The sequence below is a fragment of the Leuresthes tenuis genome, unplaced genomic scaffold (assembly GCF_036924035.1).
Source record: "Leuresthes tenuis unplaced genomic scaffold, fLeuTen1.0.hap1 SCAF_7, whole genome shotgun sequence".
Lineage (NCBI taxonomy): Eukaryota > Metazoa > Chordata > Actinopteri > Atheriniformes > Atherinopsidae > Leuresthes > Leuresthes tenuis.
The window spans coordinates 25865878-25997231 of NW_027325361.1; the positions used below are offsets into that span (position 1 = coordinate 25865878).

The 131354-nt window shown below is 39.7% G+C and overlaps 1 protein-coding gene across 1 annotated transcript; it reads right to left on the bottom strand.

Moving 5' to 3' along the window:
• Positions 1-36126: 36126 nt before the first annotated feature.
• Positions 36127-117158, bottom strand: znf644b (zinc finger protein 644b). Its single transcript, XM_072390287.1, is given in 15 exon segments — positions 36127-36532; positions 36943-37317; positions 68433-68586; positions 68589-68703; positions 68706-68893; positions 70571-71525; positions 71528-71571; positions 71574-72063; positions 72065-72373; positions 72376-72900; positions 72902-73237; positions 115944-116006; positions 116103-116372; positions 116550-116787; positions 116887-117158. Coding segments are annotated over 15 exon segments (4740 nt in total).
• Positions 117159-131354: the final 14196 nt, after the last annotated feature.

Here is a 131354-nt window from a genome sequence, read left to right on the forward strand (position 1 = left end):
AGTAAACACAATCTTTAAATCTTTCAAGTGCAAATAAACATACTTTTGTACAATAACATATCATTTAATTAGTAAAGAACTGTTCTTATTTCTGTTTATTTAAGGGGATGTGCCATGGATGAGGAATAACATGAACCTGAATCTGCTCCATCAGCAGAGTTGTCTGGTTCACTTTCATCTATGTCACTAGTTACTACTGGCTTTTATGTCATGGACATTACGCTGCATTCAATTTACCTCAGAGGTGGGAGGTTGGGACTCAGAATCACAATTTTCTCCCTCTGCATGTGTAATGTTCAAAGAGGGAAAATAAACATGGCTGCCTCCTGGTTTATTTTTTCTGTTTTGCTTTGAACTAAACAAATCTTACCAGCAGTTATACAATTAACCACAGAAAGAAATGAGCTAATAATGCTGTATCAGTAATTTGTAGAATTTTTTATTAGATTGAGAATAACAAATGAAAAATCTTATGTTTACTTTGTACCTTTTTGAGGAACAATGTAAAACGCAGAAGTAAAGTATAATAAACCTTGCCCAAGTTCTTGATTAAGAAATCCAACTTATGTTGAATTTTTCTTTGATTTTTCCAGGTTGGAAGTCAGAATTGCAGTCCACAGTTGTTACTGAATAGTTTACATTTGAGTCTCTCTCTTCTGTGTTATGTAAAATTGTCGTGTCTTGGTATGTCTGTCATGCACTGACTAAAACACCAGCGGATCACCATTTCTACATGCTGCTGTCCATCGTTGCAGGTTTAAATCGATCTCAATATTGAAAAAAAAACACATTAATGCAAACTAAAAGTTGATCAGTAATTCCCATTACATTCATAGAAAACTATCTAACTTTTAAAAATGTAAGGAGAGATAAGAATAATCAATTGTGTCAAAATGTTGCAGGTAATGCAAATACTCAAGCAACAACGGTACCTCAAAATTCTGCTCAAGAACAGAAACAAAGTACAAAGTTGCAACTACTTTCAACTTCTGGTCGAACAGTACACAAACTGAGATGTCTTGCTTGACAGTTGTGTGAATTTACCAACAAACTCCTCCAACCTCCACATACAGAGCTGACAATACCTTCTTTCATGGAAGCCTCATAAAAACCTTGAAATTGTATTCATCTATGCATTTATTGTTATGTCTACATGCATGAGATTGCAAGTTGCTGAAGATCTTGACCCCCTCCAGTTTGCCTACCAGAAACACATAGCAGTGGAAGATGCGATTTTGTACATGCTGCATACAAGAACCTGCATATCTGGATGTGCCTGGTTCATATGTGAGAATCATGTTCTTTGATTTCTCCAGTGCTTTCAACACCATATGGCCTCCCATACTGACAGATAAGCTTCGAGGTATGGGTGTGGCCCCCTCCCTGACATCACAGACTATCTGACTGCCAGACCACAGTATGTCAGGATGGGGAGATGTGTTTCTGGAACACTGGAATGCAGTATTGTGGAGTCCTTCTATGGCAGGACAAAAAATAACTGTTTGCTCCTGAACACTCCCAAGACCAAAGAGCTGGTGGTGGACTTCAGGAAATCTAAAACTCCAAAACAGTCAGTCTGCATTGATGGAGGGGAGATAGAGACTGTTCAGACCTGCAGATACATTGGGGTGGTGCTGGATAACAAACTACAGTGGTCTGCCAACATAGAAACCGTGTACAGGAGGGGCCAGAGTCGTCTCTTCTTCCTGAGACGACTCAGGTCCTTCAATGTCTGCAGTGATATGATATGCATGTTTTATCACACTATCATTGAGAGTGCACTGTTATATGCTGTTGTCTGCTGGGAGAGTTGCACTACAGACAAAAACTGTAGGCGCCTGGACACACTGGTGAAAAAGGCTGGTTCTGTGGTAGGCAGAAGGTTAGACCCTCTAAGTGCTGTGGTGGAGAAACGGATGAGGAGGAAATTATATTCTGTTTTGGAGAACAATAAACATCCTCTCCACAGCATCCTAACAGGACAGAGGAGCAGCTGCAGTGAGAGGCTCATCTCTCTGCGCTGCAGGACTGAGAGGTTCAGGAGGTCCTTTGTCCCCACAGCCATAAGTCTTTTTAACAGTGACTGCTGACATGTTCTTGTCAAATTAATTTATTTAGTAATTTATTAGTAGTCGTAGTAGTATTGTTATTGTTGTTGCTGTCTAATATACAATCATTGTAAATATTTATGATTTTTTTTGAGCTACTTGACAAATTTGAATTTCCCCCACTGGGGGATGAAAAAAGTTTTTTTTTTTATTATTATTATTCTATTTTCTATGAAATTAAAGAAAAATCTGTGCATTAATGACACGTATCAATAGGTTACAGTTTGATACAATTCTCAAAAGGTTTTATCATTAATTTTTTTCACAACATTCAGGAGTTCCATGAGTTTATGTGTAGAGCAATATATTCTGAATTGATTATTGTACTGAAAATTAAAAAAATATGTAGTGTAACTCTTTCTACATTTTAGTCATTCAAGATCAAATATAGTGTTTAATTTTTTGGGTGGTTTAAGTGATACAATTCTGTGATCAAGATTATATTTTTCAGTGGCATCTGTATGCATGTAATTTGAGCAGAAATATGAACAAATTCCCTTCCAGGGTAAAAAAAAGTATCAGTGAGATGATGTCAAACTGTAGAGAAATTTGTGGCAACTTTATAGAAAGCGGAACTAAGAGAAAGGAGCCAGCAGGCTCAGGAAGGCCTATTGATTTCTAAAATACATTTTAAAAGGTCCCATGCCTGACTTTGGTTTGACAGCTGGATTTGTGAAGACTTTGAACTACTCTAGAACAAAGCTGCTAAGATAACTCTTAACAAGACAGCACTGGTGTGGACTAGGCTAAGAGGGCCTCAAGGAGACATTCAGAGACAGCTGAAGACTCTGCTTCAACCGGCATGGAGGGCTGACCCTGGGCAACAACTGTTAATGGTATGGGAGGATGCTGGAAAAATGCTTGGCCCAAATTTGCATGCAAAAAAAAAAAAAAAGAAAAAGAAAAAGGAAAAAAAATGCCGATGGCAAATACGGATAACAAGACAACAGAAGAGGAGGAGGAAGAGGCAGGGTGGTAAGAGTCAGCAGCATCTTTAATAATATCAGGGAAAAGTCAGAAAATGAAAACTCTGCCTATAGGTATAGAACTAATTAAGAAAGTTTTGTCTGAAATAGGAATCTGGGGCAAAAGAGAATGGTTAGACTCAATATTCCCCAAAGATTATCTTCAAAGCTTAAACTGAGGATATTAAATGCATCAGAAATAACAATAATGCAAGCGTCTGTGAGTGTGTGTGCGTGTGTGTCACTGCTGCCGGCTTCTGACTCTTTGAGTAGGCAATCTTTCCTGTAAGTGTGTATGTGTGTGTGTTAATATCCACTGTGCGAGAGAGATGCTACAAACTCCTGAAATACTTATTGTTCAAAATCAGCAAACAGCGGTTTTCATGAAAAGAAGGAATATTATCATAAATACTTATCATCTCACACAAGACACACACACACACCTCCTCCTCATCTATGAGCCCTGCATCCCGGAGATCCAACATTACTAATTAAAACTCTTGACAAACCGTCTGTCTGGTAGAGACATGATCACCATAGGACCCCCTCGTGTTGATGAGAAGAGAAACATTGCAGATGATTTTTAAAGACATTCTTCTGCAGTCAGAGGATAGCCACATTTATCTTAACAATAATTGAACCCAGTCCAATGATAATCTTCCAATTTAAATGTGCTCACACAGAGCCGCTCGTCTGCTGTTAAGTCAACAAATCTAATCCAACTTTGTTCCTAATTTTTTTGTTTCTTAACTAAGAGGAAATGTTTCAACTAAGCTTACCAACTCCCATGGTGCCAAGCCATGCAGATCGTTCTATATCTGTCTGTGATATGTATCCTTTCAGTCGGCAATGTTAACAGTTAGGGCATGTGTCACCATGGCAACATGGAAAATATCTGTAAAGGTTTCCGCAAAAATATATTTCACTGTGAAATAAAACATGCAAATCTGTCCCTGAAAATATCCCCGATTTTGACACTGAATGTAGGGAAATGTGCGCAGACTCAAACAGCAGTTATTACGGTAGTCATTTAACGCATCGCCAGAGAAGACATCGTATAACGTACAGATGCAGCAGTGTCAACAACAACAATCTAGAGGCGGCAAAAAGGAAAGAAAAGGAGACCAGCGGCCGCGATAAATGGCATGTTGTGTATTAACTTAGTTATTTTCTGTGAACTGGCAGTATATGTGTGTGAAGTGATGTGACGTTAAAGTAAGTATGATTGTTTATCTGAATTGAAGACCTAACATAACGTTATAAAAGTCAGTGAACGTTAACATTATGACACTGTTTTCATGGCCGTCATTAGTGAAGCTGTAACGTGTAACATTCGCATGAGATTACCAGGTGATGACATGTTTTCTCATGTTTTCCTCTGCTCTTTTTCTATCCAGGCTTCTGAGGTGGAAGTGGATGAATGAGGAGCTGTAATGTCACCCCTTTTTTTTTTTATTACCACCTTTTGTGTCATAAATATCAGTTCAAACTTGTGACCAAAAAAATCCATCTTATCTTCTTATATTGATATTTTTGTCTTCCTCAGTGGATGGACGGTTTGTGATGTCACCCATTTGTTTGATTGCAACCATTTGTGTAATAAAAGCTGGTTAAAATACATGAAAACGTACTTGTAGCTGTTTTTTATTTCACAATGAATAATAATTTGATGATTTTTCACCGGCGCATTGAAAATGTCCCCGATTTTCAATTCAGAAATCTGGTCACCTTATTTTAATGTCAAAACATGATATTTTTCTAAACTTAACTAGCTGCTTTTGATGTATAGTGAAGCACGGCCAAAGCAAACAACGTCAAGATAAATACTAAATGAACGAAAAGTACAAAGGGGAAAACAGCAGTCCCAAAGTTGAAGTCAAACACAAATCATATGCTTGGAAGTTGGGTGACTATCCCCTTCATCCCCTCCAATTCCATGTTATTTGCTGAAAAACGAGTACTGTATGATGACGTTTTCCTATTGGCGAATCATTATGTTGATTACAGCTATTACAAGAAACAACTGAACATAGTTTAGAATGAAATTTCAATAAAACCACTTCAAACACGGAGTTTCGGGCTGAGTTTTACAGACGGAGTGGAAATAAGAAACCTACAGGCTAACTTGTCACTAGATTGTCTTTGAGGCTGTTACGATATCCAATTTTCGTCACTGGAGAAAAGCATTCAGAATAACAACATTATCAACATATCAACAGAAAACCTGAAAAAGTGTTTCATTTTTGGATTTGAGTTTTGTTTGTATTGTTGTTTTTTGTCTCCCCATCTGTCACAATTCAATTACTGTGGAAATAGGTGGGAAGGGCCCTTAAAAGTGGTTAAAAAAAATCTAACTGCATTTAAGAATGTTTTTTTTTATCAGCTGAGATTAAATATTAATGTTTTTAGTGTAATATTGATATTTAATTCACTAATATCAAGATTATTGTCCAAACTGGTATATCACAATACCCCTTCTTGTTGCTGTTGTTTATTATGGGACTTTTTCTGACAAGAAACTAAAAAAGAGCAGAGTGTGGCATATATAGAGTAATGCTAGCCATACCCTTAAAGTTGATGGACAGGAACAAATTATTACATTTAGTTTTGGGTTTAATAGAACAGGCATGGTGATGTGTATCCTATATTCCTTCCCAGAGACTAAAGCAGGCCATTTGGAACATGGATAAAAAAAAAATTAAAAAGGAAATACAAAAATTGTATTTCAAGAATGATCAATCTGTGCAAGATTTTGAACTGAAACTTGAATGACACTTTTTAGGGATATGCAATAACTATGCTGACTGTCATGTGGGAATGGGTGGTGTGCGTGGTGCATATAGGACCCGGATGCAGATATTACATTACAAAAACTTGATTTATCTAAACAAACAACAAAAAGCGTGGCTGAGCGTGAATTCCAAAAAACCTATGTAGGCAGATATTTTGTCACGTTTGGTCAAAATAGTTATATTATCAGTAGATATTGCTGGCGGTGTGTTTATCTATTTATTCATATATTGATTTTTTTGTGGAGTTAAGAGAAATAAAGCATAAACACTTTATAATTTCTGTGACTATTGCTGGAGTTGAAGCAAACATTGCTGCAGTGGACTTCCACTTTTCCTTTGAGGCAGCCCTCAAATATGTAAGGCCAATTCAGCATGGCAATAAGTGAATAATTACTATGGTAGCACTCCTGATTTGAGCCCTTTAGGTTTCTTCTAGCAGCTTGTTTACAGTCGGGCTCACTGAAGGTTGACCCCGGCTCTTGTCAACCTTGAGCAGGTCTCTGACTCCAGGCCTGTCCCGTCCAACGCCTCCGTCCATCTGTAGATGTTGGAGAGCTGCGGGGTCAGCTTCGTTCTTACACCGTCAAGCCCCCTCGCCTGGATCCTCACTCTGCCAACTCTACTTACTGTCTCCTGCCCCTTCCCCTGCTCCCTCTCCAATCTGCTGCTACCTCCGACCGACCCTGATACATAGCAGAGCACCACAAGACACGTTTCCCTCTCAGCCAGCAAGGAAGGTTATGTGTTGTGTTATCTTTCACTATCTGTGCCTTTCTCCACTTTTTTTTTCTTCCCTGACTGTCGACTCACATTGCATTACAGCTGCGTGCTATAAGACTCCAAGCCATTGCAAAGGATCAGCTTCTATTAGGGCGCCTATTATCATCCCAAATCAGTCGCATTTTAGCATTTAAGTGTCGAAAGTTCACGCTGAATTTTCCAGCACTGTGCCTTAAGGTATAGAAGGCACATCAGGCAGCAGCCGATAACATGGTTTTTTCTTTTTTTTCATTTCTACTTCTTTCACATGCTGACTGTTTGTGAAATTACAAGGGATTTCACAGGGCCAGTGTTGGGTGTGATGAAATGCTCGCTGTAAGTGCCTGGCATTAGCAATGAATGTTCACAATGCTCAACCATGGTTGCATTGTGCAACAAATATTAAGCTAATCATCAGTCACTTTTGTCTTTTTGGCAACACTGGAGTCCTCTTTATAATCCTATCTACCATTTTCAGTGAAGCCACCCCCTCCTATACCCATTGCACTCACCCTGCATCCACACATATGCCCTGCCCCCCTCCCTTCACCACCACCACCCCATCCGACCCGAGGCTGTTCATCTCTAATGAAAGAGAAGATAACACACAGACAGTCAGGATCATACACTAAGATGCCTGCCCTACATAGTGCCTTTTCTTCCACCAAATACTTCAGAAGATGTCACTGACATTATTCAAAGTGATTATATTTAGCAGAAATGAATGTCATGAGACAGCACAATTACTCTCATGGCAAATTTAGCCCTTTTGACAATTTCCCCTACAGGTTAGCTATACCCCAGCGCCCCCCATCACTGCATGCTTAGAAAGCCCACAAACATAAAATGTCCTGTCATCTATACCGTGAAACCTACATACCATAAAACAAAGAAAATGCTGGCTTATGTCTCAGTCCAAGAGGAAACATTAGCTGTCGGAAGAGTTCATTTCAGTAAATAATATGAGAACACTGGTGTTGACTTTGTTGCTGCAACATATTCACACTCTCAGCAATAACAACCTCATACATATATATTAATGTGTGTGTGTGCGTGTGTGTATATATACACACATATCAGAATACTTCTTTTTCTCCGTGATTCTGAATTTTAACCAACATTTTTTAAAACTTCAAAAAACACCCTAACATCACGTGGACGCTGACACATTAAGTTGGTGAACATCACATGTACCTAGTTAAACCTATGGAACGCTAATTGAAAAATCCGTTTGTTGCAAAACATTAAAATTCTAATGTTTTTAGACCTATTTGAAGCATTGGAACAGACACGCAGTCATCCTCTCTTACACACACACACATAAAATAATTAAGATTTTTTTTCACAAGGACACGCAGAGCCTGGAGCCAGAGCTTAATTGCACGAGCTATCATTACACGGAAAATCAACAATTTTAAAAATACACTGAACACCTTTCATCTTCACCCTCCTCTAATCGCACCAGTAAGAGCCGTCTGGAAGGGAGCGTGATGTAGTCAAACTATCTAAACAGCGCCAGCGGGTGCCTCACAATCAGCACCACTGATGCAGATACTTTTGGACATGGCAGAGTGCTGCAACGCCGCCTCGCTCTGCTGCCATCCTCTCACCATCTTGTCTCCAATAGGGAATCAGATGTGACCCTGTGTGCCATGGTTGCCTGTTTCGCCCGTGGTGAGCAGCAGACAAATGAACCAGAATCGCACATACCGACACAAATCTCTTCCTGCTGTGTTTGCTTTTGAAAAGTCGTTCGCAGATTGGTTTTGAAACCAAAACTGTTACTCATTCCTGTCTTTTCAGAGCAGCAAGGATGCACTTGTCTCCCTTGTTCCCAGAAGAAGCTCTGGCCTCAGCCCTGAGGGAGCTGATATAATGAGGAGCTCTATGCTTACTCTCCCTCATTTCAATTGTAAACGCTGCTCACTCCTTGCACTTTGGATCAGTGATGGTTGCATTATGGGCCACGCTCCAAATCTGACAGTCCATCACGTTTGCACAATTTGCCGTCTCACTATTCACTGCATGTAGAGGTAATTCTATTGATGAACTTCTTTTTGGTTGGGGTGGCTTGTGGCTTTGGTTTGTTCTGGAAAGCTTCTGGAAAGTTTGTTTTTTGAAAATGTGATCTAAAGAAATTCCTGTTCTGCTCAATTCAAGTGCTATAGAGCTACATATGGTAACAGAAGCTAATCTGGTAGTTCCAATATGAGCACATAAAAAGTCGATTTAGAACTGCGCAGTATTTTTTATCTTTTTGAATAATTGAACAGTTCTGGTGAGTGTGTATAGAGCAATTAGCAGAAACAAGTGTGGGGAATGAGTGACATTCCATGTTAAAGGTCAACTCACATTTGAGGCGGGCAAACACACCAAACTCCTCATTTACACACAGTGGCCCAACCTCTTAGCCTTAATATTGACAAATGCATAACAGCAGTGTCAAGTGCTCAAGGGTGATCCACTTTTTTTTCCTGATCTGGGGCTCCCTGGAGTATGGTGCAGAAACATATTCTCTTCAAACAATCCCAATGACAGCCAAATAGCCTGCTTGTCGCTTGTAAAAAACCTTCTAATGATGCATGTCGGGGGAGCGCCCTGCCTTCTTGTAGCAGACGACTCCCTTGTGTACGAGGAAAAGCAGAGGGGAAAAAATAATCATGTTTCCCTGAAATCATTCCTCCTCATGAAACCCAACAACGCCCGAGCATCTAAACAAGCCTGTCTTCTAAGGTTCTCTCACATCTCCTTCCTTCCTGCTTTTCTGATCTGCTAAGTCAACATTCATTACAATAACCATTAAATTCCTATTTTCAAACAGTATTTTCGCATATGCACAGACTGGAATATTTATTGGGAAAAAAATTGGACATGATAGGTACATGAGTGGAAGCATGGGCTCCTCGCACTGCCGTTGCATCGGTGTAATGTGGAAGCACCTGTTCGATCCAGGTCTCCCTCCTCCCTTTACCTTTCATATGAAAATTAGAACAAAGATGATAGGAAGTTGGATGTTTGCTGTCTGGGGCTTAATGTTCGCTGTAGAAATATTGGGGGGAAAAAACACAAAATCACCTTCATGTATCTCTAATATGATTTCTTGTTAGATATTGTAATCTCAGCCAACACATGTCTGCACATTTCAGGTTTGAAATGCTACCAGCTAATCTTAGATATGTATAATTTTTTTTCAAAGTTCTTTTCCTCTATTTGTTCAAGGACTGTTATGTCAACATGTTTGGTTAGCGTTATAGGTTAAGAGGACAATTATTTTCTGAAGTAATTGAGAACTTGTCCTTGTTCTATTGTATCAACTGAATTTTTTGCTTTAAATTTGCTTGTTAAATATATATAGTGAATATTGACTGTTCACTAATTATAGATATTTAGCACATTAAAACTTTTACAGCTACATCACATTGAGTTACATACCATAACAAACCCTTTGTTGGATAGTGTATAACTATCAAAGCACGTTATAAAACAATAATTTACAAAATAATTTCACATGCTAATAACATCATTGGAGAGCAAATAAAATGGAATCTTTGTCTTGAGGATCCTGGCTAGTTCAGTGTGAGATCACAGAGCCTCTATTAAAGACATATCTTTTTCATGTTCATTGAGCACATGACAGGTCGACCAATGAGAGAGCAGAAGGCTTTGTGTCTTAATGCCAAGAAAGTGGGAGTGCTAAAGGGTCCTGATTAGCTCCGTTTATCTCTAATTAATTACCTTTATCTAATTAGATGCCCTGTTTCAGCTAGACATGGAGTCAAGTAGACTAGATTATTAGTGTGCTCATCGGGCCTTTATAAAGGACTGAAATTAATGTTACGCGCAAAAGAATCCACCGCTTTAATTGCACAGGTGTTGCCTTATGGCAACACTTCATCATCTGCCGGCTCCACAAGATTATTAGCAGGGATTCATACAAAGGGACTATTCTGTGAACTGCACCGTCGCAACAGCTCATTAGTTAGGCTTGTTATTGTATTATTTATTACATTTGGCCTTCCCCCATTGCCCATATTGATTCATTGGCCCTGTTTTTTTTTTTAACTCCTTTTCTTCTTGGCTGTCTGTTATTTCAGAGCCAGTTAGTGAGTTAATTTGAAAGCCTGTTTTCTCAGAACACTAGAAGCTATAAAAACAGAAAAAGGGAAAGAATGTGTTCTCACACTAACATCTCCTTTATGGAGAAAAGCCCTGATTCATTTGGAAGTAGTTTCCTCTGATAAACAAGAAAAACACAATGCAAAGATTACAAAAGAATTAGCAAAATTAATTAGATAGCATAACACTACTAAAATGATACATTTAAAGCCCCAGTGTGGGTTTTGTGGAGGATATTTTTAGACACTGACCTACTGAGGAGTTAAGATAATGTTAGAATTGTGGCTACAAATCCAAGCATGTACTAATAATAAAAATAATAAAAAGTTTATTAATTATTATTAGTTTATTAAGTTTATTCAAACTGATTTTGCAGTTAGTAATCTATGTTAACACAAACACCGGAAACAAATAGCTATAACTAGCATAACTGTCAAAGTGCAAGAATATTCTTTAACTATCACCTTGAGGACCAATGATTGAAGATGAGCAGATTAATGTCCCAGTATGGCATCTATGAAACAACATTTCAAAGACCATTTGTAGTGCTTAAAAAAATAATTAAAGCAGGAGTACTACATGTAAGACAAAATAATAAAAGTAATTACAGGACAATTCTTTTTAGTTTTTATCACTTTCATTTTTGTAATTTTTAAGGATATTTATTTCTTTATGTCTGATGGTGTCAGTGGTGTGGTAAGTAGACACTTATTATGCTAAGCACCTTGTATTGGGTGTCCTTTATGCTTGTAACTAGGTTCACTACTTGTCCAGTGGCTTATTCACACCCGCTTTAGATTTAGTATAATTGCCTGCCTTGATTCTGAATTCTGGAATTCAGAGTCAGCTAGCTCCAGCTCACCTTTAGTGTCTTGGCTATGCCAAATTTAAAACCACTCTTATATGTGATAAATTGATGGACACAGTAAGCTTTTAAACTAACAACTGAGGTACAGGTCACTCACTACAATCTTCTCTAATATCTCTTTTCTATGCTGCTGGAATATATATGGTGGAGGTGATGTACAGGAAGTGTGTACAATTCAGATCATTGCAGAATGTCTAATCTTGTCCCATCACTGCAACTCTCTCTCTCTCTATGAAATCTGTGCCATCTGGGAATCCCTAACCTCTGATAAATTGTCTGAAGAGACAGTTCTCAGCCCAGTAGTATCAAACTTCATTTTTGACACTGCCATACACAAGCAAAGCAGTCTCAAATTATAATAGGAAATGTTGGTTCACAGCACAAAATGTGGAAGTTTCACAACTGGTTCAAAAACTGTAACTCTCTTTCTGTTGTAACTTGCCTATGTTTTACATTGCATGAAACTGTCAAGCATATTCTCTATGCTCCAGAAATGTTACATGACTACTTTTTACTTTGCAAATTGTAGCATGTTTCATTCTGTGACACTGTCATTATGTAAAGTTCCAAAACTATTACATATTTAAACATACTTATAAAGGAATTAAGAGGGGGTGGATGTGGTGTTCCACAGCCAACTGTCACACAAGAGAAGTTTGAATCCCATCTGAACCAACATTGTCTGAAGAACTTCTCACTTTTGAACTTTGCTGTCAATAGAGGTTGCTTAGAGTTAGGGATAAAAAACCACAGAGTTATGCTGGAATATTAATAAACACGTGGCTAAAAGTTAACATCAGGTCACCTGAATGAACAAAACAAAGGAAATGAAAAACTTAACCACCTCACAATTTCTAGATCTTTATTGTGATACTGCTATATTTTGGACATTTGGACAGACTTTGGACTATTACATGTTTTCTGGTTGGAACAAGGCCTTACTAGATCAAATTAAGTTGCAATAGTGACTGTAGCCACCACTGTATCACCAGAAGAATCCCTTGGTGAAGCCCCATTCCCTTACTCCAAAAGAAATAACTATAAACTTGGGTTTTATCCAGACTACTTTCAAAGGGCTACAGTGGGAAACCATCACTAAACTTCAATATTTTCATCCATCCCCTACCTATATTTAGACAACTTGACACATTACTTAGGAATGGCCACTTGTAGTTGGGAGGTGAAAACAAATCAAATAAAAAAGATATTCCAGTATTTTCCAGACTCCCTTAAAAATCTAATGTGATCGCTCTGTGTCATTGGAATGTAAACATATACAACTATTGGCAACTCTTGATTTGTGCTAATTACCAAACATTCTCATGCATATGCTGGTTAGATGGTATAAAAAAGAGGTGAACAAGCACTGTGTGTGGTATCTCTTTTCATTTAGAGGTTGTGGGGCCTCCCTGAAACAGGATTTAAAGCATTTACATCCACAAAAAATAAACTTTTATGTTTCTGTTTGGGTTACTGTCCATCTAAGACATTTTAACATAAAGAAAATAGATAAAATAGATATGTTATACATCAAGGAGCACAAGAATTTAAACATCTTTAAAATGAAAAGACACTAGTTCAAAGGACTAAACTGAAATAGTCCAAGTTAAAACACAGTAATTGGAGTAGTAAATAGTGGAGGCCCATGAAATCCACAGTACTATGGTCAGACATGATATCTATTAACATGCAGTGGCAGCAGCTGAGGCAAAAACAGAAAGAAGGATTTTTCCAATCTGATCACCAAGGTTTTTCTACTCATCACTCTGCTGCTCCACCAGCTGTTTTTTTCTCCTTTGCCCTCCCTCATCCAAAATCACATTCTGTTGTTCTGAAGGAAAAAAGCAAGGCTGACAGCTTGAGGAAGTCTGATGTCCTGGCACTTATATAGCCCTGGTAAAGGAGTGCATAATGCAGTGAGGTAGGGATGTGAAAGGAGAGAGAAAGAGAGCCTGAGGGAAGCGCTCCGCTGGACATGCATATGGTTCTATCCTGGTTAGCTTCTCCACCACTTCCTCCTCCCCACTTATGGGCCCTCGCAACCTTGTCTTATGGCACCTTTGCCAATAAGAATGGGCAAGGCAGCTGAAATCAAGCATGCTCAAGGCCACTGACCTGGAAATGTGGCTCAACCTAGCAAGCCCACTCACTAGCCCCTACTGGATTTATATGGCCGGGAGAATGTGAACACCCCCCACCACATATACACACTTTATATCACACTCCCTGTAAAATTCAGCGGACAGTGTTATTATTGTCCTTCAATACATTAGAAATATACACATATTTACAGTCCAAATATGTATAAAAGCATGACAAGGCAGATTAAAATGTCAATATCCTCTCATGGTAGCATCAAGCATTAACTTCAAGTGAAGGGAAAGCTTGAGAAGCTTAGGAAGTCAAAGGTCTATGTTTGAGGTGTTTTTTAAATTAAAGTCCTTAGCCATAATTGTCTTTCGTTGGCTGTGGCAGATACTGAGATCAATTTCCCTGCACTTCCCATCACGCCATCTCTATTTCATTGTGTGTGTAAGATATCAGTGTGACAATTTCTTGTTAAGACACGCTTCAAATTTATTCAACACAAGCCTACTGTTTCAGAAATTTCTCAGGAAAAAAAAAACAGCACGCCACGCATTTTCTATCGTTTTAAATTAGGGAAATTAGCATAGACGATGTAACGCTATCTGTCATAAGCCATTACAAATCAATGGGCTCTCCACTAGCTCGAGTATATTCCCAATGGTTTTACTTCTTTAAAAGTACAGCAGGTATTTTATTACGTGATGAAAGGCTTGTTTCATAGCCGTGCATGAAATATGAGGGACATGTGACGACTGAGATGTGACCTCTTGCCTCAGAAGTTGCTAGACAGACAAGACAAGGAAATCAAGCGTCACTTTTGAGATGATGGCAGGCTTTAAACTGAAGTACCTTAACTTGTGTCACATTTAGAAACAATTAGAGCCCATTTGATGTTTGATGGTAGAGTAGGGGCCTGCTCATTTTAGACGTTTAGCATTTCAAGTATGCCGGCATATTCGTCTTAAGACTAAAAAGCAGTACTCTGCTGATAGTGTAATGACAGACACTGCTTTAGCTTGTCTTACACTTGTGTCATAATCAACCTGCTTCAGGATAAAACAAGTAATGGTGACCTAAATTGTTTCCATATCCGTCACTGATGTTACTTCTTTCATTCTATTATGATACATATAGGCTACATATGACAACATCGCACTGATTTAAAGTACGATGTTTGCGGCAATATTTCCTTGATCATTTATGCCTGTAATTCTTTAAAACCAGTGAGAAGTTGGATAAAGACCCTCTGCCAGACAAAGGTCACTCAGCCAAGAGCAAAGCAAACATTCTCCTACTTCTCAACCCATTTCTTTAGAATTGTGGGTGAAGTGTAGCAGCATCTCTCACACTCTCTCTCTCCCTGACACAATCCCGCCGCACTGCTGTCCTCAGCATCTCCGTGGGGCGGTGACTAATTGCCCCCGTAAATCACTGTGCGGGCCGCACGATCCTCCGTTTATTTTTCCTGACAGTAATTTAGTGCTTGCTCTTTTACACACTTGTCATCGCGTGTTTTTCCTCACATTAGAGGCTGGTGGAAAAAGGACGGTAATTAACGGAGCGACGCACGCTCACCATGGCTCTTTCATCATGGTGTGATAATTGTGCTCCTTGTCTGTCACAGTAACCTCTCAGTTTCCCCTGGAACTTCCTCCGTGCTATTTGTCAACCCCGAGAAATGGGAAGGATTCTCAGGTCCTGGTTGCGATTCCACTCGCCTCGCTACCAGTTTTCCTATTTGTATCGCGACTGGGTCATTTATATTTCACACAAAACTTGTCAAAAATATTAGCTCTGTCCTACACAAAAAGATAGAAGATATATGGTAAACACACCTGAGTGCTTGATGGCTGAGGAGTTCCACGGCCTCCTCCGCTTTTTATTTCCATGGTATTTTTTATTCCAGTGAGGAAGGGAGGTCGCAGAGGAGTTGGCAGGGACAGCCTAATAAACAGTCCTTGCATTCATAGTGCTGAGATGCAAAAGCCAGGGCAGTAAGGATGTGCAGAACAGCTGAGACTATAGAAAACCCATTCAATAAACTAATCTATTTACAGGAAAGCCAAGTTCACACATCTCCTTAGAATTTGCAGTGGCATAATGCAAGCGTATATGCTGTACAACATGTCATATTCTATTTTTATCAGATGTAGGCAGGTGATTCACTGTCTACCTTGTTATCCTCTCCTGTTCCAAGCTGGGGATGCACAGTATCCATCACCCACAACCTGCACCCCAGAGGTTAAGTCATCAATAACTTTGGTGCTGAAAATATTGCAGAGGACTTGGAGGTTTGCGTAAGGTCCTTTGACTGGCTGTCTACGTCCCACTCTGCATTCCCCTGGACCCCCTTCCCTCAACTTCTCCCAGATTTTTTAATATCTTTATTCTCCTGTCACAGACAGGGGCTAATGGGATGTGTGGTCAAGATTTCAGGATCCATCACTGGTTTGCTGAAGAATTAGCATGGGCCCCATGCATCACCTGCCAGAGCTGTCAGGCCTACTGTCTACCGCGCTTCATTATAGCACTGGTACTGTGCTGCCAGTCTCCCCTCTGCGCTTGCCTCTCCCAACCAGAAACTATGCCCGATTAAAAAAAAGAATCCTACACCACGCCCCTCAATGTCAGCCCTGGTCACCAGCCACTAAATTAGGATATACTGTCGGGCTTTTGAAAATTAGGAAAAGGAGTGGACAGAGTGGGGACTGCTGAGAATGCTCTCAGAGGCAAGCGATTCTCCCACCCTCCTCTTATCCTTTCACTCCTCCTTCTCTCTGTGACATAGCTGCGAGTGCCTTTTTTCAGGAGTAAAAAGTCTTTAAAAACTATTAGGCTAATTAAGCAGCATTTGGCCCCTGTCGTGTTGAAGGAACTATTTGATTACTCATGTCCCTCTGGTTGGCAGTAGTGTGTGCCTCATTCACAGCCTGGACACAGAAAACCCCTTGAGAGCCATTCTTTACGTCTCCTCTGCAGTGCAGATTAGACCAACAGTGCTAAGAAGGTCACAGTGAAAATGAAGAGAGCAAAGCAGGACTACAGCTGGGGACACTGCCCCGGTCCTTTCCCTCTCCTTCTTATTAGCAAATCAAAGCTGCCTCCAGAAAGATTCACACTCCTCACCTGATTTTGTCCTTTTCCGCTAATCACATAGCCACTTTGCCTTGACTGACAGTTTTCTTTATAATTGGCCCATGATCTGGCAAGGATCTAATAACCAGAAAATCCCCTCTGAGGGTCCGCCAGGCTTGGACGACCTGTCTACATACACATAGCTTCGACCATCCCCCTAACACCATCTGCAAAGGGCCGTTGCCATGCCACACTGTTTGTGCACGACAGCAGCAAGCTAATCTTAACGTTCAATAATGGTGTGAATATTCAATGAGCAGCTCAGGCAGAGGATCCACAGTAGCACACTCTAATTACTGTTCATTTGCCAGAGTATCAAAGCCTAATTACTGTTCATTTTAATCCTCTAGAGAAAAGGAAGGAGAGTCAAGGCAGGGTTAGAGGAAGATGCCCTCGAGAGATCAGTCAGTCAGTCTTTATCTGTCTCCTTCGCTGTCTCTCTGTTTACAGCCTGTTCATTGTCTTTGTGTGTGCGAGCGCACATGTCTGTGTACATCCTGCATGCATTTGTGGCTCTGTGTATTTTATTGAGCAAGCAAACATTCAGAATTTCTTCAAACAAACACGTTAATCAATCACAGAGGCAGCTTAGAAGAGAGAGGAAAAACGGGGAAGATATGAGATGAAGGAAAGAGACAGGGTCCATAATCCTGAGCTTATTGTTTCTTTTCTCTCCTTTATCTGTTTAATGTGTTTTGGGTAAATATCAGACAAGAGAAAGGAGGGGACTGCCGTCATAGAGTCTTTGCCTTCAGCAGAAGAAAGCTCACTTTTTTTTCCCCACACCTAATCCTGACAGAAGCCACCACAATCACTATCTGCCACCCATTTGACAGTTTCTGTCACCAATTAGCAGCTAAATCAGCAACTCCCCAAACAAGAAAACGAAGCAATTTATATGTCTATTATTTAGCGCTTGTCTAAGTGGGTATTCATCTCTTTTCATTCACGATCTTACTCCCTCACAGAGAACTGCAATGCAGTTGTCAGCTCACTGATACTCTCAGATCCTCTGCCTCCCTGTGATGGCACAGGAGGCCCTTTGCAGATGGGGAATAAACCCTGTCTTCCTCTATGAGGAAGTTTGTCCTGTGAATTTTCCGCCCTTTGCTCTGCAGAATTTACAAGGCATCGACAACCCTTTTAATGAGGCACACCAAGCTGTTCGCCAGCTTTCCCCATGATAGGATGTTAAATGAAAAGCTACGTGCAACATGTGAGGTTTGTTATCATTCAATCTGCTTGGGACCACAAACTGGTCATTATCCCGCCATTATTTTCCTTGATTTACAATCGCGGGTGGAGGAGGCGATTGCTGTGGCTTGTTCTCCCCTTGGTGGGATGGATGGGAACCAGCTTGAAAATTTGCATTTACATGATCCGGCTGAGCAGCTTATTAGGTCTGGATATTTATTTTCCACTTAAACCGATGTTTGATTACACTTTAATAAAGGATAAGAAAAGCACTGAGCTGTCTGGGACTAACTGATCCTGCCCAGTGGTTTCTTTGGGATTTTGTGTAATGAAATGAGAGGAACAAAGCATAAGGAAGACTGTAGTTACCCACAAAGACACAGATGGGGAGGATTTGCAGGACAGAAACAAGGGGGTGCACCCTCTAAAATCATAACAATTCCCTCAGTACAGTTAAACCGCTATTGTCAGAGAAAAGGTAATCATATGGGATAACAAAGAGATTTAAAAGTAACATTCAGATCATTCAAAGATAGTTCAGGCAGGCTAATTCTGTGGTGAGAAAGAAAACAGCAAACAACTACCCGATAAAATATGTCATGACCTACAACAAAGGGAACAATCAGCCTAAATACGTCTTATGAAAATCAACCGCCAACATGCAGACAACTCAAAACCAAACCAAAAGTCCAAAATAATTTTTATATAAAAGGCAGAATTGTGTTGAAATAATCAAACAATATTGTGTAGTAAATGTTGTACAATAATTACACCAACCAATGGAAAAGAGAGTAGATTCGTTTGATTACCTAATAATCTGGTATTTATTGATTTACTTATCTATCTATTCAATTTTGCTACATGAAATGTTAGAATTATTTTAAAGGCAATAATTCTATTCTATTCTAAATGACAATGACATTTCTAATGGCTTTTTTAACCAAAAAAAAAGCTACATAATCTATTTGATTATCATAACAGATGCATAAGCCTTTAAATAGTCACAATTGAAAAATTGACGCAGTGAGCTAAACATCATCTAAATGATGAAATTAGCCATTTCATTTTCAAATCCTTTAAATTCCCTTCACTAGGTGAAGGAATTGGGCAATATACTTTAGTCCTGGAAGATGACAGATATGATCACAAGTCATCCTCATATCATCACTGATTCTCAAAATAACATGAAGTATACAATCATTTTCACTCAAAGAAACCCCAGATATGAGCGTTTGGATAAAGCAGTGATCAGATTTTTTAGCAGGTTGTGATGCAGGTATGACTCAAACAGGCTGTCACCCTGCACAATAATCTGTGCTTCATGTCGGTAATCTACTTTTCCTACATTTTGTTTTCTTTCAGAATTATTTAATTTCGGTTCAAACTTGCTAAAGTTTTGGAAATAATCACAGGATTAATTTAGATCTTTTCAAAACATCAATCACAGGTTAGAGGGCCAGCTTTCTCTATCCCCTGAGACATTCTTCTGAACTGTTTGGTAACTACAGCGACAAGTTCAAACTTTAGACAGCAAGTGTCGACTTAAAGAGGCTGGCTTTGAAAACAATTTAATCCCAATAACAATGCTGGAGACAAGCAGACAATCTCATGTAGTTATTTTATTCAGCTTCAAATGTATTTCCAGATAATTCATTGTATCTAAATTCATGCTGAAAAACAAAGTTATACATCATGAATGTTGAGCAGAAGTCTAGTACATCCAAAGCTGTTGTTTTTTTTTTGTTGTTTTCAAGAAACAAGAAAGTTTGGTGGGCAACATAAAACGGTCATAAAACAAAAAGCCCTGAGTATGTAGACAGGTACAGATTCTGTTTACACGGGGAGAACATGCAAAGCCCAAACAGAAAGGCCCCAGCTGGGATTCGACCAGGAACCCTCTTGCTGTGAGGCGATGGCACTAAACTAAAACTCTTGCAGCATGTAATCTCCTTAAAAACCTAAAAATGTAATTCTCAATATTACATTTTTACAGCCAGTACCCTGTAATTGATTCAGGGTACTGGCTACTGACTAACTGACTAACTACTGACACTAACTAAACAGAAAAGGAAGCTTGCCCCACCCGACAGGACATATGGGAATAGAAAACAAATGAGTATGTCAGCCAAAGCAAAAATGGAAAAGAGACTAGAAGCTGTAATTGCTTATGGGCATTTGCTTTAAGCTAAGTGATGTTGCACTTGAGTTAATCAATATTTGCCTTAAAAAGCCATTTATAACAAAGACACAGTTGATGAATAAGTCACAACAGAAGTATGTATCTCTAGTGTAAAGCAGATGGTCATGATCTGTGGTGGGGGTGGTGCAGGTGAGGATTTTCTTGAACATTCTGGCTCATTTTGGGACCTCCAGATGATGTATGTGATCGAAACAATAATCTCATTAACACCACTGAGGCAGCACACCTCACATACAGCCTACACAATTACAACAAAAGCCTGAATAATTAAACTTCAGTTGAAGCTTACCTAAACACACCTCCCGTCTATAATGACATAAAAAAAACATATAATTCATGATTCCTAACTTCCAGTTAGTGTAAGCACTGTAGTTATCCATTGAACAACGCAAGCACACACAAACAATGCAGAGGTGAGCCCTTGGCCTGGAGTGCCCCTCATTTAAGACGATCAACAAAATCAATAAAGTGAAGTATGTTTCTTCGCTCTTTTGGCTGCATTCCCACTAAAGAAAGATTCCCAGAAGAAACCTACTCCAGCTGAGTTCTATTACTGCAGCTCTCCCCCAACATATACACACTTCCAACCACTCTGTCTTCCCCTCAGCAGAAGATCCACCTGCACAAACTAGATGCAGTTTGAGACTATTAAGTGAGTTAAGATACATAACTAAATAAATAAAAGATGATCAAAAATTCTTGCATTTTTAAAGGAACAGTTCGAAGTTTTGAGAAATACACTAATTCAATTTCTTGCCATGAGTTTATACAGTTGCAAAGTAGAGCTACGGTTGGAGTTCAACCTTGTAATTGATGAATCATATGATAGAGAATAGTATACATGCATGGGAGCGAGTTTTTATCTATCCAAATATATTTCATGTTGCAATGATGTGGACTGTCTGATAAACAGAGACATTCTGCTGCTTCTTCCTTTGTGGGAGATCATCATACACGTAAGTATTGCTGAGTTCACTGAAGAGAGGTTTTCTTTACATGACTTGAATTGGGATTGTTATCAGATGATGCTTTTTTTTTATTCTAAAAGCAGGTTTTATTAGAACAGAGCAGTTTGGAAATGCAACCGCAAGTTGACAAATAGTCTTAATTTCTGTCGCATGTAGCTGTTTGACAAACGAAACAAAAACGTGTGAATGAGAACAGCTTTATCGGGACTTCAGCTGTACAAGCACTTTACTGATTTTATAAACTGCTGCATGCTATCCCTTGTGGTTATTTTTCTATTGTTGCCGACTACTTCTTCTGTTTATTGGACGGGAACTGTGGCGCATCTGCAGAACATCTAGGTTCGATTTTGTATGATTTTATTTATATGTCCTGTTTATATTATATTATTTATATATGTTTATTTAAACATGTATGGTAAAAGTCTGGTTTTGATCAGACTAGCAGAACGATTTTCTTACAATTTTTGTCATGTTACCATATCATACCGAGTGTTGCCATTAAAGCATAAAAAGAAAACTGTTCAAAGATAATTGAATCCACCAACTCACATTTTACATGTTGCATTCACATAAATAAATGTCATTGCAACCTAAAATAACAATTTATTGAGTTTTTGGGGGGATTTTTTGTATGTTTGTGTAGATTATTTTGAATTAGCTGGATTGATGGATTCCATTTTTGTTCATGGTGGGTCTGTAGCCATTGCAAGTGTCCCATGTCAACCAGTGAGCTATATAGGTGATGGTAGGTGTATGTTGTTACTTTCAGATAGAGCCAGGCATGCTGTGTCCCCATGGAAGCAGCCTTCATGCTAAGCTAAGTAAATAACAGTTATGTAGAACCACACAAGTTCAAATGTCCAGCTGTTTTTCTGGATATCAATGCTGCCAATGTGTAACTCTCTGCTGTAAGCAAAAACACCATAAACTGCTTTTCTGCCCCTTTTTTTATTTATTTACAGTGTACATGACTGGGTAAAAAAAATTGTTAGGTATCCCCTGTTTTTATCAGTTCCTGTACAAATCCAGGCGAGCTGAAGAACCTCAAAGTATTGGAGTGAAACATAAGTATCCCTTGATTGTGTACCTGGAAACATAGAATAGATTAACTGTTAAATACAATGCACTAAACCCTTATAATCAGATTGGATATCCATGAAACATTTAGGAACTGATTTTGTTTATAAGATTTTCAGTAGTTACCTGGAGTGGAGCTCTGTAAGCTTTAGCATTGTGTTAATTACTTTGTTAACAAAGGTTAGATGAGAGCTTTGATATGATCAACCTCATATAGCTAGCCTATACTGTTGGTCCAAGAGTTGCATTCCTACTAGATGTGAGTCAGTGCCAGATGTTGCTAGCTCACACTGACTTCGAGTAGTGGATGGTGATTTTGTCACATGATGCCGCAGTTTATTTTTTCTGTTAAAAAAACCTAAAGTTTCAACCTTAAAACTGCCTGCTTACAAAGTGACTTTTATAGCTGCTGGCAGATAGCTTTTAGTAATATCGGAGGAGAACCAGCTTAGCTGTTCCAAACTGCTTCTACTGTTTGTAGCTTAGCTACAACCTGTTCAGTACACCAGTCTTTTCATCTTTCTCTCTGTAAGGAACTTAACAATCATGCTGCCCACAATATCAAACTATTCATTTGAGTGCTTGATTATCTCCATTGAAGCAAAACATTCAATGAGCTATAAACTATACAGGAGAAAACTATTGTTTTAAAAGATTGGATTAGAAAAATATGATTGAATATATCAAATGGATTTGCACGAGTTTGGCCACAAAAAGATTTTTTTACTATTTATTATGCATGTGTATAAAATTCAACCTTTCAATTCAACTCTTTGGGGTATGAGATGACGGAAAAACAAAGCTCAAGTCTGCAAGGTCAAATCTTTGGGTTCATAGACCCCGAGGAGGTAAATTGATTGTTTAGTGTTAGGGGAAGGGTAGGAGGAAAGCATTTAACTGCTGACAGACAAACTCAGTTCCTTCAGGGCAAAGCAAGCAACATGTTGCTTGACATAATTTCCACAGGCCTGTGTTCTACAGTCTTCCTTTGTTCAAAGGGGCAAGACCCTCGCTTCTGTTACAATCAACCCATTAGGAGAGGCCTTTCGTTTCCAGTGGATTCTGTACTCCCTTGCGAACCTCAATAACACTTTTCTGATTGAAGGCACAGAGGCCCACAGACATCTGCAGATTAATGGTGTTGAAAAGTGAAAAATAATCTAAAAAGAAAGCTCACAAATTTGATCACATTTAGTTTATATAAACAGCATTACTGTAAACCCCATGTTTGGATCAAAATGAATTGTTTTTGCTGTGTAAATGTCATATATAGGCCTACAATAAAAATAAATAAATTGCTCCTACCCTTGGTGAAAAACATAAAAGTATTTAAAAATCGACCCCTTGGGTCTGCTTTGTCTGTGGCTGGAGGCATTATTATACCACAGTTGTCACAAAGTACCCCCTCAGGTCATTACTCCCAGGCAGCTACGGACCCTTTGGCAGACAGAAACTCCATTATCTGGGACACAGAGAAGGCATGAGCATAGCAAAGAGGACAGGGGAACAAGGGGAACTCACTGGCCATGGATCTGAGGAAACAGAGATGGCACCGTTATGATGTGATGTTTTCTGGGGCCTCGCCCAGGCCTGGAAGCTCCCCATTTGGGACAGGTTCTAGTGGTAGCTGGCATGTCCTGGCAGAAAAATACTTAACGCAATCAGGAACATAATTGCATATTTTTTCATCTGCTTTTCATTTGATGCATATATTCTCTTTAGTTAAATTGTTTCCTTCTCACCAGTTCCAGCCCATTGGAGTGCAGATGAGAGTGATATGCTTTTTGGTGTATTAAATCAAAGCAAAAGCTCATTGTAAAATACATCAGCATTTCTATTCTGTGACCAAACAAAGAAATATGTGTCAAGGCAAACAGACATCAGTATGCTCAGTAGATAATGTATGCTAAAATAATATATTAACTCTTTAAAATCAAAACAGGGGTATCTAGAGCATAGATGGTGCTGTCCATAGATACTGGGAAAGAGTCCAGTTTCATTGATGTCATTTTCTAACAGATCTTAACATGTAAGGTTTTCCAATCCATTTGGGGTATGGCATTAGTGTAGTACTTTTATCCCACAATCCAGAAGAACAGTGTTTTTACAACACAGACAATGCACTTTTAGGGTCAGAGAGGGAAGTTTCTGCAGTGGTCAACTAACCTTAGCCAACCTTATTGTGTGCCTCTCTGTTAAAGGGTCTATTATCAAATACAGTATTTTTCCACAAGTGAGATAAACTATTTATCAAAATTTCTTAGAAACTCATAAAATATGAAGAGTTTTTCGTTCTTTATATTTCTTCCTTTCAATTTTCATTTTTTGATCCAGTCTCTTTTCTCACGGCTCCGTCTCCCACACAAACTACTGAACACATTTTCCATTTACACAGCATACATACACATTCACAGTGATCATAAACCCAAAATATTATCTGGTAAACAGTTTATGATGAAGCATTTCCTTGTAAACAGCTATGTTGTTAGCATTAGCTCTCTACCAAAAAGACTACAGGTACAAATGAAATAAAGTAAACAAAAATAGGAATGTCACGAGAACCGATACCAAGTCCATGCAACAATTCTATAACTGTGACGGTACTCCTTTTTCTACAGTACCATAGGTATTGTAGGTAATGCAATTCCTCCAGATGTGACTTGGGCAGCATATACACCTACAAGTGTTGTAGTGTGCCGTTAAATGCCAAAGGAACACGGATGATGGCAACTGCAGTTGCAGCGACAGCTCTGCCTCGACTTGTCGAAAAGAAAAATAGTAATAGTCAGTAACAGACATCCAGATGTATTCAAAGAATTCAAAGTGATTGAGTGATCAAATAATGTAGGGGCGGGCGATATGGCAAAAATATCACGATTTTTTAAAATAAAATCACGATTTCGATTTTATCACAGTCTTAAATTGAAAAATGAAAAACAGAAGTGTTGCAGAAGTATTTTCGGCTGGGCAGCTCGTACCGCAGGTCAACTACTTGAAGCAGGCGTTTGAACCCCTCCTTTTCTACTGTCTTGAAAAGTACCTTATCTTTTGCAAGATAAAAGGTAACTGCTTCTGTTACCTCTTTCTATCGCTTGCTTGACTTGTCATATGGAGTGCCTTTGTCAAATGCCTGTGTTAATGTTGTCTGTTTTGGTCTTATGCTAGCTGCTGCCTCCGCCCGCGGTGCCGGTGCCGCCAGGCCCCTCGCTGTTTGGCTCTCAGCATACTGTTTGGGATGCTTCCTCGTCAAGTGATTGAACAGGTTCGTCGTGTTGCCACCCGACGTGCGAACCATTTCTGTGCAAACTTTGCAAATTACATTTGCTTGCGCTTGATCAGTTGCAGAAAATCCAAACCAATTCCATATAATGGAGGTGGAATTTTTTTTTAAGCAACCAACTCCTCTGTTTGCCTTTCAGCCATGGCTCTCCATGCGGCTACTGCTACACACACAAACAAGGAGGCAGTTAAGAAAGCACGTCACTGCCCGTAATTCGCTGTGATTGGTCGGTCAGGTTGACGACGTAATACATCTAGTGCGTCGGTGCATCAGCATAGAACTGCGATTTATATAACGTGCCCTAGACGATCCTACGATCTCTGCAGTTTGACAGATCGTTATGGATCGTCTTCACGTTGCAATCCTTCACAATTTAATATCGTCATATTGCCCACACTTAAAATAACGTATCTGCTTACATTGCAAAGACTAAAGTTGTGTTCAAAAGACATGCACAGATCACCTTTGCGCTGGTAAGCTAAAGCTGCAGTGCACATGCGCGATAGGCACTAAGCAGATATTTTTTCAAATTACAAAGAATAAAATATCCCACTATCATGGTTCTGATATTGCCTGTTTGCCTGACAGTCTCTCCTACACAAATGTGACACATTTTCTCTACTGACAGCATTCTATGATGAGACACATGTAAAAACACAACACAACGCCACTGTTGTTTTTTGTAATGTTAAAATGTTTTTAATAAATGAGTATGTCGAAGTACATGGAATTTATTGGTTTGTTTTTTACCGTGATATCATATTGAGTATCGAGAATCGTGGAATTTCACTGGTATTGGTATCGAGTACTAAATGTCTGGTATACTGACATCCCTAAAGATAAAACTCACCAAAACTGATGTGGCTTAATTCTTATCTTTTCTTCGTCTGTTCCCGATCAGGTAAGTATCGTTCATAGTTGTAAATCAACTTTTCCACTGTTTCTTCCACTAATTGATCGCTGCTAGTTCTCTCCGATCTCTCCTCTGCTTTTTCCCCATCAGGTCTCTGTTCTTGCAGAGAGCCTCTCACTGAGGTTCTGCGACTAGGTCCTTAAAGGAGCAGTGACATGAATTCATATAGGCACACTTTTAATCTTTTAACATATTTATGCAACTTTTGAAGTTATTTATTCTTATTTATATCATATTTTAACATGGGTTACATTCTCCCCTTTTTACTTAATGCACGTCCCTGTGCATTCTATCTCGTCTATACTGTCATAACTCTGGGAGTTTTGGAAAGCGAGGTCCTTCAAGGGAGTCTATGAACACATCACTCAAACTTTGAAATAGAAACTGGACTATTGTAACTAACGGGTTCCCTAGCTCAGGGTAAGTCAGTCTTTAAGTTGTTTTTCTGTCTCTGATAGGTCTTCTTAAACAATTTCCTTCAATCTGGATTTCAGTTTGGTCCATAACACGTGTTTTCATGCCTCTCCTGAGCAGGTTGAATAGAAGAGAATAGAAGAAGCTGATAACCTCTAACGATCCACCCACCACACTAACACTGTCCTGTCTCTTTTATTGTGTTTGCTCACCCCAAGACAAATTACTCACATGTGCAAACTTGCTTGGCAATAAAGACCCATTCTGATTCTGAAATTGCCTATTCGTCAGAGATGCTGAATAAAAATAAGAAAATAACTTGAAGTAGCCAGTCAACTTCCAAGTCATAAGCTTTGAGAAACAATAAATCTTATTCTAAAATCATTTTTTTTAAAAAGGGGAAAAAAAAAGTTTCAGTAATTCAGTAATGTTTCATTAATCAGTAATGTTATAGCCTAAACATATCCTTGTCCCTAAGATGACACTGGAACGACAATGCTTTCACTTCTCCCTAATTCTTGAAAACCTAACCTTTGTCTTGGTATAGGCACAACGGCTAATGATTCTTTTCAGTGTATGCGTTTCAGTATGTTGCATAGGAAAATGGTTCAAAACCTACTTCCCAAACAGAACATGAATCTCTTTGACTGTAATAATATCTATCACCGTGTTTTTTAAACCATTTAACCTCAGCCACAGTATGCTCAGCTTTAACTGACTCACCATCTTTTTTCAAAAAGACTATGACCTTAAGCATTCAGCGCTGAAATCAACGCTGGTTGAGCTTCAGCTTTCAGATCAATAACAGGATCTCCAGTTTTCTCGTCATTTCTAAGCCACCTTGCGAATACACATGACTTTTGCTCTGTAGTCTCCTGTTGATAATTCCCCTCCTAGTGTGGATCTGTCGAACCTGATTGTGTTGAAAGACACTCTGTGTACATAGTCATTTTTGCATAAAGTATTAAACATTAAAAGGAGTGCATCATTGCTCTGTATTGTTGCTTTCCTAAAGCAGAAGATTCTAACCAGTCCACAAGTCATAAAGGTCACTGACAATAGATCCCAAGTAGGGATTAATATGCCCTTTAGGCTCACGTGGGCCTAGAACAATTCCTGAGATGATAATATTCTCCTGCTTAAATCTCTCCTCACAAGGCAGATTCAATACAACTAGGTACATAACACTTTAATCTTTAACCTTATCATAGGGCTGAAACCAGTGTGATGGTAAATTTTATATCTCAGAACTAACAAACTCTCCAATCCACATTAACCATTTGTGTCACCCAGACACACTGATTGTTTTAAAATATTTGTCACTTAATTAGCAACGTTCCACATTCCTTACAATGACGCTTTTGTGTATGTTTTGGACGAGTTTGTTATTTTTCAACATGACTGCATCTTTCACATTTTATGACTCGTCCATCGTTTACAATTATTGTTGCCTCCTGAAGTGTATATACTTTTTTACAAACTGGTCATGCCACATAGTGAATGGAGTCATCACTTTTGAGTGAAAGTATTTTTCCGATCATATATATGCTTGAAGGAATTCTTTCAGCCAAATGTTTCAATATATCAAGTCTGAAAATGCTACCAACCACAAAAATAAATGACTTAACCAGATCTAACAGAGCTGTATCACTGTATACTGTATTGCAGTTCATTTGATTGGTTATTCATCCCTCGCGCAGCAGCACTGTTCGAGGGGCTTAATTTCATTGTCTGCTTCCGCTAGCCAGTATCAGAGCACTCTCACCAGTATCAAATCAACAGGTAGACATGCTAACTACGCTGCGGCCCTGAGTTGTGCATTTTTCAGTGAAGTTCACGTCGAGTAGCACGTAAATGATGCCTGGGACAAGAAAACGACTCCTCATCATTTCTTCAGAGTGATACACCTCTTTCCGTGAAACCGCACTTACTTTACCTGCAATTGAGAGGCTAACCGCTAGACCAGAATTTTTTCTAAATAAATATTATTTTCCCCTCACCGACAGAGGCGGTGCTGCATAAAGCTGAAACAACCAACAACAATAAAAAAAACTTCTGATATAACACATAACAGCAAAAAATGGAGCTGCATCAGATCATATTGGTCTGTTGATATTATTTCTATCAGAACTTTTACTGAGTTCTTCCACGTCCGATTTAAATATTTAAAATTAAATCAAAATTGATTTAACCCCCTGAGACCCGATCTTTTTTTTGTGTATTTTTATTTTTTTCATGATCTTTGAAAAGAGTATGGGCATAATAAATACTTTAATACATTTTGTCTTGGTACATGAAGTAGTTTCTGAGAAAAAATATGTCCTCATATGTGGACAATTGGTCAGTATTAATAGATAAAAGTAGAAAGTTACCACTGTGCAACAAATTGTGAGGCTCCTGTTAACTTCCACAAAAACACTAACACTAAGTGTAAAATGCAACAGAACAGGTAAGTTTTGATTGCAGGTTCAGGAAAACGTTGTGGTCCACACTACATGAGACTTTCCTGCACAGCCCTTTTCATGACAAATATCTCTCTCCCCAAAGAAAGTGTGACACTTGGTTGAAAAGGTCTGTCACATATTGATGTGTCACTTTCTGTGTTCATAGGAGCCTGCAACAGATACTTTGAGAACATCAAGTTCACTCTAAGTTGACTGAGTACAACAGAATGGAGGAGGATCAGAGGGCCAAAGCTCTCAACAACAGAAGGCATAAGGTGAGTTGACTAACTTATGGATTGTTGACATGTTTTTTTAAAGATCCTTAGAATGAAAAAGAGATCTCTGTTTGCTTTTGTGTCACATTACAGTGTTCACTGTAGATAGTCTGCAGTGTTATCTCTGGATACAATAACTGAAATATGTTGTATGAACTGTGCATAAAGATGTAGTTTCTGGTAATGCAGAAAAGGTAAAACATGTTTTAATGTGTTTGTTTTCTTAATGTTTACACAAAAGTGTTCTCATTGACCTATGGCTGTCATAATTATCAAGAGTAATATCTAACAAATGTTCTCTGTTTTCTTTTTAAGCTTTTAAGTTTGCAGCTATCTGTTACTCGCTCCATTTTAACTGATAAGGAGTACAGATACCTTGAAGGGAGTGGAAGGGAAGGAGATGGACATTGAATACAAGGAAACATGGAAAGTGTATTCACCTGAATGGAGGGCAACAAGATATTTTAGGTGGGGGCCAGCACAAACTTGCTGAGCTACAAAGAAAGTCCTGCAGGATGGTACACCGCAGAGTGGCCAGTAGTGTATGCAGCATGAAGCAACTTCCAAGAGGCATCAACAATATTTATTTGAAATGAAACCATAGAATTTTTTGTGTGTTGTTAACGAATTTCTTTAAAAATTCTTGGTCTGTTTGTTATGTCTGATATATTTTCATTCATATGTGCAGTTATGTAGATGTGAAACACCTGATTAGAATACTTGATAAACTGTTTATTTAATAATACTGATATTTCATAAATGCTTATTGAAATGGTAATGTGTTTATTGGTCCAGCTAGTGATTTGTACAACATGACAAAACTGACTCGGTGATTTTGAAATGTCTCATAAGGTAAGATCTTAGAAGATAAAATAATTTAAGATGGTTAATACTTTCACACGAAGGCCTACGTGCCATATTTTGCAATTAATGAAGAGAACTAGCACATCAACCATCGGGTTCTCACATTTGCATAATGAAAAAAATTTAAATTTAAATAAATACATTTTAAAAAATTTTTAAATAAATTTTTTAAATATCAGTAAATATCCGTCACGTATGGTCCTGAATCTGCGAACATGATACGCCAAAGATGCGTCGAGTTTCCGGAGAGATCTAAAGTAGGAACTGTGAGGGATCAAATACAAATCTCGTATACTGTCCGCATATGTGACGTATACGGGCATATCACCGCACCAGACAGTACCGTATCTTTATGCTTTTAGTGCAGTGATCAGGTAAGTTACTGTCTCCAGGATCAGGTAAGTTCAGGTTGTAGATGTCTACTAGAAGATCCTCAGGGAAAGCTTTGGCCACATCTGAAGGATCTTGTTCAACAGCAGTCAAATCTTTGGAAGGTTCTGGTTCAATCCTTTCTGGTAAATGTTCCGTTTTCAGGGGTACGGTGGAATCCTAGTGTTTCACTCTTAGGTTTCTGTGGCCATGATAGTAATATTCCTCAGAGTCGAATTGGGATTCATCCCCATCAGCTCTATCTGAACTGTCATTTTTAGGACGTTGTCGAGTCCTTGGTCACCATACTGCTTTTGGTGTGTTAGTTTCACTTTCAACTGGGGTTATAGGAAGGAAACTGCACTGCAGCAAGAGGTCACAGTCTTTGTGGACCATCTCTTGTCTCAGGTCTCACAACATAGACTGGGATATCTCCAGACTGTCTCAGAACAACATACACATCAGACTCCCACCTGTCGGCTAACTTGTGCTTGCCTCTAAGATGGACGATTGGAACCAAGACTCGCCTGCTTTCAAGGTGGAGTCGACAACATGTTTGTCGAACCTTGCTTTGTTGTGATTTGTCATCTTCTTAGCATTCTCAGTTGCTACTCTATAACTGTCTTCGAATTGGGATTTCAGGTTGCGGACTGGCTGGTAATTGACTGTCAAGTGGAAGGCTAGGTCGACTGGCAATCTTGGCTGCCGGCCAAACATTAACTCGTAAGGAGTAAAGCCAGTTGTCTCATTCCTAGTACAATAATAAGGTACTAATGGGGTTGACGTAATCTCACCAGTGACTCTTTTTCTGATTTTCGAGGGTTCCCAACATGTTGAGCAGGGTCCTGTTGAACCGTTCTACAGGGTTCCCTCTTGGATGGTAAGGGGTGGTTCTTATCTTTTGGGTGCCAATGAGCTCAATGTCGGGATCTTGGTCACTGTTGAGCTTTTCAAGGATGCCATAGTGGACAAAGAAGTCAGGGATGGGGACAGCCACAGCGCATTTCATAAAATGGGCAGTAATGATCAGTAAGTAAGTGTTTCAGTGTTACTACTCCACAATGAGAAAATCCATGCACACAAGTTCGAATGGTCTTGTAGCCACAATGTTGACGAGTGGTGCAGCTTTCTTTGGGATGGTTTTACGTCGTATGCAGCGGTTGCAGGTTCTGACCTTAGCTTCCACCTTGGCTGACATTTTGGGCCAATAGAACTACTTCTGAACGAGGTCTAGGGTGCGCTCTGTTCCCAAGTGGTCCATCGTCATGGAGGCTCTTAAGGACTAAGGATCTCAGGGCTTCAGGCAGCACAAGCTGGTACTGAGTCTGAGCACCCTCTTGCCGCTTGCGAAACAAGACACCGTCTGATGCTTAGCTTATGCTTCTCCGTAATGTCAACGTGTCGACATGACACCGTCATTGAGCATTCGCAGTTCTGCGTCGAGGGAACATGTTGCTCTGCAATTCACCATGCTGCTGGGTGGCTGTGTGTTTGTGTGGTTTCAGGGGTTATAGCCAAATCCTTGCTTTTTCTTCCAGTTACAGTTAACAACAGTAAACAATGGCAACTTTGGTGGAACAGCTGTATTTGCAGTTGGAGCTCATTAATATTGAAGAACAAATGCCTATATTGCAAATGTTGAAGCACAGGCAACGGAGAAGACGTCTGCGGAGGTGGTTTGTATGACCACTAAACTGGTCGATGCTGGGAACGGGTGAATTTACAACACTGGTTCACCCACTGAGAGACCTGGATGAACAAATGCACTTTCAATACTTTCGAATGTCAACGGGCCGATTTGACAAGCTTCTTCACCGTGTACAGCCATTAAGACCGGAAAAAGCAACTGCCGGAAATTACGTTCTGAGCGGACCAATCACGGCCCTTACGGTCGGCGTCAACACAACGTGTAGTTAGAATTCTTTGGAGGTGCATGTCAGGCTATGGTGTAGGGGTCCACGTCGATGCCGTAGCTACGCCGTCGAAATGACGGAGAAGCATAAACTACACTTAAGCTTATTCCACTCTCTTAATAAGAGACCAAGCTCAGAGGAAGTTCTTTCCTCAGGGATGGTGGGGGTCTCTCTCCCAACTCTACCTGTTTGAGTACTTCACGAATACAAGAATTAGCTTTTTGCTTGTCTCTCAATTTAGCTGGTTTTAACAAGGGAATAACAGGTAATTCACTAAACTGATCCTCCTCTTCAAAGCTTTCTGGGAGAGCTTTTGGATGATGGGTAGGTGACACAACCAAGGTGGTGTTGGGTGATGTTTCCCCAGAGTGATTGTTGATCACTTGGTGAATCAAGTCCTTCTCACAGATGGCCTTGATGGTTTTCATTAAGATTTTCATAATCAGTCTCTGACAAGTGTCTTTTTGTGAGTTGTATCCTCTCTAACTATTTTTTTATGATGATGTGTTATCAGGTAATCTGCCATGAGGACGCCTGGACAGCCCATCTGCGTCTTGTTTTGCTTCCCAGCTCTGTATTGTAGCTGGAAATCAAATGTCGACAGAGCAGCCATCCACCTGTAGCTTTTGGCATCGAGTTTAGCAGAGGTAAGAATTTACGTTAATGGGTTGCTATATGTTATATGCTATAAGCAAAGAATGGGCTCCCATACAGGTAGTCCTGAAATGTCTCTGTTACTGCCCATTTAAGGGCAACAAATTCTAATTTGTGCGCAGGATACCTGGATTCACATTTCGACAGACCTCGACTTGCATAAGCAACAACTAGCTTCTCTCCCTGTTGCTCCTGATAGAGGGCAGCACCGAAGCCCGAGGTGCGCGCATCTGTATATAAAACGAAGGGGAGCTTGGGGTCAGTGAACCCGAGGATGGGGGCAGTTGTTAGCTTTTCGATTATGGTGTTGAATGCTACCTGGCAAGCAGGTGTCCATCTATTGCCGAAGAGGTCTTTTGGATTGTAGTATTTCTCAGTGTTCACTGTGGTTTTAGTGTATTTTCTCAGCAGCGGACAAGCTCATTGAGTGGCTTCACAATCTTTAAATAGTCTTTTACGAACCTGTGGTAATAACCGCAGAATCCCAGCAAGGTTCTTAGCTCCCTCAGGTTGTTTGATTTTGGCCAGGTTTTTAATGCAGGTTTTTCAGACAAAATATGGCCAAGGTACTTTAAAGAGGTTTGGAAGAACTTGCACTTCCCTGGTGATAGTTTCAAATCAAACTCTTTCAATTGGTTGAGCACTCAAATCAACCTTTCCTCCAGTGTTGAGAAGAAGACGATGAGGTCATCTAGGAAGACTAGAGCTTGCTTCAAGTTCAAATTTCTCATACAACACTCCATAAGCCTCTGGAACGTGCTAGGGGTGTTGGGCAGACCAATGCAGTTTTGTGTTTGTCTGCTTCCTCCATTTCTATTTGATAGAAGCCGGATTTGAGATCAAGCACTGAGAACCACCTTGACCCGGTCAACGCAGAGAAGGACTCTTCAAGATTAGGTAAGGCATATGAATCTGTTACTTTTTGGAGATTCAATTTATTGTAGTCTATGCAGAGTCTTTTTCCTGACGACTACAATTGATGAGGAGGAAGGAGACTCCGGTTCACGGATGACTTCTGCATCAAAGATGGCTACGCACAGCCTCTATGTGTCAGGGGTATATAGGTCTCGGCCTATGTTTGAATGGTGTTTCGTTACTTTTTATTTTTTAATTATTTTGTCAGTGCGGCCAAAATCATACTCATGCAGTGCAAACACCTGCAGTATGGAACTCAATTTCTCAGTTATCCTCTGTTTCCACTCGTTGGGTACAGGAGAGTCTGTAAAATCAAGGTTGAGATTTGGTTTATGGTCAGGTTTTATTGGGGGCGTCTGAGTCGGGGGTCTTAACAGATTGAACACTTTTAACAGCGTGTATCTCTGCTGTCACTGCTTTTGGAGACAGGGTGATGACATGGTATGACTCATTCTTGAGCACGACTGGTATGCAGCATGGCAGCTTTGGTGGTAGACTTAGCAGCCTATCTGTAACCAGGATGCCACCTGGCAGGGAAGCTGACTTTGGTGAGTCTAACATCACCCACTTTCCAGCATCAGATGTCCTGCAGCTCCTTGATCCTTCAAGGTCTGTCCAGCTGCAATAGTCTCAAAGTCTCCGCTATGTAGCCTCACCTCTCCCAGACTAGAATCAACAAGACTGTCTTTTCCTAATTTCAAGTGTCTTTAAAACAACTCTGTAGCCATAGGAAAGAGACGAATAGCTTGAAGGTGTGATGTCTGCATACTGTTCTTAAAGAACAACCAAAGTGTTTGTGCCTATCAGCACTGATGACAAAGTGGAGCTCATATCGGGTACAACCAAAACTAGTGTGGGCATCATCTCAATGTCTACTCCAAGCAAGCTCTTTGGGAACCTGATGGTGGCCTCAACATAGCCAAGGTAAGGGACGCGTTGGCTCCTTCTACCTCAAACAGGCCATTCAAGAAATTGATAGGTAGGTGAGACAGGTTCTCTAGATAGAAAGAGTTAAGGATCGTTGTTACTTGAGAACCTGAATCTAACAAGCAACTACAGTCTTTGCTAGCTATGGTCACTTGTGCGGTGCATTTGGGTTCAATCAGACCTTTTGGCAAGGCTATTGACTGTTTTTGTGTGTGAGAGTACATGTAAGCTCTGTGCAGCTTCATTTTGGGACACTTTGTCTGTGTCCCAGTCCCTGCTTGCCCCTCAACCGGAACTGGATCTAGTTTAAAGGATCTGCCTTTGGGGTACCATGTTGAATATCCCATGCTAGCTGCTTGTCTTTTAGCTGCTTCCTCTTATCAGCTACAAGAAAGGGGTTCGGCTCAATTTCACACTGAGGCTTAATGTGTCTATCCTCTCCGCATCTAAAGCAATACCAGGGCCTTGGTCTATTGCTTGTGTTATTGTTCACATCTCAGCTGTGAGGCTGCAGCTTTTGGGGTGTGGGAGTATCAGCTGAGGACTTCACGGTAGCTGGATTGGGAGCTACTGGTATGGCAGCTGGTTTAGACTTTCTACTGTCTTTCTGTGTGATACGTGTTAGCTGGGACTGTAAATCAGCAATTTGTTTCTTTAGATCTTGGATTTCAGACCTCTGATCAAGAGTTGGCTAAGATGGGTTGTAGTCTTCTTCGCTCTGGATATAAAGACCTTAATAGTGAAAAGACACTCTTGGCTTTGAAACACTGAAGTGCTGTTTCGTGCGGGATGCTTTGGAAGTACACACATCTTCTGCTGTGCGGAGTAACAGGAGAAGTTCAGCAAAGGTAGTTGGGTTCTGTTTCTTTTGTTCTAGCAGGAGTTCAGCTACCAAGATGTTGTCCCAGCAGCCTCTGACAAACTGTCTGAGAATATGCCAGTCAAGGTCACTTGACAGTCCTCCAAAGACTGGGTTGACAGTCGGTTCCTCTCGTGCGTTTTAATCGAGTTCATCTTGAAGAACGCAGCCTCACAGGTGTAGGTTGAACCGAACATGGTAAGCACATACATAGCCAGCATCTTCACTGTGCCATAGACCTTGGGACAAGATACCCAAAATGCGCTCAGGCTTTCAGCACCATGGAGAGCAGCCTTCATGTCGCCTGCAGCCTGAATTACAGCCAGCTCACTCTGAATGGCTGCCTCGTCCAACTGCAGCATTTTCACCGCGTCTGTGGTGAATTCTCCGCTTGGGGTGATGGTGAATGGGTCACGCACAAATCCAATGACATCCCTGAAAATAAAAAAAGTAATCAAATCTAGCAGAGAAGTTGTCTTTTAATTGTGTGATAAATGTCTTCATCTTGTCTATTACGTTGCCTTCTCCCACCATCTTCAGTGTGTTGAAGTGCAGCAGCCTCCTTGACAACAAATCTGCGTGGAACAGATCAAGTTTGTTCCCAAAGGCATCAAGATTTTCCACCAAATCCACCACTGATTTTTCTTTTCCTTGCAGCTGGAGATAAAGTGTATTCAAATGGGAGAAAATGTCTGTTAAAAACGCAACGTTGCACATGCATCCCATGTCTTGCATGATGCAGAGGATTAAAAAATCCACTACTTGGGCAAAGAGTTAAACAAAGCGCTCCAGTGCTTTGCCCTTACTAAGCCAGCGTACGTCATTATGGAGTAACTGGTCATCACGAGAATCCTGGGAATTTGCGGAAGAGGTGGTACTGCATGCTTGAAGTTCCTCTGATGTGGTTAATAATTTTCATTGTTTTCTCCATCACCTCTTTGAGCTTTCCACTTAGCTTTGCGCACAGCACGCTTTGATGGATGGTACAATGGAGTGCGTTAGTTTTAGGAGCGACAATCTTTATTCTGCTCACCAGACCCTTATTTCTTCCAATCATGGCAGGTGCACCATCTGTCACTGTCAGGTTGATTTTATCCATTGACAATCCATGGCTTTTAAAAAAATCCTCCAGTTTTCCAAAGATGATGTCAGCAGTGGCGTTGTCCTCGAGTGGAAGCAATGCCAGCAGTTCTTCTCGGAAATCTTTGCCATCAAAGTATCTGACAAAAACGCACAACTGTGAGATATCCGTGTTGTCAGTGGACTCATCAATAGCCAGCGAAATATATTTGGCTTCCTTGACCCCGTCAATGACAGTTCGCTGGACTTGCTCCACCAAAACGTGTACACAACGTGCATTAGTTGAGGCACGTCGTCTTTTAAAACTTCACTTTCCGTGAAAGGCCGGTTATGTCTGCAAAGCACCCAAGCAGCCTGCAGGGATGCAGACGTTACTCTCTCTTGATCAGTTAAAGTTCAAGTAATAATGCCACTTGTACGGGAGTAGGCAGATTTCAATGTGGCGATTTTTCTCTGATGCGCCCCTGACTGCTCAGGACATGAAATCTTAAAATTTGAATGTTTAGTGTCGTGGTGATGGCGCAGATTGTTTTCTTTTGCAACAGCAACAGTTTCGTTGCAAATTAGGCATACTGGTGAGAAATTTCCAAAAGTTGGCATGATAAATGCGTACTTCTCAGTCCAGTCATCATTGAAGGACCTGTTTTCAATATCAACTTTGCGTTTCATAGCCTTTGAGAGTGTAATTTTACCTCTGTTAAAGGGGAACTCCGGTATTTTTAAATACTTGAAGACGAATAATAATATTATACCATGATTTGATTTTTAGTTAATTTTTGTTTAAGGGTCCGGCCCACAAGGAGACTGTTTGGTAAAATTCTGACCCTCTGACAAATATAGTTGATGACCCCTGTTATACGGTCTCTGGTCACTAGTTTTATATACTTTAAACCACTCCTGACTGGCTCGCCAAATTTGTAGCACCGGTATCACACCACTTATTGCACCACTGAACCAGTTCTAGGCTTTAAGGAGTGGGGAGCAAAAATAATTACACCGGAGACCGTGGCTTTAAATGTAGACAATTTACTGACAATATGCAAACATATAAAACACAGTACAAAAAAAAACACAAAAGAAGATACCCTGTAGGTCTTGATATTGAGGTTAGTATAGTAAAAGATAAGCAGAAAAAGTATTTCACCCTCTTCTATTTTTCTTCAATCAGCCTAGGTTATGAATTAATTTTGATCAGTCAATTTTTATTAAATTTGACCAGTCTTTCAAATAATAATTCAAATGTGTAAGTTAAACCTATTTTAAGTCACCTATTTTTATCCTGAGTTAACTATTTTTCCCTCTTTTACAGGTAAGAGAATATCTTCAGTTTTGATAATCAAATCAAAGTGGACCACAATCATTCCAGATCGCATCCAAAATCATGAACACAGTATACAAATAAAAGTGTGACACTTTCAGTCAGTTCAAGTTCAAATGTGTTCTACTGTGTTCAGTTGAATAATTATCAGTTCGCAGTTCAGTTCAGAACAAATGCTGATACTCCTACCACTCTGACAGCGAGTCACCATACGCAGATTTCCTCACTGATGTGATGGAGAAGATGAGATGAAGGTCTGGGTCTGGATCACCATCTTGGATCCCGCCTTTATCAAGACTACATGACATCACAGTATTTTCGCACTGCCATATTTGTGTACGCCCGTAGCACTCAGGTCACAGCGTTGTCACGTTACCAGAACAAGTGAAATATGAGGAAAATTAGTGAGTGAAGTCGCCCTAACAACTCGCTAGCTAACACAATCAGGGTAAACTACTACCAAAACCACATGTTTAAAAACTGTTATTGAATTACTTACATGTGCTGTGATGACATATCATTTCTTTGGCTCTGGGTGCCATATCCGTAAATTCCTTCACACATCCAGAAACAGCATACCGGTAGGCATCCGTGCACTTAAAGCCTTCAAGCTTTGTCGGCTGTAGGGGGAGAGATTGTGGATCAAATCGATATAAATATCCGGGAACGTGAGTTGGGGCAGGCGTTTTGCGGACAAAATACTGTTGAGGGTAATAAAACTCTAATTTTATGGATTGAATATGTAATTTATTTATTATTATTATATATTTTCGTTTATAATCGGGTTTTTTTAACTTTCTTACTAAAATTACACAATGCCACAATTTTCTTTATACGCAGACAGCTTTCTTGTTTAAATGTGCTGAAAGATCAGGAAATTTCCACGGATGCACTTACAAACACACATGTACATCTGTATCAATCATCACCTCATGTTAGGTTAAGGACAAGGATAAGTATATTAGTATTAAATACATTTTCTTCAAATGGTTTAATGATATTAGAGCATTTCTTTACCACTCACTTTTAAAATGAATTTTTTATAAGAACCTACAAGCTCAAAATTTAAGTTTGGCATTTCCAACTTGCTTTATATCTGTACTTTACAACAACTCAGCGGAATGCTTCCTATAATCTGTCACCTAACTCATCAACTCAACATATTTACAAGTAATTCGTATACCTTACCTATCAAATGACAAACTGATAGATCACCAGTTTCAGTTTTTCAGTTGTAAAAACATCATTTAGTCGAAATGGGTACAGTACATGATAAAGTTGGCAATTCTACTAACATTTGGAATAATTGTGCTCAAGTGGTTCTAGATGCCGTAGTATTTCTATGAGAATCAAGCTCAAATTACAGGGGAAAAAAATCTACTTAATACCAATAATATGCATACAGTCTGTGCAGTACAACCTGTTATGGATTTTATGCTAGTTATTCTGCATGAAGTGTGAACCTCACTGCAGGAGAATGTAGAAGGCAAATTTTTCTGTGATTACTCATTCATTACCTCTACGTTTCAAGACAGCAGAGCCATCATGCTCTGGGTCCTCACTGAATTTCTTCTCCTATTCCACAGCATCACATGTGCGCGTCAGACCGCCAATCAAACATGACAGCTATTTACACTCACTGGGTGAGATGAAAGGCTCTGAGTCTATCACTCAGGCCCCTGTTCACCTAAGAGAATTGAGAGAGAAGACAGACAAAGCACAAAAAAGGCCTGTAAAATTTTATATTCCTGGTTGTCTTGGAAGCTTTCTGTTGGCAGTAATACTGAAGTGCACGCAGACTCACACAAGATATATAGATGTATGTGAGGGTGTGCAGAGTTACAGCAGAAACACAGACACACTGTTACAATACTGCAGCTTGGGCCTTTGATGTTCAAGGTGCTGTATCTGTTGTGCATGTCTGTCCTCTCACATCATTTCCAGCACCGGGAGTAAAACATGGAAACAAAGGCAAACAATATATTCAAAAGTGTCAAACGACACATGCTGTTTCATGTTCGCTGGATGGTGGTGACACATAAGCAGCTTTGCTCAGTTAAGATGCAGGACAAGCTAATTGACAATGGCTGCTGCAGAAAGTGAGAGGTTAGAGGCGCAAACCACTTTTTGTTGAAACATCCTCAAGCAAAACTAACTGATTAGACTGCTGTCCATTTTGAACCTGTAAAATAAAAACAGTATGTTTATCTGTTTATGCTTCACACAGTTGTTTCTTTCTATTGGTAATAAATTATGAATAAATGATATATATATTAGGACTGCAACAATGAATCGATAAAGTCTATAAAAATCGATTATTAAAATTGTTGGCAACGAATGTCATTATCGATTCATTGTGTTGTGCGATTTATACGTCACTCACCATGTCACGGAGACATTTCCTTCACCTGCAGAGCTTTGTCAATGTTGGCTGACTGAAATAAAGTTTTAAAAGAAACAAAAAAACTCAACCTGCAGAGCGAGTTGAACAAATTATCAAGCTTTGCAAAAGTGATTTGACATGCCACGGGGGCACCACGGTGATGATAGGGCACCTGAAATGGAAACATGTTGGAGTCATCGATGCGGATGAAGGGAGCTCATCATTAGGGTAAGTCACAAAAATATCCTACGTTTATTCTGTTTTGAAGTGAAGAAACGTAACGATAGTCTCTCCAGTAGCTTGACTGATGCTGCTGTTTGCTTGTTAGCTGGTTAATGACAGTGAAAGAGAATGTGTGTTTATATATATATATATATAGTGAGTGAATATTTTGCTAGTATATAGCATACATTTGTATATCACAGGGCCACACAGAGACAAACGAGACAAACAACCATGCACGCTCAACTAACTCCTCAGGACAATAAAAGTCACCAATTAAACTAACATGCATGTTATTGGACGGTGGGAGAAAGCCGGAGTACCCCGAGAGAACCCACGCATACACGGGGAGAACATGCAAACTCCACACAGAAAGGCCCCAGGTGGGGATACATTTGTATATATTTATGTTTATTAATTTTTTTTACTGAACCTATTTGACAAACTTTTTTTTTTTAATAATTTGCTATTATTGTAACAGAACACTGCAACCTGTTTTTTGTGCGCTTATTTGCTCTGTCAGTCTCAATGTTCTCTTTTGGAATAAAGATGTGAACATTTTTTTTTTTTTGTTCGATTTCTTGATTAATCAAAAATAATCAACTGATAAATCGATTATTAAAATCATCATTAGTTGTAGCCCTAATATATATATCAATTTAGTGCAGCTCTGAAGTAACATTTTCTGCCATCAAAAGCTAGTATTTGTAGGGAAATCATCAGAGCAAAATACAAATATTGAAAGCATTCTTGTATCCTTGGCGAATCATACTAAGGATAAAGAATGCAATATCTTATCTTATCAAATATCTTATCTATATTAAAGGGGAAGTTCGTTTTTTTTAAACCTGGACCTTATTTCTGGCATAAAATACGTTCATCTACCCATCAATAACGTGGTGAAAGTCAGCGTCCTTCGGACGCTATTTAGTTCACTCGAGACCCGCGTATATCCATATAACGGGTGTGAATGGGGCATAGACAATACAGCCTCTAAATAAGGCATTATCTGTCTTTATTTCACCAATACTTTAAGATGAATGAATGAATGACTATTAGTTCAGAGCTGCCATGTTGTTGTTATTGGGGGCTATTTGGAGGGCTTTCTACATACTGCTCTAGTGGGATGCCGTCATCGACGCCTCCCAATCATGCCTCTCCAGGTCACTCCATCATTGCCAACATGGTCATTGAAGTCCCTCAGAAGAACAATGGAATCCCCAGGTGACACCCCCTCCAGGACACCACACAGAGGCTCCATGAAAGCCAGGTAATCTAAACTGTTGTTTGGTGCATACGCACAAACAATAATCAGAACCTTCCCTACTGCGACTTGAAGCCGCAGTGAGACGACCCACTTGAGTAACCAGGGGCTTGTGAATATCCCTACACCCGCCCAATACCTCTCTCCATGGGCAACTCCAGAGTATGGTAGTCCAGCCCCTCTCCTGGAGTTTGGTTCCAGAGCCAACGCTATATATCTAGTATATCTAGTTGGTACCACCACCTCACACACCAGCTCAGGCTCTTTCCCCTCCAGCGAATTGACGTTCCATGTCCCATGAGCCAGTTTGCAACCTTGGGGATTGGCATGCCCAGGACCCGCCTCTGCCACCTGGCTCACACTGTCTTCTTCTAATTGTATTGTCATGAACTTTTATATTAATCATGGTAATTGAAGGCTCTGTGATGGAGTGGCAATCTGTCCAGGATGTACCTTGCCTCTCATTTGATAGCGGCTGGGACAGGAATAGGAATGAATTGGGTAAAGCAGGTGTGGAAAATTAACGAATGAATGCTAACTCGGAGTGTTGAGTCCGAGATGTAGATCTCAAATTTTTTGCAATTTACCTGAGCATTGCAGTCTGACCTTGGGATGAACTTGCTTGGATGTTCACTTCTGGCAAGATTGGCTATTGGCTAACTATCTTGAATCTTTTCCACTTGTGAAAAACATTTCTCAGTGTAGATCAATGGACTGCAAATAATTTGGAAATGGCCTTTTAACCCTTTCCAAACTAATGGGTAGCAACAATGGCTTCTCTAAGTTCACTTTCCTCCTTGGCACACACATGAATGCTCAAGACCAGCAAACTGGCTACTACTTTTATAGAGGTGCTCACACTTGCTGATGATCAATAAGTGAAGTGCATTTGATTAGCATAATCTGACTCCTACTTAACCTCCTAATTCCTATGGAAGCAATAAAGGTAGACTTCATTTTTCACACACACTCACTTTGTATTTTTATATTCTAATGTATTTTTATTTTGAATAATGACAATTTATTATGTTGTGTTGTTGATCAAATCAGATTGTATTGACCTACTTTTAAGTACACAATTGTTTGCCTTTGTCAAGGTCATTAATGTAACTGGACGACTTACAGATACTGATATACAAAATATATGAGAGCTAAAAATGTCTTTTGGTAAGGGTTGCTGAAAAATCTAAACTCATTCCGGTCCCATTATTTAACAATTCCATCATTTAATAAAGTTTCTATGCGGCCCACTAAGATTTCACACAAATTTCCTAAAATTGGATAAAGAGAGTCAAATTACACAAAAGAAACACTGAATTAATACACTTTGTAATAAGTTAATCCAGGAAAACTATTCAAAGCTGTACATTAGTGAGTTGCAGATATAAATGCACCTTTTTGATTAGCAGTACATTTCCTCATGAGGTTTGAAGGGGTTGCAAAATCATATCTGAAGTCATCAACCTATAGTCAGACAGACCATGTACAGATGGAGGAAAGTCAAGAGTGTTGTTGCCATTATTGATGGAAAAACATTTTTTCTATGATTTTTCTATGCAATCACTATGTTCGTCCACAATGCAAAGCTGGCTAAAATGGTACAATGACTATGTTTCCCTTATCTCATTTATTCTCAACGTTAAATACACAGACGCATAAAGACAGAGCCCTCTGTCCATTCTCTGCATTCATTTCGTGCATATTTTGGTACATTTTCAGAGACCTTGTGTACTCACAGCAAAAGGAGCAGAACCACTGAAAATCGTGGGGGCAGTGTTGTACAGTATAGCTCATGTGCGACCAGTGAAAGAAACAAACAGGAAGAAGACAAAAACAAAAATGGCAGAACTCAATCCACACGCAGCAATGTATTGCATAACGACCACCGCCGTTTACTGCGCTGCCTCTCTTTCTGTGAAGGTGCATTATCATAATCTCCTCCACCGTCACCATGTATGCTATTATCTGAAACTATCTATAACTGACGTTGGAACTCGGAAGTTACCTCTGAACTCTTTACCAATTAAACTAACATGCATGTTATTGGACGGTGGGAGAAAGCCGGAGTACCCCGAGAGAACCCACGCATACACGGGGAGAACATGCAAACTCCACACAGAAAGGCCCCAGGTGGGGATACATTTGTATATATTTATGTTTATTAATTTTTTTTACTGAACCTATTTGACAAACTTTTTTTTTTTTAATAATTTGCTATTATTGTAACAGAACACTGCAACCTGTTTTTTGTGCTCTTATTTGCTCTGTCAGTCTCAATGTTCTCTTTTGGAATAAAGATGTGAAATTTTTTTTTTTTTGTTCGATTTCTTGATTAATCAAAAATAATCGACTGATAAATCGATTATTAAAACCATCATTAGTTGCAGCCCTAATATATATATCAATTTAGTGCAGCTCTGAAGTAACATTTTTTGCCATCAAAAGCTAGTATTTGTAGGGAAATCATCAGAGCAAAATACAAATATTGAAAGCATTCTTGTATCCTTGGCGAATCATACTAAGGATAAAGAATGCAATATCTTATCTTATCAAATATCTTATCCATATTAAAGGGGAAGTCGCAGCAATGTATTGCATAACACCGTCACCATGTATGCTATTATCTGAAACTATCTATAACTGACGTTGGAACTTGGAAGTTACCTCTGAACTCTTTACTGCCCTTTGTTGGACGTATTATTTAACAAGCATGCGAACGTGAAGCATGCATGGGAGTATGTGGGCAGTGACGCTTGAAGCGTTTGAAACGGACATACCTATTTACATATGTAAAGAGAGCATAAATTAGCCTTTACTCATTTCCTTACATGGTCAAAGTTTACATCTCCTAAGTCATCACGATGACACTCAATGTCTCCATAGGTGTTACTGCATGATGATGGATGAAAAATGTATTAGTTTCACAGTTATTGCTCAAAAATAATAAAATTTGTATACTTTCTGGGTTACAAAACTGTTAAATGCCAATGTTTTGCTGCCAAAACTGTAACATGCCCATTACCATTTGGTTGAACTGTCAGGCATGCTCAAAAACAGTAAAACTATGAATTTTTCATGGCTCCAAAAAACAATAAATCCCTATGTTTTTCTTTGCAAATTGTAACATGGCATGATCGTGTTACAAATGTGATATTTCGCAACAGCGTTACGGTAAAAAATGCTTACAATTAGGTAGGAACGACTGGATATTAGTCAACAGACTTTCAAGTAGTAGAACCAAATTCGAGTTCTAATATTGTCCAACAACTTTTCACTTTTATACTTTAGTACTTTAATATTAACTGCAGTTGGTTAAGGTCAGGATTGACAAAAATATATAATTTGCTTTAGAAACTAATAAAAAAAAAAGGTTGAGTTACAGATAAAGAACATATGATTCATCTTAAATATTAGTAAATACATGCTTACACACAAGGTTTGTCTATACAATGAAAATCCTTACCAATCTCACAATTTATCCATCCTAATGTGGCACTGCTACATTTTGGAGACATGGTCTGCATCTCTGTTAAATGTTCACTGGTGAGACAGGTTCTTATTTTCAAAATTAATATTGTCTAGAATTATTTTTTGTCAGTTGTATAACTATTTAGAAATTACTTTTTCTTTGATTTATTTGGTATTTTATTTTTTTTTAGTTTTGTTTTCTTGTCCATAAGTACAGCCTAGGGTCCTGCTACAAGTGAGGATATTCCTTCTCTCAGTGACTCCCTGTTTGAGGGTAACTGTCTTTAGGCTCCAGTAACAATTGACTGGTTCCATGCAAAACACCAAAGGAATCAATCGCATACCATGAGCAAACACTGACCACAGGTATGACAATAGAATGACTTAAATATGAGTTTAAGAGTTGTGTTGTTTTTTTAATTGTGATTTAAAAGAAACAGATAGTGAAATAATTATTGGCTGAGGAGAAACTTTTGGAATAAACATGTTTATGGTAAGTCCTATCACTTGGCAGTTGATCATCATGATCACTTCTAGATTGCTCCAGAAGGTGGCATATTTATTGGGATGCAACAGATGGGAGGCATGCATTTTCTTTGCTAAGGCTTGTGAAATTGGTCTTTTGGTGGCAGTATAAATATGATGGAGTGCAGCCTATAAGAGACAGGATATGCCAAACAAGGACAAGATGTCCAAATGAGCAGCAAAAGTCGTGTTATAGCTACTTTACAATGATGCCATCAATGATTGATCTACACTCTGCAGAGCCACTGTATGGAACAAAGTATAAAGCCTATAATTTAGTTGGAAAACAATGTGCGAGACCGTCGGCTTGTGGATCCATTTCAGCACAAGCATCCCCTGGTGTAGAGAGACCATTAAACTACCAGGCGCTGCAATATGGTGTAGTCAATGTCACTGAAAAGATGGGACAATAAAGTGAGGGGGGGGTTGCAACAGCAGGGAAAGAGCATGTATTAATGTCACATAGGCTTTAGCCTGCCTCCTTAAGCCCTGCAAAGAGTCACCCAAGCCAATTTCCATTATCATATTGATTGAAATAGTTCATCATAGTGTAATTTTAGGTTTATCGCCACCCGGTTGGGAATAAGACCAAAGCATTATCCAACAAAAGCTATTGTTCCAGGGAACGTTTCGCTGTTCCAGTTCATTGATGGAGTTGATTAAGTTTAAATGAAGCAGACACTGGATAAAAGTGAGGGTATTGACCAGCGAGCATTGTGCCGTGCTTGAAAAAAAGTGTGATACATGCAGAAAAGCAAGATTTGCTAAATGCTCTAATCTTCAATCAAATCTAACATCAATACAGACAAAGTTTGGTAATGAGAGATTCAATGAAGCATGCAGTAGAGAGAATTAATCCCCCTCGCCTAAACTGAGTTCAACTTTGAAGTTTGCTCCTCAGGACAGATAGTTATCTAAATGCTAAATAAGTAACGTATTGTACTTTTCACGGCATACTAATCATTTGTTCATTTTCCCTCCATTATTTGTTCTCTCCCACTTCCCATTGTTGATCTAGTGATTAGATCAACCTTGGAAAGAACAGGAGACGGGAATAAGGAGGCTGCCAGGGAGATCTGACGCACAGCAGCCAATAATGTTCAGACCAGTGGGGACACAGCCTCTATGTACTGTAAAAGTACAGAGTGGGAAATTGGGCCAAAAAATATGGCTGATATTCAAAGTGCAGTATAAAGATTACTTCACACAAGTCTATTGGTGACAAGGGAATAATTCTGATTATTCACATAAGTGGTTTTCAGAGATAATTCAGATGTTTTTTGTGTTCTATGCTTTCTACAATAAAAGCCACTGTAACTGAAAATTCTCAGCTACATTGAAAACTGCACCACAACTGGCTCAAACTGGATGTGATGTCAGAAAACCATGCAGGTACAAAGTGCTCAAATAAGATTTTAAGATGAGCCAAAGAACCTTCCACCACTCAGCAGGTGAATGTCAGGGCAACCCCTCCGGTCTTTTTCACACTCATATTTTCCTGTGGAGGGGGAGGTTAAAGTGAGGCAATGCATTTGTGATTCAGCCAGCTGATTTGATTAAGTAGCAGTCAGAGAGCAGTATCATGTCTGATGTTAAGGGTTTTACATTTTCTTTACATTTGGTGATCAGATAAAATCTTTTCAACCAGATATACCAGTCAATTAGATCTAATCTAAGGGTAAAAAATCAGAAACTATATGTTCCCAATTGTTTGCAAGCTGCTTTCTCCTAACATGTATCAGCTTTGTACACCTGCAAAGAAGAGGTCAAAAATTTTACATCACATGTGAATGATGAGTGGCATCATGTGATTTGCAGTTTCAATAAGAAGATTAGAATCGTGGCTGTCTTCATCCGTGGCAGTCCACTGCATTCTGGAAGGTGAGCGTGCTCTGCTGTTGTTGACATGTGGCCCGGAACCATAACGGGTGACAACTCCCTGCAATGTGATTTTTTTCTTGTCTTTGCACCAACTGCTTGCTGCCCCCAAAATCAGATTTTGTTTCAGCCTGAGACTTAAATTCTATTTTAGAAATAAGAAAAACAAGTTTGTATTTGCTTGAGTCGGGATGTTAAGTGCCAAATCCATCAAATTCACGTTTATCACATTATGTTTTTTTATGATTCCTTTCTCTAACATCTAAATAAAGCTCTTCAGTGCCTGCCACCCACTGGGTCCTAAGCGGACCAGAGTTATCAGTCTGTCTTGACTTTCAGTATTTATTTCCAGATGCCACCTCATTATTTACATTTACTGTTTGCAGAATGACGGTAAATGTTGTCAACCGCGCGCCGAGTGGATTTTTCAACGCTGTCTGTTTTTTCTCATTGTTGAGAGATGAGCTATGGGACACGAAGTGTGAGCTGTGTTGTCAGAATCCCATCTAATCTGCATGTTTGTTTCTTAAACAGGGCATGTTCGCTTATCCCCCCTTCTTTCACTGCAAATCGACAGGAGATGCAACCCGGGAGAAGCGCAATAAAACAAACTCATGCTCTCAAAAGGTGTGCACGGCTTTGTACCGGCGCGTTTTGCCTGTTAGCTGCACATCCTCTGTCTTTTCATCTGTCAGTTATCTCCCCTCATGTTTTGTCATTTGCTGTGTATATTCATTTGTCACCTGGTATTATTTTTCTTCTTCCAATGCCTGTCTGCATACACCCGCGGTTGTAATTAAATTTCGCCTTCAAAAGAGACAAAAGCAAAGTTTTATATACATACATATATATATATATAATCTTTATTCTGGTGTTGCTGTTCTGAAATGTGTTTGATTACTGATATGATGTCGAGACAATGTGCGCGGCTCGTGGACACGTGTGCGTCCTGCCAGCAAGGTGGGGACGTCGTCTTTCAGTTGCCACAGAAAAATCAGCCTTCAAGGAAGTCCAGAACTTCTATCTGTTGGTCCGTGAAAGACATCTTTCAAAAAGCCACCTGGCTGTAAAAGGCCTGAGAGCCTACAGGTCCATCCTACATACAACAACGGCTTCAAACCAGTGATTAAGTACAAAAAAGCCCTAAAAATTTAAAATAATCAAATGGATCCGTCTATGAGGCTTAAATCTTAAATCTAAAGACTTTTACTTTGTGAAAATACCCCTCAATTACCTGTAGTTATTTCATGTTATCTCACTGATTACTGCTATCAATATCAGAGGAATCATTCCGTAAAGCACTTGGTGTGCTTCTGCATACAAGTTTCAGAATGAAACGAGCAGCGCCCCCTGCCGTCCGAAGGTAAAACTGCAAAACGGCATCAGCACATAAAGCTCATGGGTCCAGTGGTTAGTCAACGGTTTTTAAACCCAAAGAGCCGTTTCACGCCTTCCTGTGTAATTACTGGAATACAATCACAATCATACCCCCACACAGGCCTCTTCCCGCAGGTGAATGATTTCGGGATTTAAATCATCTCTTTTTGTCGTAATTCTAGGCTATTAACACGGTTAAATATATTTAAATATATATATATATAAGGATATATAAGCACTGAACTCTGTGAGCATGGATGTCCTTTTTTTCTTTAGAGAAAAGTGGTTCCAGTCATCCTGGTTTAACATGATGGATCACTACAGACACATTTAAGATTTTATTTTTTGGCTGCACCCGAAATCCTGTCTGACTTGTCATTTCTGGCTCATATTCTACTTTTCTCCCCTCATCCAAATCAAAACCTCCATACGTCCAGTTTGCTGATGTAAAAGAAAAAAAAAAGGGGGGGGGGGGGGGCGCAGTCTGAGCCCGGCGGGATGCGGGACAGCTGCTCCCAGACCAGTTACCGTCACACCTACTGCAGCTCCACTCCCGAAGGCATTTGGTTGGTGAAGTAATTAATAGGAAATAATGATGATGCCGAAGGTGCGCCATCACCATCAAGGACGACGTAATGGCTGCATTATTAATGTCCTTATACTGTAAATGACGTATTGATGCTGATGCTTATTGAAATGCCAGTGATGGATCAATCTTGGCTGAGCTGCAATGTGAATAAAAATATGAGGAAAAAGGAAAGAAAAGCGCGTTCCGAAGCTTTTTTTCATCCCGAAATCTAGGCTACTTTTATGATCCTAAAAAAGCCAAACAATAAATGAACGTAAATTAAATTCTATCAGACTACATCCCTTCTTGTTTCAGAAAATATCCCCTGACTTTGAGAATAACGGCAGGCATTGCAACTGCGCCATAACCGCACTCGTCTGCCCAATTAGCCCAAACAATCACAGCAACCTTGACTGAAATTACATCTCAATTTGAAGCCTGGGTGTTGGGCTATGATTCAGTGATTAAAAGCCTCTTCTGTCCCAGTGCCTTTAGGGCAGCGCATGATTAGGACCTGTCAGCTGCCGCAGTGAACTGAGCCAGCCATGCGTGTTGTGCAACATGACCCGCTGTTGTTAAACCATGTCAACATATTAACCTGAATTCCCAAGTCATTATAGACTGAACTGTCGACATAAGAGGGGAAAACTGCACACATATGTATGTGTAATTGAAAAAAATATATATTATTGTAGGCTATTATCCCCCACCGCATAAACGAGGACCATGACGTCAAGTGTGTCCCAAGCCCCGTTTCAGACAATAAAAACTTGAATGAAAACAGGCGCGTGTTGGCTTCTGGCACACTGCATGAAAATGTATGCCTTTTGTTTTTAACAGTTAAACTCTGAGGCTCGGGTGGACATACAGACATTTACAGAGGAAATATTCAATTGTGAAGCGATTTGAAAAAACGGGAAAATCGCTGTTCATTGCTTGTCGAAACACAAGAGTAAATAGGTTTGACAAGGGGAGAAAGACTGTTTTTGGAAGGGGCAAAAGGTTCATCTGAGGCACATTTGATCCTTGTCAAAATCTATTGATTCAGGTTCCTTCAAGAGACAGTTGATGTCTTCCTTAATTTCTGACCAGCCATCTGGACTGACTGAGAAAAGCAGTTTTCTTTGTGAAGATATATTCTGTCAGAAAGTCAATAATAACTATGAAAAAGACTAATTCCTTGAAAACACAGAGACTTGACATGAAATCTTCTTGCATAATAAGCTGTAAAAAATGTCTTGTGATGTTATCTATTATTCTGCACCTGCAACACGGATTTGGCCCACTGTGTCAGTGAGGTTTGTGTCAGTTTGCAGGAGTAGTTGGACCTTTGCAGTGGATGCAAGCTGAGCCAAAGATTTCTGAACCTCCCTTCAGCCACAATCAGTGCAAGCTAGTTTCCTTTGGTGTATCTAGAGGTGAATAATTTATGGGGGGATAAAAGCATTTGTGGTAGAGAGCTAGACAGTCAGACAGTAGAGGGAGGCTGGCTTGGAATCCCCCACCACCACCTCTACCATGTCTCAACCACCCCCTGCCACCACACCCCAGCCGAACTCGCCCCCTCTGCAGCGCGGTGGCCTTGCACGATGCCTCCTCGGACGGCTGCTTGAAGTGCAAATCTGTGTTCCAACTTGTTCCCGGTGCCTGTCAGCATGTTTTCCTCTTGTCAGCAGCGATTGAGTGTGGGCCCGTGTCACCCTTGTACCACCGCTGTAACAGGATCATTGACAGGCCAGTGACACTGCCCAACCAGATAATGGAAACCTATTGATTTTTCTTCTACTTTCTTTTTCCTTTTTTTTTCTTTTTCACACAAACAATCTGAGACACTTTTGAATAACTGGCCAAAGAACAGGTCGTGATCAATGCTCCTGACCTTTGGATCACTGCTGATACACACACTGAACTGGGGGAAAGAAAAGAAGAAAGCTGACAAAAAGGTCCTAGGCCAGTTAAAGCAGACGTTCTCAGAATTCTGCAGCACATATCATGAAGCTATAAAAAATGTTAACCATTTAATTTACCATATGCTAATAAACAAGCATACAGAAAACATAAATTGTGACTCAGTATTATTCTAACATTACCCTTCATTCTAATTTGCTTAATTGATAGAAATGGTTACCTCTCTCTGTGTGTGTATAAGGTTTTGCAGTTTTAATGGAGAAATCTCCAGAGAGGAGGCCTCTTTGATACCCATGGCAATGATAAGCATGCACTGGCTGGCTACCATTGGACCCCCATGGCAGATGGCGAGTGCAGGTCTTGCAAAGACACATTTCTTTCTGTCAGCCTTGTCCTTCTCTCCATTGCTGCAGCCAGTGGGATAATGAAATGCCCAATTCTGGTCATGGCTAACTCAATCTCATTATAATCCACCACCCTTTTTTTCTTTTTTGTTATTCATTCAGCCCCATGGGATGCTGTCTGCCAGCGATGTGGCTTTCAACCTCCAGAGAGAACATCTTTTGAAAAAGCCAGGAGACCTAATGAAGTCACAGAGAGGCACAATTATTTCCCAAAGAAGGAGCATTAATGTACTTCAAAATTCCCTCTGGAGAAACATGATGACAATTGGTTTGTACAGCTTTGATCGCTGCTTTAAATACTGCCCAAGATAAACTGTGGGGTTAGCCCCCTTTGCCACTGGTAAGTAGACAACCCAGAAGTGGCTATCAAGCATTAGATACATCAAATATTCAGCTTGTACCCTAAAAAACACTGAATTTGAAACAGCGCACAAGGTTGAAATTACTAGGAACAATGAAGGGAAGGGACACTGAAATGTAGGCCTACATGTTTCACCCAACAGAATCGCAACAAATTTTGTTAAACATAACAAGTGAAATTGGGTTGCGAGTTGCGTGGTAGAGAACGATTCATTATCACATAAGACACCTTCAGACAACTGAAAGCGGCAACTCCAGCTGCTGCTAAAAGTTGCATCTGTGCTCTGCAATCACAGACACTTTCCCTTACATCAATTATGAAATTGTTTTTTGCTCCAAAAATGAGTGTGATGTTTGAGGTTGTTGACGCCCTGCTTATAGTGCATATTAACAGATGCACCACATAATAAAACCCCAGTCAGTCTTAGAATGACATTGAATCCAGCCAAAATGTATCTTTTGCTGTATTTTGCTGAGATCTTTGAAACAATAACATTCCCACATTTCTCATTGAGTGATTGCAAACAACTAATTGTACAATATTCCCATTTTCTGATGACTCACGTTGACATTCGTGTTCCTGAGGTAGACGGTCATTCTGCACAAACACAAAACTCCCCTATATCTACTGGATGAATTATAAAAATCACTGCATACATTTTTATTCAATAAAAATGAGAATATAATATATAAATAATTCAATAAAAACTTTAAACAAATTGTTTTTTAATTTTTGATCAGAGGCGGAGCAAAATCTGAACTGAAACCCATTAAATCGGTGAAAACGGGCTAATTATCTACAGCCCAAGCGAAGCAACTCAGTTACACTTGACTTTTCTTCGACATTTGAGAGACAGGTTGCAAGAAACGCCCCCTCCATTTGCGGCTTATTTGGGCTAAATCTGTACAGCCCAAAGCCAGCAGATTTGGGCCAATCACAGACAACTCTACTTGATGGGAGTTGTGCGCGAACTTGTGTGTGTGCGTGTGTGTGTTTGTGGGGCGAAACTTTGACAATGGCAGGCATTGGCATTAACGAAGTGGATTATTTACTTTCGAATCCGTTTTCTTCAAGGTCCTTTGGAGAAAAAGTTAAGGTGAAAAAAGTAGGGGCACATCATCCAAAGGATATCCAAATTATACAGAAAGAAAAGCGCCAAAATCGTAGCTTTTGTGTAACTTGGTTTGAGAGAAAGGACTGGCTAACGGCAAGCCCAGCTAAAAGCTGAGCTGACCGTGCTTTCTATTGACTTCATTCAGAAATCCCCTGACTTTAACGAAATGGTGATCAACCTTTTTGCATCCCAGAGAAATCGTCGTACTGAGCTTCTCTTCAAATAAGGTCGACCACCACCATTCATGTCACACAGATGGCACATTTTGTGAAGTATTTCTTTTAAGGCTCTCTTAACGTCCATTATTTTTCTGGAGTTACTATTTTAGTTTTGTGCTCATGTTTGGATTACTGTGTTCCAAAGCAAATTGCAATAGGCTATAGTTGAAACCAATTTTTTATCACAAGTCTGGGTTTACCTTTTTTTAAAACCTTGTATGGTGTGAAAGTATGTGTATTTACAGAGAGAAAGGTAGATGGTATATTTTCTATCAGTGCATTCTTCTAAATAGTGTTGAAAAGGTTTGTTGAAAAGGCCCATGCTGTTGTGATAGTTTAAACTTACATTCTAATAGGACACCTTTTATGTTGAAATACAACTACTTGGCTTTTATAATACATTAGCCCACCCATTCATTGTTACTACAAGCTGTCACTGTGGCATACAATCAAATATTTCCTCTTACATAGAAGACAGTCACTGGAATTGTGGAACAGCAAAGATTATGTTATACCAGTGTTACTCACTGAGATCTGATGCAACATATGTGTTCCACTGCTTACTGGATACCTCAGGTTTTGGGTTAAACTCAGCCGGCGTCCATGTGTGACTGGAAGTAGAAAACCTTACATTGATTAACATGAAAATCTGAATTATATTCATACAGGTATATAAGCACTTCAGTAAAATGGATAAACACTGGAAGTATTTAACTACTATAACTAACTATACATCATTGTAGATGTATAGTTAGGTCATTTTCATGGCACTAATGCCTCATTTATTCCATGTTGCTGGGATGCTTTGCTTTTTAAAAAATAAATAAATAATAAACAAATAAAAGCATCATCATGGCCACTGCCAAAACATCAATTTCACTTCAGCTTAAGAACACAAAGACATTTGGCTCACCTCTTCCTTCAAGGTTTGCTAAACCATTTTGAATTGCAGACAAAGACAAATAACTTCATAACATCCAGAGAGAAAAGAGGCCAAATGTGGGGGAAAAAAACTGCGTGATAACTAAGTTCCAGATAAATTAGTATGAGCTTCACATGTCGAGGAAACAGTTCAGACTGAGGGTCCTTGTTACAGCAGAGAGATAACAACACATTGAAGGCTGGATATATTTTGATTCCAATAAACTTGGCCGGTGGCAACAGGAGGACTGACTGCATACACATGAGCACCTGACTATTGTTCTACGACAGATTTAAATATTGTCAACTTAGTCTTTCAACAGTATGTTGTATGATTATCACTATTCTTGCGCAAATTAAGTGTCCTGCCCAGCCTTCATCTCACTCTGAACAATTATCCACACATTCATTATATACCTCTTATTCAGTTCATCAGAAGTGCTGCTGTAAATAATCTCAGCACACCAGTCACACACTGCTGTCAGTACTGTAGTGTAATAAGTCTATGTGTTAATACTATAGGGTCAAGTTGCCCTAATAATCTACTTTGTAGTATCTACATCCCATTGTTGATACAATTCAAAAGAATATCACTAACAATTGGCTGTTAAACTGCTTTAAATCTACAGCAATACTTTCAAAGCATGCAGTTGTATAACATTTATGTAGCTGATGTCTTCAAGTCCATTAAGAACACTTATTAACTTCTGTTGTATTACAGTACAAACATCTACCATTGTTTCTATCCCTTTTTAACATTATCCTAGCTTTTAACAAAGTATAAAGAGGTATATAATGAATAGAAGATGGTGCACCGATAAGAATCAAGAGCACCTTGAGCAAACAGAAAACACCATTGAGAAACACCACTACGGTCAAAAACCTGAAAAAAGAATTCAGAAAAGCTGAAAGTGGAGGAAAACAATGATTCACTATGAGCTGTACAAACAAAGCCTGCATCGTTATAACAATGAGCTGTGCAAGGCCAGACAGCTGCATTTATCTGAAATGATTAATAAGAATGCCAACAATTCTCAAACTCTGTTTGCTATGATTGAAAAACTCACAAATCCTCCTAAGCAGTCAAGCCCAGACCTCCTCTCCACTGAGAAATGCAACGAATTTGCCTTCTTTTTTAGCAAAAAAATCAAAACAATTAGACAACATTCACGCCACACAGACAAACAAGGAAACTAATCTGTGACTTAAACCTAGAAATAACTAAATAATGTAATATTGATGATTTAAAAATGACATAATACCATTCAACTTTTTAAATACGTTTTTACCTCAGTAGAAAGTGATCTCCAACAAATAGTTAACAGCTCACTGGCATCAGGCATTTTTCCCAAGTCACTAAAGACAGCTGCCATGAAGCCACTCCTAAAGAAGAGAACTCTAGACACCTCTATGATGAACAATTACAGACCTGTTTACAATCTCTCTTTTATATCCAAGATTATTGAGAAAGTTGTATTTAACCAGCTCAATGACTTTCCGAAGGAAAGTGGAAGTCTTGATAACTTTCAATCAAGCTTCCGACGTCATCACAGCACTGAAACAGCTCTGGTCAAAGTGTTAAATGACATTAGGTTGAATACTGATTCGGGTTATGTTTCATCCTGGTTCTGTTGGATCTCAGCGCTGCATTTGATACTGTAGGTCACAGAATCCTGGAAAACTGGGTTGGACTTTCAGGAGCGGTCCTTAACTGGTTCAGGTCCTATTTAGAAAGCCGGTTATTTTGTTACAATTGGCAGCTATGAATCTGAGCGAGCGCGAGTCATCCGGGCGAGTCCCCCAGGGATCAATTGTTGGACCTCTTTTGTTTAACTCGTATATGCTCCCTTTGGGTCCGATATTGCAGAACTTTAACATAAATTACCACAGTTATGCAGACGACACACAACTTTATATGTCTCTGTAACCAGATGACTGCAGCCCAGCAGACATACTGTGTCAGTGTCTGGAGGAAATAAACACCTGAATGAAACACCTGAATTTTCTACAATTAAATGAAGACAAGAGGGTCTGCATTGGTAAATATCTTGAGACTCGGGTCCTTAGAATCACTGACCAAGTTCATAACCTTGGGAGTGTTGATAGACTCAGATCTGACTTTCAGCAGCCACATCAAACCTGTCACCAAGGCAGTTTTTTACCAACTCAGAAACATCTACAGAATTAAAAGTTTTCTCTCCAAAAAGACCAGGAGAAACTCATCCATGCATTCATCTCCAGTAGACTTGACTACTGTTATGATATTTTAACTGGACTTCCAAAAAGATCATCCAGAAAACTGCTGCTAGAGTTTTAACCAGGACTAAGAGATCTGAGTCACACCAGTTTTAAAATCTTTACTCTGGCTTCCAGTCAGTCATAGAATAGATTTTAAAAGCCTACTGATGGTTTACAAATCCCAGAACGGTTTAAGTCCAAAATACATCTGTGAGATTCTTCTCCTCACATATAAAGCTCTTAATGACCGAGCTCCATCATATCTTAAAGATCTCATTGTACTTCTTGTCATTACACTTCGCTCCAAAACTGCAGGTTTACATGTTGCCCCCAGAGTTTCTAAAAGTAGAATGGGAGGCAGAGTCTTCAGTTACGAGGCCCCTCTCTTGTGGAATAAGCTGCCAGTAAATGTCCGAGAAGCAGGCACCCTTTCCACTTTTAAGACTAGGCTTAAAACTTTCCTTGTTGATAAAAGCTTATAGTTAGGGATGACTCAGGTGATCCTTAAACATCCCATCATTAAGTTTCTATAGGCTTAGGGACTTCATCTGTCAAACCTTTCCTCACTTTGCTCTCTTTTCCCCGTTTAATTTCTCAAATGATATGATGTACATGTGACATTATTGTGGTTATTAACTTGTGATTCCGTTTCTGTGCAATCTGTTGGTTTCCTTAGCTCGGATATTGTTTTTGGATTGGCTCTACATGAATGAATTGGATTATTTTGAAATGAATTAATTGGATTTCATTGGATTATGATTACAATGAATTGAACTCCAATTGGCTTGAATTGGACTATATTATTTAAGTGCCTTGAGAGGACATTTGTTGTAAGTTGGCGCTGTATAAATAAAACTGAATTGAATTTAATTGAATTGATATGTTCAGAGAATATAAACCTAGCAGAGCTCTTACATTCAAGGACTCAGGTCAAATAGTCCAGTCCAGAGTCCGGATTAAATATGGAGAAGCAGCACTTAGCTGTTATGCTGTAAACAAGAGAAACGAACTGCCAGTGGAGATTAAACTTTCACCAAATGTAGACATTTTTAAATCCAGGTTAAAATCATTTATTTTCTTATGTGTCTATGCATGAAATCTGCACTGTATATTTAAACTTATCTAGACTGTTGCTTGTTTTTAAAATTTTTAATTTCTTTCTTTATATTCTTTTACATATTTTTAATCCTTCTTCCACTTCCCGCTGCAATGCTTTTATTTTATGTAAAGCACTTTGAACTGTTTTGTACATTAAATGTGCTATACAAATAAATTTGACTTGACTTGTCAAAATTTGGTCATTGTGAATAGCTTTTCTTGGCACAAGTACTTGATGAGTACATCAATGCTAGACATTTTGACAAATGGAAATGCAAAAAACTATAAAGGAAAAAATGACATTGCAAAATGTGTTCAGAATAGTATGCATACAGATATGTGTACCATTTGAATACAAACATAAAGTCTCTGTTGACTTAAAAAGAAGCATAAGACTTTAAGACCTGTGATCATTTTGGGAAATAAGCAATGACAGCACGTCAGACCAATAACCACACGTTACTACTGATATGAGCGTCAAAAAGAGGAACTTTGAAAGTAAACATGTAAATACTATTTGTATTATGCTGAGGGTTAAACTGAAAACAAACAATGATAGAACAAGTCCTCCCAACAGAACTCAGCATCTTGAATGTAATTTTAATTAAGAGAGATTATCTCTGAGGCCGGTGAAGCAGAAAATTCTTGAAATCTAAACCTGTGATATTGTTGTTGAACAAGAGCAGAGTTTCGTTAGTGTTTCTTCACTATCAGAGAGGGAATTCTTCAAATGTTGCCATGATCAAAAGCTTTTCATATTGTCAGATATTAAATATGTCATTTTTTCCCATTTTCAAGGCAAGTTGTCAGGGTTTAAATTTCTTGGTCATTATTGACAAATCCACTCATCCAGATCAGCTGACACAAGTGCACATGTTGCTGTGCATACTACCACGTAGTTTATGACATTGTTGTCCATATATATACAGCAGAAAATAAGCATTAACTATGCTAACGTAAAGTGCAGCATTAAAATATTCTGTAATAAAGTTATAATCTAATAAAGGAAGCATTAATAAACATATACTATATGCAGTCTGGTAAGTCATGTTACTTCTATAAATATTTGCACAGATAATCTATAAACCTTAATAGTATGCCAGTTTAGGAGGCAACTTAAGGTTATGCATGGGGGAAAACTACTTTGTTTCTGGGAGCTTATTGGACATGCTTATTTGTATTTTGTGATGGAGACCCAAAACCTCTACCATCCTTGTCCCTAAGTGGGTTATGCTGGTATGCTGTAGATGCTTGATCCACTCCTCCTGGACTGACAAGGGACCATGAAAGAATAGGTCACATAATCTGTAGAAATACAATAAAGGTGATAACAATCAAACCACACTGAAATGTAAGCTTATATCTATTTTGCCAAGACTTCTCCACCTAGAACACACCCCACATGCCTTGGGGAATAAGCTGTGTCCATTGATGGTCATGCCAACCTATTCCACAAAAGCAGGTTTAAATGTCTGGTAAGAGATGCTTGTATATCAGAGGTTGGCACCTCTTAAGCGTTTTTCTAAAACACTGTAAGTGAAGCACTTCTCCTTTGATTGCTGTGCCCAATACAACCAATCCAAATTTTCTTTTATAAATTATTCTATAGATATTCTTTTTCTATTAATCTGACAAGTATTTCATGTTTTGTTGATTCAAACTTTGGTTAATTTATCAATAATACAGTCAGTTTGATTATGGCATCATACATCAAAATCATGAATATTTTGGTCAATATTGTTTTCATATTTAACGCAATTATTTCATGACTTTTATTAATCTTTTAATGATATTTGTTTTTCAACACCAGATTGTCTTGAACTTTAAAGCACAACTGTAAGCACCAACACAGGAAAGAGGGGAGAAAGACTGTGGGAAGACACACAAGAAAGATCAGCACAGTTGGAACTCAAACCGACAATCTCTGCAAATGTCCATTGCCACCATGGGACCTGGTCCTTACCACTCGACCACCGAGCACCCCCTGAACCTGGGTGCTATCCATACCCATCCCAGCAAGTTTAACTTCATGGTTAAGCATGAGAAGCATTATCAGATTCTGTGTATTCATAGACCACTTACTGTTTTCAGAAATCAGTTTCTTGACCTAACTATGAATCCCAGAATGATAAATGTTACTGCTTTCACACAGGTGGCTGGCCTCATGATCACGGGTCAGCTTTGTTTCTTTGTCCATGACTTTCTGCCAGCAGAGGGATTGGGGCAGCTTTCTTTTGGGCTTTTGACAGCAGTGAGAACTGAGCTGGTAATCCTGGAACTACCACTGGAAGTAGATAAAGAAATTGGTATTCTACTGACATACTATAGTTGGAACTTTTCAACTTTTTGCATAGCTTGTGGTTAAAGTCCAACATGCATGTAAAGACATTTTTTGATGGGGGCTGTAAACTGGTGTCTTTATTTTGAAAAGAACGTCTGGGAATCCGTCACTAGGTTCAGCCTGCAGTAAGTAGTAGGAGATGAAGAGGGTCCCATTTAAACTACTGCTGGTGGATCTGAAAAGCCTGTGAGCAAAATCTGCCTCCTGTGCTTGCAGTGGCCTTTCACCACAGTGGTCCATTAGTTACAGGTTCTCTGTCATTTGTAACATCTGCACATCTACCTGAAGGTGAAATTTCTTTCAAAAGATCGTCCTAAATCACACTAGTTCTGTGATGATATATATATCTTAAATCCTGTGTTAAAAGTTCAGGTCATATGAAACTGAGTATCTTATACAGAAAACATTTTTGGATGAAAGTGTGTCATTGTGATGAAAGGCAGTCTGGATATATTTGTCCACAGCCTAGCAACATTATGGGTACTGCATCGTAATGTTCTGTTGCCACTTGAGTGTGTCCCACCCATACTTGGACATTCCATCACAGTTAATGGGGTTTCAAGAATTTTCTTTGGAATGCAAGCATTTGGTGGTGTCACAAACTAGCATACCACTTTTTAAACACCATTGGCTGGTGTAAGTTTCAATATGGCTGGATGGCATCCATCCATCCATCATCTGCTGCTTATCCGGGGGTCGGGTCGCGGGGGCAGCAGCTTGAGCAGAGAAACCCAGACGTCCCTGTCCCCGGCCACTTCCTCCAGCTCTTCCGGGGGGACCCCGAGGCGTTCCCAGGCCAGCCGAGAGACATAGTCTCTCCAACGTGTCCTGGGTCTCCCCCGGGGTCTCCTCCCAGTGGGACGTGCCCGGAACACCTCCCCAGGGAGGCGCCCAGGGGGCATCCTAACCAGATGCCCGAGCCACCTTATCTGACTCCTCTCAATGCGGAGGAGCAGCGGTTCTACTCCGAGCCCCTCCCGGATGACTGAGCTTCTCACCCTATCTCTAAGGGAGAGCCCAGACACCCTGCGGAGGAAACCCATTTCGGCCGCTTGTATTCGCGATCTTGTTCTGTCGGTCACTACCCACAACTCGTGACCATAGGTGAGGATGGGAACGTAGATTGACCAGTAAATAGAGAGCTTCGCCTTCTGGCTCAGCTCCTTCTTCACAACGACGGGTCGGTGCAGAGCCCGCAACATTGCAGACGCCGCACCGATCCGCCCGTCAATCTCCCGCTCCATTCGTCCCTCACTCGTGAACAAGACCCCGAGATACTTGAACTCCTCCACTTGGGGAAGGATCTCATTCCCGACCCGGAGAGAGCATTCCACCCTTTTCCGGCTGAGAACCATAGTCTCGGATTTGGAGGTGCTGATTCTCATCCCAGCCGCTTCACACTCGGCTGCGAATCGCTCCAGTGAGAGCTGAAGGTCACGGCCTGACGACGCTAACAGAACCACATCATCTGCAAAAAGCAGAGACCCGATTCTGAGGTCGCCAAATCGGACACCCTCAACGCCCTGGCTCCGCCTAGAAATTCTGTCCATAAAAGTTAGGAACAGAATCGGTGACAAAGGGCAGCCCTGACGGAGTCCCCACTCTCACCGGAAACATATCCGACTTACTGCCGGCAATGCGGACCAAACTCTGGCACCGGTCATACAGAGACCGAACGGCCCCTATCAAGGGGTGCGGCACTCCATATTCCCGGAGCACCCCCCACAGGACTCCACGAGGGACACGGTCGAACGCTTTCTCCAAGTCCACAAAACACATGTAGACTGGTTGGGCGAACTCCCATGCACCCTCCAGGATCCTGCCGAGGGTATAGAGCTGGTCCACTGTTCCACGGCCAGGACGAAAGCCACACTGCATCTCCTGAATCCGAGGCTCGATTATCCGATGGATCCTCCTCTCCAATACCCCCGAATAGACCTTACCAGGGAGGCTGAGGAGTGTGATACCCCTACAGTTGGAACACACCCTCCGGCCCCCCTTTTTAAAGAGGGGGACCACCACCCCAATCTGCCAGTCCAGAGGCACTGTCCCCGATGTCCACGCGATGCTGCAGAGGCATGTCAGCCAAGACAGCCCTACAACATCCAGAGCCTTGAGAAACTCAGGACGGACCTCATCCACCCCCGGGGCCTTGCCACCGAGGAGCTTTTTGACCACCTCGGCAACCTCAGCCCCAGAAATGGGAGGCCCCGTCTCCGAGCTCTCCGACTCTGCCTCTTCCGAGCACGTGTTGGTAGGATTGAGGAGTTCCTCGAAGTACCCCACCGACTCACAACATCCCTAGTTGAGGTCAGCAAAGCCCCGTCCCCACTGTAAACAGTGTTGACTGTGAGCCGCTTCCCCCCCCGAGACGCCGGATGGTGGACCAGAATCTCTTCGAGGCCGTCCGGAAATCGTTCTCCATGGTCTCACCGAACTCCTCCCAGGCCGAGTTTTTGTCTCAGCAACCGCCGAAGCCGCGGCCCGTCTTGCCTGTCGGTACCTATCAGCTGCTTCCAGGGTCCCACCGGCCAAAAAGGCCCGATAGGACTCCTTCTTCAGCTTGACGGCTTCCCTCACCACTGGTGTCCACCAGCAGGTTCGAGGGTTGCCGCCACGACAGGCACCCACCACCTTACGGCCACAACTCAGATAAGCTGCCTCGGCAATGGAGTCACGGAACATGGCCCATTCGGACTCAATGTCCCCCACCTCCCCCGGGATATGGTTGAAGCTCTGCCGGAGGTGGGAGTTAAAGCTCCTTCTGATGGGGGATTCTGACAAACGCTCCCAGCAGACTCTCACAATACGTTTGGGCCTGCCAGGTCTGATCGGCATCCTCCCCCACCAGCGGAGCCAACTCACCACCAGGTGGTGATCAGTTGACAGCTCCGCACCTCTCATCACCCGAGTGTCCAGGACATACGGCCGCAAGTCCGACGATACAACCACAAAGTCGATCATCGAACTGCGGCCAAGGGTGTCCTGGTGCCAAGTGCACATATGGACACCCTTATGCCTGAACATGGTGTTCGTTATGGACAGTCCATGACTGGCACAGAAGTCCAACAACATAACACCACTCTGATTCAGATCGGGGGGGCCGTTCCTCCCAATCACACCCCTCCAGGTCTCACTGTCATTGCCCACGTGAGCATTGAAGTCCCCCAGCAGAACGAGGGAGTCTCCAGTAGGAGCATTCTCCAGTGCCTCCCCCAGAGACTCCAAAAAGGGTGGGTACTCTGAACTGCTGTTTGGCGCATAGGCACAAACAACAGTCAGGACTCGTCCCCCCACCCGAAGGCGGAGGGAGGCTACCCTCTCGTTCACTGGGGTAAACCCCAATGTACTGGCACACAGCCGGGGGGCAATAAGTATGCCCACACCTGCTCTGCGCCTCTCACCACGGGAAACTCCAGAGTGGAAGAGAGTCCAACCCCTCTCAAGAGGTCTGGTTCCAGAGCCCAAGCCGTGCGTCGAGGTGAGTCCGACTATATCTAGCCGGAACCGCTCAGCCTCGCGCACCAGCTCCGGCTCCTTCCCCAACAGAGAGGTGACATTCCACGTCCCAAGAGCTAGCTTCAGTAGCCGAGGATCAGACCGCCAAGGCCTCCGCCTTCGGCTGCTACCCAGCTCACATAGCACCCGACCCCCTTGGCCCCTCCCACGGGTGGTGAGCCCGTCGGAAGGGGGACCCACGTCATCATTTCGGGCTATGCCCGACCGAGCTCCATGGGCACAGGCCCGGCCACCAGGCGCCCGCTGCCGGGCCTGGCTCCGGGGGGAGGCCCCAGTGTCCCATATCCGGGCAAGGGATCACAAGGTCCAAATTTTTTGTTCATCATAAGGAGTCTTTTGAGCTGTTCTTTGTCTGGTCCCTCATCTAGGATCTGTTTGCCTTGGGTGACCCTACCAGGGGCTTGAAGCCCCGGGCAACATAGCTCCCAGACTCATTGGGGCACGCAAACTCCCCCACCACGATAAGGTGACAGCTCAGGGGGGAGCTGGATGGCATACACACCTTTACACATTCTATAGTCAAAGATCTGAAAATACAGACATGTCCAAAGCAAACATACAAGAAAAATAGCAATTGATGAGAAAATATAGAAGAAACACAGTGTAACAAGTATACTTGTACTAGCACATGTATATTCAGTTAGCTTACTTTAAGTACAATTCCAGTGGTCAAATATTCAAGACTCTTCAAAAAAGGAGTTTGCTCATATCAGCACGTCACATAAACCATAATGGCTAATGTGGAACTAGCTTTTTGTTTCATGAAGGCTGTTGAGCTATTGGTCCTATAACTGAATGGTGAGCAATCTCCCATTACTCTCTTCACTCAGAAAAAAATGGGGCTTCACATTCAACCTTCCATTTTCATGTACCTGCAGGTGAGTGTGTATATCTTAGTATCAACTAAGGTTTAAACCTTCTTTTTTAGCCCAGGCCTTGGTCTTGGTTTCTTATATTCCAATCCTGAAAAATAAAAACAACACACCGCTTTATCTTTAGGAATATATCAAATTATCATTGTCAAGAAACACAACTCACCACAAATTCATTACCGCTTTGTTGTTAACATCCACTTTATTACAAAATGACAGACTAATTCAAGTCTATGACTGTGGCGCACATCTTCTTAACAGGCATTCATAAACCTTAACTGGTTCTCTAGAAATGGCTATCTCTTCATTCTAAAACAATGTAATTATGTTTTAAAGTTTGTTTAATCTTTAATAGAGGATTTGATTGGACAGTTTAGCTGAGACATATGCCTAAAAGACAAGGTAAGAAGCAAGATAATTGAGAGGGAGCTTTGTGGAACAGTGTTTGAGTTAATGCGATAATTTTATTATCAAGCAAAACTGTTACTCCCACTGCGCTCTTAAGTCTTCTTCCACCTTGTTTTGTTCTAAGCATCTGATTTGCACTCTCCTGTTTGGAAAGTGTTACTGGTAAAGTTTAACACAATCTTGTGTCTTCAGGGGGGCTATTTTCACATACAATACACCACCTCATGAGAGTCACAGAGCAGTCATAAACCACACATGAAAAAAAAAAAGAAAAGAAAAAAACACACGAGATTTGTCTATGACAGAAAGCTGGAAATGATGCTGCTGAGCACCGCTGCCTGTTAACAAATATTGAGAACTGGGATGGTTATGAATATTATCTCAAGGAATATATATAAAAACATATATCTTTTCATTTTAACAAAAAAAAAATAAAGCGGCAAAAACTAACTGATACAAAACTGTCAACAGAAAAGATATATTTTTTAATGTATGAGAACGATTTTCATTATTGACCTTATGTTAGAATACAAAATGTCAATAAATCAATCTTCAGAAGAAGACAAAAGCAAAAAATAAAAAACATCTGGGAGTACACTGCAGCTGCCACTGGATCACTATAATAAAGACAGCTTTGAAAATAGAACTCAACAAAGAGCTATTTGATTTGAAATCTTTACCAACATCTTTCAAAGTACCTGACTGAAAGTTTGATTTGGACAGACATTAAACAAAATTGTGCACACACGGATGATGGGCTTCAAACTCAACATCAAGAGAATCTCATGATTTTTTAACATGAACTTCAAAAGCACCTTGGCGACATTCTATCCACAGTATAATTTTTTTTTTCCCACAAATCAAAAGATTATGAACTATTCTCCACTACCTGCAGAGTAAATAGGATGTGTGCTGGGGTTTACTGTAAAATAAGTAATGAAATATTGATTGTTAGGCTCTGTTTAATGATTATTGGAGTTCTCTGCAAGCAAACAAAGCTAAAATGCTCCCTCAGAGCTAACAATGGTAAGAAACACATGGAGCACCATTGCCAACTTTTATCACTGCCAAATCTTCATGAGTGAAAGAAAGACTGATGTGAAAAAATGCTCTCCCAAAATGTGGATACACAATCCACACATTATTTAAATAGAATAAATTCAACATCTGAGATCTGAATCAATAACTTGTTCTATAATCACATTTAGACCAGTGTTGTAAATTTAAGTGTCGTGAGAGAAATAAGAATGAAGGCAATTTGAAGGATTTGAACACACGCCTCAATTTTTTATATACATTTTTTAATGAAAATAAATACCAAATAGACCCAGATCAGTGATCTTGTTGCGTCAGCTGAGGAATGAAATGACTCCATCTCTGATCTTACCCATGTTTGTCATGGGAGTCCAGCTGCAACGGACCCGACTTGAATATGGCTCTCCACAGCCAAGGAGCTCAAGTAAGTATTTCATTGGAAATGGTGCCATCCAAGACCTATTTTGTTAACATGTTTTATTTTGTCGTAGCATATTCAGCAAAGACACCAGATTCCTGGCGACTTCTTGGATTGAGCCACTGAAAAAATAAAGAATAATAACGCTTCTTAATGTGAGTTTGTGGTTTAAGCACACTGATCTTAGATATGTCCCACACTCATGTGGAAATGAGGGTAATAAGGACTCTCTGCCGCAAAATGAGTTATTAATAGTTACACAATTTATTCGCACACTGAGACCAAGATGAAATAATAGCCATCGCTAAATTTATTTGAGCTGCATTTCAGTGCATTGTTTTACTACACATAACTATGTAATTAAATATACAACTAATTAAATGAATGAATTAAAAAGCATTGTTATTGTCAGGTCTAATGTTTTTGTATGACCTTGACCTGACAAGATATTGCCTATACATGACAGCAAATACTGGCGTAGGTAACTGGTAGCAGTTAAAAGCTAAGAAGCACAAAGACATGGATTAACTCCCATACTGCCAATGCGGCCAGCTACAGTTGTTACACGTGATTATGAACATGTAACATACCACTGCTGTCACCCCCAATCGAATATTGACTGAGCCTGAACGCAAAGCATTTTTGTGCGATCAGTATTAACTTGCACAATAACTAAATTGCAACTACTAAGTTAGTCTAATTCTCCTGATTCTGCGCGACTGTGAACAAGCAATTAGAATTTCCCTATTACGTAAAAACTATGACAAAAATAAATCTATTTGGCTGTGGTGAGCCATATTGTCAAGTCAGCTGCAGCTGGATTCCTGCATCTGCTCCAAAGATGGATAAGATCAGAGATGGAGGCATTTCCTCCTCAGTCAACGCAACAAGATCACTGTTGTGTTTGGGTCTATTTGGTATTTATTTTCATTTAAAAATTTCATATAAAAAATCTATTTTAACAACTCTAAAATTCTGTGAGCAATAGTGGTCATTTATTACAATAATCCAAAAACCCTAGATAAAAGGATCTGAATCCAAATCACTCTGAAACTCTGGTGGGGACTCGAGGCGTTAAATCTAGCATTCTATTGGCTAAGATCTTGTTTCACTGCAATTCGCAAGTGAGGAGAAACAAACTGCTTGCAAGTAAAAGAAAACTGCTTGTGAGTTGGAAAAAAATTACATACGAGTTGAAAAAAAATCCGTGAGGAGTAAATGTGAGAGCACAGACGCAATCTGAGTGTTAGAAGGTCTTAAACGTGAGAAGAGCAGCTTTGCTCACAACCAGGTTTTGTGTGAGGACAGAGTTTTAAGAGTAAGCAGAGAAAAATCTGAGCATGAAAACAAGGAATCCTCTCAAATCTAAAACATTTTGATTAAAGATAGGGATTTACCCCCATACTTCCTGTTCATTTCTTACTGAAAGTTCCATACTCTCTTGTTTCATTTTAAGCTGTTCAACTAAAGTGCTCGGCAATGCCTTGGTGCACCTTTTTATTTTAGAAGATAGTTTCTGATTCTCTGAGGACTTCTCAGTGGAGTTCCTTCTGTTTTTGTACAAAACTGTAATTGCATTTTTACTGGGATGCCTTGGCACCTAATGATTAAGCTACTGTTGCTGATGAACTTCTGAGAGACTGATGTAAGTAGAACATAAGACTGATGTAATGGAAGATCTGGAGAATGTTCTGATGTTCGTTTTTGTTCCTTAGCAGTTCAGTTAAGTTGTTCAGTGGTGACTTATTGCTGTTGGTAATACTTCGGCCCATTTGTCTCCTCACATGGTTGGAGATGCCAGTCTTGGTATCAAACTAACCCCTGCATGTGTGCTCTCCTTGTGTTTCAGGGTTAATGGCTGTAATATAAGATTAGGTTTGTCACTATAATTGTAACATATTCATCACAAAGCTAGAGCAAAAAGTACTAATGATTGTTTTAAACTTTGACATTAAAGTTTGTAATTTACCGTTGTCACACCACGGTGAAGTTTTGTCTCATTCCCATTTTTTGTCTCGTGACTTCCTTTTTTATTTTGAAAAGTAACTCTCCTCTTGTTTCAAGTCACTTGCCCTTCTCTCATGTGTCACCGGTCTGATTGTCTTCCCCTGATTCCTGATTGTTTCCACCTGTTCCCCATTACCTCTATGTGTTTAAATAGTTTGTGTCTCCCTTTGTCCTGTGCCAGAGTGTCCCAGCCTTATTTCAAGACCTTGACCAAGCTAAAGTTATTGCTGCATTGTTTATTTTCTTTTTGCCTCCACTAGAGTGACCTTTTGTTTTTCTCCCTTTGGAGTGATTTTGATTTGATATTTCATGAAAGTCGGCTCTGTCATTAATCCATCTCTGCTGAATGGTATTTAAGATACAAATTGACAACAGAATTTTATAGTTCACAGTTTTACAGCCTTTTGACTACTTCGTTTAGTGAAATGACAAAGAGTAGTTTAATTTAATCATATGTTACTTACTAGCCAATTATACTAAAGTTAGCTTCACAAGTTGATTAGAAAAATATCAAATTCAGCTAATTGGCTTATTATACCTCTATTACCTACTATCTCTATTTTACCTATTTTCTTTATTTATTTACTTATCTGCTTATTGTAAATGTGTAGAATATGTAGATTTGTGAGCAGCTGAACAATTTGAATTCCCTCCATTATCTATCTATAACCATTTAAATGACAAAAGACTTTGCTTGTCTTCAGTTTAACCCTAGTTAACCCTAGAATTCCTTATTAAAATAAAAATGTGAATTTATAACATAATTGTTCATAACCCACAGTATGATATAGACTAACTTCCAGTTCACGATCCCGTACAAATATAGTGGCTATTTTTCCCATACATGGGGCTTCTTATAGCCATCAACATGCAACAGTTTGTGTGAAATATTTTTGGGCAGTTGACGAACTTAGGTTCCCACAAAGCAGCAACTAGCACAGCTGGAAGTACAGAAGTACAGTGCTATAAACAGCACAAAAACAGCTTCCAAAGAATCTCTGACTTCCACTGGAAAAAATTTAATAATCTTTTACAGGTACAGGATTGTGGCATAATTGTCAAACTGGGCCCTATAATAAATAGTGTGCAGCCCAATTAGGAAATATTCACTCTATTACTAACTGACATGACATGAGATACTGTCCAGCCATTGTCATGACTGACGGCATATTTTCCCCAGTTACAAGTTGGTGTTTTAACAAGCTCAAGTTCTCAGATTGTGTTTCCAGAGTGAGAGAGGCTAAATCCTGTTCTCATCACTATAAAGTCCAACTCAGGGAAGACCGTGCCAACCATAAGCATGAGCGATGGGCTTCAAACTGGCTCCATTGCAAACTAGAGGGCATCGTCATACATTGCAACACTTATTGTTAAAGTGTCTCTACTCTTACAGTGTAGGGTATGTGGAAATGATAAATACATTCTAAGTGCTAAGCCTGAGTGCTAATCTATAACATAACAGGGGTTTGGCTGTCAGTTAGATTTATTAAGGCTTTGTCAATCACAAGTGGAGGACTACTGCTCTCACCTTTTCTTATTCTCTTCATTCCAGTGGGGATCCCTCTGCAGATTTGTGACTGACGTTCCAGCAATGCCACTTGCTCTGGTGAAACTGTATGCCAGGCATTATAGCTGAAGCCAATTTGGTGAAGGTGTCCTCCCACATGATTGGAAAGACCCACTCCATCCTCAAACATGGCAGGGCAGTATGGACAGGGCCTGTGTTCTACCTCAGATGTGGGGAAATAATCAAAACTGTAACCTAGGGATACTCCAGGCAATTTTGAGGATTCATCACATGCTGTAGTTTTGTTACATTCCTCCTTGATTATGACTTGCTCTATGTCACTACAGTCTTCTTCTCCATCTTCTTTACCCATGAGTGTGAGGGAGCTTTCATGTTTAACTGAAACGTTCTGCCTACTTCTAAAATACCTCTGAGCATATGGGTTCTTTTCATTCTCGCTGCTTTCGAAGAAGCTGCCTGTGGCTCTGCTGGTGTCATCACTGAACTTATCAACGCCCTCACAGCCTTTCTCCAATTCCATAACTGCACAATGTTTCGTAAGCCCCTGGCTAAGGCTAGGCAATGTATCACCATTCATAAATTCAATAGTGTTATGCAAAGGTGTTGACATTCTTCTCATAGATGAAGAATTTTGGACTTGGACTTCTTGCACTTGTAAGCTCCTGCTTGGCAGGGAATTCTTGTCTTCCAGACCAAACATCTGGTCTAATTTAAGCTTTCTGGCTGATGGTAAAATATCAGCAGCTGCAAGACAGTTTACCTGCTTTGAGCTGCCAAAAGCCTTGCAGTCATTGTTTTCAGCATCCTCTTCCACACAGGTGAGATCAGTTGCCACATCTATTTTTTCTACCTTTTGCAGTAAATTTTTATGCTTGTCGATTCTCCACAACGATGGGGACGGCATGCTTTTAGTGCAACTGGCGACGCAATCAAAGTGGGCAACATTTACAATTTTTGTTCATTGGACTTTTGAATGTGAATGTCCCGTCTTGCATCAAACGGTGAGATCTCTCTTCTAAAATAGACCTCAACAGATTAGGTTTAAATCTGTCAGATTGACAATAATCACCACAGTGTGACTACTGGTACTCAAGCTCAGAATGTCTTCCCAAAACTTTGTGTCTGCCACTGAAAAAATCCATTTTACACTGAAACTGAACATGGTCTGCTCCCTCTGAATCATTAGCATGAGTCATTCTCATGCACTGAGGCTGATGTGCGACATGTAAGTGTGCTTCAAGTGCCTGCTGCGTCCGTGTAATGTAGTTATAGTCCTCACAGATGTAGTAGTGCTTCAGATTCTCATGTGTTGTGACGCGCTGGACAAAAACTTTCAGGCTGTTACAGCTAAATATGCTCTGAGGGCTCTGCGCTGCAGTGGCCCTGCCTTCAGAGTCACTGTTTTTGAGATCTTTGATTTCTTCCATAAGTTCCTCCTGCTGGTCTTCGTGAATAATGATGTGCCTCATGAGGAACTTGCTATCACAGAACAAAACGCCCACACTCCCTGCATATAAAGGGCTGTGAAACATTTTCACTGTTCACCTGATTATGCTTGCCTAAATGATACATCATATGTCTATGGAAATTTCTTTTTTCCTTGAAATGAACTTTGCATATTGTGCTTGAAAAGATAAGAGAATCTTCCTCAAGTTGCTCTCTCTTCAACTGTTCCACTTTTGGACTAATGCTGTTTTCATCTTCAGGGTCATTTTCCTCATTACGGTCTTCATGTGTTGTGCTATAAATACAGTGCTCAGAGTCTAAAGCTATGTTCCAAGAAAGGTCTTTGAATGGTACTACATACAGTAAATAAAGTCAGATAGTGTATCCAAAGACTCATCTTTGTTGCCCGTGTCAACATTTTCAACATCATTACCACTGCAGAAAAGTCTGTCGCTGCTGTTAACCTTTTCTGGACAGCCTGATATGCTTTTTCTATATGTGTTGTGCTTCCTGTCTCTTTGGTGCATCACTTTGGTCTCCAGCCTTATGTCATTGTGAAAAAAGCCCTCTCCTGATGAATCCCATCTGATTACTTTAGCAGTATCATAAACATCCGCGGACCTTCCTGGCCATTCTACGTCCTGTGGAGCTCTTGTTTTTATTGTCTGTTTAGTCAAAGGTTGGCTAATGTGCATTTGCTCCGCACTGTCACCTGACAGTGTGGAATAGGCCAGTTTAGACTCATTCTCCTCCGAGTGAGACAGTGGCGTGTTGACACCTGGCTGTGTGGCCAGTGTTTTCACGACGGGCCCCGCTGTGTTCTTCCAAGCGTCTGATTGAAGCTCACTGGGTGGTGGTAACACCTCGGGGCTCGTGTCCTTCTCCTGCTTGCCACGTGGCATCCAGGACACTGCTGGATAAAACAGTGCCTTTGTTCAGGACACAGTGTACCTCTGAGGTAGGGTGTGAACCAGGTCCATTAACAAGTGCTCCTGAAGGCAATGAATTGCCTGCGTGGGGAACAGCAGGGACACTGCTGTATACAAATGGATTCGGCTGGGTTCCATTTAAAGGGTTTTCGTGTTCATCTGAGGACAGACCCGCAGCATTGTTCTTCAGGGAGAATGTGCGACTCTGTAATGGCTCCTGAGCACGACCTGGGCCGTCAGACACAGATTCCACATCTTTGTCCTCTTGTGCATTTGGCTTTAGATCAGAGTTTCAAGACTCTGAAATACAATAGAATAACGCACAATTAAAGAGTGTACTTCAAGCAAGTCATTAATGGAATGCAATGCCTTACAAGCATAGAACTTCCTTTATTCAAGATGTAAATTACAAAGTGCAGCACAACAGGTATGATAAAATTTTGATTTTTTTTTTCCTCATTTCACACTAACAATGCGGTACCGTTAAAAAAAAAATGTTTTTCAGGCTATTCCCACCACTCCATAAAATGAGAAAGGTATTATTCTGTGCTGCATTATGATTTTCCAACACCCTCTTTCGCCACCTCTATTCACAACAAACCCTGCTGTTAGCCCTGAATACCCTGGCGAGAATGCTTAATTATGTGAGCGCACCTCTGGGATACAACCTCCCTGCTTCTCCACCTAAAGTTCTCAGTCGTCTGCTAAAATTGACCAATTTCCATGGGAACAAAGTACACCTCCAATGAGATCATATTTCGTCTTATCACTCTGTGATGGTGCCAACACAGATCCCAGCATGAGACTGTTGTTACTTGAATCCTGACAAATTGGCAGGAATACAATCTGTTTAAAACACAAACACAGACACCCAGAAAGAAAACATACACTTTTGCACATACACGTAGACGACATGCAGATTTTTTTTAAATGTGGTTGAATTTAAGGCAAAATGTTTCTTACTCTTTCTTCATCATTGGTTTTGAGAGATTAAATATGATTAAAATTCAAACATGGATGCTACATCACATACTTGACATAATATATGTTGTACTATCCAAAGCTGATTTAGTTTAAAATGTATGCTCTGTGGATTTGACATTCAAGGCTGGTCGCTCGCTACAGGAACCTGCATTGCTAACGAAGTGGTAAATTCAGTGTTAATGAGTGGCTTCACTGTTACCACCTCAGAGGTAAAGCCTTCTGAGCTCCATATTCTTCCCATCTGTTGTGGTGTTAGATGTTGGAGGGAGAACAGACGCTGCACATTTAAAGCAAACTTCACCGTTACCCCCAAAACGGCAGGGTGGCAAAACCATCAAAATATCTTGGTTGAAAATACATAAGCCTCGTTAGCAGCCAACTCACATAAATCCCGTCTATATATAACAAAGAGAGCTTCGACAGAATAGCAATTTTTAGAAATGTATTTGCTTATATTTATCTCATTTAGTCAATGTTAAAAGGCTGACTTTGCCTTGCCTGAAGATATTTACAGGGATTATGGGCTTTAATACTGCTAAGCTGTATGCACAGATCAATCTGCTATGAGCTTTTACTAACCCTGCTTGGTATCTTCCCCAAGACAGATCTTTTGTTTTGTTTTTTTCAGTTTGGTAAGTGAGATTAAGGGGGAACTTCATCATCACTATGATAAACAGCACAAACAAACACAAACACCTCTGAGTTATTATTGTGAGGTGTTCTTATTTTCAACATTTTGTTTTGCAAAATCTATTCTCTAGATGCCGAAGCTAAAAGTCTTGTTTAAAATCTGTGCAAACATACACTCAACACACAAAGACGCAGCTTATCACGTAAAATTTTTGTTGTCATTATCAAACTTAACATTTTCCACTCGTGCAGGGGTATTGTACTGTAGGCACGCATTATTTGAAAAACGTTGCATTACATTGTGTAAAGTATGCTTAATGTGCGCAAAACTCCACATTTGTCAAAAATAAAAGCTCTAATTTCCAACAGCAAGATGAACTCAGCTCAGCTCAAATTATAGCGTAAATATGATCTCCTGCAGCATGCTCTGATAGTTAGTGGGCTGGGAAGCATGCCATGTACTCACATCAGTATTGCCCTCAGTTTGGCTCTCAACCACAGTGCACATCATGCCCTATTCTCTTTCATCTTTCTGTCATTCTCTACTGTGAACAATCTAATTTCATGAAAATGCCATTACATTTTCCTGTGAAATTTCTATCCAAATGATAGAATTCACTGTACACGCTAAGCAGTAATTTTACATGTGCTCTTTGAGGCAATGTTCCTATGAGAGCAGGTGCAAATTGCTAAAGTCAAGTCTACCTCTGTTACAATGACATAGTACAAAGACCAAGTATCACTGTAATATCCATCAGAGCAATTTTTAATTGCAATTATAAGCAAATAAGCAATTATTATTCTCTCCATATTTTTGCATTACAAGACTCAAACTTGTAGCAGTGTAAAAACGTCATCCTAGATGTAAATAGAAAAATAAAGATGAAAATAAAGGGCAAATGGTAAGTTAAGTGTAGATAGTGAAGTGGGACTTGTAAGATGATAGAAAGGACCTTTGATTCCTGTCGTCTCTAAAAAGGATAAATTCAGTAGCAAGGCTGCGTACAAAAGTATAGTGCATGAGGTTTTTCTGAAAGATCAAATCACATAGGCCTAGCTGATAACAGTATATGTTTAAAAGTGGCAGAGATCACTCCTGTCCACACTTTGTGCAACTCTGCTGCTGTAAAACCTGCTTGGGAAACATACTCTATGGATCATCAGGGTTATTTATGTTTCTCATGAAGGAACTAAGGAACCACAGTTCATCAATTCTAATTTAGATGCACTATTAAGAAAGAAAGTACTATGTAAATGTACAGTATATAATAACATACTAATCCCAATAGGTAGTCTAGTCTATAGTCTTATCAACCAAAATTAATTAATTACCCTCTAACACTACAACACTGAGGCTGTCTATGAAAAGGGACAGAGCAGATTCTATATCTTGAGGAGGATTAGATACTTCAAAGTTTGTAACATATCTTCTTATGAGTCTGCAGTGGAGAGTGTAGTTAGGGTAGCAGCATCAGAGCCAGTGAATCAAAGAAACTGAACAAACTTATAAAGAAAGCTGGCTCTGTGCTCCAAAAGTTAGCAAGAATGTTTGTTAAAAATACTAATTGTTGTTTTTCGAGTCCATTTGTCAAAGTGTCTTTAAGCAAGAGAGTCAACACTTACGACACTAAACAAAAGATTTTTCCCTTTTATGTATGATTTTTAAAAAGCAACAAGACTTTAAATAAAAAGGCCTACACTTTTATAGTGTATTTTAACCTTCTACAAATCACTATACAATGACTTTAAATAAATCCATTCACACCCACATACTTTTAGATTGTTGCTTATCCTGTATGCATTGTGCACTCTGTATATACAGCACTGGTTTCCCTCTGAGAGCTTCAACCAATCAATTGTGCCTCCTATAGAGTATTGCCTGACTCCGATTTCATCTTAAATCAAGCTCTTTCTAGATTATTATCTGGGGAGTCTAAGTGAATACAACAAAACTGCACCAGAACTGCAGTGAAGATACAAAACAATTATCTAATACAGCTTAACACGGTTGTAAATTGATTGCACCCTAAACAGAAATCAGTCGGCCGCTATTCTGACATTGCGTTTATCAATCAAAATCTAGAATTAAACATATGCTGGAAGCAACTCCTTAAATCTAGTCTCATTGGCTTCAGACCACAGATTTGCCAAATTAGAACATTTTTCTTATAAATTGTGACACTTTATGAGGACAGCAAATCAAGAACATAATCAACAAATTAACTGATATTGGGGAAAAAAAAACTATGACGCATTGGTAATTATTAATTGCAGGCCCGTCTTCAAAGACAGAGTCTAATTGTTTGCAAGTCCCATCAAGTCCTAAAAGAAGAAAGTACATTTATTGTGAATTTTTCCATCTTAGCCAATTGTCAGATTTAGAAAAGGAAATATCTACATAAACTACAGTAATACATTGAAGTCTCTTGAAGACAACAAACTGATTGACTGGTAATAGTTTTGGCGATGTAGGCTTGCAAGGCTGTGAATGTCCGAACTAATTTCTTCTTCCTGTTTAGTTGAAGACCCAGTCTGGCAGCACAGTGGAGATGGCACTAAAGACCAACTGGGACCAGTCAGCCAAACCATTTCAACTGCTGGAGCTGTCTGTATGGATCATCAGCCACCCTCACATTCTTCTGCCTTCGCCTTTGCTGAAGAAACGTCTAAAACGAGGGGGGGCCGCAGTCCCTCAAGTACTGCACTCCACAACTTCCTCAGTTAATGGGATCTATTGATTTATTTGACACAATGTGAATTTATGAAGCTGCCTCTTTAGAGTGAGTGTATGAAAGCATGCCTCAAAACAAACAAAAAGAGATTCAGCTCGACACTGCAGTAATTCCAGGGTGACTATGTTCTCTCAGTGTAGGTGCCGAGTTCTGCTATCTTGGCCCTTCAACTAACCACAGTATCAAACAGCGGAAAAGTGGGATGAAATTAGCAATACATCGACAAATCTCACTCATCAGTGACTGACAGAGAAATATGATGCCAAAAAACACAATTACATGTTCATAAAACTCCCCAAATTCCTTACATTTGCGCAGGAGAAAGTAAAAAAAAATAGAAAAAAAAGAGGTGGCTTCACACAACATCTTTGTCAGGATTACGTGCTCTTTTATCCCACTGAATTCTTGTCACCCAAAGGTCATTTCCATAATAATGGTCTCTTCTGTCCCTAATGGGATTTCGCCTGTGATTATGTATACCAGCATCTTGTGCAGACACTATCAGCCATGTCATCCTGAATTGCACAAATGTAATTACACAAAGCCTTTGATAACTAAACAATATAATTTACTGCTTGAGTGAAAATACATATTGGAGTTATCTGAGTCAAATTATACATAAGGAAAAATATGAGTATGGTAGGTGAAATGTTCTCCCAAGAAAATTGTGTCATTCATAATGAGTATTTTAAAAAAAAAAAAAAAAAAACAAATGGCAGCAATAGCTTGTTCAGATGTTAGAAATAACCGCAAATCCATCATTGACACAAAACGTAATAAGTATGTCAAGAAGTTGATCTTTTTTATTTTATCATAGTCCAAGCGATCAAACTTTGGCGAATTTGCACAAATAGTTCTTCCCGTAAGTCAGAATCAATTCTGAGACAGTTGTAGACAGTGAAAGCAGAGAGGATGTTTACTGTGTGTTTTGTTAAAACTGCAAAATACGCTCTAGATTCCATTTCTTCTTAGAAAATAGTGAGTAAACTCCAGTAAATTACTTAATTTTTGTCACAGACAAATGACAGACAGGTTTTGAGGAATTAACTGAAAGCAGATGAGAGGAAAGGCAGATAACTTTGACATGTCAGGACTTAGTTTATCTAACTCTCTGTTTGTGGGTTTGGTTTGTCTTTGGTTCTGACTCAACATCAAGACACAGAAGCTAAACATGAGCATAACCTCACTAGAACGCTTAAATCTCCATAACAGCAAACTGCACATACATTGTGTTATGTCACTTGAATAGTTTAAGTTACTTTAAGTTACTGAAATGAGTAAGATTACAGGAATAGTTTGGTATTTTGAGAAATTCACCAACTCATTTTTTTTTATTTATTTGCTACGAGTTAACTGAAGTCACTACGTTTACATGCACAGCTCAACCACTCCCCTTTGTCCCAGTATACATACATGGAAGAGGATTCTAGTTATTAACCCTAGTTTGTCAGACAGAGCAACACTATGGACAAGACACTCTGGTTTTCTTTGTGGGAGTTGATTGTACATGTAAGTAAGGCCAAATTCCCTGCACAGAAGTTGTCTTTAAGTTTACTTGAATGAGGTTTCTGTCAGATGATCCTGCAGTAAATAAAAATCAGGATTTTATTAGAGCAGTGCAGCAGTATTGAAAACAGGGTGATGTGTATGAGCTGATTTTTAGACCCAATTTCTGATACATTTAGCTGTCTGACAAAAGAAACATAAAGAATATATAAATGAGAGCAGTTTTATTAGGAGTTTCATTTGAATTCAAATGTTTACATGCAATTTAAAAGTCAGGTTCTGATTTAAATAACTCAATAATTCCTTTTTTTCTGGTGTCTTGTAATATACTGACTGATTTTGGGGTGATGTCTTTGTTGGCTGCCTGTGTTCAGTGTATGGGAGACGGCAATAGTATGATTAGTCAGCCAATTAGGAGCCAGACAAAAGCCTGAATGAATGCACTGAAACAACAAATCACTCATCCCCAATGTTTGTCCAAGGAACTGGATGAATCGGATTTGATTGGATTACCATTGTATTACAATTGAATTGCATTCTAATTGGATTGTATCTTTGAAGAGCCTTGAGATGATATTTGTTGCAATTTGGTGCTACATAAATAAATAAATTCAATTCAATTCAACTAATTCTTTGAGTTCCTTTCAGAAGTTACAGTTAAATTCAGATTGAATATGATACGTAATCAACTGGATTTATGCCTTTGTTTAGGCTCGAGTTAACAAGCTGCGCTTCATAATAGAGATATTTGTGTTTCAATGTCAGACTGAAACTGGAGTGTATCAAGCAGACAGTTCTGTTTGATATCAAGGAAGACTGAAGCTTGATACTATACAGACAGAATGCCATCAATTGTCTCATTACAAAAAACTCAAATGACTTTAAAACAAACTAATCAGGTTGCAGCAGAGATGGTCATAAGAAATCTGTAAAAGGGAAGAAATAATTAGACCTGCACATTCAGTGTTAAATAAACACTACAAAAAGACACATGAAGACAGCATGGGTCAAACAAGACAAAAGCCTTAAACTATTCAAATCTCTCAAACCAAAAACAATCCACTCTTTGGCCAAAGTTCACCAGACACCAAACACCGACAAGAAAGGTTTGAGGGGGAAAAAAGTCCTACTGAACCTGTCCATAACAAACAAAAGAAAGGAGTGAGTGAAATGGCTGTGATGGAAGATTTACTGATGAAAAAAGGTGAGGCGAGAACATTCGGAGTGATAAAAGGGGACAGGGAGCGAGTGACAGTTGGGTTAAGACAGAAGTCATGTTCAATAGCAGGTAGAAACATCAAACAGTGAGTTCACAGGAAAACCATGCAACCTTGTCTTGAAGGAGGATTTTCTGTTGTGTGGAGTAGATTATATCTGTTCAAGCTGCTGACACGGCCTCATTTGCTGCCCGTAGTGTTGGAGGGGGATTAAACGATATAAACTTTAAAGCTTTAAACAATGCCTTTCAAAATTAAATGGATTAAGGGAGGGATGTCTGATGGGGATTTCCCAAGGCTTTGTTAGTTTTAAACTCTACTCCTTTTAAAAGGGGGAAGATGGGGAAAAGAAAGAAAAACACAGCAGTTAGAAATTTCTCAGGCATGTGACCATTTTAATGAGGCTACTCTCACGTTGAGGAGGGCAGTGGGCACAGGAGAGCTGCCAAGCAGATGGCTCTCATAAACATCATATCTGCTCTGTTTAGATACATGACTTCTCATCTCCCAACACTGAGAGGAAAACAAACGTGAACATCACCGCGAGGACAACCCACTTGCCTGCTTTTGGCAAGCTATGCCGGCTCGTTGAAATGGCACATTTCCATTTCCCGCATTTCTCCCTCATAACAATATGCATGAGCTGCACAATTGATATACATAACCTCTAATCTGTTATAAGTATGCAGAGAGGATGCAGTGATTGGAGTGGTAGGTATTTTTGTTTAGTGGCAGTTAGGATGTTGACTTTTATCAAATGTTATTATTACCATATATCTGAAAGTAAATAAGTACTAAGCAAGGCAGAAGTTAGTGTTATGATTAGGCATGCTCAGATGCTTTCCTCTGCAAATGATATGAGAAAGAAAATTAAATATATATCAAACTTTGCTGCTTTGCCGTAGACATGTGACCATTCAGATGAAAGGGAGTCAGTGTCAAACTGCTCTCCAAATTGAGGACAGGCACCACATTGCAGAGAAGACATCAGTGAGCCTTAATTCGGAGGCATGTCAAGTACTGCAGGTATTGGGATGAAATCTCTCATTATGTATCTTTAAAACATAATACGAGTGCACTGTGGCAGGAATCAAGGGGGTAGGGGGGCTCAGCACTAATGATGCTCCAAAGTGATCCCTCAGTACAGTCACCTTGAATTCTATTATTAGACAAGGATGCACAACGCCAAGTAAAAACTGGATCAAGTGCATTGTTTGCAGCCTCTGACTGGGTGGAGAGTCCTAGAAGTGGCTAAAATAAGCACCGCTATGATTACAGGGTTCGAAGATGACACGGATAGCAAATAAAGAAGAAGAAGGCTCCTGAAGAGAAGACAACAAAACTGTGGCTGTCAAAAAGTCAAAGAATTCAGAGAGCAACAAAAACCTATTTATCTAACTCTATCAGGGAAAGTGGACAGCTGGATCACTGCAGCCTTGACAGCAGTGGGATTCCCTTGTCATTTCCCAAAGTCCACACACAAACAGACACAGACACACACACACACACAAACGCATGTAAGATCTTTAGTCTGTACTGCTTGTCAATTGTACCTTTTCAACCTGGATCAATGAGTTGTCTTGCACCAGAGGCATGTATCAGCACCAGTCATTAACATGTGAGTGCCACTCTATCAGCCCCAGCTCCAAATAAATCAAAGGGTCGGCCGCAGAAGAAAAGGCGCTAATATTTCCTCAATAACCCCAGAGAGACACCATGGAGAGATGCAAATTGCCTCCCAGGAGACCCCGGGGGATGTGAAAGAGAAACTCGCTGGGAGGCAACTGGAAGCTAATGAGTATAATGGTAAATGTATACAAGGAGAGGGAGAAAACCCTCTCTATTCATACCAATTAATACAATCTTATCAATGGAGGTGTACTGTAGAAGGCAGGCCCATGTCTAACCCCTTCGCCCTCCTCCCGACTTGTACCTTGTAAGCGTCTGTATTATTCAGCACGGGCCAGGCTACGGTCATTAGCCCTGCAGGAGGCTGGGCCAGGCCTGGGGAGTTAAGGAGATTTTAAAAACCACTCACTCCTCACATCAAAACAAATCGGGCCAAATCAAAGGAGCTCAAACATGTCCTTTCTTTGAAGGATGAGGGAGGGAACCGCCATTGTTCTGAAAGCCTTCTTTCTGCAGCATTGATGTAAAAATGGAGGAAAAATAAAAGATAGCAGCCATTAGAAGTGCCCTCATCAAACAAGCTGCAATTGTGAAAAAAAGGATTATAATGTCGAAGCATGAGATAATATAATCTAAACCTTAATAGTGTTAAATAAGCATGCTTAATAACTAGAAAATGATGACACTGAAACATTTATTCATCTAAAGGGTGCTTAACAAGTGTGCCATTTTAGCTTTCATTATATTTTCTATATCAATAGCTGTAAACATGGTTATCTTAAAATCAGGAGCTTGTTAGAAAGACTGTATTCAATTGCAGATGCTCGCAGGTTAAAACACACACTGATAATTACAAGTGGAAAAAAAAAACAGATTATGAACATAAAATTAAAGTCTCCTTCGAGACCCAAGCTGCTTCATTAAATCAAGAAAAAATAAAAAGGGCATGAGATACATTTCCAATAACCACAGTATATCATGTAATGGCAGAGAACTAATGCTTTCCATGAAAGGTGATAAAACACTCCACAATGGTATCTTAAAGGTCTCCTGTGGGGTTAAATAAATAAAACCATACTTACATTCAGTGTGACTGTTAGAAACAAAACAGTGGCCCATGAACCAGGACAGTCCTCAGCGGCACCACTAGCAGTCAGAACATCCACGGTATTTTTAAGTTGAACTATATAGCCTCACTGCTGGAGAAATGTGAGGTGGGATGTAGTTTAAGGGAGCATTTGAACTGCCTAAAAGGGCAAAGAAATGCTTCAAAAGCACAAAAAGAAGAAGGACTGCCTAACTCTACCATTGAAGGTCATTTTTCAGGTTGGAGAACTCTACCCGATAGCGGCTGATAGGAGGAGGATTTGCCTTCAGGAGAACATAGAGGAGACTCAAATGAAGGTTAATCACATTACAACTTTCTACATGTATAATCCGATACTCCAGATATTTCATTGAGCATGCCTGTAAAAGCTCTCCATCAGCATAATTGTACCTAACCTGTGCCCCAAGTGCTCAAATCACTAAAATATCATATCCGACTCTGAGAATAAAAGGGAAATTAATGAGGGTTAGCTGCCTCACAGCTCATCAACAATGGAAGCTTACTCATCCCAACTCTCAAGGATTCAGGTTGTTTGGACTTGTGAAATGTTCTCAGGGATAAATACAAGACGATACAAATTTGACTGCCTCACAGGCTTGTGTGTATCGGATCAGACTGAAAATATGGCATGAATTGCATTGATTTTAGGTAAACTGATTGTTTTGATATACATATACCAAAACCAGTTAACTCATAATGAAAATGCAGTACCAGGAATTATTCTTAAAAACTGCACTAAAATCTGTTTTTACTTGTGTCACATTTTACTTAAACCTGCACGCATCTATGATTTTATTACAAATCCTGAATAAATTCATATTTTATGATCTGCCCAGTTTGTACAGGCAAACCTTGTCATAGATTATTCATTGATCACACAAGCCCTATGAAATGATGTTGCTTCGCAGTGTATCACCCCTTAGAGTGAGGGCTAAGAGCATCAGTGATCATATTCTGCCCCTTAGTGGAGGAAACGGGCCACATCCTGAGCGAAAAAAGAAAGCAGTTGGCTTGATTTGCCCAGGCAAAAGCACACCGGATTGTAGACAATTTATGGCTCAGTGCTTCATTCAGTCTTTGATGGGCTGCAACAATCTCACTCATCTGTGAATTATGATTTGAGAAAATCTCTTTTCTAAAATAAATTACTCTCTAATAAGAAGTTCCTCCCATACATCTTGAAAGCCACTCAATTTATATGTAAATTTACATTTGTGACCATGAAAAATACCCCAAAGTTGAAACAGAAAAACTAAAAGAAATCTGTAATATGGGTGTTGTGAAGATGAATTCTCAATGGAGGCTGCTTTTTTTAAAACTTTTAAGATAATCATAAGAACACAAGCAGGGCTGGTTAACTTTTTACTACTTTTTAATTTCTTCAAACTGTTTGCCACGACTGCAGAAACGACTGCTTACTGACATGTCAGCAGGGAAAAAATAAACCTGGAGGCTCAAATTACACTTCCACAAAAATCCAGTTAAATAACTAAAAGAAAACGCTTTCCGTAAGGAATCCTACTCTTTCCTCACATTAAAAGCATTGCTGTTATGTGTTGTAAACTGGACCCTCACTCACATAACGTACAAAAAGGATAGACTTTTATGAATTCTTGAAATGAAAGTCTTTACATTGCTTTTTTGCATTTTTGACGAAGTCCAAAGATAGACAGAGTTGCTTTAAAAAAAAAAGAAAAAACCTAACTAACAGAATACAATTTGATCGTAATTTGCGGGGACATATTGTGAGATAGATCTTCTAAGTGGAAATCGACACGACAAACTTTTTGCGTGAACTGTCTGCTTTTCTTGATATTTTCAAACTGTATACCAGTTATTAAGCCACATTAGAAATAACACCCTCTGAGCATTCATTCTACTAGTATTTAATGATGTCATAAAGCCAAAGGGGCAATGTCAGCATCAGAACTCAGAAAAGTCACTTATATTTCAAGAAAATCAAACAAAGACTAGGCTATTAGAAATAGTAGCTGTGTGTCAGTGATTCTCTTTCACAGTGGAAAATAATCAACAGCCAGCTTGTCGCTCCCTACAACCTGCCAAGTGTAGGAGTGGAAGCACTGACACATGTAACTGACATCTCAGGTTTAATTTGACTGGTAATCACACCCACCTTTAGTTTCAGAGCATTTCACACATCTGAGCCACAGCTTCAGGTGTTAAGCTGGTAAGGAGACATGCCACTGTGCCGCTGAATGATAACACCTCTTCAAGTCGGTCACATTTTAGGTTTATGCTCTGCCATTATGCATTTTAATTATGATGGCAAAAGAAACTTAGACTCCACATGACAACCTTGATTTCCTTCTTTCTTATTTCCTAGTTTTGCTTTTCAATTAAAATGCAATCAGCATTCATTTTGAGTTCATATTCATCTGCACAAACACATTCAGTGCAGTTCAATGGCTATTTGAAGCAAATTATAAACATATATGCTTCACTGCCTGTCAACTTGTTGTGATTTTTGTGGTGACTCAAACAATGAACAGTGAAGACTATCTCTTCTAATAAGAAATAATAATCTACTAATATCATCTGTATTCAAGAGACTTGATGAAGCAGGAAGTTAAATTAAGCCTTTGTGACATATTAGATATGTAACATTAAAAGCTTCATCAATCTGTTAAACCGAAGGCATTAAATTGTTCAGACACAGGTCGCTTTCGTGTTAATATTTCTCTATTCAGACTTGTCTTTGAAAAATGACAGACAGTCAATGTGTGATATTTGCTGTATGTTTGCCATACACTAGAGATTTAACAGCGCTAAATCAAGTGAGGTATGTCACTGAAGTCCTCGCAGAGTCATGGTTTTCTCACACGTAATATCCCCCTTTACAATTCATATTACTGTGATACAAACGCAGTAGTTGTGTGAAACAGCATTGGTTGATGAAAGCAGCTGAAAACATCACTTTTCCACATGTTTAAGCACATTAAATAGTCAGTGTTATGCTGGTGAGGGTTTAATTACACTGACAGTAACAGCATAGTTGTTATCAGCTCCTGAAAAACACAACATTTTACCTCACCTGTGGAAATTGTTTCTGCATTCCCTACCACACACATAACTTTCTAGAGTTGCAGTTTTCTAATAACACATCATTTTGCCATAAAAATTCCCATCAAGCTAACAAACAGCATTGTCTTAAAAATAATGCTGGTAGATGTAGTAGTTGAAAATACTGCTATATAATTGCTGGGAGAACAATTGGCCAATACAGATTACATGTGTATATGAAGCCTTTGATTAATGATGTTATATGATTTACTAATGCTAATTTCTTATAACATTCTATAACCCACATTAAATTTAGAGACGCAACGGTATTATGATTTGACAGCAGCTGATTTATCATTAGGCAACATATATTATATACTATATTAAATATATATATTTTCTTAAGTTCTTCTCAATGTCTTATGAAACAGTTGTTGCAAAGAACATTGCTTATTTACCAGTTAGAATTGAAGTTGATTCTGCCCCAATGTTCTCAAAAAACGCACCTGTCAAAGAGAGACAAAAAGGAAGTGCTCTATTGAGTGCTCTATTGAGTTTGGATATTTCTGTGGGCTCGATAAAATGGACCATCCAGCTCTGCCCACATCTGACTGAGCCAACCCTTACCAAGTTGGCCATATTGTAGCAGAGGCTGTTGCAAAACTAATGTTTTGAAGAAACTGTCTTTGGACAGAGTTTTGTATATCTTTGGTAACATAACAAAGTTCACATTTTCCATAATTGCTTTATGTTTTTGTCATTTTAAATTGGTGCTTTCAAAGTTAACGTGTTGAAAACACATGGACACAAAATTGCTTAAATACCTGTTGTGTCTTGTATTGCGGATCTTACCAGTAATGTTGCTTGCCAGAAGCTACTTTAAGAAGACGAGGATGAAGAAGTATTTTGTTTTTACAGCTGACCGAAAGTGTTGGCAAAAAGTTGTTATCCTTTGTAAATCTTGTGATAGAGAGAGGACTCGTGCTTGGGAAGTTTTATTTAATTTCTTGCTTGACAAGTCTAGTAGTGGTTGCTCCTGCAGCCCCTACAAGGCCGTCTTAATGAGGAATGATGAGAAGCAGGTGTGGTGGCAGGAGCAAACCAGGCTCTGCCCGAGGTTCTCGGACACACCTGCTTAGCCCACCTAAGACTCGGACCCAAAACACAACACAGCCATGCATGATTGTGACAGCATTGTGTGTTGTTACTGTCAGGCTGAGCTAAGCTATCACTGGAATAAGTCCATCCTCCAATAGCGCCTTCAACCCAAGCTCTAATTTAGCATCAACAACAGGGTCTCAGGTAATATGTAACAGTCTACACTTGAAAAGGTACAACAGTAAAAAGAAAAATTAATGCAACAACTATGACTATGATAAATTAACTTTAATAAATGCTAAGAGAGCCAATCAAGCATGCAAGAAGTCCAAACAAAAAAGCTCCAGCTAAGGTTCCAACCAGGGATGACGTCCCCTGTTAAAATTGAAGCATGCCTTTAAAAAGAATAGACATTATACTTCAGTAAAATTATTACAGCCTGCCCAAATGGCAATTGTTTAGGCAAAATTCTGTATAATTACATTAAAAGAATATGCTCTAGTGGTTATGAAAGCAACTGCCTGTAAACAGTAAAGATGACATCCATGAAGGTGCTGTTGCAAGTGTGTTGTAAAAGGAACATATTTTAGTCCTAACCATGATTGTTTATAATCCTTAACAAACAGTTTTGATCTATAGCCCAAACCAAGTGAAGTTATTATCCAAACCCAACCATGAAGTGACAAGATTGTGTCATAACCTGTTGTTTTTACATGTAACCAAGGCAACCAGTAAATTGGCATCGTTGAGGGTGACAGTTGTGTTGTAAAAATAATATATTTAAACCCTACAGTCTTTTTTAAATGGTAAGTAATGTTATTGCATAAACCTTACGAGGAAGTGACAAAGGCAAAATGTTGGTTTCAAATTAAAAGAATGCAGCTCATAAGTTACAACCCATTGTCCTGTTTTGGTCCTGGAATATGCACCGTGAGCACATGCATGACTGCAAACGCTGCATGTAAGTGTGACAGATATTTCTCACTATTTTAAAACATCTCAAAGACCAAATAACAATGAAGACAGATTGTAGTTATAGTCCAAGTGGTAACTGACAGAGCTGATCTCAATGCATCCGCCACCAACAGTTTCTGATGTTATGCATGGTTTAATGGTGTGAGGAGTGATTCAGTCAATATCCTTCCATGAAAACGCTGTGCCCTTTTTTCCTCACATCTGACACATTTCTGCAAACCCCAAGTTCTTTGTAGGTGCATCTGATTAATAAAAATATCTCTTCTCTGCAGCTGTTCCTGAGCTGAGTTGCTAATTTAGGCCAGTGTACTCCCATTTAAGTAGTCCCAGGTGTCTTCATTTATAGCTGTGTAAGCAACCAGCCAGGCCAACAGAGAGCACATAACTGTTTGCTATGCTGAGCATTCAGGCACTTCAGGCATCTTGGTTAAAATATTTGACCTTGTCAAGTGACATATAATCAATTTGTGGATAACATGCCTCAACCAAGTGATTTATTTAGTCGAGCAGTTGACTCCTTTACCCTCTGTGGTATACTAATGCAGTAAAACCAACACTAGGCTCTTAAGCTGCCGCAACTTGCTTTCTTTAGCTGCCTAAGCTCATCCTCTGACACCTGCAGGAAATGATGACCTCACTTATGTCTACCTGCACTTTGTTTTTAACCAAACTTCATAGCTAAGCTGATAACTGGGATGTGATGCGCTCTCAAAGTCTGCAGCAAAAAAACAAGTGCTGCACCACTTGCAGGGGCAGTAGCTCAGGGGGAAGAGCAGTCACCTACCAATCATAAGATTGGTAGGTGACTGGTCATAAGATTGGTAGGTGACTGGTCAATCATAAGATTGGTGGTTCAATTCCTAGCTTCCACAGGCTGCATATTGAAGCCAAACCCCATGTTGCCTACCAATTTGTCCATATGTGTATGAATGCAGAGAAAGAAGCACTGATTAAGATGTGTTGTGTGAAAGTGGCATGTAGCAGGGGTGCTGATTTATGTTTCTGCTGGTGGGTGCTCACCGTTATTGCATGACTCGTTGCTATTTTTACACGCTCTCTTTCACAAACACATAGTCCACACACTGGTGATGCATACGGGAAGTTAATGTCAATGTAACCCAACGCAAAAGGCTCCGATGAAGACAAAGGAAAAACTAAATCCACAATCCAACAGTGCAAACCTCACAAAATACTTTGTTTTTTTGCAGCATCGTAGTCTATCAATGGGTATTTACCTTTCCAGCTAGCTTGAAAAGTCTGACCTTTTTTCTGCCTAACATCTGCACTGCTACTGTCCTCAGGTAGACACAATAGAGTTCTCACTGGAAGACGGTGTCGGATCAGTGGATATTTTTGCCATCTTTGTGACAAATTTGTCCATTTGTTGGCCAAATCATCCACTATGCTAGTTTAACAACAGGTTGACGTCCAACCTTTTTGGCGGTTTATCTGACATCACAACGCAATGCATTGATAGGTCGCGGAGTGGTCATTAGCAAATCAATGACAAATGTAGGCTGCCTGACACATGTGGGTACTCAGGAATCTCCGTGGGTGCTTCGAATCGGCGCCTATAGCATGTAGTGTTAGAGTGCTTTGAGTGGTCAACTAGACTAGAAACGTGCTATACAAGTACAGTCCATTTACCTCTGCTTTTAATGTTTTGGTTAAATGTTGAAAATTCACAGCTTAGGCAATGTTTTTTTTTTAACCCTTAAAATCATTCTGAACAGACAGTAAATTGTTAAAAAAAAATTACAAGGTATGAGTTATATTAGTAAAGCTTGTTTACCACCAGTTTACTATTATTCAGTACCGACTGGAAAACTTCAAAGACGCCTCCTGATGAATTTGTTATCATTAAAGTTAAACCAATGTTATCTTTGGCATCTGGGGTCATTACAGTTCAGTCTTCTTCTGTATTCTTATTTCATCTGAGGAGTGAGGTTAATCTCCTGACAGGAATTGTATGATCTGACATTCCTAAGAATTCATTCAAGTTTGACTGCTCACTGCTTTCACTTTTTAATTACCACTATCTTATTTCTGCAGGAAAACAGACCAATATGAAGAATGCTGTACAGCTAGCTATATTATATACCACTCTTCAATAAATAATCAAATAAATGTAGTATCCCTCCTGGCATCCAAATTTCAATCGACCCTTAACAAATCAAGCTCCATGTTAAAATAAAATGTGTTTGGGACTTTGTTGCCAGTACAGCCATTAAATTGCCCATGACATGCTTTCCCATGATTTCTGGCTGATCTGCAGTGTTAGAGTTGTGTATTATCACCCAAAACATTTCCCACAGCTAATAATATTTTTTTAGAAATGTTTTAAAAAAGGAGGTATACATATGTTTTTGCATCTTTATGCAGAAGAAACTACTTTTAATTAGTGATCTTGAACTTTTTTTCCAACACCCTTTTCACTCTCAAGTCACGCTTTAGGGTTTCCTTTTATGGTCAAATTCTCTCAGGAGCACATGCCCATGGTTGACAGAGTGGGTACGTTATCCGTTACGAGTGATTTAAAAGCAAATTAATTTTACTTTGCTTCGCAGATGTCTTCAAGAAAATGTGTTTCTGGTTGTGTGGGCAAGTAGACCCTTTTCAGCTTCTGCAAAGATTCTGCAAGCTTTTTTTCGAATGTCTTCACGGTAAGTAATCAAATAAACAAAAAGATGTACGTGCATCTGGGGCGAGAGACAAGCAACACCCAGGACAGATCACCAGACCATCACAGGCAACACAAAGATACAGCCCAACATGCATGCTCGCACTTATGCTTACAGTCAAGAAAATCATTGAAGCATAACTTTAAAAAGAAAATTAAATTCAGTTAGTGATAACTAAACTAGTTATTAGAGCCTTACTGATACTATAAACTGAAAGCAATTCAAATTTCTATGACATAGAAAATCACCAGTATACCAGCCTATATAATATATACATCCAGGCTACCACAGTATCAGAGTTACACAGAAAAGGGAAAATAAGGAGGTCACTGCTTATTAACTATATAGCAATGCATTTAACAAAGTAGTCACTTACTGTGAAGACGTTCTTCACTCAACACCATTCACTTAGCTGGGATATGAACTTTTTTATACAACAGTCAACCACGACATCAAAACCACTGACAGGTAAAGTGAGTAAGAATGCTCATCTTATTTCACTGCACCCTGGATCCTGGCATTCAAATGAATTTTGCTTTGAAAATTGCCAAAAATCATACTTTTAGCAAACCAATAACAAATAACATCCCAGTAGAGCTAAAATAGAAAAACTTTTACAGCTCTATTACATATCCATTTAAATGTTAAACTGATATATAAATAACAAAGGTAAGAAAAAAACAACAAAGGTGGAACTTAGAAAAATCAAAGTTAAAGTCTTTAGTGTAATACAGTGGACAAATATTATTTCATCCAGATGGTTAAAAGCATCACTGGGGATTCTAGAAATGCCTCGAAAACTTTCACAGTAACCTCAGACTCAAATATCTGAGATGTTACAGGAAGAAAACTTCCAATTAGGCCGATTATGGGGAAGTCAGAGGCAGAAAAAAGGCTATTTTATCAACCACTGCTCAAAACAATGCATTTCATATATAAATTTATTGTTGTGTCATAATAAAGGCTAAGTATTTAAGGTATTGAAAGTTAACAGCTAAACTGTGACATTTTTTGGCTAAACTGTCCCAATTTAGCCCGAGAGCAGAGGGCTTGGTCGTTACCTATAGTTTTCATTTTGCCAGGCTGACTGTTCTGCCCATACTGACAAGTGTTAGCTATTAACTGCAGGTACACTTTGACGCAGTTGAGAAAAAACATGACGTTAAGGTACGACTACATAGTTGCACCTTCCTCTCTATCAGTATGTTATTGTAATGGTCCCCGCTGTATTGCACGTTAACCACGCACGAGACGTCCCTGCCTAATGACAGCACCTGACAGCATCATTCAGGACGGTGCGCGGCAGGCTGAAACACCTACCTCGGTACGACAGACTGTCAGCAACTTTGTTCTTTGGCTCTGACAGCTAGCGCCTCTTCCACTGCTTGACTCGCCATTTTATATTGTCGCACGTTACGCTTTTGTCCAGGAGAGAGGGATGTTCATGGTGGGAGGAAGATAAGAGAGCGTCACCTCAACCACACGCCGACCTCTGCTTTTCATTTTGGCTTCACGCCAATCCGAACAAACACCCCGCACCTCAAAGAAACTTCATTATGACGATGACGCAACGTAAAATCCCCAAATAGGAGACAACTGAATGTGACTCTCAATAATTTGTGGGTTTGTGAATTAAGTGACCTTGACATAGTTAAAGATTTGAAGTGGCTTTATCAGAATTGGGTAACCCACAATATAAATTAATATTTCAGTTTTGTATTTCAAGTCATTATTATAAGGCAGGCTACTGAGTGATGTGGCTCAGTAGCTGGTCTGAGTGCATTATTGCTCCCTTTGGGTTTAATTAACCACGCCAGTGTCCTCAGCCATATAAGCGTTACGGAAAGTGTGCAGTTTTGACTTTTACAATTGTTCAAATGAATGAACGAATGCGGTTTTACTGGCGAGGATATGCTACTGTTTTATATTTAATGTCCAGTCGTTCTTGTACAAGTAAGGCAGTTAGCATTTAAATTGCAGAATAATGATGTAAAATGTATGCTGAACATGCATTATTTATGGTGGTATTTATGGTGTTGTTCCTGTGTCCACTGAAAATTTTTTAAAAAAGGGAAAAAAAATCGTGGCATCACCAATGTTTTATATTACTTATCATCAAACAATGCAGGATCTCAGACATCAGGGCTCAATTAAGGCCATATCTTATTACTGCTGTGGTGCACTGTGGAGAACTTACTTGGAGCTGATATTTGTGGTAATTCTCATTTTCATGTATATTAAATATTTATTGGATTAAGCAAACAGCAAACAAATCTAGTTGTGCATATTGCTCTAGTGATTGCTATTATCAACAAGAAATTGTCTGCAGACAAAAAAAAAATCTTTAGATTTGTTGAATATTTATAGAGTGGGCATAATGTGACTTATTTATTTTTACTTAATTATTAAAAGTGTGGAATGCAGGTCGTTAATCATTAATGATGATATATTCAGAAACTGTAGGACATAAATGTTTGTGCTTAAATTTTCATCCACACCATGCCAGTGTGTATTAGTTCTTGGTTTAGGTTCCTATACTTTGGAGTTTTTCTTTTCTTTTTTCAAAGCTATTTCCAAGTCACTTACTGTATTTGTGCTCGCCTTGCTGTGATCTGAGCTCATCATCGCACTCACTAAAATGACAGAAAACACATAGCAATTTCAAGGAGTGCGTTGTCTTTTTGTGTGTGAGGTATAGGGATTGACACAATCCCTCTGTTTTCTGAGCATGAAGTAATTCTTTTAATGGCCTGCCAACAGCGCACTCCGAAGTTTGATTTTGCTCAGCGAAATGAGAGCAAAAATCTTGAACAATTTATTATGCTGTTTGTGCCTCGCTTCACTAGTTATCGCCTGCAATTTATTTCCTACCTTGGGGTACTGCAAGCCATTTTTCTCCATTTTCAGTGGCTCACTTTTTTTTATCTTGATCCTGTATGCTGCTGACTAAACTCCTGCCTCCAGCCATAATGTTGGAACATCACAGAAAACTACATCATTATGCTGCAGCTGGTTAACAAAGAGAGGCAGAGAATCAGTTTAAATCTCAGGGCAAAAGGCAATGTGTGAGTTACCCAGTTCACTAACTCAGATGTAGCAGTAAATATATTCTCTCTCTGGTGGCAGGTGAAGTGTCTCATTAATGAAGGCAGTCTGAATTCAAGGTTACCACCTGACCACTGCATGATATTTTAAATTCTATTATTTTCTAATACTCTGGCTTCCTCCCACCGTCCAAAAACATGAATGTTAGGTTAATTGGTGTCTCTAAAAATTGTCCTTAGGAGTGAGTGTGAGCGTGTCTGTGGTTGTTTGTCTCATTTGACCTGTCCAGGTTGTACCCGCCTCTCGCCCGATGACCACTGGGATAGGCTTCAGCCCTCCCGCGACCCGTCCGACGGATTAAGCGGGTATAGAAAATGGATGGATGGATTTGTTTTTTGTGGCATGTCCAGCAAAGGAACTGGGCAACCTGCACATCTAGAAAGACCCATCAATCCAGAAAGTTAGGCCATACACAGGTTTCAGAGCAGCATATGCTTCCATCCAGATTACATGTTTTTCCAAAACCCCCTGAATATTAAAAAGACCCACTTCATTTAAATAATGCAGCAACATCTCTTGAGGTGACTTGGCAGGTAAAGTATTCTGAAGCATTTTCTTAAGTTGGCAATATTTATATGTTAGATGGGTTGTTGTTTGTTTCAGGAAATGCATACATGAAATAATTTAGTGTACATGCACTTGTGTATTATTGTAACTATTGTCCTGAGCTGCTGCCTGGCCAGGATACTATTGTATGAGAGATCTTTTATCTCAAGAGTCTCATCTCGTGGTCAAATAAAAGTTTGTATAATAGTTTTGAAAGTTTCTCTGTCATCTTTTGTCTCTGCTGCCCAAAATTTAGACTCAGAAAACATAATACAGGACTGGGTGCTCATATATTTGTGATGCTGCCCTTTTCATATCCAACTTAAACAATTGCTTGAGTTTTTCTTTCATTATCTTATAATAAGGTTGTGACCTCCAAACCTCCCTCTCATCCTGGCAGTAGGACAAAATGACCACCAGGTGGCAGAGAAGCCTGCTGTGTCCATATCTCATATGCCTTTTTGAGTCTTATTAACTACCATTAAATCACTGCTCACAAATTGTATTTTGATATGCAAAGTGGTTCTTAAATGTATATTATATACTTTTTAAAATTCCTAATATCAGTAAATATGGCATATTAGAGCTTTTACTATTCTTAAGAGATTATCAGGCACTCATTGCCTGTGTGCTTATGCAGGGTTTGAGCATTATCAAATATTAATTCTTCTAAACTTGCTCTTTTAAAAGGACTTCTTTGATGTTGATGTAATTTTTCATCAGCTAAGCACATCTCACATGGTGGTATCTTTTAGCAAGCACTGGGCCATAATTCATTGATGAGCCAAGTGTGGAGCGCAGATGTATTCTCATCCTAATTCTTATGCAAGATCTTAAACAACTCTCAGTTGTGGCACGGGCAGAATAGAGTGCTCAGCTGCCGACCTCACACAGATTTAAAGGTCTAAATCAGGGGTGAGAAGACCTGATCTGCCAGTACTTCCTTTTCATCTAAAATGCTTTAGAAACTCCTACAAAGCAACTTAAAAAGTGTTGACATTAGATTGAATTAGAACACATTTTTTTGCAAGTGTCTATTTCTGTTAGCATTTAAGAGTCAGAGTGACTATCTATTTTGTCACGGTAGTGAAATAAACAAGCACCTCTACTATTTTGTATAAAGAAAAAATATCATGAAGAATATTAAAGCGACAATAATAGCATGATTTAAGGTTATTATTAAACTATTCATTTTTGACAATCATGGCCCCTGGAGTTTGGGAACACATTAAAGCAAGCAAGTTAAACATAATTTGCAGAGACGAAGCCATCTTATCAGCACTCTGCTTTCACTTCCATGTTGCCTCACTTCAGGGTCTGTATGTTGCTAATAAAAAATGGGGAGACCTTGGGCAAGAAACACAGGCTGATTAGTTTTGTACACTGGAGACAAGGCGCTCTTTGGAGTCTGCGATGATATTTGTTTTCTTCTCTCAACATATCTGAGGAAGAGAATTAAAGGGAATGCTTAAAGTTTCACCAATGTGTTTGTTCTCTTCAAAGCAGAGAGAAATCTAGTGAGTCTGGGTCAGATGTTGCATGTGCTCGCTCATTATTTCAATAAAGCCCATTTTGCCTTGTGTGATTGCTCCATAAAGAGAATAGAGGATGACCTCGGCTCTGTTGCGAAGTTAACGCTTTTGCACAAAAGAATAACAGATGTTAGTTTGGATAACAGCGAGGTTGCGGCAGGACCGTCTCATCTGCTTGTTATCAGTACCACCGCCTCGAGTGGACTTGATGAGTCCACCACAGACTGTGCCCCCTGGAACATACTTGAGTTAGTAATCACACAAGACAAACGAGGCTCTTCTGTAAAGTTTGCCACTAATAGGATAATTGATTGACAGTCTTTGAGCTTTCATGCTGCTGTATTATTTACTGCTGAACTTGTGTGCCGCAAACTCTTTCAATTTGATTGAGAAAACAAATGGCTTTAAGGGCCACACAGTCATAGGGGAAATCAAGCAATGGTACTGTTTTAATAATTTCCCAACAGAAAAGTTGGATCAACAGCCTGATCTCACAATGACTGAACACTATGAGTGATGTTGTTGATAGTGATCGGCTATTCTGTAAATTTCACTCCAGTTGGACATATACAGATGTTGACATCCAGCTGGCTGCTCTGTGTCAGTTGCAAAATCACAAAATTAATTGTTTCTTTCAGATGGTAGTTGTCCAGGAGTTTAATTTTATTATTGCTTGGATTGTGGCAGTATGCTTGGAGGTGTCGGTCGGCGGTTCTCCCAATCTTTGGCACGACAAGCACACACAACAAGCCAAGCATCACCCTCTGCATCCAGCTGCTGGCGTAAATGTACCTCAGTACTCCAGACTGCATTGTAAAGCTGTGGAATGCAAACTTTTGGCTGTGGGACGCAGTCTACACCCCTCCACACACTCACTACAAAAAAGTGTCAGTATGTCCTGGAGGGGTTCATTCAAGTTCAAGTTCAGATGCATTCTTTTTTTTCTTCTTCCCTCTTTTTTTCACAAGCTATTTTTGTCAAGATCCACTTTATTTTTGGCAAAACCTGTTACAGTCGACAGCTTACATAGAGCGAGACACCCGTTGAGATTCAGTCTACGTGTTAGCGAAGTATGTTTTCTTTTTTTTTCTTATCAGATCTGTGGTGCAAACAACATGGTGTGTAGTACTTAAATGTAAAAAGAGAAATAAAGTCCTGTTATCCATAGAACTACTACAGTATACTGTATCAATTCATACATGAGCTCCTCTCCTGAAAAAGTAAATTTGTTTCCAGTTTTGTGGGTATGATAGAAACCACCTGGCAACATTAGATTAACTGTTCTGGTTAAAATGGCGCCAAAAAGCCCAATGTTAATACCAGCAACACACTTCATGATATTAGGATGACCTTAAGTATGACTTCAAGTAAATCCACAGACTCTTGTTTTAAAATTGATCATTACATTGTTTTAAAATGGACTTTCTGGCATCTGATTTGCATTGTAAAAAAAACGTTATTCCCAACAGAAATCTGTAGTTTCTTAGACTGAAGAGGAGATTTACAGTACCGTTCACCTTTGTGCTACAAATATGTCGTATAAGATACAAATGGATCATTATTGCAAGAATAGCATGTATGTTATAATTTGCACCTGAGGAAGCATTTTTTGTCTTTCTTTAGTAGCATTTTACATGCACCAGAGGGTGCTGCAGCTGAACAAATCCATGTTAGTGACCCAGTCAGTCAATGTTTACCTGAGCAATACTGTTTTTTCAAAAATATTCCTTTCCAAAAATATAGGTATAAAAAACACCAAATTTGAATTAGGCATGGAACTGCACACACAAGTAGGAGAAATCTGATCCAGCATCACTCATTTGCCAATCTAAAAATTCAACATGTCATGCTGATGTACTAGCTGGCCAATATGCAGTCATTTGAAAAATAGGATGTTGGTTCTAAAGTTGCATCGGAATATATATCTAAAACATGATTTTGTCCTTGCCAAGTCTTAAAATTAGGTAGACAAAGATGAACAACAACATATGACTAAAACATTGTGTCATTATTTACAAGGAAAAAAACTTTTGAGATCGCACCACGGTATTTCACTCAGGTTGAGGTCTGGATTTTTACTGGACCATTGCAACATCTTGACTCTTTTCTTTTTCAGAAATTCTGTTCTAGATCTGTCACTGTGTTTGGGATCATTGTCCTGTTGATGACCCGGTTTCAGCCAAGCTTTGTCTGTCGGACAGATGGCCTCGCATTTGATACTATAATACTTTGGTATACAGAGGAATTCATGGTGGACTCAAAGATTTTTGGGTGCCCACGTCTTGTGGCTGTAAACCAAGCCCAAGTCATCCACCACCCTATTTTTAAACTTAGACCTTATTTCTTTACTCCTTGCTCTGTGACAGTCAACTAACTTCACACGGAGTTTGCTACTACTAGTTTTGTGCAACATGGCAGGAAATTTATCAAATTTTGACAACGTCATGGACGTTCTTACCGGAGTGATGAGCTGTGCTGCAGCCATGCGTGTCGATGAAGTGGTCCCAGTAGAGATGTGCGTAGAATTCCCTCCGTTAGCTGCAAGTAGCCACATGGCAGTAGCTATGAGCTAACAGAGCAATAGTACGCGTTCGTTCATTCATTCGTCTTAAAGTATTGGTGAAATAAAGACAGATAATGTCTTATTAAGAGGCTGCATGTCTTAGCCCCGTTCATCCGTTATATGGATCGCGAGTTATCTAAATAGCTTCCGAAGGACGCCAACTGTCGCCAAACTGTTCTCAGTGAGTAGATAAACGTATTTCATGCCAGAAATAAGGTCTAGGTTTAAAAATACCGGAGTTCCCCTTTAATGGGGTTTCCACTCCAGGAAACACTGGTAACTGGTAATGTTTTCAACTTGTGAATAATGTCTTTTATTGTAGAATAATGGACTCCAAACCGTTTGGAAATGGTCTTGTTACTTTTCAGATTGAGGATGAGAAGCAACTGCTCCTCTGAAGTCATTGCAGATGTGTTTCCTCTTTGACACTGTGTTAACACATATGACAATCATAGACAAATAATCAAGTGCATTTGACTTGCAACACCTGGCTGCTTCTTATCCTTTTACTTCGTATAGCAGTAAGACTGTTCTTAGTTTTTCATCCTGTGCTTCTGCATTTTGACTCAGTTTTTGTTCAATAATTATTGACATAGTACACTTGTCATGTGTTGCTGATCATCTGAGGTTATAGTTATCTATCTTTAAGAACCGGTAGGACCAGATAAGTTTTTTAAATGTTTTTTCCTATTTCATTATGCCCTACAAACCTTAGAATCGAAAGAGGGTGTACTTTCTTTTTATTCATGAATGCGAATAGTCTACAACTATTATCATGACAAACTGCACCAAAGCTGAAAATCATATCTGAGCACTGAAGTGAGAGTCATATGGTGCGAACGTTTAACCATGCTTTATTTTGCTGGTTACATTTAGCCATTTTCACTTTTGGTGTCTTGTTTGTCTGAAATGTTTTAAGGGTCCTATGAAAATTAACCCAATTCTTCAAAAAAGTATTGGAAATAAAAATACATATACACATATGATAGCGTTGGGTATCCTGAAGCAGATTGTGACACCATATCATTTTGCCCCTCTGTTGCTGCATTAACTATATAATGATTGGAATGACTTTATCTGAGGTATACAAAATATATAAATAAATGTACATATGAATAAAACACTTCATATTCTATGAATAACACAATACATTTGTGTGTGTGGGTCTGTGTAGATGCATGTACTTTCTAGTGATGACCTAGTTGCATAGATAGTGCACTGAGAGCAACACTGGCAGTCTGCCTCAAAGAGACATGTTGTGTGTCTTACCAGTGAACCAGATATTGTAGGATAATCTGTAGCTATTGTTTTTATATTTGTCTGCTCTTGCTTTTGCTTCATGTTTGCTTTTTAAATGCATTTTCTGCATTGTTTTTCTTGCTTTTAGCTTTTGTTTTTAATGATCTATTGTTCCTTTAATGTATTTCTCTTGTAAAGCACATTGAATTGCCTTGTGTATGAATGGTGCTATATAAATAAAATTGCCTTGCCTTGCCTTGTCTTATCTCATCTTATTGTTTGTCCTGACAGAGCTAAAAATGAAGTCATCGTTAAAGTCAGTCACCCCCTGATGATCTTTCTTTCCTCTTGTGCTGGCATACACACTCAGAGCAATCACTGCAGACTCTTCTGTCAGTCTCCATGATAAGTTACACTCAGCACTCATCACCTTCAGTTCCAGGTGGATTTCGATCACTCATCCTCTGGGAAAGCTTCTTCAGTCTGACGGTTTGTCTGCTGTCTCTGTCCCTTACCATCCCGGATATAACACAGAGTGTGCTTAGCTTAATGTTGTGCAATACTCTACTGGTTCAAGGCCAACACAAATGTTTTCTGCCTCTACAGAGTGTTAGCGCAACTCTCTACAGTGCCAATGCACACAACTCCAGCAGCAGCAGAGACCACTCTTTGTGCCATATGTAATAACTGGGAGCTTTCTCTGAGCAGACAGGAACAAGTGATGGCTTCACTACCCTGTTCTAATGAACAAATCTAAATCAGTCAATCAATAAACGGATGCTGGTTTGTTTGTGTTGGAACATGAGCCATGCTCCTCCCTAATCTTTCATTATGCAGATAAATAGTGACTGCTGTTGTTTTATCAGAAATTATTACATATGAGGTGCTGATTGATGCTACTCCTATTTACGGAAGTGATCCACAGCTGACTGGATAGAAACAACGGTGTTACTCCAAGAGACAGCAGAACAAGTCTCCCAGCAGGCTTCAGGGGAAACAGAGGTAAATTGCTGCATATACTAAGAATAACATAGTCCCAGCTTTTTTCTTTTTCTTTGTTTCTGTAGCCTGAGATGATGCCTGAATATGATTTGGTGTCAAATTAAAAGAAAAACTAATTAACCTTGGCATAGATTTTCCAGGTCTCGGTAAGCCTACAGAGCACTGAACATTATACTTTTCACTTTGTGTGATCAGGATCAGAGTAGCAATTCTAGTACTTGTTGTCAAAGCCCTGTTAAGTTCAAGTTAGTCAGTCAGGTTCTTGCAAGCTGTCATTTCTAGCCAAGAACCACTGACTTTAAGGAAGAATATACTTATACAGAATATAGACCAAACTGCAGAAGTATCAAAATAAAAAAAAACTTTAAAACCGAACATACATAAAACATGAGACCATCTAATCATCTCATTAATTACAGGTTCAAACAGACACACTTATATTCAGTCGTAACATTCAGAGACAGATGATCCTGATTAATTTGTTTAAAGTTTGTTGGATTTATTTTCCTATAGCTTCATAGGATTCGGGTGATTTTGCAGCTGATTTCATGCTAAGATGGCAGCATATTTTGACGTTCTTTCTCCCAGTTGAGTGCAGACTTTATGGATACGTAGAAGGAATGAGTCTTGGGATAGAAGACAATAATTTTCTTTACTTTTCTGACGGATGTAAGTCTGTAGGTACGAGCTGGGTATAAGAGAGGACAATGGAGGCCTGCCTGAGGATACAATATGCAGTGGTGCTGAAGAGTTTGTAAAAGAAAGGTTAAGAATTAACCTTGTATGATCTCAAGTGAGAAGAAAGCTGAGACAGAATTGAGAATTTGAAAAAAGTGCAGCAATTTTTACAATTACTTTGACTTTCCACCATGCGCCTACAATGTCTCTTCGTTAAGTTGTTTGAATTTAAGGTCTTATTCATGGCATTACTTGGGCTTTGGAAAGCTGCTGTCACATTTAGATCAGATCAGATCGGGCGCTGTGAATGGCTGCCCACTGCTCCAGTGTATGGCATCTGTCTTTATGAGTGTGTGACCCTGTGCATGTGCATGTGTGTGTCAACAGGTGCCAAACTGGATGGGTTAAAAGCAGAGGACAAATTTCGTGTGTATGCATGTATGCATGACAAATAAATCTGATCTTAATCTTAAATCAATCCAGCAGCACAACATCTAAAACATTTTTTTGAAACAACACATTTAGCATTGTTTTGTTTGGAAAAGAATGGATGTCCTTGGAGAAGTTGCTACCTTGAAGGCAGCTTTGTCAAGGGCATTGATACCCAATACCATCACAGAGCCTGGCTTTTGGACTTGTTGTTGTTAAAAGTCTGGATGGTCCTTTTTGTCTTTAATAAGGAGTACATAGCATCTATTTCTTAAAAAAAATATGTTGAATATTTATTGGTCCAATCATAATTCACACTTCCACTGTGTGAATGCATTGAAATAACTGTTTTTCAAACAGTGCCATCAGAAAGATCAGAGATCGCTGGTGTCCATTTTAGACTTGCAACCTGGCCTGTTACACAGTGAAATTCTCCAGATTGCTAAAAAATATATTCAATAATATTTTGCACTGTAGAGGGAGAAATATGCAGTACATTCTATCATTTGAAGAACATTGTTTTCAAATAGTCAAAATAGTTAAACAAATTAGTTGACATACTGAAATCCTCAGTCCTTGTTTCCTCTAAAACAATGATTTTGTTTTTTTTACCAAATGAAGACTAGAAACATCTGTTGACATCACCAGTCTGAAAAAAACATTGTATTCTATTTTACTACATTACCATCCCTAATTTGACCTTGTAACACCTTTTTTTTGGAATGTGTTGTTGGCCTGAATCACTGAATCAACTAACTTTTTCTGAGTTGAGATTGAAAGACCCTCCCCCAACTTTCGTTGTTACAAGAGCAAAAAATGCATTAACTTTACACAGCCTCTCATCCTTTTTTGAACACATCATTTAAGGAATGAGACTGAAGCTGACAAAAAAATGTATCCCCACAGGGTAATTTGAGAACATAACGTAATTTGAAATACTTTTACTTACTTTTGCTGTATTGCAGTGTTGCCATAGTGAGTATGGTAACTGTAAGAGGGCTGTTATTTTGTACCAACATATTCCAGTTTAGGTAATGATGGCAGAGCGTGTAGGAGGGTAAACTTGCTCCAAGCTTAATCTGCTATGATAAGCCTAAAGTCTCCAGTTTTAGGAGTATAAACAGTTTTCAGTCGGGAAAAAAAAAAACGCAGACAATAACTATGACAGTGAAAGGTTGATGTAAATAGTTATGTTTACAAGTATCTGTGGCTGATCAGCTGACATCCACAATGACCCTTTCACCCAAATGCAGTGCAGCCAGGAGTCTGCAGCACTGACAATGAATTATGCTTGTCTGTCCTGTCTGGAGGAGTCTCCGCTCCTCTGCCAGGAGTTCCCCCTTGGGAGTCTCTTCCTCCACACATCTGGATCACTGATATAATTTTCTTTCTCTACTCCTTTCTCCAGGATTATTAGAATTAATCTGCAGTAAAACATCTGTGATTCCCACTTTATTTCTCCATATTTTTTCCACTTTTCCCCGCAATGATTTGGTGTCTGCTCACTGAGCTTACAGCAGGCAGCCAAGTCTCTCCAGGCCACAGATGTTTTTGCTGCTCTGCATGGAAGAGCAGGTGTCTGCTGGACAGCAGGTAGACTACAGTTTGTAGTGGAGGAGAGTCCTAGGAATATGCCACACCCTAATTCCAAGCCATGAAAATCATAAAAGTTGACAGACGTCACATTCACAAACCCAGAAACACTTTCACAGTGGGTTTTTTTGGATGTTAATTTCATTCAGACCATATATCCATAGCAATTTGTGAAATAATAGTGTTCTGAAGCTCACTGAAATGAGTTCTTCTCCTCAGCCGTTTCCTGTTTACTTGGCTGAACGTGAGGATACATGTGACAGTAGTGTGTGAAAATGAAGATAGCTGATGCAATTCCTCTCTCTAAGTCACACACACCAAAATGGCTTCAACCTGGAAACATCTGGCTCAGATAAGACGTGCAGCATGTGCACATTCAAATCCCAACAACAACCCACTCAATTTACAGTGCGACACAGATCTCCACCAGTCAACTTGTTAAAGTGTATGATCGAGCAGCTCTCTCCTCGCTCTTTGCAGAGAATGTCTCTAACATTCAAACAAGGTTCAAGGAAAATGTGTGGGGGACATAGCAAAGACCCTAATTGTTGACTGTGGCTAATGTAATGGTTTAAATATGCTTTATAAAGTTTTTTTTTTGGGAGGGGGGGGCGCTTTTTTGTGTGTTGGCTGCAGTTTTGATCACAACACAGCTTGAATCTTAATGGTTGCCCATGTGATTACGTTTTCCCGTGGGAGCTGAGATTAGGTGCCCATGTGGTGCTACCACATGAGCTACACTGGCGTCATTAACCACACAATTTATTGCAAAGAAGGTCCCTTTCCATCTTGAGGCCACCTTAAGCATGTGGTCTGCATTTTTACACAACAAACTACATTTTCTTGGCAGATGCTGAAATCAGACTCAAGTCTGGGATGCAGACCTGAGCTACACTGGTATAATGTGCAGGCAGGCTAAATTCTGTTGGTAAATTGTCATGGATATATTTTATCAGTATCAGTCCCACTTAAATACTCTTAATCTGACCATCCTGGACAGATAGTATCTTTCCACCAGGCACAAATAAGATAAAGAAAACATCCGAAACCATTTCAGCTGAAATATTTTTAAGTCCTTCAGGTGAATTACTAGGATATGATAGAATATTCTGTAATTTGCTTTTCTTTCTTAAATTCCTAAAAGTGAATTCTATAGAGTAATATAGATGTTATAGGTGTATAGGACATATATAAATGGGGTGGCTGTAGAGGAAGAGCAGGAGGAAGAGCAGTCGCCCACCAATCGGAAGGTCGGCTTCCCCAGAATACATGTCGAAGCGTCCTTGGGCAAGACACTGAACCCCACGTTGCCTCCCAGTGTATCACTGGGGTATGAATGTGTGTGTGAATGATTAGAAAAAGCACGTAGTTAAGTATCTTGAGACGTGCTGTATGAGTGTGTGTGAGTGGGGTGAATGCGGCATGTAGTGAAGCGCTTTGAGTGGTCAGTTAGACTAGAAAAGCGCTATACAAGTACAAGTCCATTTACCATTTAATATTAAAAGGACATTTATTTTAAAGAGTTTACAATAACATATCAGGAAAGTTGAAAGTTTGATGCTGTTCGTGAAACAGGCTCTCCATTTGTGAGTAAGTGATCACTGAAGCCTCTGGATCAACAGCAGGGAGAGAGATGAAGCACAGGAGTGATATATCCATCTCCTGGAGGGCACTGGTGGAGCTCTCATGGGACTAGAAACTCCCCAGTGGGACAGCTGTTAATCTATCAAATCAAATTGGACTGTTCATGGCTCCAGAGAACCCACAATGCCCCAGTTGCCCATTTATGGTTTTGTAAACCAGTAACACGGGTTTACACATGTTATAAAAATTTTAAAAAGTAGTTATATTATTGCCATTTTAGTTCACGGATGACTGAATGTTCTTTTTATTAATCTTTTTTACATGGTACAATATGTTGTAGTTGATTCAAACATATTTTTTAAGAAAAAAGTGTTGGTAAAATAATGGAAAAAATTAAATTTATATATATTTTTTTTTTTACCACTAATTTGTATTCCATTCATAGCACAGGCATGTGCATGTAAAACATTGCCATCACTCATTTCTTGACATGATGGATACATACTATCATGTACAAAAGTACATCTTGGTTCAACTCTAAGACTTTACATATGTGGATATAGAAATAATTAATCTGGTCCATCAGGCATGAAAATAAGGTAAATGCAATTTTAGATTAACAACAACACATGACATATTACACAGTCATTATTTACTTAACAAAAAGCAGTGTGTGAAAAACTGCTCGACTCAGCAGCTTGTAGAACCACATTTAGCAGCAATACATTCAAGGAATCACTTTCTGGATGAGTTATCAGTCTTTCACATCACCGTAAAGGAATTTGGCCCATTCTTCTTTGCAATGTTGCTCCAGTTCATTGAGGTTTGGGGGCACTCTCTGTATTTCAGGTTTTGGCTTGTTTAGTTTCCTCTTTAGCTATATGCGTCTCTCTGTGTTGAGTAACAGCCATTCAGAGTGATCTATCTCGCTGACAGAACCCAATACCATCAACACGTTAAATAGGCCGAAAATGGTGTCATCACAGTCTGACAGAGCCAATGGTGCTTTACACTCCAATAAAACATGCGACATGCGACTCTGCGACACTCCTGATAGCCAACCGTGAGCTATCTGTATGGTTCCTAAGGGTGGCAGAAGCGCAGTGGTACCTGCATAGGCTAAAAATTAACCCTAGCTGACAGACTAGCCGCTGAGACATCCTGATCTCCAGCGGTTCCAGAGCTTCACCTGTTGATGTATTTACATCATAAACATTGACCAGCTATTCTGATTGAGAGAAGAAAATATGCTCTCTGGGCAAGGTTCCTACCTCCTTCTGTCATGTTAGATTTGAGGCAGACTGGATGCTATATTGACTAGCTGTTAATGGTAAACCAACTGATGGAGAGGCTGATCAAGAAGCTTTCTCTTTTTATCATGATCAAGAGCATCGACCAATGATCAGGCAGGTGGGAAGCACAAAGTTGTTACTGTGGAAACATAAACAATAAGAGTGTAATGTAGTTACAATAACTCTTAGTTTATTTTTTGGTTCCATGTCACTTCACTAACTCCCTGTCATTTCAGATCCTTCCTTTCTTCCCTGCCATGCTATCAACTAATTTCCCTCACCTGGGTTTCCCCACCCATCTCCTCCTTCACCTGCAGTCCATTTTCTCATTAGTTTCTCGGTATATATATACCAGTCCATTTTCACTTGATCCCTGCCAGATTGTCTTGTGTTGTATTTTGCCAAGCTCTCCAGCATTTCCAGTTCTGCCTTCTTGTTCTGACCCTGTTTTGCCTGTTTTGGACTACGAATACCTGTGTGCCTCCTGGTTTTGACTCTCCCTGTTTTTCTTGGACTAAGTAAACTGATCTTCACTTGCAACTCGCCTGCTTCTTTGTTGTGCTTTTGGGTTCTCTTTTGCCGGCACCAGTGACCGTGACAAAGAGAAATGTGTTCCACATGACTGTGCCCCTTGTGTCAATCAAATGACCATTCTGGCAGACCACAGTGAATGTTCGCCAGCATCGACAAAATTTTAGAAAAATAGCAGAGTCACAGAGTGACTTCCAGGTAAAATGATAAGAATATAATTGTTATCTTATGTTACTTTTAGATAGAAAGTGGGATTAACCTTTGGCTGCTTTGGAACTATATCGATAGCATTAGTTAATATTAAACTTCTCCATAACCTTTATCAGTCGATCTCTACTTGCAAAGTGGTACAAAATGGTAAGTGTGTGAGGTCATGGGCCGATCCCAGCAGTCTAGAAAGCTCATTTAGGTTGACATTTCTGCAACACAACAGACAGACATCATTAACATAACACCAAAATGGTTATGTCATCATATTCTTTTAGTGATGCAGGCCTTAGATATTTTAATGGGTTTTAACAATGTTACATTAAAAAAAGCAACATCTTGAGACAAGTATTGTAATACAAAGCTATGCTTTTATTTCACACGTATAATGGAGGTAATCATTGAACAAACAACAACATTAAACAAATTCAAAACCAGGTAAGTTTGGTTTTCATGGGATTATATAGTTGTCTCATTCTGTTGCATCCAAATCTAAATTCTAAATTCAAAAGCAGCACAAATGAGGCTCACTTTGAAAATTTTATACAGTTGCTGTAACTTGAATAATTGTCAATCATCATAAAAGCAGTTACGTCCAACCACCGCAAAAAAAAAAAAAACTGGGATATGCTTCACCCGCCCACTTCTGTGCAACTCCAATTTGATGCCTTAAATCTCACCCAGATCATGCAGTCTCTACACTCCTATCAAATTTAATACTAAGTCTATTGAATATGGAACACTAATTAATGTAATTTTCACCAACAGACCTAGAAAAAACACATCTGCAGTTTTCTATCAAAACGTTAGTGAATCTGTTAGAGTTTTTTCTCTCTCTCTCTCTCTGTCTCTCTCTCTCATATATATATATATATATATATATATATATATATATATATATATATATATATATATATATATATATCAAAAACGCTTTAGTCCCTGGATTAGCACTGAACCGTCTGAGCTGATCAGTCTAAAATACCTGCTCTGGCAATAATAACACATCCTTACATTTGCCTAATGTTATGAAATCTGAGCACATCGTAGTTTCAGATAAAATCACCATGGTGGATCATTTCAATAAACATTTGAATAAGTCTGGTCATGCCTTTGCTATTACTACTCCCATTTCTACTACCAGCCTTGCTGATTCAAGTTCAAATATTGATCCCTCTCTACAATCAACTCCTATTTCTGCTTATAACTGTTTCAGGAGCACAAGGTGCTTGAGGAGCTACTCAAGCTGGAGCCTCACAAATCAGCTGGACTTGCCGCTCTTGATTCCTTCTTCCTGAAGTTACCAGCACCTATCATTCATCTGTTTAACCTGCCCCTACAAACTTGTGAATTCCCCCAGGACTGGAAATCTGTGGATGTCACCCCTCTCTTTAAGGGGGATGACAATCTAGACCTAAACTGTAACAGGCCTTTCTCCATCTTGCCTTGCCGCAATGCCTTCATTAAGAAATAAGTCAACAAACAGCTGACTTACTACCTGGAATACCACAGTACTCTTACCCCCATTCAGTCTGGCTTCAGAGCCAGCCATGGATATATCTCTGCAAATCTTAAAGTGTTAAACAACATCATATCTGTCAGTGACAATACAGACTATTGTGTGGCTGTTTGTTGATCTGGCTAAAGTCTTTGACTCTGTTAACTGCAACATCTTACTCCGCAAGGCTAAAAAATATAGGTCTTTCAGAGGAATCTCTGCCATGGTTCTGGCTATCTGGCATGGTTCAGAAGTTACATTTTTGGTCATGTACAATCTGTGCAAGCTGTGGGTTACCAGTCTGATCATCTGCCCCTATCTATGGGTGTTCCTCAGAGTTCTATATTAGGTCCAACCCTATTCAAAATCTATATAAACAACATTATCCATGCTTCTGGTAGTTCTCACATCAATTTCTATGCCGATGATACCATTCTGTACACATCTAGCGCAAGCATGAATTCTGCCCTGACTTCCTTGCAACACAGATTCAACAGTCTCCAACATGCCTTCACCAACCTTAACCTTCTATTAAACACAAACAAAACCAAATTGATGATTGTCAACCGTAACTTATCTCAGACTGTCTGTCATCTCAATATCTCCTCCTTGTATGTTACAGCATTACAACTTGTCAGCTCCAACTAGTACTCTATTTAGGTATCTGGCTTGACAGTTCACTCTCCTTAGACATTCTTATCAACGTGTTGATGTGAATTCTCCTTAGACATTCATATCAACACATTACTTTTCCTTTGAATTTCCCTTTGAACACTCATCATTGTAATCTGTATTCACTTGTTAACTGGGCATCTCTCCATTCCTGCAGGTTGTTGCATTATTACCAATTCATTTACAAAACTATAATTGATAAAACCCCTCTATATCTTTGATTACTCATTACTCAACATTTCCAGCAGCAAACGGTAATTACACTCTCGTAATTTTATCACCACAATCATTCCAAAAGTCTGCACTTCCTTTGGTCATTTCTCAGTCCAGTTTTCTGCCTCTAATGACACAGTTGCAAAAAACACTAAAGCTTGTAAACACTAAAGAACATAATGTATTTATTGTGTGGGAGAATTGTCAAGTTTTTATTTGTTTTATGTTTTAGATTAAGATCAGATTTATTGTCATGCATACACACAAAATTTGTCCTCTGCTGTGACAAGGAGGTAGACTGACACCCCTCCCCACACCCCTCTGAGTTGTGAGAGAGGAAATTGAACTATCAACCTTCCAGTTATTGGATGACCCACCCTAACAGCTGAACCACGGCTGCCCCACATATATAAAGTAATCATGTAATCATGTATCGTGTTTCATGTTTCATGTATCATGTAATCATGTATCATGATTGTTATTTGGAATGTGCCCTTTGCTGGTGCCTCTTGGCCAGATCATTTCATAAATAGATAATCAGTCAGCATGAAGACAAGGATAAAATCCTTAATTTCAAAGTTCACTATGACCACTACATATAGAAATACAGCTGGATAAGATGTTGTCAGAACACAGAAAGATAACTTTGATCAATGTCGTGCCTTCTGCAGAAGTTAGGCCAAAATGGGGCTTAAGTAGCAGTGAGGCCTCAGACATTAAGGACTGTGGGAATACAACAAATGAAGTGCAGCAGGAAAGGGAGCAGAAATACAACAGCCTTCATACAGTTGCTCTGTCAAGGTTATAGAGTAAATGCTTTGTTAGGAGGAAGTAGCAGGAGTTATGAAGGATGTTTCCTTGACAGTACAAGGTCATTGACAGAACTTGGAGTTGAAAAACCCTGTCTGCAGATCACGCAGGCAAACTGAATATGATCATTGGCTGCAGTCTTCTGATTCTGATTCTGATTCTGAACATTTCAGCAGGCTAACTTTGGGCTAGATTGACACGTGTATCTGAAAGAAAGATGCCTTGCAGAAAATTAGGAAATCATTAGCAATAGTAGAGATAGACAAACTATCTATTGTTGAAAGGCAATGCTTTCTTTCAAACCTAAATCAGAACTCATAACAGACAGACGGAAGTCCTCTAAAGACCTTGAGGAAAAGTTCTGGCATTTTTTAAGAAAGTTTTAACTCATAAATCTTCAAAGCTGTTTAAATGGCAAGAGTCACTCAAAATGGTTGGTTATATATTTGACCAGGAAATGCATGGAAGGAGAATTGTATTATTGACCAAAGTAAGTACAGAAAACATTCAAGACATTCTGCGGCTTCTGACACAAGTGTAGCCTAGAGGTCTGTTTCACAAAAAAGGTTTAATGAAAACTCTGAGTTTTCCGTTTCACAAAGGGAGGTAACTCAAACCAGAGAAAGACAGGTAACTAGCCTGTTTCAGAGAGAGAGGTAACTTAAACTCTTGGTCAGTTACCGTAGTAACAGACTCTATAAACCAAACCTGGTCGGGACCAGGTTTTTCACAGTAAACCTCGAGTTTCTCTCTGTCTCCGCCCTCTTTCAGCCACACACGCCATTTGATTTCCTCATTCATTCAGTCAGCAGGTGAGTTTTGGCATAGCCTAGTTCTTCTAGAAGTTCTGGAAACCCATTAGGCACAGTAGGAGGTGACTTTTTTCATGAACATGGCATGTCCTTTTGAAAATGATCCCGTGGATGAAGGTGCAGCATTACTGCACAGAGAATTAAATATTCGTCAGGAGATGGTTATCAGACCACGCATAGATGTTTTAGCATTTCCAGACATTTATCTTTTTGAGCAGCACCATCAGAATCTGTTGGGACAAAAGAAAAAAAAAGACATAACTAACAAATAAATATTTGAATGAATAGGCTTTAAAAATATATCTATAGGCCCATTACAAGGTACTTGTGTCTTGTGGGGTGGACTCAGAGGATGAGCTCCCTCCAGGGATTCCCTCAGCCACTGGCCTTCCAATATTCTGGCTTAGGGTCAGCTCCTCTGCTTCTGTTAGAGGTGGCGGTGCTGGGCCACCACCCATTTTACGGACATGCCTTCTTTCTGTTGGCTGAGTTGAAGTCTGTGTTAGTTTAAATAGGCTTAATTATTTAACAGAATATGATATAGATTAGAAGACATTTGTGTGTGTGAAAACAGCATTATGTTGGGATAAAACAACTGTACAGTCAAAAGTTCACTTAATATTTACTGTATTTTCCGCTCACCTGATTATAAAGCGCACCTCAATTATGGGGTCCATTTATGTACTTAACCCATACATAAGGCGCACCTGATTATAAGGCGTACTATTACATAATGTTCTCTGATTGGTTTATCGCTGCCAGCACACGTAGTGTATTCCCCCTGTGTCAGCGGGAAATGGTCCGACGGTCAAGGACAACATCGTCGGTCGTTTTTACACTTATAAACTTATAAACTGCACATCGGTCTGCATCACCCATCTCAGACTGAAGAACAGGCACTCACTGGGACATGGGCAAAAGCATTAATGATGACACGATTCAATTGCTAAGTATGAGCTCGATACAATCTTCGCCCCATTCAGAGTGAGTGGCTGGGATCTGCCTAACCCTGGATTTATACCGAACGCAAAGCGAGTGACGGAAGTGGCCAGTTGCCTTTCATTTCCAATGTACGAGAGCCAAAAGGAGCAGCAAAAGTGAATGTAGCAGTGAGCAGCACGAAGAGAGAGCGATGAGTGATGCGGAGGGCGGTGGGTGAATACTCGGCGCTCCCCACAGTAAGTTCAAAATGGCGGTATCCGTGACAGATTTTGGAATCCAGTGCACACATAAGGCGCACCGGATTATATGGCGCACGGCCGATTTTTGTGCGTCTTATGGTGTGGATATACGGTACTTTAAAGTGTAAAACCTGATCAAAATTAGGTGCCTCCATGTCGAGGTCTTACCTCTTTGACCAATGTTTTTATATTTCATCTTAAGCTGTTGCCAAGTGCACTTCTCCCCTGCGGGATTGCACCTAAATGAAATAAATGAATAGGCTACCATTCAAGCAATTTTACCCTGTAATATTATTGTGATTGCAAAGGAATACATTTAAACGTACAAACTGACCTGAGCAGCAATGTTCTCCTACGCCATCTCCCTCTCTTTTGCAGCTGCAGCTGTGTTGCACTTCTTTCTAAAAACTTGTTGAAACTCGCTGTATGAGCGCATTAAGATTTCCAATTCGAGGTTGGTGAAAAACGTAGTCCTCCTCTTCCCTGTTGCCATGGTGACTTGTCAAATCGGGGATCCATTGAATCTGGCTTTTTAAAGTTGTGGCGCACGTGCTTAACTCAAGGTGAAACTACTCAGAGTTGACAAATCTAACTCAAATCAGCATTTCTGGACCTGGAAACTCAGAGTTTTCTATCTCTGAGTAGATCAGCTCAGAGTTTAGGATTAGACTCAGAGTTTGATGAACCTGCTTTGTGAAACAGACCCCAGTTTACTGCACTTTTTCTTTAAGTTAGATAATGGTCATTCTGTCAGATGACACTGTGGTAATAAAATCATGATTTTATTAGAGCAGAAAAGCAGTCTGGAAATATTTTAAGCGAGCACACTTTGAATCTTTTTTTTTTTTGGCTGATTATGATTTCACAATTTCTGATGCAATTAGTTGTCTGGCAAAAGAAATACAAAAAATATTTGAATGAGAGCAGCTTTATTGTGAGTTTTAATATATATTAATATACATGTATTAATATACATTTACTGTTTTTACAAAAAATTTTTAAAAACATGGAACTCCAGAGTCATTCAACCCCCAACCATATTATCTGGGTGTGTTAATCCAGCTTCGGGAGCTTTGATTTCATTCAAACAACATGTTTACATGCAATTTAAAAGTCCAGTCTTGGTCAGACTGTTTTTTCTTGTAAATGTTCTTTTTGAATATGAGCAGCCTTTGTTGAGGGCTGCCACACCTAAGCCTACCAATTGGTTCTAATTGGTCTTAACTTTTGGGTTTTGGCCACCCAATGGATACCTTACAGCTTGACAAGATGGATTGTTATTGTAAGATGGATAGAGTAAAGTATCGATCCATCTATTTTTGTTGCTTATTTGGTACAAGCAACCTCCCTCCTGGGTCTATCCCGAGACTTCATCCCATTAGAGATGTCTGAAACACCTCCCCTCGGAGGCATTCAGAAGGCATCATGACAAGATATCCAAACCACCTCAAGTATTTCTGCTTTGTCAAAATAGATTTGATTCTTGCTTGTATCTAGTTGCATAAACCATTGTTATGACTATATTTAAACCCTAAATAAACTAAAGCATTCAGAATTTACTAAAGACCACCTTTTGTCTTTAGTGGGGGAGGGGTAACTGGGTAATGCATTAGGAGATCAACCACTGCCTGTGTGTCTAGTAAATCTCAGCACTGCCCAGCAAGGTCACAGTACTCTACTCAACATCATATCCATATCAAATTTATAGCAGCACTGAGGTGTTAGAATGCCAATAAATCCCCCTCATTATTGGAAAATGCCGAAAAAAAATTAAAAGTGTATGCGCATTAAACCGAACAGCTGATACAATCAGTTACATCTGGTGGCCTGGGGAGGTCTCACAGGAGCAGAAGAATGTGTGGTGTTTTTGATGAATGTCAGCTTTAATCCTGTGTATGTGACATATTGATCATGAGGGATTTATAACATTGAGATGTACACATAAATCTGAATACTGCATGCTTAGTTAAAACAGGGCTTCATGTTTCTCTTTCCTACGTTTTAAGGGTGAAATTATGTGCAGCTGGGCTCCGGCAAAGGACAGCAACCTTCACAAAAATGTGAGACCTAGAGCTGTTGACACCTCCATAAACAGAGGTCCTTGTGAATAATTAGTTTTGGGTCCTAACCCCGACTGTTTTTACTATACTGACCATATAGGGTGTAGACTCTTTCCAGGGCAATGGAGCATGGCTGGATCTGCAGAGTGGGGACAGTACTGTTTACATCAGAGCAATCAGCCTAGCAAGAGTTTTTGTAAAAATCTCTGGACTTTTTTCCAATAAATTTAGCAGGCCTGCTGCCCCACTAACAGCCTCCAGTAAAAGTAGAAGAAGCAGTGATCTCAGTGTGAGAGGTGCTCTGTCTGCATGGAAGAGTCTGTTATTAGGATTACCAGATGAGATGAGAAGTCCTCAGGGAGTCTTTATGGTGATGTGTCTGTGGAACTTATCTCAGCCCAGCCAACATAACAGGCCCCTTTTAGGGATACCTTCATACTTGTGCTCTGCTATTTTTCTTTGCCAGTCACAAATCCAAGATTAGTTCCATATTTGTCTTTCAGCTACCCTGAAAACAGATATCAACTTTAACCTGCACACTGCTCTTGCTAAGCATCTCTCTTTCAGACTGATTCATACCACGTTTTAGGTTTGTTTTGCTAGCAGCAACCACTCACTAGCTCTATTATTCTATCCTGTTTTGGGGAATAGAAGCAGATAGGTAGCAGATAGATCTCCACATATATTTGTCACAGCAATTAATCACTCTACTCTCTAAAGAAAAGAGTCAACAACGAGGAGAAGCGATTCTAGTGCCCGTCCACACGAGTACGCAGCCTCACCCAATATCGTTTTGAAAAAAGTCTCCGTAAACATGGCGTCGTTTCCAAAAATATCTGCGTCCGCACGGATTCACTGGCAACGACCCAAAACGCTGTAGTACGTATGCCAGGCCTGTATGTGACGCTGCCACACCAATACACTAAAACCGGAAGAGAAGCTGTGGAGCATGCATATAAAGGCATAGACATATAAAGAATCTTTATAATGTCTATGTGTAAAGGTAGTACAAGCTTGTAGTCTGCCATTGTTGTTGTTGTTATGACCATAGACATTATAAAGTTTGGAAAAATACAAGTACAATGGACTTTTTAAACTTTTATTCTTTATATGTCTATGATTATGACGTGTCTAGCGGTCTTGAAGATCTGAGGTTAATGGTAAGAGAGGTGGGGCTTATACGTCATTGTTTCTGAAAAATCCACTTTTGCTGTCCACACGACTTCGGGCTAAACGGCGTTTTAGGATTTTTCCACTCTGGGACCTGTTTTCAAAAAATACCGGTTTCACACCTCGAAAAAGCCAGATCCGTCTGGACGAGAGGCCCAAGTATTTATGCGGATTCGACAAAAATGTTCTCGTGTGGATGGGCCCCTAGAGTCTGTTGGGGCCCTAAGCAAAAATTCCCAGGGGGCTCTTCCGACCAGTGTTCATCACCATTATGTTATAAATAATCTGACACTGTGGAGTTTGAAGAGAAAGAGATGGTGTTTCGGTAAGTCTCTATTATTTATTCTTCTCCTTACTCCACTTAAAATAAAACTGTAAAAACTGACAATAACTGACATCAACTGATAGAACATACATTTTGTTTTCATGACAACAACCGTTGTCATGGAGACCAGAAATAGAATGTTATTTGTGTGTGCGTTCTAATTCATCAGTGTCGCCACACAGCTCCCCCCAGAACACACATAATAATATCCCAAGTCGCAACATGCATAAACCAGCAGAAAAACAAACAAACTACAAAACAGTGTACATTGCAAAACCTCAAGTACCTGTTGGGCAATCTAACTTCCCTACCCCTACGACTATGCCTAATAGACTTTAGAGGTGAGGGAGGAACGGGTAAGGGTAAAAGCCTAACATCAGGAATAGGGCTGGGAGGGCGGCCGCGGCGGGCTGGGCGAGCCAGCTCAACTGCGTCATCCTGGAACACGTGAGCGGGTTTCAAACGATCCACCAAAACTCAGTACTGACCAGTCCCTATCTCGATCAGAAAATACTTAGGCCCCACTTCCAGTACGCGAAAAGGACCATCATATGGGGACTCCAGGGGAGAACGGTGTGCATCATGGTGGATAAATACATATTTGGCCGACATAAGGTCCTTGGGAATGTATGATTGAGGAAGGCAGTGGTGCGCTGCCACAGGTGAGAAAACTCTGGCCTCGCTCTGTAAACCAGACCTCCCTGTGAAACTAGGGCCCAAACCCAGAACACTAGAAAGGAACTCCCCTGGGACCCTCAAAGACTGACCTAGAACCAACTGAGCAGAGGAAGAGTGCAGGTCCTCCTTAGGAGCAGAGCGCAGGCTTAACAAAACCCATGGCAACCTGTCGACCCAGCTACTGTCAACTAAATATGCACGGAGAGCAGCCTTCATAGTACGATGAAACCGCTCGCACAGTCTGTTGGCTTGTGGGTTTTATGCAGTGGTCCGGTGAAGTTTGACCCCCAAGCTCCCAGCTACCGCGTTCCACAACTCAGAGGTAAACTGGGAGCCCCTATCAGATGTCAGGTCCAAAGGAACCTCGAACCGCGACACCCAGAAATAGATGAAAGCCCGGGCAACCTGTGATGACGTTGTGGATGACAGGTGAACTGCCTCAGGCCACCATGTGGTCCTATCCACCATGGTCAGGAGGTGAGTAAAACCTTGAGATGGGGGAAAAGGGCCGACTAGATCGACATGAACATGTTCAAAACGTCTGTCAGGAATCAGAAAGGGCCCTAAAGGAGCTTTAATGTGACGTTGTATCTTTGCACGTTGGCATGCTATGCACGTAGAAGCCCAAGTTTAAACGTACTTCCTAAGGCCGGTCCACACAAACTTGGCACCCACCAGCTTAACTGAAGCTTTAACCCCAGGGTGTGACAGGGAGTGAACAGCATCAAAAACATGGTGGCGCCAAGCAGCCGGAACCACCGGGCGTGGCTTGTCCATTGAAATGTCACAAAAGAGTGTCACACCGCCATTCTGAAAAGTGACATTTTCCAACCGCAAACTAGACTCGGCTGTGCGCAATGCCTGCATCTCCAAGTCCGTCAGCTGGTCTGCAGCCATCTCAGCATAATCCATTCCCAAATGGACAGTGGCAACCTGGGCACGCGAGAGGCAGTCAGCAACCAAGTTGTCATTCCCGGCAACATGCTGAATGTCAGTTGTAAATTCGGAAATAGCAGAAAGTTGTCACTGCTGCCACGCTGACCACGGTTCAGAGGTTTTGGCCATAGTAAACGTAAGGGGCTTGTGGTCAACAAAAGCAGTGAAATCTCGGCCTTCCAAGAGGAACCTGAAATGGTGTGTGGTGAGGAAAAGGGCCAAGAGCTCTCTGTCAAATGTGCTGTACATGCTACATAATCAGAAGCATCAGAGATTAGGGTGATAGGCGCTGCAGGGTTGGGATGGGTCAACAAGGTGGCGTTGGCAAGCGCTGTTTTAGCTTTGTCAAATGCCTGTAACCTCTCTGTGGTCCTGGTTACCCTTTTCGCCTTTTAATGCTTCATACAAAGGGTGCATAATGTGGGCAGCTCTAGGAATGAAACGGTTGTAAAAGTTAACCATGCCCAAAAACTCCTGAAGAGGTTTCACAGAGGAGGGGCGGGGTAAGGCTAAAACTGCTTCTACCTTGGTAGGGAGTGGCACAGCACCCTGCTGTGACACACTATGACCCAGGAACTCAATCTCTGAAAACCCAAACTGACATTTAGCAGGATTCACAAATAATCCATGTTCAATGAGGCACTCAAACAATAGGCAGAGGTGTAACCTGTGCTCCTCCACTGAACTACTTGCCACCAGTATATCGTCCAGATACACAAACAGGAAAGGCATATATCTCAGAGTCCTCTCATGCACCTGGTTATCAGTGTGGATTCAAAATACTCGATACTTTGCATAACTTTCCTTGCGCAATTCTAGTTGATAATCTTAGGGCAATTTGTCAGTACATCTCTAGTGAGAGTGCCAATCAAGTGATGTCATGAGTTATTGGTATCATACTCAAGCAGTAAGACTTTTTGGATTTTATCAGCTGTCATCTGCACACAATCTAAATTAGTTATCTAAAATTCTAAGTTTAATGTTTTTCTTTTATGTGATCTTGTTTTGAATTGTTCAAGTCACAGATGTCGGTCTTTCAAACCCAAAAGGAGACGAGCAGAATTTTGTCTGTGGTGCTCGGTGCACAGAAAGAAGACTTTCAGAAGTTCAGCATCCATTTCCAGAGGTATGATTTTTCTTTGTGGACATTCCTTTTGCAAAGGTGCCCACTGCTATAGTGTACTGAGGTAACAACATGTGAAAGCCTTGGTATGACAACATGTTTCTGAGCCCCAGGGCTGCTGCAGGCTTTGACATCCAGTTTGTGAAATTTAAACTGAAGACTCCCACCTGATCCACTCTGAAGCTGTTAATCTGCTCTGTCATAACAATTAGACTGTGCGGCATTTCATCACTCACAACCTTTTCATAATTCATGAACATGATGACAAGGATGAGGCTACTTAAATTTCATCATTAGCTATAATTAGAGGCCTGTGTTTCCATTTATGATCATCAAAAATTAAGTGTGAATTTTTTATTCATGTATCATTGTTTCATGGGTCATGAAATCTGTATTAATTCAGAATACAATTATATATACATGAACATATTCCATTAGGACAGTCAGTTTTCTAAGTGTGTTTTAAAGGTTCTGGCCTTCTCTTCTCTGTGTCAGTAAATCAGCGTTCCTCTTCTTGCTATATTACACTTTATTCTTAAACTAGACCTCTGCTCCATTCACCTTTCAGTACTCTCTCACGATGTGAGGGTAATTTCTACACATAGTCTGCACATCTGTTTTTGCATGACAACTTCCACTGGTCAGCTGGGGCTACCTATGGACCAACCACAGGAAAGGTGTGTATTTTCTCTGGTTATTAGCTGAGGGTAGACATCTGGTTGTAGTTAGAAGTAAGTACTTGGACCTGGCTTATTTTGTTTGGTTGCAGTGCAGATTTGAACTCTGGAGGCCTATGTAGGTGATTCTCTGCTCAAGATCCTGGATGGAAAAACAAATCTTATTAGAGTTCGTGCTGCCCTGGTCTTACTTGTGCTGTGTGTTGCTCGTGTGCACTGGCAGAAAGGGGAACTGTGTTTTCAGCAAAGTAAAAGGAAAACTTAGAATAAATCAGATTTCAAGAATATATATAAACTTTATAATTCAATTAAATTCAATTCAATTTTATTTATATAGCGCCAGATTACAACAATTGTCATCTCAAGGCACTTAAGTAATATAGTCCAATTCAAGCCAATTGGAATCCAATTCATTGTAATCATAATCCAATTAATTCATATAGAGCCAATTCAAAAAATTAATATCCTAGCTAAGGAAACCAACAGATTGCACCGAAAGTTGTCTTCAGTCCAATCTCCCGTCCTGAGCGTGCCTGAGGCAACTGTGGAAAGGAACGACTCCCTTTTAACAGGAAGAAACCTCTGGCAGAACCAGACTCAGGAAGGGTGGCCATCCGCCTCGACCAGCTGGGGTTTGAGAAGACAGAAAAGAGGGAAAAGAAGGGGGAAAAACACCATAACGCCATTCAAAGGATATCTGTTGGAACAGGGAAACATACGTTAATAACCACAATAATGTCACATGTACATAAAATCAATTGTGAAATTAAACAGGGGGAAAAAAGAGAGCAAAGTGAGGAAAGGTGTGACAGATGAGGTCCCCCAGCAGTCTAAGCCTATAGCAGCTTAACTATGGGATGTTTCAGGATTACCTGAGCCATCCCTAACTATAAGCTTTATCGAAAAGGAAAGTTTTAAGCCTAATCTTAAAAGTGGAAAGGGTGTCTGCTTCCCGGACATTTACTGGCTGCTTATTCCACAAGAGAGGGGCCTGATAACTGAAGGCTCTACCTCCCATTCTACTTTTAGAAACTCTGGGAACAACAAGTAAACCTGCAGTTTGGGAGCGAAGTGCTCTGTTAGGAAAATACCTTACAATTAGATCTTTAAGATATGATGGAGCTCGGTCATTAAGAACTTTATATGTGAGAAGAAGAATCTTAAATTCTATTCTGAATTTAACAGGGAGACAATGAAGAGAAGCTAAAACTGGAGAAACATGATCTCTCCTGTTAGTTCTCATCAGAACTCTGGCTGCAGCATTTTGGATCAGCTGGAGGCTTTTCAGAGAATATGTGGGACAGCCCAATAATAAGGAATTACAGTAGTCCAATCTTGAAGTAACAAATGCATGAACTAGTTTCTCTGCATCACCCTGAGACAGGATGTTCCTGATTTTAGCAATATTACGAAGGTGAAAGAAGGCAGTCCTAGAAACCAGTTTTATATGTGCGTCAAATGATAAATTCTGGTCAAAAATAACTCCAAGGTTCCTCACTGTAGAACTAGAAGCCAGGGAAATACCATCTAGAGTAACTATATAACTAGACAATTTCTCCCTGAAGCGCTCAGGTCCAAAGAGAACAACTTCAGTTTTGTCTGAATTTAAAAGCAGACAGTTCTGAGTCATCCAGGTCTTTATGTCTTTAAGACAGGCTTGTAGTCTGACCAACCTGTTGGTTTCATCTGGTTTCATAGATAAGTACAGCTGAGTATCATCAGCATAACAATGGAAATTTATGCCATGCTGTCTGATAATGTTACCTAATGGAAGCATGTATAAAGTAAAAAGAATCGGTCCAAGCACAGAACCCTGAGGAACTCCATGACATACGCCAACATGTGAGGAAGATTCTTCATTTACAAGAACAAACTGGAATCTATCAGATAAATATGACTTAAACCAGCCTAATGCAGTTCCTTTAATCCCAATAACATGTTCAAGTCTCTGTAACAGAATGCTGTGATCGATCGTATCAAATGCAGCACCGAGATCCAACAGGACAAGCACAGAAACAAGTCCGCTATCAGAGGCTAAGAGGAGATCATTGGTAACTTTCACCAGTGCTGTTTCTGTGCTATGATGCACTCTGAATCCTGACTGAAACTCTTCAAACAGATTATTTCTATGTAAATGATCACAAAGTTGAACTGCAACTATTTTTTCAAGAACTTTAGACAAAAAAGGGAGATGTGATATAGGTTGATAATTAGGCCAACACTTCTGAATCAAGAGTAGGTTTCTTAAGTAAAGGTTTAATTACAGCAACCTTAAAAGTCTGAGGTACATATCCTATCAACAAAGACCGATTGATCAAATCCAATATGGAAGTGTCAATTAAGGGGAAAACCTCCTTGAACAGTCTGGTTGGGATTGGGTCTAACATACAAGTTGATGGTTTAGAAGAGACTATTGCTGTTGTTAGCTCAGAAAGATCAACGGGACAGAAGCTGTCCAAATACAATTCAGGTTCGAAAGATACTTCTAAAGCTGCTCTACTTCATGATACATCAGTGATAATAATGGGAAGGATTCCATTAATCTTCTCTCTGATAGAAACAATTTTATTGATGAAGAATCTCATGAAATCATCACTGCTGAGAGTTAAAGGAATACATGGCTCAACAGAGCTCGGACTCTTTGTCAGCCTGGCAACAGTGCTGAAAAGAAACCTGGGATTATTCTTATTCTCTTCTATCAATAATGAATAATAAGCAGTTCTAGCTTTACGAAGTGCTTTCTTATACGTTATTAAACTATCTTTCCAGACTAATTGGGACTCGTCTAAATTAGAGGAACGCCACTGTCTCTCCAGCTTTCTTGCAGTCTGCTTTAACGCACGCAGCTGTGAATTATACCAAGGAGCCAACCACTTCTGACTGATTACCTTCCTTTTCAGAAGGGCAACATTGTCCAGTGTTGTACGCATTGAAGCTATAGTGCTGTCAACAAGAGAGTCAAGTTCTACTGGAGTAAAATTTAGGTAGCCGTCCTCTGTCATATCAGCACATGGCAGTGAGTGCTGATTACAGCATTCTCTGACAGACACCTTCTATATGTAGAATTCTTCTCAGAAACCGTGTAGTCAAGTAATGTAAATTCAAAAGTTATTAAAAAATGGTCAGACAAGACAGGGTTATGAGGGAACACTGTTAACTGTTCACTCTCAATGCCATAAGTCAGCACAAGATCAAGGGTATGATTAAGGCAGTGAGTAGGTCTGTGAACACTTTGAGAAAATCCAATAGAGTCTAATATAGAATTAAAGTTAATATTTAGGCTGTCATTTTCAACATCTACATGAATATTAAAGTCACCCACTACAATGACTTTATCTGTACTCAGCACTAACTGGGATAAAAACTCTGAGAATTCAGAGAGAAACTCAGAATAAGGGCCAGGTGGACGATACACAACAACAAACACAAAAGGTTTTTGTGATTTCCACTTTGGGTGGGAAAAACTGAGAATCAGAGATTCAAAAGAGCTAAAACTAATCTTGGGTCTAGGACTGATTAGTAACCCTGATCTGAAGATAGCTGCCACTCCTCCTCCTCTGCCTGTGGTTCGAGGAACGTGAACATTTAAATAGTCAGAGGGAGTTGATTCATTAATAATAACATGATCCTCCTGCTGCAGCCAGGTTTCTGTAAGACAAAATATATCAATATGATGATCACAAATCAAATCATTCACTAACAGAGACTTCGAAGGGAGAGATCTAATATTCAGCAAACCACATTTAATAGTTTGATGTTTTTGTTCAGTTAAAGTTTTTGTTTTAAATTTTTTTTTTTTTGCACAAGAGGATTTGCTCCTTTTGTGTTTTTTGATTGGGGGGGGGGGGGGGGGGGCAGCATCAGGTGGGAAGCCGCAGAGAAGTGTGTAAGACTACAACTATGTTTTTGGATGACTAATAAATTCGTCCATATTTCTAGAAATAAGAAGAGCTCCTTCCAAAGTGGGATGGATGCCGTCTCTCCTCATCAGACCAGGTTTTCTCCAGAAAGATTGCCAATTATCTATGTAGCCCACGTTGTTTGCTGGACACCATCTAGACAACCAGCGATTGAATGAGGACATGCGGCTAAACGTGTCATCACTGGTCAGATTTGGCAGGGGACCAGAGAAAACTACGGAGTCCGACATTGTTTTGGCAAAATTACACACCGATGCAACATTAATTTTAGTGACCTCCGATTGGCGTAACCGGGTGTCATTACCGCCGACGTGAATAACTATTTTACCGTATTTACGTTTATCCTTAGCCAGCAGTTTTAAATAGGATTCTATGTCGCCCGCTCTGGCCCCTGGAATGCATTTGACTATGGTCGCTGGTGTCGCTAATGCCACGTTTCTGACTATAGAGCTGCCAATTACCAGGGTTTTCTCCTCAGCGGGTGTGTCGCTGAGTGGGGAAAATCTATTTGAAACGTGGACAGGTTGATGGTGAACCACGGGCTTGACTTTAGGACTATGACTCCTCTTCCTGACAGTCACCCAGCCACTCTTAAGTCCCGGCTGCTCGGGATCTGCTCGGGGACGACTAACAGAGCTAGCTACGCTAGGTGGCTCCGCACTGACTAAAGGGGCCTGGCTCGCTATCGGGTTTCAACAGTGCAGAGCCGAGCTTCCAATTCAGATAACCTTGCCTCCAAAACTACAAAAAGACTACATTTGTTACATGTACCATTACCACTAAAGGAGGCAGAGGAGTAACTAAACATCTGACACACGGAGCAGGTGAAAGCAGGAGATAGAGGAAGAGAACTGGTAGCCATGCTAAGCTAGAGAACCCGACACACTGCTAAAAAGTGAAAAATAAAAACTAAAGATCTGTAAGAGTGAGTGTTAGAATATAACAAGTATGGGATAGAGTTAACTATGCAAGATGCGAAAATTATAGGGAGAAATAACAGATTATTAGTAGTTCAAGAGGAGCGAGAACTGTCACAGTGCACACACAAAGCAACAGGAAGTGATGCAATACGTCTTACCGCAAAGCAGTATCACGGGTAAAATGGGTAGAGCTGCATAGTTTTTAGATCATGCATTCCACATCAGACCAATGAAGATTTGGCTTTCTTTTGAGTATCTGACTGATCTGGAAGGAATAGTGCTTATAACCATAAACCATAAATAAAAATAAAAGAGAAAACTTTTACTAAAAAACCAAAGTTCTTGGGTCATAAAATAATCTGCAATGTCCTTAACTATTCAAATGTTGAAAGTAGGACAGTTTATTATTTCATGGAAAACATGAGCTCATCTTGAATTTGATGGGAGCAACACGACTCAAAAAAGTTGGGACAGCAGCATGTCTCCCACCATGTAGCATCCCCTTGTCTTTTAACAACAACCTTTAAACTTCTGGGAACGGAGGAGACCAGTTGCTGAGCCTTTGGGATGGAAATGTTGTCTGATACAGGATTCTATCTGCTCCTGGGTCTTTACTTTGTTGTATTTCAAGGTCAAAGATGTATCAAAAGTTTTCTGTTGGTGAAATATCTAAACTGCAGGTAGGACAGTCCAGCAACCAGACTCCTATTTAAAAAGTCTTTTTGCTTTTGTAATAGATGCAGTGTGTGTGGTTTGGTATTGTCTTGTTGAAATATGCAAGGCCTTCCCTGAAAAAGATGTCATCTGCATGAGAGTATATGTTGCTCTAAAACTTCTAAATACCTTTCAGCATTTAAGTGCCTTTCAAGATGTGCAAGTTGTCTAAATTCCTAATAAAGCTACTCTCATTCACATATTTTTCTGTTTCTTTTGTTAAATGGCTAAACGTGTCAGAAATTGTGATTGAAAATCAGCGCACAAAAGTCATTTTCACACATAAACACCACAGAATTTCAGAACAAAGTGAAGACATTTTGTTCTGGATGCATGTTTCATAGCAGGAGACTCTGTTAGAGATGCTCTCTTCAGGCTGGAAATACAGTGTGGGTGCAGAAGAATAGGGGTTGTCAAGTGCGTGCAGGAGGCAGCACATGTTGCAGAAATTACACTGCGTTTTCTACAAAACATTAAGAGAATAGCAGATGAGGCTTCTTATAGTATTGATATGAGCATTGCATGATTCTGTATGTATCACAATAGAAGGAGCGGGTGGAAAGCAGCATACAGCTCAGCAGAAAGGACAAATCCTCACTTGCACGCAAAACAAACAGCCACAGCAAAAGCTCTGGAATATTTGCTGATCCATTTGTGTATTGTCTTGCCTGCTGATGTTCTGGCCATTAGCCTTCTCATAAGCTCTAAAACATCTTCAGACTTGACTCCAGACTGTTGTTCTGTTCAAAGACACAGAGATACAGGAGGTCATTCCTGCCAGCACCAATAACAATGCATTCTGAGAATTTATAATGATTGATAAATATATATATATTTTTAATTACTGCAACAAAATAATTTCACTTTGGGATCAATAAAGTATTTTCATTTCATTTCACTTTCCAGCCAAAGGAGACAGCTGAGTTGGTTCGGGCATTTGGTTAGGATGCCTCCCGGTCACCTCCCTTTGGAGGTTGTCATGCCTGTTTTTTATGTAGTTTTTTTACTGCCTGAATGGCACACATATACATGCATACATACACACACATGTACGTGTGGCCATGTCCCTTGCACGCAGAAATGTCTCCAGATTCTCAAAATCGTTTTACAATATTATGCACAATAAATTATGGATGATTCAAGGTCTTTGCAATTTTGCTTTGAGGAACATTATTCTCAAACTGCTCCACAATTTGTAGATGTGTTTTTTTGCAGATTGTTGAACCTCTGCACATTGTTTCTTCTGAGAGACTTTGCGTCTCAAAGGTGTTCTTTTTCAACCCAATCATGTTACTGACCTTTTGCCAATTTACTTCCATACTTTGTAAGACATGTGGCTGCCATTAAATGCAAAATAAGACTTTTCATGAAATAGTAAATCTCATTCATTTTCCATACTCACTTCATCCCAGCTGCCATCGGGTAAGAGGCAGGGTGTAAGCAGAGGCGATTCTAGAGTCTGTTGGGGTCCTAAGCAAAAATTTCCAGGGAGCCCTTCCAACCAGTGTTCATCACCATTATGTTATAAATAATCTGACACCAACGAAAAATGTATGACATCAAAACTTTTTTTATTCCTATTGTTCACATATCGTACCATACATATTGAAATTAAATAACGTGAAAAAACTCGTAATTTTGAACATATAAATGTAAAGAACAATAAATAACTAAATTACAACAAGGTTGTTACATTGCAAATTATTCCCATTATAAGGTTAGTGCATATAAGCACTTTTTAAGCACTGGTTCAAATTCTGCCTTGGCTAGTGCAAATGCCTTGGCTAGCTTAATGCTAGCTATTAACTCTTATACGACTTTATTAGTTACAGAAAAGCTGTTTTTCCATCCAAATCACTCCAATATATTTTGTACCTTCAACAAACACCCATGTCCATACAGCATACAGGCACAGCAAGCAAGGTACAACAAGTGAACTATACAATAAATACTGCATAAAAAGTTACAAACAAGTTAAGTTAAAAACAAACAAGCATATAAATAGCTGTTAAGGGGGCTTCAATGTGGATATAATAATACTGAATACTAGGGATGCAAGGGTACTTGGTAAAATATTGAACCATTCAGTCCGCTATGCACGGGACAATACACCCTTATGGACCTCAGGTTTTCGGCTTTACAATTCCTTTTGCACTGATGCTTTACAGGCCACTGTGTGTGCCTGAATCGAATCACTGGTACAAAGCATGCAATACCACAGTAGATAAGTGGCGCTGTACCCATTTCAACTATCGCTAATAGAGCCATTTGGATAGTGTAGTGGTATGATTGCTACCTTCCATGTGGGAGACCTGAGTTCAAACCCCTGCATGAAAGGTACTACCTCCAGTAGGGGTCCTTAGGCAAGACCCCCTCACCCTACATGCCTACCTGTAAGTCACTTTGGATAAAAGCGTCTGCTAAAAGCTAAAAGCGTCTACTAAACCTCACATGTTTGGATCCTGGACCAAGTATTTGTTTTTGGAGTGAATATATCTGCACAATTTTGGCATAAACATAAACATTGACGTCTTCAACAACAACAAAACCAAGGCATTTGAGAAAGATGGCGAACGAAGAGCAAGATGAAGCTACGTCCGTCTACATTTGTGATGAGCATGGTTATGGCACAAACGCGATGCACAATGGTGCATTCTCCATCGCGTTGTTTGTTTCTTACGGCAGCGACAACAACAGTAATATCGTCTTCTTCGACTTCCGGGTGAGGATCGCGGGAAAAACTCACGAGCATGCGCAGAACGCAGTTATCCCGGACTCTTAATTCGATCTCAAGTAACCCGATCCGATTCAATTTCTTGTCGGATTAAGCTTGTTACATGAGCTGAATAATTCAATCTTATTGTAATTTAGCCATTAATCTGATCCAACATGTAACCACACTGACTGTCAGCCTGGGGAAAGGGATACGGTCGGTATAATTGGCCATATTAGGTCATTAGAAAATATTTTGAACACGTGGCCACTAACTACCCCTTAAAACATGTTTTAATTATTTCATCCAGCTTGGTCTTAATAAGGGTCTGAGAAATTACAACTCAAACCATGAAAATTGTGGGCAGCTCCTGCTCCTCAGAGGTGACCTTTGAACCTTGAACCTGAGACACTTTTGAAGGCTTACAGAGCAGCAACAAAAAGGGGCCACAGACCAGCTGTAAACAGTAAAAAGCTCTTATATACTACCATCAACTGTGGGACACCTGTAGGGGGCGCCACTAAGTAGGGTCAAAACCCAGAAAAAACGTTATTTCACCCCATTAACTATAAGCAAGAGTTTATGGGGTGTCATCTGCACCACAGATGATATGCTTGTGTTGGCAAAAATCCAAATGAGCCCAGCAAAAGTTTTTTTTTGTGAAAATAAACATCCATCCTGCTTTCTGTGAGTCACAGTGACACTAAAAAATAAAACTCTCAATGATTCACTGATGTCATTTAAATTATGTCACTGAATTAGTATTTTCAGAGACATAACAAAACAGAAAATCTCTATTTGCTCATTTGTGCAGCCTTCTTTTGGATATATTTTAGACAGAAAAGCCAAGGCTTGATACAACCAAGACACTGGGCTCTGGATTGTATTCTGTTTATGCATAAGCCACATGCGCAGTAGTGATGTGCGATACCACTAATTTCACTCCAATCCAATACCTGCTCTATAAATAAAGAATGGTGTCATTGAGTGGCTATAGTTTGAAACACTCAATTTTGAAGATTAATTTGTTTTAACACATTAAGCTTTTGTAAAAAGTAGCGGTATTAGTATTGACAAAATCCCCTTTGGTTTTACTTGGTATCGGATAGGATTGAAATTAGTGGTATCGCTACGCTCCTCCTTAAACGTTCTGACTTCAACCACTCCAGCAGAAACCTAAACTCCAGACTGCCTCAAATAAAAAGAGTTATTTTTACAGGAAGCTGTTAGGTCAATGTGATCAGACTTTGTAGGAAGGAAGGTTTAAATACTCTATGTTGGCATGTGGATTCGGAATAAATGCACAGTAGATGAGCCCTATGGGATGAGTTTAATATTGCCTTTTGAAAGGACCTATCTGCAGTTGCTGCCTTAAATTTAATTTTTTTGTCCTCCATCTTAAAAGCAGACATATAGTGTAAGCAGCTTTTCTCAAATAAAACAGATGGTCCAAACAGAGCAGACAAATGAAGAATGATGAGTGCTTTGCTCTCGTTTCCCCCTATGGTTGTGTTTTTAGTTTGAACTGAAAATTGGGCAGAAAATCAGTCAGTAAAAGTATGTGCATGGAGGAGGGTCTCTGATGTGTGTAAGTGCGTTCACAAACAATTACATTGCATGCATGCATGCAAAGGTCTTATTTTGGGATGAAGAAAAAAGAAAGAAAGATGTTAACATGAGCTGACTGGGAGATGTTTGTGGTGTGAAGCTTGTTATTATTGAACTTTTTCTTTACGAGGAGAGTTATTTTAGGATGAAGAGGGTTTTTTTCTTTGTTTCCTTCCTTCTAACTGGAATCATTTTGGATCGTTTTTCAGCAAATTGTGTAAGGGCCTCAAATCTATAAAGGAAATAACAGTACGCACATGCAGTACCCATTGGCCACAATCAAAACTGAATTTGCAATTCAGCAAAATGAGACCTGTTTTATGGATTCTGGCAGCGAAACGAAGCTCGTCATATTTTTGTGAAGCATAACCAGCTGTGATGTGAGGCTAAAGTTAGCACACCTCAGTCAGGGGCTACAGTTTCAGCATAGCTGAAAAAAGAATCCCCCACCAGGAGGGGTATGGTAACTGGTCAAAATATGCACTTTTTATGCTCAGTATGTTCAACCTGAAACTCGTTTTTCACTCATAACTCAAAATGAAAGTTGAGAAAGGTCAGAGCAAAGACATGCAGAGGAGACAACCAGAGGGCAGCGTTTAAATAAAGGGACTGAATAAGGCCAGCAAAATATGGTCAAAAGTTCACATGCTGGGTGTAAATGAAAATACACTTCAGAGCTGCTGGCTCATGAGTAATGGTAGCCTCATGAAGGGATTATGACAGGCTCATGTGCAGTTCAGGGCTGAGAAGGGCTTTTGAGTCTCATTGTGGTTATTAGAGTTTCTTAAAAGCTGTGTCCCATCTCATTCTGAGTCTCTTCATGGTCACGTTGCACTTCGTTGTAACTGTTTTCCATTTCTAGATACAGCACTCGATACTCTATTGAAAGTTAAAGTTCTGTATTGACAGTGTTACCTAATAAACAATTTGTGTAAAAGTTGTCAATACAGGGAGGTTTCCCTTGTGTTATAGCAGGTTCTTAATGTTTATGGGCTGCTTTTGAAAGCAGGATTTATATTGTTGTAGCTGATTGAATTGGAACGTTTACTGTATTCAACTGTTAACCTATTTATGGATTAATCTGACGACAAATATAAGAACAATGCCAATCTCAATTAGGTGAAAGGGTCCATTTGTTTTGTGGGCAAAACTTTTTATTTGTAAAGTAACTGTAAAGAGGTCATTTTGTTGTGAAGTGAAAAGTACAATATGTATTATCTTTGTAAATGTAACTGACCTAATTATAACACTGTGGATAATATAATTGTTGAAATACAACAACACCTGAGAAAAATCTGACACCCCCGTGCAAACATTTACATTTTCACTCTGAAAGATTACAAGCTCTTATTACAAAGCAATGGTAGTATGCTATCGGGTGGCCTCTTTCCTGCACATTGACCCTCCAACTGTTTGGGTCCTAGAAACCACACCTCAGTACATCCCCAATGATCAGCCTTGAAAAAAAATTTAAAACTTTAGTCAGTATGTTTTAAGGACATTAACAACAGTTCCAATGTTACTTTAGTGTTAGTGTTACCTCACTGGACACAAAAGAAAATACCTCTTTTCTATTCTAAGGACCACAGACACATGGATCAAAGCACAAACACAAAATTGGCCAATGACATTATAGAAGCTATGTCTTTTTAAATTTTGCTACTTTATACTTTATGAAACAGGTTGATAGTTTCTGAATGGGACTCTATTAGAGCCAGGTGTGTTTTTTTGGCATCTGTATCTGATGGCTTACAGTCTTTTCCATGTTTCATGGTTGCATATACAGTTTTATTGTAGCTTTCTGTAGAGCATACACTTAGAGGAAGGAAAAGAGATGCTTGAGTCAATCCTCACCCATACTGCGTAGAGCTTAACATTGTTTCACTTTTCCTTAGTAAATTTGTAACACAAATGAAAGCTTTTATGCTTTAATTCTTACAAAACCAGCAGTTAGAATGGCAACAGTACAAGCTGAGGAGGTGGAGAAAGGCTTTACATTGAGAGTATTTTTTTTTTTGAGTATCCCCCACTAGGGGATGAATAAAGTATTTTTCTATTCTTTCTATTCTATTCTATCTGCAAGTAAATATGGATAATCTGCTTTAATGTAAGTCATTAAAGGGCACAGAAAATATGCACTTTTATGTTTACTTGAAACACAAATGTGGGGCAACAACTTCACAGTCCTGCTGTTCTTTCAGGCAGAAAACAATCGTGAAGACCCATGGCAGCTACACAGGCAGCTAATCTGGCCTCATCTCCCTGTGATGTTGCACAACAGGCAAAAAGTTCCAAAACATCTCACTAAACAATATTCAAGTAATCAAGTTTAGGACCTAAGGTCGAGTCTTAATTCATATGACCATCACTTTTTGGAGTCCTGTCAGCTGAGGAAAAAATATATATATTTTTGCACTGTTGTCTGGAGCTCAGGGAATCAGTGACTTAATGGATTAGCTGCAAAACAACACATCTGTGTTCCAGTTACCTATAAGGG